A 144179-nucleotide genomic window follows, 5' to 3' on the forward strand; every position below is an offset into this window, starting at 1 on the left:
GAAAGTGTAAGGGAAAGAAGGAATTTTACAGTATTACAAATTTACCTACATTAAAACTACATTAAATTTGTAACACCGGTCACAGCCCTAGCTGGTGATTTACTGACTTTGCTGGTCAATTACTTGCAAGGTGGCAATTGTAATTGTGGAAGAGGGGGTTACCCCCTTAGCTCTGCCACTGAATTTAATGGGGGTCATTTATCAATGGGTAACCAGTGTCTGACTGGGACACCAGGGGCCCACCCAAAAATCTTAGACCAGGGGCCCACCAAAAGACCTTAGATGAGGGGCCCACTCTCAGTACTATTATAATTCCTCTCTTCACTCAACCTCTATTCTGCTAGTCTCTTTTCTTTACATACTATATTCTATTATTCTATCTATTTAGTTTCTTTGTTCTCATAGAAATAGGGAATGACCATGAAATAGGAAAAATGTTTTGAAGCATTTATATAGGCACCTGAGGGCTGGCCCTCTTAAACTGTCAGCCTAGACACAGGCCCTGGGATTCTATAAAGAAATGGGCACAAATGAGCCCTGGAATGAAGACTTGGCTCAAGGAGTGTGTTCCCTTTATGTACCCTACTTACACTATTGGACACTAATCCAGCTATCGACACTGAGCAAATCAGTGAGCCAGAACTGATGTCATTTGCACATTCCAGGAACAAGGAAAACCAGAGCTGGGAACTGCAAGTGATTTTCAAGAGTAGATACAAATTTGCAATGGTCGACTGCACGCAAGGTGTGACACTCAGTACGTGGCGGGGCAGGCCTCTTGCTAATACATTGGAATTCTGGAAAAATGTTAGTATAAATTGGCAATTTATGTGCAGCGAACACTTAGGGGTAGATTTATCAAGGGTCGAATTTCAAAGTAAAAAATACTTTGAAATTCGACCATCGAATTAAAATACTTCGACTTCGAATATCGAAGTCAAAGGACTTTTCACCGAATTTGGGCATCAAACGATCGAAGTAAAATCGTTCAATCGAACGATTAAATCGTTCCAATCGAACGATTTTAGCGTACGATCGAACTATTTTACTTCGATGTGTAAAGACTTAGAAAAATGGTCTAGAAGGTCCCCATAGGCTAACATTGCACTTCGGCAGGTTTAGTTTGGCAGACAGTACTTAAATTATCGAATATTCAAAATATTTTACTTCGAAGTAAATTTAAAGTCGTAGTATTCTATTCGATGTTTGAAGTATCCAAAAAATGACTTCGAATTTCAAATTTTTTTACTTCGAAATTTCCCTCGAATTCACTTCGACCCTTGATAAATCTGCCCCTTAGTAGATGAGCCCTAGGATCACTTTTGACTGGAATTTCATCTATAAATCATGACGGAACTGGTGATTTGTGATAAAAAAAGGAAGGGCAATTGATCCTTTGAATACTCATCTCTGTGCAACAGTCCAATTTTAAATCTTTCATTTTATGGAAGTTTATTTTCTTGGAAGGTTAAGTTATCAGCGAGTTGTGGTTCAATAATCTGTGACTCCAATACCAAAGGTCAAATTTCTCGGTTCCTTCAAATGTAAAATGAATGACTTAGGGATGCACCGAATCCACTTTTTTGGATTCGGCCAAACCCCTGAATCATTTGCAAAAGATTCGGCTGAATACCCAACCGAATCCGAACCCTAATTTGCATATGCAAATTAGAGGTGGGAAGTCGAAAACATTTTTTACTTCCTTGTTTTGGATTCAGTGCATCCCTAGAATGACTACTGGGTAATCCGACTTTCCAGAAAACAATGGGCTGTTTCTTTCTTTTCGATTGTCTTTACATCCACTGGCTTGGTTAATTTTTGTTGGCTTTTCTATGTTTTTATCCATTAATGTTATTCATTTTTGAAAATAACATGCCATTGTACCAATTACAGCACATCCGCTGAGTCTGCATGGTATTTTCATCATGTTGATTTCTCTTGCTCATGGAAAAACCAAATAAAATATTTTAAAATATCACATCAATAGCAAAATCCAAGTTCTTAGCTCCCCCCCACTGAACTGAATATCTTAATTTGTAGTTCCTGTGCTGCCCACCAGGTGGCAACAATAATTATGCTTGTAATGTAATGGCACACACTCCCAGCTCAGGGGTTCATCTGCAGTGGCGGAACTACCGGGGGGGGGGTGCGCCACTGAGAAATGCGGGCTAATGCGGCGGTACGGAGGGGGGCGGGGCCTGGCTGCAAGTCACGCACCAGGGCCCGCCCCCCTCAACGAACGCTACTGTTCATCTGGTACAATGGATCTGGCAGAGCAAACAGGATGATATCAGACCCAGACGGCTGCATCTTATGGCAGCAAAAACTGGCAGCTGGTATAAATGCAAAGTTTATTGATTGGAGGAAAAAGGTGCTGACGAGAGAAAATAAATGTAATTGCTAGGGAAGAAGGTCCGACTTTCTCCCAACCTTTCTGCTTTCAAGAAATCTCTGAAAACGCACTTCTTTCGAGAAGCCTACCCTCACTCTGATTAACTACCAAACGCAACACCACATACAATACCACATTTCTCACCCACTTAATTCGATCTTGCCCACTCCCACACCTTGTGTATTACTCCCTTCCCTTTAGACTGTATGCCTATGCATAGGGCCTTCCTCACCTCTTTGTACCTGTATTGATTGTGATGTTTGTTACTCCATATATTCTATGTATGTAATTCATGTGATGTAGTTCTATAATCACAGTTACTTTACAGTGCTACGCAATATGTTGGCGCTATATAAATACATGTTAATAATAATAATAATAATAAATGGGAAGGCTGGAACAGGTATGGGACCCATTATCCACAATGCTCAGGTCCTGGGAGTTTCTGGATAAGGGATCTTTCCGTAATTTGGATCTTCAATCCTTATGTCTACTAGAAAATCATGTAAACAGTAAATAAACCCAATAGGCTGGTTTTGCCTCCAATAAGGATTAATTATATCTTAGTTTGGATCAAGTAAAAGCTACTGTTTTATTATTACAGAGAAAAAGGAAATCACTTGATTTGGATTTTTTGGATAAAATTGAGTCTATGGAAGACAGCCTTTCCGTAATTCAGGGCTTTCTGTATAACGGGTTTCCGGATAACGGATCTCTTGCCTGTATTTCTTTCCAGAAAATACATAAATACACCCGTACATATAATTAATACACATCTGGCAACGACAACACGACAAGATCCATGGCCATACTAGGCATCTTCAGCACTAATGCAAGGTTTGCCATTCAATTACAGGAATTATATGCCTGAGAACTGATAAGGGGTTTTGTACCAACAAAGATGGTCAAAATCATGGAAAGGTCTGGTGATTCCATCCTCGTCACACATGAGATATTAGTTGTTATATTGTATATTGATCAATATTGATTAGATGGAGAGAAAATCCCATTGGCTGAGGTCCCACAACTATTGGCATATTATTAGCAAGGGGCCAAGGCTCAGATCAGGTATAGATCCACTCACTTGGAAAACAGCCCAAATGATAAAATCTTTACATATAGACAGGGTCGGACTGGCCCGGCAGGACACCGCTCCCTGTTCAGCTGGCCCCATAAAAAAAAACAAATTGCGGGGCAGAGTAGCGTTCACGCATGCGCACATACGCGCCACCGTTCATACATGCGCACCACGCATTGGCGTTCGCGAATTCACATCGAATGCGCTGCGAGGGCCCCGGTGGATTAGAACCTGGTGGGCCCCCAATTGTCCAGTCCTACTCTGCATATAGACATAAGAATGATAGGGAAGCTTGGCTGAGGCAGAGAAAACCAAACAACCCCAATGAACGTATACAATGAAATGTAAAGGTGGCCATACACTGGGAGATCCATTCGTTTGGAGATGTCGCCATATTGAGGTGGGCGATATCGGGCTGATCTGATTGTGGGCCCAATGGAGGCGATACAGGTGGTTGGATCGTGGGAACACATCAACGAACAGATGCGGCCGTGATCCAACAGGATTTTTTACCCTGTTTGACTTTCGGCCAGATATCGATCTTGGACGCCTGTCGGATGGCCCCACACATGGGCCAATAAGCTGCCGACTCAGTCTGTTAGCAGCTTTTATTGGTCTTGTATGGGGTCCTTAAGCCTAATGGTACCCAAAATAACACCACCATTAATGCCTGAGCTAAAGCCTGAACAGGGTAACAAAACAAACGTTTTATAACATATACTCCATATAACATGGAGTACAAGCTGCCTCAGGTAGAGAAGAGAGGGGAACTACTTGCTCTCGGCAATCCCATATCATGTACAAAATCCAAAATATATATAAACATTTATGAATGTTTAATCATCTGCTTTAATACCAAGGGTGTTTTAGCCGGTCATTTGCTTAAAGGTCTGTGTAGAACAGAAAACCAAAACCTGTATTTCCTAATATACTTGCAATTCACTTTGTTTTCTTCCTCTGTAAGACAGGGGGTGCTGTGCCAGTACATTGCTTACGTTAGACAGTGACCATATTCGTATTATTAATGCAGTGGTTCCCCACCTTCCCTTTGGGGGACCTGGAGTAGCAGGGGGCTCAGTCGCAATGGCAGTAATTGGTCACCTGCCCTGCAGTTTCCTCACTGAGTTTGGCAGAAACACAAATAATATGACAAGTCAATGGGGGCAAATAGCTTGTGTGCTGCAATAGGAGGGAGTAATGAGTATCCGCCCAAGAAAAGGAAAAGTCTGAGTAGAGAAGTGGCACATGTTTAATGTTAAGAGCACTTACCGCTGCCAACTTAAATTGTTCTGTGTCTATCTGGACTGGTCCTTCTGGTTTTGTGCCACGGGGTTCCAAATTTGGGGGGACGTTGACCTCTGGGGAAGGGGTAGCTCTAAATTCCACACTATCAGATTCTTCTTCAATTGGTCTAGTGGATCCTAGTGGCAAAATAATCAGCCAAACTGTCCAAACTAAAGCTAAAGGGACACGTCTTCTGGCCATCGTGCTCCTGCTCTGTGACTGTACCTCGTTACTCCCAGTAGGACACTGAGCTCTTCTAGCTATCCATTAAACCTGTTCAAACAGGCCTTGTTATTTCAGCAAGAAAGATAGAATTCCATGGGATAATGACCCCTTACCTCCTGCTTTATCCTAAGATAAAGCAGACACTATACTGAATGGGCTAAAATACATGCACAACCCTCTGCTGCTTCTGTTTAGGGGGCCCATGGGTGGAGGGGGTTCACAGGTGACCCACCACATACATGAAATCATGGGTCACTTGTGATTTTTGTTTTGTGTGTGGCTGGTTGCCCATGTTTTTTCGACTGCGGTGTGGGTCCCAGAAAACAATTTTGCAAGGAGGCCTGGGACCCAAACGTTACACCACTAAAGGAAGTTGACCCATGCGGCTCGCTGTATTTGATGTAAAGTGCCTAAGCCAAATGCAATCAAAGTCCTCTGAGTACTAAGCAGGGCTGGTTTTAAAGAAGGGCAGAGAGAATTTGCACTTGTTTAGAGCATCACAGGAAACCCCTGGGGCAATGATTGTAGATTAAAGTGCAAAGTGCAATGGAAGACATGTCCTGAGCCAAAGTGATAAAGGTTTATGGGAGTTGGAAGACTACAGTCTACTAGTGATGTACGGAAACATCAAAACCATATCTGACCATAACGCACCCTCGACCTGCCCATCACTGACGTCACCAGAAGGGTCCGGTGGATGGACCCTGAGCAGAATAAGGCCTGTCACCCGCCGCCTGTGATGAGCCTTTTTGAGAAGGAGCAGCAGCAGATAAATGGCCCTAATTAGATCCAATCACTTCTCCAGATTCCAGGAATTCCAGCATCAGAATTAATAGTCCCACATTCTGGCAGCTGCAGGGAGAAGATAGGAAAGTCTGGTTCACTAAGTACCTATAGAGCAATATAAAAATAGACATTGGGGTAGCACTGTATAATTATTTTTTATCTAGGAACCAGATAGATGCTGAAATGCCAAACTTGTGAGCTACTTGGAAAAAAGCTAACTCAAAAACACAAAAATGTAAGACAATGAAGACCGACTGAAAGTATCAGAAATGATTTGGTCTTTCAATGTATGATCAGAGGTGACTTGTAAGGTAATGCCTCTTAAATCCAGCTCTATATCTATCTATAAAGATCTCCAGTCCCAGATATCAGAAAAAAAGGATCAGTCAGGATGTGCAATACCTTAAAATATTGATCTTTGGACCTGGTCATGTATTGATTTAAACAGTTTTTCATGATATATATGAGAAGTTCTGAGAACCTGACAAATCCATAAAGGAGAAGAATAGAATGAGAAAAGAGATGGGGAGAACCATAGAAACGACAGCCTTTGGGGTGCAGGAGGGAAATGGGTGAGATATATGAGCATTGCTAAAAGGATCCGATTAGTCAAACCGTGAATTTCATCCTCATGTCTTCACATTATGAAACTTTCATCCATGGAAACATTTCCATGTTTAAAACCAATAGGTGTCAGCAGAACCCCATATTGAAGGTAGAACATCTCGGCACCATGAGCCAGATTAACACACTGAGTCAGCATATACCCATTTGCCTTTCTCACACCCAGAGTGTTATGATAGCAATCTCATTTCTCCTCCCTGAAAGAGCCACCATTTACTCCACAAGGTAGAAGACAGGCTGATCCTGCATTGCCCTGCTGGTGTGTGTGTTGGTCTTTGTCCTCCAGAATGCAATAATGCATGTGGGGTTAGAATTAGAAGATATGGTCTGATAGAGGGTCTTGGATTAGGAAACAGCAGTGCTGATATCGGGTTGGGGGGTTGACAGGTAGGCCCAGGCTCTGGCAGCTGTGCTGATAATGAACTGGGGGGTTCATAAGGAATAGGCCCAGCTCTGGTTTCACATGGGCCTCTAATTATGCAACGGGTGACAATTAAAACCGGACAACACACCAGCTCTTCTCATGTGCCAATATTGATATACAGACACCAAAAGGTTCATACTCTTGTTTTATAACACCTCTCTTCACTGTTTGGTTGAACCATAGGGTGCCAATAAATGCATTATGCTATTATGGTAATTAACTTGTTCAAGATAACAGTTGCACTCTTAATGGCAGAAACAGTGAACCTCATATTTTCCAATCATTCTGGATCCTATCAAACAATAATAGCCCACTTTGTATAACTCGACAATCTCAGGCAGTTTCCACCTCGTTCCAGTTCTTTTCTGTAATACTTTGTTTTTCTCCGGTGCCATGACCTTTTGTTCTCTTTGCAATCTGATTTTAGTTCAGGTCACCCAGTGAAGGCAGCACTGTGTAAAGAAGCCAACGATCCTCAGGTCCAAGGGCCACTTTATAATCCTCGGTTCACAATATCTGATCCTTCTATTACTTCTAACACCATCCATGAGTTTACCCTTGATTGAATTCTCCATTTTCTCACTACCGATCTCAAAGCCCCTCTACTTTTTTTTCATAATTGTTCTTATTTTCCATTTATGTAACTTCAAACCTCACCTCTTCAAAGTACCATGATCTATAGTAAGGCATGTAACACAACCGAACATTATAATAACCACAGTATGAAAATACCTTCTCATCTACTATAGGTTTCCAGAATGAGTAAAGTCGATATAAAGTCGTTATACCTGAGAGTCTAATCTTCAAGTTATGCTCTTGCTGCGGAACCCAATAACTAGTCAGCAGTAGTAGTTCATATAAATAGTAAAAATAATTATTGTGCTAATAAGGTCAGCCAGTTTATTGGGAGCCAGAGCAATTTACCTTAACTTTTACCTTACCCACCTTCCTTCCCCTTCATACTGCTCTGCTCTGTCCTGTCATTGGATTTGTGTAGGGGGCCCAATACCTAGTCATTCCACTGCTGAAAAGTTCATATAGGAGACCCTCATATAATTCCATAAATGGATCCTAATATAAACATCTGATGTCTCTCTCCTGGTGTGGAAGTATATAGCAGTTCCCGTGACACCATCCACTGAGCAGGTCTAGACTGGAATTCAAAAAAGGTCCTGGCATTCCAAGTACACAGAGGCCCAAACACCCCCCACCAGCCCTTGTATGTTGCTCCCGGTGGTCTCAAAGCAGGAGCTTATTTTTGTATTCTTGGTAAATACCATTTGTACTGTCAAACAGAGCCTCCTGTAGGCTGCCAGTTCATGGGGGCTACCAAATGGCCAATCACAGCCCTTATTTTGCACTACTCAGGAGCATTTTTCATGCTTGTGTTGCTCCCCAACTCTTTTTACATGTGAATGTTACTCACAGATATAAAAGGTTGGGGATCCCCGGTCTATGGCATCTTACAGCTGACAGAATTCACATTGCCATTCTGGGCAGAGTCAACTTCAAGGATGAATAGTATTTATGCATATGAGTCCTCATCAGTAGGTTTTTGTTAGTTCTGTTGAGGTCTGGAGAAAACCCATATAGTCAAAGGGAGAACATACAAACTGCTTGCAAATAGTTCATGGCTGGTATCAAACCCAGGACCCTAGCAGTGCAAGTGCTAACCTTTGCTCCACCATGCAACAGGATAAATTAGAAGAAAGCTTAGCAAGGCAAGGTAAAAGCAGACTGGCAATGAGTGAGGTCTCTGCTAAGGAAGTAGAGAAATGTGTTTGTGCAGCTCAAAAAGTTGAGATGCTTGTGAGTAAATGTTTATATTGTTGAGAAATAAATAGTATTAATAGTGTCAAAAACAGGTGACAATGCTGGTGGACTAGTCTGTTCTGGTCTTGGCAGAAAGACCATATTTATGTGCCTTTGCTGCATGAATTAAAAACTGATATGTTGTGGAAAACACTGCAGGGAATAAAACACAGGCACCTACCTGCATGAAAACTACATTGGTTGTCACTATCTTTCTCCATTATGAGTGAACTCCCACAAACTCCACAGTAGTTTTAAAATGTTATGTTATGAACACTGGATACATTTAGTAACAACAAGCTACGATCTAATTATAAGTGCATACAAAATAATATATTTTAATAGTACCCCTTTTAGAGTCCTGCATCGGGTCTGGTACCCACAAAGTGGTTGGGTTTCGGGGTAGAAAGACCCCGATTCCTAGAAAATGCGGGTTGTTCGCAGTTACCCTGCCTGGGTACCCAGGGCTGATTGCAGGCTTGCATTTCCTCCACCTCCCAAAATTTAAAGTAACTTTTTTCCCTTGACCTGGTTGATCCACCCCAGATAGACACAAGTTCCGCCCACAGGTGATGTCACTTCTGATTTCTGCAGGTCCCAAGTTGTGTGAAAGTTTTGGGTAGCGGGATATGGAGTTAGACAGCGGGTCCAGGTTGAGTTGTGAGTTAATAGGTCCGGATTGGGCACTGGTCTGCCCAACTGGACATGCACAGGACCCTAACCCCTTTAAGTGAACACTTTTTAAAAATGTATTGATTGTGTAGGATTCATGAGCATAAAATGACCACCACAGATTGTGGCTAGAAACCCTGACCTGTGTATGTAGTCGCACCATAGCAAAGACACGATGAGGTTAAAGCTTACAAAATACAACGGGAGTGTTTATTTTAAATGAAAAAATTCAAAATCGAATGGATTAGCAAAGAAATAACGTACGAAACCTGTTTCCCCCCAAAAAAGACAAAACATTATAATACACATTTAACAAGCCTGCCATTGTTAGAACCAGGAAAAAAAATCATTAGAAGCCACCTCAAATCAACATTCCACTGTTTTTCATTGGTTTCTTTATTACATGCTTTGTCATTGACATGTACAAGTAGCTTTTTTTTTCTTTCTTTACATCCTGTCAAAAGTCGGGACATTTTGGAAATGAACCCTCTTCAAAAGAGACATATATACAGACACATTTCTAAAAGAAAAATAAAACAGTACTTACTTCCAAATACGCAATAAGTATGAGATGTAAAAAGACGAAGGTTTCTCAACACAAGAGGTTTACGAGGAAAATAAAGACAATTTCTTTAGACACAGTCGTGTTTCAGTCTTTCATTTGCATGAAAAGGAAAAAAAAAAAAAAAGGAACGGCAATGGGGGGGGGGTCTACCCCACTGCTTCTGTGGAACTCAGCCACTTAGCGGGAGGTAGAGCAATTGTCTGGCGCTGGGAGTCTTCCAACAAATTCAGAAACGTTAGAAATAAAGAACTGGGAACCGTTTGTTCTCAAGTAAAGTGAATTCGAGAACTATTTCGATTAAGGTCTGTAACTTTAAATAAAGATTCTTGTTCCCTACAGACAGTGGTAGAAGTATATGTTTAAAAATGTTCATTGTAGCATCCTGTGTGAATAAGCCGGAGAAAACGACTCTCTGTCCTGTCTCTACAACTAGGTTACTTGCTCTACTACTGGCTTAAAATGCTGGCAGCGGGAGCCACCATGACACCACCGCTATCATTAACATCAAAACTATTGGTGATTGGCGACATTGCAAAGAAATGTAGCGCAGCTGGTGCTTTTGTGATCCATACTCCGCATCGGCCTTAGAAACTCAAGGTTTCCAGAGCAAATATCGCACAGGACCCAACAAGAGTCTTTGGTGACACCCAAAAGCAATACTGAGGTTAAATACCTATTACACTGTAATATAAAGATCCTACCTCCAACCACATCTTTCCACAGAAACACCTTTGTCTTTAAATGTCACGGGAACATAACCTCTGGTAGGAAAGAATCAAACAAAAAGAGAATGATCTTTAATGGGCCATTAACACCAAATATAAAACACCTTGAAACTTGTACATGTAAAAATGTCTTTACTGACCTAGAAGCAAAGGCTTTAGTCTGCTATAGTGTATTCAACAATCTTTTATCTGGGTCCCAACGGGCTATTGTGTCCTATGGAACTTCAGAAAATGCATAATTATGAGCTTGTCCAAACAAAACTACTAGGAATGCGTAAATGCATTTTGGACATTTTCGTGTTGTCTCGTTGAGCTCGTAGCCTCTTCATAATGGATTTCTACAATGTTACCATATTGCTGGTCAGAAAAAACCTAAGAGTTTCCTGGATGCCCTTCAAAAGAACAAAGAATAATGAAATTACACTAAACTGAGCTTGGGCGTTAAATGTGGGTTCCCTGTTCCCATATCCTACATACAGTATATATGGTAGCCTCATCGATCTTTAAGCATCTAATCTGAGCCAAGAAACTACTGAATTCCACAGGAATGGATCCAAAATTTTTAATTGCTATTTATTCCTGCCAGGGGGGAATGTCGGCTGAAACAATTTCACAGGGTACAATAGAGCACTCACTGTTCCGTATGCTGGGTACAACATGTTTCAGAGCTAACAATATCCAATATTGAAATCCCACATGCTGGTGATAAAGTTTCATAATATATGGAACAGCCATTATTAATCCACATGTTGTCAGCATCTGGACACAGTCTCTGCAATAAAAGCCATAGATACATGAAATGAAGCAACTTGAAACTGTTGAGATCAGAATGACCTAACTTGGTAACCCCATTGTCGACTCTTTCCAACTGGTAAGCTGTGTCCTATTACACATCAACGTTTCCCTCCCACACTGCCAAAAAACCAATAATTGGGTCTATATCTGCACATAAAGATTTAGATCAGTCTTTATAAACACAACCAATTGGAGGTTTCCAATAAAGCAAGCAATTGGCACCTTAATGCATCTGGCGCAAGAGAGATGTTCTATAAGGTTTTGCTCTTGGGAAGGAACTTTGCCGGAAAAGTAATTTCTAGACCAGTCTGATTCCAATAAAAGAAATAGATATCACAAAAATGTAGAGGCACTCAGAAGGATCAAGCAATTTCTCAGCTGGCCCTTATTTTATAGAAATGGGTATGATTAGCAGGCAGGCATGATGTTGAGATCATTAAAGCTTGTACCATGATGTCTTCTCCATCACAATATCTGCTGTCCATTATTTTAAGCTCTCATCACAATGATTTTATTGTTTACCATCAAATGGTTTATTATAGATAATGGGTGATATGGAAAGAGGGGGAAGTTGGGGTGGACATGATGACAACTGAACTTGAGATGCAACTTACCCAAAAAAAATGCCCCTGAATTCCAAGGAGCAGAGTTATGACACTAAATATCTCTCCACCTTTTTGTCAACATGTTGTCCCTTCAAGGATGGACTGGGTGGGCGGAACACTGGGAAAAAAGCACCTAGCATGCTGCATATGCTCCTCAATCTGGGGCCGTCCCCTCTCATTCCGATTGCAGCCACATGTGGAAGGTGGTAAAAGGTGCACTGCACTAAGTGGGCAGGGGACGGGGAGGACATTGGGAGGGTGGACATCCAGGTCAGACGCTACAAAAAATTCTAGCTTCCTTTTCTAAAGAAGTTGCTGGATCCTATGCTGTCCCAGTGGAGGAAAGGATTGCCATCATCTGCAACCCCTTAGCACAGCAGGTAATAGGAATGAGCGGAACAGCGCCAGTACTATGCATGCCCCACCCCTTTATTCCTTGTTTGCATAGCATGAATTATATTACTAGTCAATACAATTAATGCTAGGCTAATGAGTTAGGAGAATGTGTTGCTATACCGGAAAAGTCCTTACTGTCAAAATATTTCTTTTTGGTATAGGGGACTTCTAGACAATGGGTGGACCTGCCCGTTAAAGGATCAATAACACAAAAGTTTCGATCCTGGAGTAAAAGTCCTGTTTCTGATTTATTGCAATACGTAGTCTCATCTCTCAATATCCAGCGACTCAGTTGTCTAAACAAAGGTCCACTTGTTCTCGAGTTCAGAGTCTTGCATTAAATGTCTTTGCAAAAGTCTCTGCAAGGTGAAGACAAACAGATGTTTTTAAATAAAATATTACTGCGTTGAAAAATGTGGATATTCAAAACTGTAGTTGAGGGTCATATGTAGATGCTTTTAGAGCATTTTCAGTTTTTGGTGTACCTCTCTTTAGGAACAATGTTAAAGGGGAACGCCACAAAAACATAACTTAAGCTTTTTGAAAAGTAAACATAATTTCAAGTAACGTTGCAATATACATCAATTAAAAAATATGCAGACTTGTCATGATTTGTAATGGTTTGGAACAGTTCCCTAAGCCTAGCCCCCTGCTCTCATGCTGATCTCTCTGACTACTTTGCTGAGCTGGCAGACTACTGTTAATTGTTGTATGTAAGTTGTAGAGTAGTTGTTACAATTTGTAACATCAGTGTTTTAGTCCCTCCTTCCCTGCCAGGATTTCAAATGATGCAGAAAGAGAAGAACTGTTAAACAGCTGGATGTCAGCATAGAAAATGGAATTTATTCATACTTTTTGAAGAAACAGGTAACGGTGATGGATATATTAGGGGTTTCTTTGTTATATGGGCCTCTTTATCAAATTTTGGTTTGAAAGCCTGAGTTTCCCTTTAAAAACTGAGCTCTGTATAGTATCAAATGACACTTTTTGAAATGGGTTTCAGCCTTGGCATGGATCACCTATCACAATCATACTTTCCATATGTTATAAACAGCTTCCACTCTCTTATATGACATTGGTGTTTGAACTTTCCCCATGGTGTATACAAACACTGTAGCATCAACTTTGGTTACAATTGCTTGGAGTAAAAGAAACTGTCATAACGGATATATCTTCTTTAAAGAAAATGGTATCAGGACAGAAAGACATCAGTAAAAAATGAGATGTGGTAGCCAATGCATTTCATGGCCAGTTCAGTTACCTCTGAAAATAAGTGGGATTTACAAGTCACTGTATTAACTCACATAGAAAAATACTTCCAATCAGATACAAAGACAAAGGGATGAAGCCATTGATCTGAACCTGGGAGCCCATTGAGTGATTTTAATTTCCCAATTGAACCTTTAGCTTCAAAGCATTGTGATGTTGGTGTCTGTGTAGAAAGGGTTTAAGTTTTCACGCCATTGCCCCTATAGAAAGTCTTTCTTGGCCAAAATGATTGACTTTGCCCCTTTCATCACATGCAAGAGAAAAACAATTTCTTGCAACGGGAATACGGGATTCCAGATCCTGCTGTTCGCTTTGCCACTCATTATATTCCACAGTATTACAGTTTCTTATTCACTCAGCCTACCAAACAATGAAGCAAACCCCCCAAAAAATGGCACTTTCCAAAAAAGAAAAATATTCAGCACGCCTCTTTACAAAGAAAGGCATTAGCAGTGACCGCTTGTTCCAAGTATACAAAGTCAGAGAATCCAATTTGCAATTGCACAAAACCTGCTCCGTGTCCCTTAAATAAGTTAAATGTAACTTTTCCGTCGGCTCACAATGTACGAACATTGAGCCAACGGAAAGAGGGCAGAAAATGAATGTCCTACTGGTATACGCGGGAATGAATAGGTAAACAAAAGATAAACCAAAAGGGTAACGAGTCTTTCCTTTTCAATGCTTCTTCAAAGCACAGAATTCTTTTTAAAAGATACACAAATCTTCGTGAGTTCTGGTTATCACCTTGAAAAGGGTCAACACTGTATTAAGTCAAGTACGTTTTTTAAAGGAGTGGCTCCCGAAGAAAAACAGTTCAGTCAAAGCCAAGCTCGGCGCTGCAGTTGGCCTTTCAGTCCTCAATGACAATGGGTTCGTCGTTGACAGGCTGCCGCATGAGTTGTCCCACCTGAGCTTGTTGGATGACAATGTGTCTGTAAGGGCGTCGGGCTGCGCGCTTTGTTTCAGAAGATGAGAGGAGCTTGCGTACTTTCCTGTGCAGAAAATGAAAGGGGAACAACTAAGTTCCTACGTATCTGTCAGTTTGGGAATCGGACAGGTTGGAATGAGGGTGTAAACAGGAGCCCTGCCATGTGTGGCTAGTTGAATGTTCTCTGTTCGATTATTTGGGACATATCGACTCGAGCTTAAGGCTCTATTCATACTGCCACTGCTGCCTCCCACTGATTTTATAGGAAATGCTGGCTATCACAACTATGCAACATTCTTGGCCTGAAAATAATCCATATTTTTTTTGGCCAAGAACCACAATTTTTGGTGTTGGCACACAGTTCCTATTTAAAACAATGGGTGGTTTAAAGGAGAAGGAAAGGCTAAAAGTAAGTAAGCTTTAACAGAAAGGTCTATATAAATACACCAGTAAATCCTCAAAGTAATGCTGCTCTGAGTCCTCTGTCAAAAGAAACGCCACATTTCTTTCCTTCTATTGTGTACACACAGGCTTCTGTATTAGACTTCCTGTTTTCAGCTTTAGGGTCAGGGCACACAGGCAGATTCGGGGAGATTAGTCGCCAGGCAAAAATCTCCTCCTCTTTGGGGTAAAGAAGAGGAAATTTGTTGCCGGACGACTAATCTCCCCGAATCTGCCTGTGTGCCCTGACCCTAAACCTCCAGGGCTAGGGCTTGAGAATGCTCAGTTTGCTCCTCTCTCCCTCTCCCCCTCGCTGCTGCAATCTGAGCCCAGAGCTATGAGTGATCAGGGAGAGACTGAGGCAGGAAGTGATGTCACACCAAGCCAATATGGGAGCTGCTATCCTAAACAAACAAAGAGATCTTCTAGAGCAGTTTACTCAGGTATGGTAAAGCATTCTGTAGAATAAAAATAGTGTTATAGCTTGTCTATCTATTGGCAATAAACTGCTTTGGTAGCTTTCCTTCTCCTTTAAGGGGTTGCATGGTACATTTCTCCACCAGCTGAAACACACTGTCAGTGAAACATATGCATCTGCAATAGGTCTTAAATTTAAGGATAGTTAGGCAAACACAAATAATCCATTCAGTTTAGCAACTAACATGGACCTTTCCTAGAAGCTGAGGACAGTTGCATCTATTTAATTAGAAGAGGAGTGGCTGGCTTCAGGTCTGGGGTAAGTACCATGAACATCCCACCATCTACATAAAAGGTCAGGAGGACATTACGATGAAGGACCTACAGCAAAAGTTTAAACCCCACTAAAACTTGAGGAAAATGTCAAAGATATACAGATTTTGTATCAGTCATAATCAACCTATACTCTCTCTGTTTTGTAAGTACACTGCTTTGTAAGTAAGTATACATTTTTTAAAGTTTTATGTCCCATTTAAATTTGCACGCCGGGATCCTGTAGGCCCAAAACTGACACATCAATGCTCTTGATCTAGGAAACTGACCAAGAAAAAAATCCCAAGGCTTTACTAAAACTGTAAATACCTTTAGTGCTAATGATAAATGTAAAGGACCCTTACCGAGTCTCTTCGGTAGCCATGTAAAAAACATCATCTGGAGCATCAATCCAGTTCATCCTCCTCCTCTTCACCGGAGGCATGCAACCACCTCTGATTAACCGAACCTTTGCTGGGTAGGATTTCCCATTGAGCAGTAAGTTTCGATTTGGTCCCTTTAGAAGGAAAAAGAAAACCATTATGAAAGCTAAATTGGGCCACCATTATTTTGCATGCCTGTGATACATTCCTAAGGGAAAAGAAGAGCAATGGATATTGAAAAAGAAAACATTTGAGACTTGTGAATATAAGGGTAATAAGACAACTAAGATATCACCTATGCCCTGTCAGATTTTCTATCAAGTGGATACAAAATAGACGCAGTACCAGTGCCCCTCCAAAAAAGGAGCAATCATTGGGGTAAGACCATATGACATAAGTAGTGCAAGACTTCTCTTGTGGGAACCTGACTCTGTAACTCCATTAACAAAGATGGCTTTATTTTGCAGTGCTAATGTGTCAAGGATCTGTTCACCCAGCAAATGAGAAGCTCATGTGGCCAATCAGAATCATGATGCTAGTGCACTGGCTGGATGCACCAACTGAGGGATAGTATTGAGGAAAAACCTTCAACTAACTTCAGTGTTTTGGTTGGAGGAAACTTAGTTTGCTGTAAATAGGCTTAGACTACTTTTTCTGCTCATCACTGTTTCCTAAGATTGGACACCCAAAATGCTGCTAGACAACAAACCTCATTAACAAATGCAGCTGCAAGGGCTGTCCATAAATGGACAAAACTTGTTGCACACATGGGCACCATTTGTTAAAGGTTCTCTTGTCCAAAGGAGCTCCTTACACTTCCCTATAGTGATGCTTGGCACCAGTACGTATGACCCACCTCCTATTCTGAATCTTCTAAATTATGTGCAAATGCACCTATTGATTCAGGGGAACCCTGAAGCTACTGCCAGCTTGAACGTGGTGGTAGCTCCCGGGTTCTATCTGTAAACTGTGCCAATAGGCTCGGCAGAGTTGCGACAAGAGAATTATGAAAGGAATTGTTCAGTATAAAAAAACATTGGGTAAATAGATAGGCTGTGTAAAAATAAATAATGTTTTCAATATAATTAGCCAAAAATGTAATGTATAAAGGCTGGAGTGACTGGATGTGTAACATAATAGCCAGAACACTACTTCCTGCTTTGCAGCTCTCTTGGTTTCCACTGATTGGTTACCAGGCAGTAACCAATCAGTGACTTGAGGGGACCATATGGGTCATAACTGTTTGCATTTTAATCTGAGCTGCATGTTAAGGATCAATTGCAAACTCACTGAACAGTTATGTCCCATGTGGCCCTCCTTAGAGAGCTGAAAAGCAGGAAGTTGTGTTCTGTTAGACATCTGCTTACTACAGCCTCTATAGATATACATTTTTGGCTAACTAACTATATTGAAAACATTATTTATTTGACACAGCCTATCTATTTACCCAGTTTTTATTTTTACACTGAACTGTTCCTTTAAGGCTGAGCACCAGAGTTGACACAGCTCCCACTCTGACAAACTTTGGACATTAACCCACAATTGTGTTTGTTTTGATCAGATGCAATGATGCTGGAATTGTGGGAGGAAATGCTGCATTGTCGGTAGAAAATATGCCAAATTGCGCTTTGTGCCGCTTCAACTGTCAAACTGCCTGTTTGTGGTCAGTTTCAGTTTTATGACACAGCATTATTTATAAGGAATGATGATCTATACAGTGTAGCAGGAGGGAGATCAGTATGGAACAGGCAATCATTTTAAGTTTCAATGCAGAATACATGACAATGCAGAATACATGACAATGCAGAATACATGACAAAAAACTGAATCAAAATTGTAATTTTTATTTGAGAGGAAAAAAAAAGTACCAACAAATATTATCCCATTCAGTTGCTCAAAGGTTTAATGCCTCAACTTTTAAAGGAGAAGGAAAGGCATATTATACTTGGGGGTGCCAAACGTTAGGCACCCCCAAGTGATTGTATTGACTTAACTGAAACCCCAGGCTGGTGCTCCTATCAGCAGAAAACTGCAAAGGCCCGGGGTTATACCAGTGAGCACCACGGAGCGATCCTCTTCCGTCTTCCTCCTTCTTTGCATGGTTGCGCATGCGCAGTAGAGCGAAAAGCCGAACTTTAACTAAAAAGTCGTCTATTTCGTTTAACTGCACATGTGTTTGCCCCGAGAAATGTGAAGAAAGAAGTTGGAAGAGGATCACTCCGTGGTGCTCACTGGTATAACCCCGGGCCGGGGAAGCTTTCTGCTGATAGAAGCACTGGCCCTGGGTGTCAGGTAAGTAAATACAACCACTTGGGGGAGCCTAACTTTCGGCATCCCAAGTAAAAATGCCTTTCCTTCTCCTTTAAGGCCCTTAATCTTTTCGGCTAGACACTTATAATTTAGCCAAAGACAATTCTAAATTCAGCTGAATTCCAAACATAATTCTAGATTAAAAAGCATATTAAAGATCATATGTTTACCACTGTAAACATAAAGAAAACAAAGTAATATTAATACATCATTTTAACATCTGTTTTGACTAGGGTTGCCACATTTTTCGGAAATAATACCGGCCTTCCTATATATTTATCATTTTTTCCTATTAATAACATTGGGATGAACCATCATTTTTACTGGCCAGGCCAGGAAAATACCGGCCAGATGGCAACCTTAGCTTTGACACAAAAATGATGATGATCATGAAAGGGTATGTAGCCCTTCAGTATCATTTTATAAGGCTAAAAAAGAAGAAAAAAAAGAAACCTCTCTGCATCTTTTTTTTTTCCCTGCTCATCAGAAAACAACTGAAGAAAGCTTTTGCTAAAACTGAAAATGTCTGCGGTGCCCCAGTAATCTGTTAATAGTGCGGCATCTTGAGGGACGTTATTAGGCTCAGACAGAGAGAAGAATTAATTCCGCATTAAGGCGTGAAGCGAGACGCTTTGATAAGCTCCGTAGTGACAAGCATCATTCAAATCGACTGCGGAATTTTACAGTTTCCACGGCAACTTGGCCGGCTGTTATTTATTTATTTTTTTTACAATGTATTCACGTCACGTTCTGAACTGCTTCAGACCAGTTACATGTTTCAGTCTGTCTTTTGGGAAAAGCATACCAAATAATAGCTGAGAAATGAGAAAGGTTGATGTTCCTTTGGCAGACGGAGCCATAATTACAATTCTTACATCAGATTCCTGCCCCGCACCCCACACAGTTTTATTCCTTACTGAGGCACTGCAGAACATTCAGCTTTCCATTGATTTGGCTTGGCTCATGCATGATCAGCTGCCTGGAGGTGCGAGACCCTGGTGCCGCTCTTTGTATGCTAATGTCTATGCAAATCGTATTTTGTATATTAAATCAGAGGTGACTAATTGTGGGTATGAACTGTACTGCGTCTCATAATAAAGCAGGCCTGTATAGGCTCAGGCTGGATATCAGCTTACACCCGCTCACTTTGGAGAACATATGGACTGACATGCTGTCCACTGAGCACATACAAAATCTCCGCCATTCTATGAGAAGCAAAGACACTAAGGGGCCGATTCACTAACTTCGAGTGAAGGATTCGAAGTAAAAAAACTTTGAATTTCGAAGTGTTTTTTGGGCTACTTCGACCATCGAATGGGCTACTACAACCTTCGACTTCGAATCGAACTATTCGAACTAAAAATCGTTCTACCATTCGATAGTCGAAGTACTGTCTCTTTAAGAAAAAACTTCGACCCCCTAGTTCGCCATCTAAAAGCTACCAAACTCAATGTTAGCCTATGGGGAAGGTCCCCATAGGCTTGGCTAACTTTTTTTGATCGAAGGATATTCCTTCGATCGTTGGATTAAAATCCTTCGATTCGAAGGATTTTATCGTTCGATGGAAGGAATAATCCTTCGATCGCACTATTTGCGCTAAAATACCAGTCGAATATCGAGGGTTAATTAACCCTCGATATTTGACCCTTTGTATATCGGCCCCTGAGATCAGTTTTAGTTTATAAGAGGGCTCATTTATGCCCTCCTAGGCAGTATGCAAAGTACAAAAAAGGCCTGTTTTCATCTGGCCCAAGGTGCAGACCATAACCAGACCAGGGGAAGAGTTGCTTGCTGAATTAGAACTAAATCCCCCCATACACGGGCCGATAGAAGCCGACAGACCGAGTCTGCAGCTTATTGGCCCGTGTGTGGGGCCATCCACCGGGCTTCCTCAATGGATATGATGGCGATCGGGCAGGGTAAAAATCTGTGTGATCTGACCGCCTGTATTGCCTCCTTTCTGATCCCTAGGGCACACGATCGGCTCAGCCAGATATTGCCCACCTCAATCTGGGCATATTAGGGAGAGATCCGCTCATTTGGTGACATCGCCAAACAAGCGGATCTCCCTGTGTATGGCCACCTTTCGAATTTTCAATTCTTTCCCTGATATTCTGTAAATGACCCCTATGGTGTCCCATGAAGTCTGCTAAGCATTTACATTACAGCTAGGTGACTGTGTACAGACTACAAGCCCAACGTCCAAGTCAAAGTTGTTCCTTCTGAGTTGTGCAGAACACAGCTGGCGTATGAAAGTGTCACCTGCAATGGATATTATTTGTGGCCTGTGCTTTCATGTCTGTTTTTTATACATCATTAGTCTAGAGTCGCACTGTAGCAGCTCATTCAGGAATCTACTGCTGCTGACTAGGGATGGACTGAAGCTATTATTTGACCAAATCCTGGCACTTTTTCCAGGATTCAGAGACCCGCTAAACTGAATCTATGAAAGACAAGGAAAGGGTAATACATTTGAGGGTGCCAATATTTTAGATACCCCCCCCCCCAGTGTATTAAATTGCTAACTATTTCCCTGGACTGGTGCTTCAGTTAAAACAACACGCACCGGTCCAAGGATCTTTTATTTTAACAAGCGCCACCCCGCCATCTTATCTTTATTTCCCAAGGTTTCCAGGCGGTTTCTTCAGGCTCCTAGACTTGCTCGTTCATACAATAGTTTTTTTTTTACAATTTTATTTTACTGTGCTTGCACAAGCCTGGAATACTGCGAGGTGTGAAAGATCCCTGGATCTCAGTTACATTTTTTTGAACAGGAGCAGCAGTTTGGGAAAATAGTAAAAGGCTTAATGCACTGGAGGGGGTCCTAACAAATCGGCAGCGACCCTCCCGTGAATCCAATAGTTTCCACCGAGCCAGCGCTCCTTTTCAGGGCTGTATTTAGGCCAGGTGATTCCTTAGGCCCCAACCTCAGCTCATACCCTTCCCTGAAAATCGGTGCAAGTGCAGACTGTCCTGCTGTACTCCAAAAAATTTTCAAAACAGAATTTTGTGAGCTAATTGACATGGTGCTTTGCTCCCCAGGGCCTGGGAAGGTGTCAACAGAATCGGATAAACGAACCCATAACTCCCAAGAGGGGCATCACACACACAGAGATAACATGTGGTTTGCTATCTCTGTGTGACTGTGCCTGTCTCTCCATATTGTGGTCTAATTATACATTTAAAATATTTTCATATAAGGAAAACAGTTTGCTTCGTTATTATAAAAACACGACCTGCAAATGAGTAAAAAAAAATGCTACAATAAAATACACATCATGCACGGAAATACGTTGGATGCAAATATAGCTGTACATTAACAGTTGACGGAAACAGACTATGATAGAATCATATGGCTCATTATGAACATTGGTCCCCTGAACTCCAAAATTTAAGTTCAATGAGTTATCATGACTGTTTACGTCACCAACTGTAATATATTATAAATCAGGGTCTTCCTTGAAACAACAAAAATATATTGTGCTTGTCATTAGGATGAGCCCCAGACTACTGCCCCCCCCCGTAGGTTAGAGTTGAATGGAACATTCGCAGATTTAGGTGGTGCAATGCAGCTAGGCAACAATAGAAGCCAATCCAGAGTGCTTGTTTTCAGAATGTCCCATGGGATGAAAGAGGAGGTGTCAAGTTTTACGGAATGGACAATTTAGTTTGCTTGGTCTCACGCCCCTGATTTATAATGACATATATCACACTTTATCACCTGCAGTGCTGTTGCTTGTGTGCAACCTTAAAAAAAATCCCCCCCAAAAAATAAAAAAAAAGCAATGAAGTTTAGTAGCACCGTAGGCTTTAAAGCTACATATTGCTTTGTGGTTGTCACTTTGTGTTTAAATAAACATTCTCTTACCATTTGTCTGGTTTGTCCGTGGTTAGGAATACCTAACAGACATGAAAGAGAATAGATCTGGTGAGACACATTTCTTGTACTGGGACAAAAAATGCACAAGAAAAAAAAAATATCCAGAGTTGTTGCTGCATTTATATGAAAAACACGGATATGTCCACAAGGATCTAAATGTACTTTGGAAGGGACTTTTGATGATTGTTCCCTGTTGAGCTCAGCTAACTTGCCCTTCAGACTGGGAAATAAAAGGTGTCTATTGTAACCTACTTAAGGAAACTGATGGGTTAAGGGGGGGGTCTAAAAAAAAAGCATTAAAAGAATTAAAAATCTGCCTACAGAACTACAAATAATGTTAGAATGAGAGTAGAAAATGTCACTTTTCCTTTTATTTTGTTTTTTATTATAAATCAGGGTCTGAGTGAAAAGCAAAATAAAATCAGAAATTTGCCGCTGGATTGTTAAGCAAAAGACGGTAGCAGGATCTCCTCCTGTAAATTGCTCACCTATGAAATGTTGCCAAGCACGGTTGTTTTTTTTGGGTTTTTTTGAAATGCAGGGAGGTAGGATTTAGCGTGTTAATGAGAGCTTGCCGGGCCAATCAGAAAAACAAGTTTCTGAACTTTTTTGAATCTTACAGGCTTGCGTGAAGAAGAGACCATGCTGAAAAGAGAATTCTGATTGGCTGCTTTCAAACCCCTGATTTATAATATACATGCACAGCTAGAGATATACACATGATTATGGCAGCAATATTCAATCCAATAATAATGTAAACAAAGGTCAAGTTATGTACAACAGCCTGAATTAGACACACACACATACATATATATATATATATATTGGTTTCTGTACTCTCCTGTAACAATATATCCTTCTTTATGGGGCTTAGTGATGTCATCACTTACAATGAATGCTTACTGATGTAATTTGTGTCATGTGACTCATGATGTACCCCCTAGAAGACATTAGAAGTCACTTCGGGGGTTCCATGATATGCCTCTGACCTTGTACGTCACACCTTTGTGACTTATTATATTCTTATAATTTACATTATTCGCTATATAATACACAAGAGCCATAAATATGCTAGAAAAATCTATTCTTATAAATGGTGCTTACTGACATCATAGTGGTATAACATAACCTATTAAAGCTTGTGTATAACATATATATTGTGTATAATAAACAATGTACCCCCTGTTTAATAAGGATTTCACTCAAGAGTTCTGTGATCATGTGTGACTTTTAGTATGATGTAGAGAGTGATATCCTGAGACAATTTACTGATTCTCATTTTTCATTATTTGTGGTTTTTGATTTATTTAACTTTGCATTTTTCTCTCCAGTTTTTTATATCAGCAATCTGGTTGCTAGCGTCCAAATTACCCTGGCAACCATGCATTGATTTGAATAAGAGACTGGAATATGAATAGTAGAAGGCCTGAATAGGAAGATGAGTGATAAAACGTAGCAATAAATATATGGCCTTACAAAGCATTTGTTTGTTTAGGTGACCCCCACTAGAAAGATTTAGAAGGTGGCAAAAAATTCAAAAACTATAAAGAATAAACAGCCAACCGAAAAGTTGCTTAGAAGTATCCATTCTTTAACATACTAAAAGTTAGCTTAAAGGTGAAGCACCCTTGTAAAAAGAATTTTTTTTAAAATAAATACCTACTGGAATCATTTTCTAAATATATGTTGAATTCCTGTAAAATAAAGCTTATGGGCAAAACTTTCAGAAATCTCATTAGAATTCCTGGAATTGGCCAAAACCATCGTTGGCAACACAGGTGCCACTATATCATACAATGACATTCTGGGCAATTCTGCACTTCCTGCTTTGAGGAATTATTTCTGGAAGGTTCTTTCTTGTTTCAGTAGGATAATTCTACTTTATTTAAAGGGAGTTCCATGCGGAATGGGATTACTGAGATAAGTACATTACTGGCCTAGCACAGAGTCCTGACCTCAACCCAACTGATCTCCTGGGCATGAATTTTAATGCCAATCTTAGTCAGGCCTGATCTCCAACATAAGTGCCCATGCTCTTACATTCTATATATAAGCAAATCCCACCAACAAAGCTCTAACATCTTGTAGAACACATTCCCAAACTAGTAGAGGGTATAGGCTGTTTTAGCAGCAGAGAAGACCAACTTCATATTAATGCCTTTGATTTATAAAATGATGTTGCAGAGGCCGGTGTCCTCACACTTTTGGCCATATAGCGTATATGCCCTACAGGCCTATGCCATGAGGCAAGGTGAGAACTTCAGGAAACAGTAGCATTTTGCCATGGATCTCAAAAGCTTCAAGAGACTTTACTTGGGGGTGCGTTGATCGGTGTAATGGTATCACAGACTAGTCTTTTCCTGCTCTGGCTCAATGAAATGACATCAGTCCAAAAAGACACAATTCACAGCCCACACCAACTTATTCTCTCTGTATTTTACGCTTCAATCTGCTTAGTTCGCTTGTCATGTTTGATGTTTTAAATTGTTCCTCATTTTCTTTTCTAAGAAGTCTACAGCTTTATATTCCCCACCAGAGTGGCCAGTAAGTCTGAACAGATTCTATGTATGGAGTTCCTATGAGCTCAACTACAGTCATGACCACTGTTTTTTTTAAATTTATTTCAAAGGTCAATGGTTGAAAATCACCATGAATACATTTTTGGGCAATAAAGAATGAGCTCAAACCTATTCAAGTCAATGGAACCCTAGAAAGGTGGTCATGGGGACTTTTCAGGCAGCTGGAAAAAAAGTGTCTTCCATGCCATTGGCCATAAACCTTATTACAGATGGTGCCTGGGATGTATTTGTAAATGTAAGCCTGAGGGGAAAATAGAGGTGGGAAATAGGCGTAAAAAAGTTAGATCCTTTACTGCATAAAGGAATGTTATAAGTTGATATAGTATTAGTAAAGTATTTTTAAGCGCATTGTTCAGCATTATTTTACATTCCTACTTTTTTTATTCAGATCTTTTAACAAATGTTATGACATTTGTAGTTTTAGAGAAAGTGAGTTTAGTTGTGGTTTCAAAAACCTCCAAAACCACTAAAATCCATTTTTTGATAAACAGGCCTCCACATGTAAGAGTCAGGGCACACGCTCAGATTCGGGGAGATTATATTATATCCTCTTCTTTGGGGCAACTAATCTCCCCGAACTGCCTCCCGTCGGCTAGAATGTAAATCGCTGGCGGTATGGCACTTGGAGAGCTTAGTTTTCCAAAGTCGCCTGAAGTTTCCTACTGGCCCAGTCCAAACTTGGCTGGAGAAGCCATAGTTTGTTTCCCATGATCTCAACTAGATGAACTGTAATTGTATACTGAAACCATATCATCCAATATTTAATGGAAAAAAAAATAGAAGGGTATTATCATTATTCCCATCTAATCAATTAGGAAACCAACTGTGGATAAAATGAAACTCATCAAGACAAAATGCTTCTACAGCAATTGTTCCCAAACAAAATGGGCTGGTGGCCCTCAAGGAGTTCAAAGTGGTGGACTGGGCAATTAGGATTTCTATTTAAGGTTCATTTAAAAACAAATTTTGGATAGTCTTAAAACCTTGCAGAAGCGTAACTGCCAAGAAAAGATTTTAGGGCTCCTTTACCAAGAGTTAACTTGGTAACACACAATTTACAAATTACAATACATTCAAAACTGGAGTGAGGTCCCTGTCCTGAAGAGCTTACAATCTCTGAGTGAAAAAGGGGAGTGCATTAGGTTGTCCATGCCCTGCCCCTTCCATACCAGATGTTAAAGCTTTACGTCTGCTGGGAGCGCTGAAGGGCATAAACATGGTATTTTCCATTTTTTTATACTTTGCCCACCAATCGTAAATGAGCCTTTTTATTTGTAGGAGCTGACACAGCCAAACCCATAATTTCAGAAAGACTGGTGCAGATATCTGTATATGACAAACGGATAAAAGCCCTAACTTTATGCCAGCCCTACAAATGGTATGTCTACCCAGTATGAGACTATCTTAGAATTAATGATTTATACTAATACAGTATCATTTACTCCGTCTCGAACGGAGATCAGTCTAAGAAAAAAATCTTGAAACTTTGATTAACAAAAACTGCCAGCAAAAACTTGTCGAGCTTCTATAAAGACGTCTTTTCAACACTCAATTTTTTAATACAAATGAATGGAGTAATGTAATTATCACTACTGAGTTTTTTGTAAGAATGCTAGAGACTGGGTAAATATCCAAAGTCTTAAAATAATTAGATTGAGATCACAAAGATCGAGTTTAAAAACTTGAATAAATCAGCCATCCCAGGTAAATTTTTAAGAAAAAACAACTCAATGACAATAGGCTAAGAAGTATAACAAGTACTCATGTAATTGTTTTTTACTTGCACCTCTGCAAAGACATCGGTAATCTAAACATTCCACTAACAAAATATAGTCAATGACAACATAAGTCAGCCATACTCATCTAGCACTATAAGGAGCAGATTCACTAACGGGCGAATTTTCGCCAGCATCAGCTTCGCACCCATCGGACCACTTCGCCAGGCGCAAATACGCTACGAATATGCTAATTCGCTAGCGGCTTTTTTCTAGCAGTACTTTGACTATGCGAGCATTTCATAGCGAAGATGCACTAGTATTCATTTGTGCCTAGCGAAACTTCACTAGTGATCTTGCGCTTAGGTCAATTTGCATAGGGTGGGAGATTTAAAGTTGTATGGACATCTTTATTATAAATGTTGCTGCAAATGGTTTAAGTTACCGGTTGATATTACAAATGTCCTGGGAACCTTCCTAAAGACAAGAGAGTTAATATAATGCCCTACACATGAGCCCAATGTAAAATTAATATTCCATTTGTAATAAAATGTGTAGAGAAAACCGGTTACCCAAAAAAGTAAGTTAGGACTTTTGAAGGCAATCCTGCTTAAAAAAAGGAAAAGTCGCCAGCGTTTTTGGAACTTTGATGCATTTTCAGCACACAGGACATGATGTAAGTGACAGATGATTGAGGAAGATCTTCTGTCTTTATAGCACTTCACCTGGTCTGAGGTGGCGAAGGCAACTCTGGTGAAAGAGGTAAAGTTCAGTAAAATCCGCATTATAGTGAATTTGCGGGGTAACGTCAGTTCGCCAGAACGAAAAGTCGTCTGGTGATAGAGTGCGAATTGCCACTAGCGACGGTCCCGTTCGCTAGTGAATTGGTGCCTGTTAGTGAATTGGCGGTATGCATGTGGGTGGCAACTCTGGCGAAAAAGTCGCTAACGTTAGCCACTACGCTCTTTAGTAAATCTGCCCCTAAGGAGGCTGATGACAAAGCAAAAGTTAGCATCGTCTGTCGTCTGGCTTCCGGCTGTCACTGTCTGTGCCTGCTATTTACAGAACATCTCCCGTTCTCTACTACGGGAGGCGGTGCCAGATCATTTTCAATATTATGGCTGCTGCCGTTCTCTCCTACAGCACTGAATGCTCAAAAGGGCCCATGTATCCCAGGCCTTGAAACATGTTAATAACTCTAAAAGGGGAAGTAAATTAGCTGAAGAAAATGGCATCCTTTGAATTCACAAATACAAAATACCCATCAAGTACCGTATTTAGTAAAACTAAATAATGACTGGCCTGATAAATCACAAAAATAATTTGAGAAAAACGTCTACAATTCTTAGAGACCTAGTTATCAAAATTTGAATTTGTGTAATTTTAGAGGTTCGAATGAATTTAAAAAAAAATCTTGATCCATTTCATATTTATAGAAAAAATACGAATATAAAAGACTTTACTGAATAAAATCAAAAAAAATGCAAAAAACTGGAATTTGTGAGTTTACAAGTTTAAAAAGGATTTGAAAACCTTGGGGCAAATCCACTAGGCCAAAATTTCGCCAGCGAAGGCTCCGTCACAATTAATGCGCCACTTCATTCATTTAACTGCGAAGTTGCGTCTCTGTAGGCGAAGTTTCACTAGTGTAAATTCATCAGCACAAGAATTCATTTCTGCTTAGCGATACTTTGTTAGTACAATTACGCTTAGGTCAATTTGAATAGGGCGGGTACATATAGGTCATATATATGTCTTTATTAGTGATGTTGGTGCAAATGCATGAAGTGGCTACTTGTTAAAAATGTCCAAGGAAGCAAAATAAAGGCGAAAAATTCGAAAAATCCAAATTTTTAGTGAAAAAAACCCCAAATTTTCAGAGATTTATTACGGAGGATGCAAGTCTAAATCCAAAAATACTTCATCTTCAACCTGCCTCCTGTAAAAGTCAATAGCATAGGTCCTATTTGCAATTTGAAGATATTATGCTCTCCGCTGAGTTTTGTACAATAATCAGAACATTTTGGACTTTTCTGCTGATTTCATGAACAATTCGTAGTTTCCGGACATCAATTCCGAAAAATGTGTATGTCGCGGTTTTCATGCGACAATTTGAAAAAGTTGCGTTTTTTCCCGATTCGTTTTTTTTATTGGTTAATAAGGGTAAATCGTAGATTCTAGTTTGGTCAGACTTTTTTTATTTAAAACATCAGAAAATAACCCCCGTAATGTAAAAGCAAAAGGAATTATTTCAGTAATACGAATGATCTGAACTCAATGTGGTGCTCAATTTTACATTTTCGACACAGTATTACTGCATTCCTTGTTCCCTTTGAGTTGGTTGACGTCAGCCCACTTCTGATTTAGGTTTAGTTTTGTTTTAGGTTGGATTTCTACATAAAATAAATGTGCATGTGCTCATGGAAGGAAGTCATGCACAAGCTGGAAAAGTTGGCGGCTGCAATTCTTGAATCACGATCATTTCTCTGTTGTATTTTAGTGTTTTCATGGCAATTACTATAGCATTAATATAGCCATCTTCTTAAACTAAGCTAGCATGCATTCATATTATTGCAGTACCATTAGGCATATACCTCCATATGTAATAAAAGGCACTAAGGAGCTGTAACCCATAGCAACCAATCAGCAGGTTGAATCTACCAGTCACCGTTTAACAGCAAACATCTTATTTGTTGTTATGGGTTACTGCTCCTGGGCAAACTTAAGTGCCTTTTTGTTACAAATGGGGGTTGATGTTTGAAAGTGTTGGTGCCCAAAGTTATAAAATAGTTCTATATCTAGAAATCTCCAAAGGGCTAATTTTTGTCCGCAAGTGGAGCTATGCTTTCCACAATTGTCCCACAGTCAGTTGTGAGCATCAAAGGGCACATTATAATTACAATGGATTTTTTCCTGTGCCCAAATCTATACTGATTTACTGTATAACTATGCTTGCTTGGGCATTCTCCTTGATGGCTTCCAGTATGGAGATTATAACATCAGGAAATCTTAACCTATATGTAGGGACCCAGAAAGAGGTCACCATGCTGTTTAGGGTGGGTCTCCACATATAAGAAATGTCTTCCTAATGTAGAAGAGGCGGTGAAATGCTGTACATCACTGGTCTTAAATCAAGTTTTGCGTTATAAAGTTGATTCCTTGGGGTAAATATATCAAAGAGTGAAGTTCTGCCACTAGAGTGAAATTCCGCAGCTCTCTATTCATTTCTATGGGATTTTGAAAGGCGATGGGTGAAAGTGAAATATCACCCTTTGATAAATACGCCTTTAAAAACCCCATAGAAATGAATGGTAAGTGGTGGAATTTCACTCTAGTTGCGGAACTTCACTATTAACTTCACTCTTTGATAAATATACCCCAGAGTCTTGACTTGTACTACAGTAAGGGGCCAATTCATTAACTTCGAGTGAAGGAATAGAAGAAAAAAAACGTCGAATTTCGAAGTGTTTTTTTGGCTACTTCGACCATCGAATGGGCTACTTTGACCTTCGACTACGACTTTGAATCGAAGGATTCGAACTAAAAATCGTTTGACTATTTGACCATTCGATAGTCGAAGTACTGTCTCTTTAAGAAAAAACTTCGACACCCTACTTTGCCACCTAAAAGCTACCGAACCCAATGTTAGCCTATGGGGAAGGTCCCCATAGGCTTGGCTACGTTTTTTTGGTCGAGGGATAATCCTTCGATCGTTGGATTAAAATCCTTCGATTCGAGGGATTTAATCGTTCGATTGAACGATTATTCCTTCGATCGCAGTATTTGCGCAAAATCCTTCGACTTCGATATTCTAAATCGAAGGATTTTCATTCCCAGTCAAATATCGAGGGTTAATTAACCCTCGATATTCGACCCTTGATGAATTTGCCCCTAAGTCTACGCCAGGTGATAAGAAAGGTTGTGGAATCTATTTGACAAACACGGAAGTCTTCAAAGAAGCTATGGAAAACTAAACAAGGGTGAAAAAATGCTGCATTCAGCTCAATCTCTATCAGCTATGAGAACAAAGAGAATATTTAAAAAATATGAAAGATAGTCTCTTAACCTTTATTATTTCCCCCAATATTTATTCCTTCCTATAAGAACTAATACTATCAAAAGGCAAAAAAAACATTATAAATGAGGTGACTTTGGAAGCCTTCTGCAACTGTCCATTATTCTCTTTTATGTCTTTTATACACCAAGAAAAGCCCCGAGACTGAATGCTATCACATAAAAAGCACAACACTAATGCGTTACCCCTCCATGACACTGTCCTTGGATTCTAATAATGAAATGAAGAGGTGCATAGATCAGTACTTACCAAAATACATTCCTAGCAAGAGTTGCAAGAAGGGAGAGAAACACATTTCAACAAATAAGTGTTTATTACTGTTTCCCCCACACATCACGAAACCTGGCAGTTAGATATGGTCAAGTACCAAGTATGAACATGTAAAGAGATTGTCATTACGCTGCACTCAACCCATTGGCTGGCGAAGTGGAACAAAATGAAGCCACATCTACTATAGATTCAGATTTCATGGTCTTCAAATATTTATCTGTAAGGGGTTCCTATGACAATGATACGTATAAGCAGTGAGAAAATGTTTGGACGTGGTTATGAGAATTATGGTACAGATGAAGCTGGAGCTATCCCAAAGTATATCCTATATAGTTATATAGCCACTTGCTACATTCTTATTATTAAAGTGAGGTGGCTCACGATAACCTTTAATTGCTCTATGTCAATGGCATATAGAATTGCTGCCTGGATCCTGCTGGCCACTAATGGGCTAGGCGATTATTGTTCAGAGTGTGAACTAGTAGGGTCTAGGTCAGAGCCGTCCAACTGGCGGCCCACAACACCCCCCTTGTGTGGCCCCCTACATGAAAGTCTGCCTGTTGTGACTGCTTACCTTGTGTATGATTTAAAAGTTATCTGAGATTAACTGACTCCTGCATTATTTACACCTCAAATTCAGACCGTAATCCTCCCTGCATTGTTCACACTTGTAAAACCTAAAGCCCTGTACTGCTCATGCCTCAGACCCAGACTGAAAGTGCCCATATTATTTACCCCTCAAATAAAGGGGCACCAGCATTGTGTCACTATATTTAGCACAGTATGAACTGTTCATCTTAGAGTGGTCCTGATAAGTTTCCTGCAGGGCCGGATTTACCCTTCCTGCCCCCTAGGCCCAGCTACTGTGCCCCCCCCCATATTTTCTGGAAGTAAATCTTTGGCTGCTTGCACCTGCACTGTGCATGCATGTGCTCAGCAACTCTTGCCTGAACTAGCTCCCTTCCCAATCCTCTAGACTCTAGTTCTAATTAGTCTGGCACCGTGTGTGCCCGTGCGGCGCGCCAAGTGATGCGCCGGCTCAATGTGGGGGGCGGGCGGTTGCTCTGTTTGGAAATGTGACGGACCGTTCTGCTTTACTATGTTATAGAGAAGATGTTAGGGGGCCTGCTTGCCGCCCCTAACATCTTGCCGCCCCAGGCCCAGGGGGCCTCTCCCCAAATCCGGGCCTGGTCTCCTGCTGTATTCTACCTACCCTATGCTCCATACTCTGCTAGCCCCATGCTCCTTGTGTGAGCCATACTCTGCCTGCCCTATGCTCCCTGTGTGTGCCATACTCGGCTTGTCCTATGCTCCCTGTGTGTACCATACTCTGCCTGCACTATGCTTATCGTGTGAGTGCCATATTCTGCGGCCCTATGCTCATTGTGTGCGTCATACTCTGCATTCCCTATGCTCCCCGCGTGTGCCATACTATGCCTGTAATATGCTTATTGTGTGTGCCTGCCCTATGCTCATTGGGTGTGCCATACTCTGCCTGCCCTGTGCTCATTGTGTGTGCCATATTCTGCCTGCCCTATGCTCATTGTGTGTGCCATATTCTGCCTGCCCTATGCTCATTGTGTGAGCCAAACTCTGTCTGCCCTATGCTCATTGTGTGTGCCATACTCTGCCTGCCATATGCTCATTATGTGTGCCATACGCTGCCTGCCCTATGCTCATTGTCATTGTGTGTGTCATATTCTGCCTGCTCTATGCTTCCTGTGTGTGCCATATTCTGCATGCCCCTATGGTCACTGTGTGTGTCATACTCTGCCCACCCTATGCTCATTGTGTGTGCCATACTCTGCGTGCCCTATGCTCATTGTGTGTGCCATACTCTGCCTGCCCAATTCTCGGTGTATGTCATACTCTGCCCACCCTATGCTCATTGTGTGTGCCATACTCTGCCTGCCCTATGCTCATTATGTGTGCCATACGCTGCCTGCCCTATGCTCATTGTCATTGTGTGTGTCATATTCTGCCTGCTCTATGCTTCCTGTGTGTGCCATATTCTGCATGCCCCTATGGTCACTGTGTGTGTCATACTCTGCCCACCCTATGCTCATTGTGTGTGCCATACTCTGCGTGCTCTATGCTCATTGTTTGTGCCATACTCTGCCTGCCCAATTCTCGGTGTATGTCATACTCTGCCCACCCTATGCTCATTGTGTGCCATACTCTGCCTGCCCTATGCTCATTGTGTGAGCCAAACTCTGTCTGCCCTATGCTCATTGTGTGTGCCATACTCTGTCTGCCATATGCTCATTATGTGTGCCATACGCTGCCTGCCCTATGCTCATTGTCATTGTGTGTGTCATATTCTGCCTGCTCTATGCTTCCTGTGTGTGCCATATTCTGCATGCCCCTATGGTCACTGTGTGTGTCATACTCTGCCCACCCTATGCTCATTGTGTGTGCCATACTCTGCCTGCCCAATTCTCGGTGTATGTCATACTCTGCGTGCCCTATGCTCATTGTGTGTGCCATACTCTGCCTGCCCAATTCTCGGTGTATGTCATACTCTGCACACCCTATACTCATTGTGTGTGCCATACTCTGCCTGACCTATGCTCATTGTCATTGTGTGTGTCATATTCTGCCTGCTCTATGCTCCCTGTGCGTGCCATACTCTGCCTGCCCTATGTTCATTGTGTGTGCCATACTCTGCCTGCCCTATGCTTCCTGTGTGTGCCATATTCTGCATGCCCCTATGATCACTGTGTGTGTCATACTCTGCCAACCCTATGCTCATTGTGGGTGCCATACTCTGCGTGCCCTACGCTCCCTGTGTGTGCCATACTCTGTCTGCCCAATTCTCTGTGTGTGCCATACTCTGCCTGCCCTATGCTCATTGTGTGTGCCATACTTTGTTTGCCCTGTGCTCCTTGGGTATGCCATACTCTGCCAGCCCTATGCTCCTTGGGTGTGCCATACTCTGCCTGCCCTATGCTCCCTGTGTGTGTCATACCCTGCCTGCCCTATGCTCCCTGTGTGTGCCATACTCTGCCTGCCCTATGCTCATTGTGTGCCATACTCTGTCTGCCCTATGCTCATTGTGTGCCATACTCTTCTGCCCTATGCTCATTGTGTGTGCCATACTCTGCCTGTCCTATGCTCCCTGTGTGTGCCATACTCTGCCTGTCCTATGCTCATTGTGTGCGCCATACTCTGCCTGCCCTATGCTCCATGTGTGCCATACATTGCTGGCCCTATGCTCATTGTGTGTGCCATACTATGACTGCCCTATGCTTTTTGTGTGCCATTTTCTGCCTGCCCTATGCTCATTGTGTGTGCCATACTCTACCTGCCCTATGCTCATTGTGTGTGCCATACTTAGTTTTCCCTGTGCTCCTTGGGTATGCCATACTCTGCCTGCCCTATGCTCCCTTTGTGTGCCATACCCTGCCTGCCCTACTCTACATGTAGAACGTGAGCCTGGTAGGGTTTGTCCTGGGATTTTGTTAGCATTTGGAAATTTTTAGGGGCCCGTATGGTATTTAATCATGTGCTGGGGGGGTGCTATATTATCCACATTTCCACATATCCCTGCAATGAGCACCATGGGTGTGGTTTAAAGTGGGTGTGGATTAAAGGGGGAATGGTCAACCATTATTGGCCCTCCACCACGCACCCTCGTTACCACAGAAAATGGACAGCACTGCTCTATGTGATTGCCATTCATTGCATCTTGCTGCCTGCTCACTGAGCTGTACACTGTGTGTGGCAAAATACTCTCTATTACCTCCCGTGCCTTTCCTCTGTGCAAGAATCTGTAATTAAGTGGGTATGAGATCTAGTGGTATAGATAGTTTACAATTGCAGTGACCATTAATGGGGAAATATAAACCTAAACTACGAGCACGTAAAATTTAGGACACATTTACATTTTAATGGGTTCGTCAAGGTGCATATTTCAGACTCTCTCCAATTCATCTTCTTGTCTGTCATTTAAATCACTGCCTGGTTGTTATGGTACAAAAATGACCAGTCAGACATTGTCTTAGTGCCAGTGCAATATGGTTCTAAAGGCCATATTTTCAACACCCTCATAGGCATTCTTGTCTTTTGGGAAAGTAATAAAATTCATTTTTTTAAAGGAAAATGCTCAACAATATAATTTAAGGAGATCAAGTATCCCCAAGCTTCGATTACAATCTTCCTAAGACCCCAAATAAAGTTTTCAGGGGCCATACAGGGTCTACAGAGATGCAGCCTCTTGGAGATGCAACCCAGGGCATTCCAGACAGAAGATGCAACATTGGGATAGTCTTGTTTGAGGTTGATAGAAAACCTGATAAGATAGAAGGAAATGTATCTCATTAGTAAATCTGACATGTGAAGAATTTTGATATTTAACAGCTAAAGATTAAGAGGGTGGTTATCTGGATGCATGGGCATAGTAAGCCAGAGAAGGAAACTGGGTAAACATGGATGGCACAATACAGTACAGCATTGCAAACTGGCAATATGCAAATATTGAGAAAACTGGCTTCAAGATGCCAACTGCCATACCTCCTGCCCTAGATGATGGAAGTCAAACACAATACTCCCTCTTTATGCCACCCCTTTACTATTAGGTACATTTGCTTGACAATATTGCTCTATAGCAATTTAATTCTCAGCTTTGGCTTTGGCCTCTGATATAGATGGAGCAAGAAAAGGCAGGCAGGAAAGCTGAATAAATATTTTAAGAAATCTTACAACTGGATAGCCAAGGACTTGACCCTAGGTGAAATTTGTAAGCCAACCCTAGTCAAAAAAACCCAAAAACTCTTCTTCCCAGGTGCACCTTTTATAAAAAGCACACTGACCAGGGCTTGGCAGATGCACAGTAGAGCAATTCTCATGAGCCCTAGTGTAATGCAAAGGTACTAACACAATCCTAATACTGTACAATCCTAAACAATGAACACAAACGGGTGCCTTTATTCTAAAAGTGTGTTCAGACCCAATATTCAAAATCTTGTTGTTTTAGCACTGGTGTATGGCTTAAGTTACTGAAATAATATCCCGTAACTCAAAATTCATAAAAATCCCTTTTCTTTTCAAAAATGCATATTAAAAAAATTGACATACTGACCCCATGACGATCCACCTTACGCATTTCAGACCCTCCGGTAACTTAATCATCATTGTGTTCACAATCACCTATGACTAAGAACCGGAGGGTACGAAATGCGTAAGGTGGATCGTCATGGGGTCAGTATGTAAAAAAAAATTTAATACGTATTTTTGAATAAAAAATAGATTTTTATGAAATTTGAGTTACGGGATATTTTTTGTTATAAGTTGTGATTTGAACCCTGGGAACTGGGGTAATATTCCTTTGACTACAGCCCATTTTTGACCAGCAGTTATATTCCCCTAAGAGATAATACTTTGTTTGACATTACTAAAAGTCCTATACCAAGCAATAAGAAGGTTAAAAGTGTCACCTGAACAAATGCTGAATGGCTGAAATAGGAAGGCAGGCATAGGAGAGGCTGATTAACACTATATAATACACAAAAGCCATGAATATCTTGTAAATTATATCCTTATAAACGGTGAGTAGTGATGTCATCAGTTATAAACGGTGAGTAGTGATGTCATTTCTGTCACATGACTCACTAAAATTTGTGTATTATAATTAATAAAGTACCCCCAGTTTTAAAATATGAGGATATTATAAGTTACCTCGGAGTTCCATGACCTGTATAAAAACACTCGGCCTTCGGCCTCGTGTTTTTATATGGTCATGAAACTCCTCGGTAACTTATAATATCCTTATATTTTACAAGAGGGGGTACTTTATTCACTATATAACAAACACATGATGCAGGAGATTGGAGAGAGCTACGTCACATCATGTCATCCCCTAAAAAGACTTTCTAGAGCAGTGATTCCCAAACAGTTGCTCACCAATCAATTGGATGTTGCTTCCAGAGGCAGGTGCTTAATTTGGACTTTCTGGCTTGAAGAAAAGCTTAAGTTGCATCAAAACCATCTGTATTGCCAAACAGATCCTCCTGTAGGCTATTAGTCAACAAACATTCACAGCCCATTTCTGGCACCCCCAGGAACTTTCTGCATGCTTGTGTTGCTTTCCAACTCTTTTTACATTTGAATGTGGCTCATGGGTAAAAAACTAAAGCAACATTTAGTAAAAAAGATCTCATGGGTATTGCTTTAAATATTATGAAGCAGTAACTTGATTAAGTCACTGTTTATCAAGTGAGGTTCAAAATGGATTCTTCAATGGTTTAGAGAAGTCGCTATCGGCCTACAACCCTAACTCAAAACCTAGATGTAAAACTCTAGGGTACGGATGCACTTATGGATATAAATAAACTGTGTACAGTGATATTTGTCAACAGCTAATCTATATAAAAGTAAAGAATAAAAAAAAAAAATATAGGTCAAATTTGGGGGAAAGATGGATTTAAAAATCAGCATTGCTGATATGTCCACAAGTCAATATAATAAAAGCATTTAAACTGTCATCTTGCTATTTCCTCCGCAAATGTTTCCACTTCACAGAATTCCATAGCAATATGGTTTCCTGTTATGGGGAGGGGAGTTATCTTAAAGAGCATCTAAATTCGAAATTGTTTTACAAAAATAATTGATGGAAACTTACTGGAAATTCAACTTTGAGCACTTTTACAATTTACGTTTTTTTTACCGTAATTGTTTCTGAGATAATTGAGTTATTTTAGACTTCTAATAGCAGGCGGTTGGCTGACACTCTTGGCCTACAAAGAGAGCTGTTTAGCTGAAGCCTGCATAGGAGTATAAAAGTCAAACTGCTAATATCTCAAAAAATGTAAAAAACAAAAAAAAAACAAAACAGAAATTGCAAAAGAGCTCTGAGAAGTTTAGACTTCTTTAAAGCTTTCGGAACCCAATGTATTGGATGGCTTTATTGACTTTTTTTTTAAAAAGTCTCCACCTTAAAGGGATTCTGTCATGATTTTTATGTGTACATTGTAAATAATTCATTCTAACATCTAAATAACATTCTAAAATGTTATCCTTAAACCACAAATGTATTTTTTTAGCGGTTATATTGGTATGTAGGCAGCCATCTCAGGCCACTCTGCCTGATCCTGAGCTTTCAGAAAGAGCCAGCCCTTCACAAAGGAACAGATAAGCCATTGTTTCTCCTACTCAATGTAACTGGAGGAGTCGTGTTTGGGGGCACCTGGAAAGCTAACTAAATGTCTAGTCACATGTCAGAATTAAAAATTAAATATAAAAAAAAAATCTTTTTGCTCTTTTCAAAAAGTGATTTCAATGCAGGATTCTGCTGGAGGAGTGCTATTAATTGATGCATTTTGTAAAAAAATATAAATAATAGATTTATAAAATGTCATAAGGTCTAGTTAAAAGTAACCATAAGTAGTAAATTAACTGAAAAATTAGAGGGATTCATTTATGTATGTACATTAGGTAGAGTACACACACATTTCAGCTTCTCTATGGGTCTAAAATATCCAATTCCTTTAAGTAATTTAGAAGATTCCCATATTGTCTTTTTTTTGCGAATTGGATCTCTCAGAGCTAATATGCTAGTACTCCTAGATTGTCCTACAAGGTTAAGCAGCCAAGATTCAGATTCAAAAAAATTTAACATGCTCATAATCTTGTTTTATCTACTGTGATACTCCTCAACCCCAAATCTGCCATCAGCCTTGAACTCCACACATAACTTATCAATCAATACCATTGCATGACAACTACAAAGTTCTGCAAGGGAGTGGATGTAAAGAATGTTATGCACAAATACACTCTGGGATACCTCCACTGGGTGGAACAAAAACCCAGACTCCATTTAAATTGATTCAACCTGTAATAAATCTGATCAAAGCCAATATGTTCCTATGACTTATTCCACTACTGCAAATGTGACCAGTTTTAGTAAATAAAGCCCCAGTGAGACTAAGGGTATTTAGAAACTGTAGTTTTCAGGCCTATATGAGGAGCAATGCAGTGGCACCTCCTCACAGTAGCAGCAGCTTCAGACATCATGTATATTAAATATAGGCCATACACATCCATACTGTGCATCTGGGGTAAGACCACTGCTTGAGTCCAGCTGAAGAAGCAAACATTATAGATGACTACCCACAGTGTTGGACTGGCCCACCAGTATTGCAGGAAAACTCCCGGTGGACCCAGGTGTCAGTGGGCCCAGGTGCACTGTAAACATTTGACCTATTTCATGGTCATTCCCTATTTCTATGAGAACAAAGAAACTAAATAGATGGAATAATAGGGTATAGTATGTATAACTAAAGAGACTAGGAGAATAGAGGTTGAGTGAGGAGAGGAAGAATAATAGTACTGAGAGTGGGCCCCTGGTCTAAATTTTCTTGGTGGGCCCCTGGTCTAAGGTTTTTGGGTGGGCCTCTGGTGTCCCAGTCCGACACCGACTACCTATGACACTCATACAACCATAAACCTGCCATATGATGAAGGATGTTGTGTGTGGGTTTCTGAAAAGCAGATAGGAATGCTGAACTTGCTGAATTTGTCCCGAATGTATAACATTTTCGGAGTACTACATTTGTAAATTTCAGGGGGGTTATAGGAGTGTTGGCTAAAGCAGGACAGACAACTAGTGGCCTTGCAATTTGGATGAAGCTCTCTGCAGCATTTTTAGGTCCCTGATGCTGCCCCATGGGCTTGACATACTAATTTTAATATGTTTAAAAAATAGATGGCCCATTACCTGAAAATATTTGAATAAAAGAAGCTCCACACTGCTGAACATCCAAGGTATACAACTAAAGGGGTTGCATGAACAGATACTGTACAAGGTCATGCGCAAAAGGATGCTACCAAATGCTTCTGTTCCATTGGTTCAGGCCGACAGCCTTAACAACTAGATATGAAAATAACTGAAGAGGAGCACTACCTCAACTACCACCTCTACTGATCCACTAGCAAAGTGCATTGACATGTTGCATTTTCAGATTGGACAGGTTAACTGCACTGAAAGTGACCCAAAGCTGCCATACATGACCAGTTGGGCAGAATAGTCAAAATCAACCAAATTGCCCAACCCATTCTAGGTATGCATGGCTTAAGATGTACAATATAAGAATATAAGAAAAGGCCTTGGTCTCTTCTTTTTATACAGAATGGCTTGGCCACCTTGTTTTAGTTGCCGAGAAGGAACTCTCCTTTAGAAGACTCCTAGAAAATAGATGGACACCCTGCTTACATTGTTATTTAGACCACATTAAAAATGGTTTCTATCAGTGTATACACTGTGTAGTGTTCAAGGAATGGTATTAATGCAAACACCAAGGGAATACAGGATCGGTAACCCCTGGACATTGTCTGTCGATACCTACAGAACTGTAGAAACAGGGAGTTTGAATTTGGCCTTTTAAACTAAAAGCCTCTTGTGCTTTAACCATGAGAAATATTCCCTTTTTAAAAGTATGGGAACATTATAGACCAGGCTTACATGAGAGAATACAGATATTGTTTCAAAGGACAACTAATACCTGGGAATGAACATGCCTAAAATCACTTTCATTTCAGTAATATTAATATAGTCTGCACTTTCTTGCTGCATTTACATAAAACACAGTATTTCTCTGAAAATATCTTTAGTTCTTTAGGTCAGTTGGGTGCAGTTCATAAATATGTATTATCCAAAACTCAACTAAACACAATAGAGCAGGTGGGGCTTTGTTTAGACAGATAATAGATGGCTGAACACAATAAAGCCAATAGCAAACACAATGCCGGACTTATGCTAAAAATTAAAGCATTTATACATGGGCATAAATAGTGTCAAGTCACATTAATAGTTTACATTGTTGGGGTTATAGGTCTTTAAAGTTATCAAATGGGTTGGCTGGAGAGTGGCAAAGGATGGAGAAATAAGCCTGATCTTTCCTATTGTGTGACCCTTCATGGTACATAAACCTAATGGAAAATGTTTAGGGGGTTAGAGCTGCTATAATAAATGCAGATTCGTTTTCTGAATTTAGACACAGACTCGGGGGGGAAAAGGCAACATCTGATTTATGGACTGCTATGAGCAATTAAACGAGCTAAATATATATTTTTTTTGTGAGAAGCAAGAACTCTGTACAATAAGATTTTCAGGCTGTGATTACATGAATGCATTCAATAATACTATACACAACAGAGCAGGTAACGTATATAAAAGCAGCAAGCACAGACATGCAAATATATACTAAGCCACAGAAATTGCTAAAGCGTATTTATATGGACAATAACTTTCTTGTTTCACCCAAATGGAAATTGGTTATGCACGTACAGCACTAGTGCAATTTTAGAAGGCTTTGTGAGATTAGACACACACAAAAAAAATAGGAGCGCATTGCTATGGCTGACTTCATGGCTTGTGAGTTCAAGACACCATAGTGTTGCCATTATCTTGCTTCAGCCAGCCAGCCATGTTAACAATCTGTATCATGGCCTAAAGCCCTATTATACTCACTGATCAGCTTCACTCTAAGGAGCAATGCACCACACTTGAGTAATGAACCTAGGCCAGTAATTACCGCATGAAAGCCACATTGTATGACCCTTAGCGGATATTAAATAAACCGTTGGGTTAATAACCATCTTGGCCCGGCAGTAGTAAAACAAATGTATTTGGAATGAAGATGATCTTGCAAAAATCACCTCCAGGTACAAACATTCCAATATCATGGATACAAATGTACAATGTAACACTTAGGGGCCCATTTACTTAGTTCGAGTGAAGGAATAGAAAAATAGTTTGAATTTCGAATGGTCGAATATGGCTACTTCGACCATCGAATGGGCTACTTCGACCTTAGACTACGACCTTCGAATTGAACTAAAAATCGTTCGACTATTCGATAGTCGAAGTACTGTCTCTTTAAAAAATTCTTCCACCCCCTAGTTCGCCACCTAAAACCTACCGAAGCCAATGTTAGCCTATGGGGAAGGTCCTCATAGGCTTCCTAACAATTTCCTGATCGAAGGAATATCTTTCGATCGTTGAATTAAAATCCTTCGAATTGTTAGATTCTAAGGATTTAATCGTTCAATCGAACGATTATTCCTTCGATCGTTCGATTGTAGGAATAGCGCAAAATCCTTCGACTTAGATATTCGAAGTCGAAGGATTTTACTTCGACGGTCGATTTTCGAGGGAAAATTAACCCTCGATATTCGACACTAGGTAAATGTGCCCCTTAACAAGTGCAGATTCAAAGTACATTCAGAAAAAAAACGTGTTTTAGTATAGTTAAAAAAAGGCAATGTTTTGAAATATTAGAGTTCTCAAAATATTCTTATTCCTAAATATTCCTCAATGTTCTTGAAAGGAGAATGCACAGCGATACCTTCCACTGTGTAAGGCATTATGTCCTATGTAACAAGTCAGATACTAGATCACCTTTGAGACACTCAGCATTTTGAGTTTGTTTACAGCACATCTAGACCTGGAGTTTATTTGATTGACTACGTTAGTTCTGGTGGCCCAGGCATAAGCCATAGAAGCTCTGCCACAAAAGACCAAAAAGAGTTGTTGCATTAATTCTACTTTTTCAGGGTACAAGTATGGGATCTGTACACTCCATTTTATCCAAATAATCCAATTTAAAAAAAAAAAAATGATTTCCTATTTCTCTGTAATAATAAAACATTACCTTGTACCTGATCCAAACTAAGATATAATTAATCCTTGTTGGAAGCAAACCCAGCCTATTGGGTTTATTTAATTTTTGTACACGTTTTAAGTAGACTTAAGGTATGAAGATCCAAATTATGGAAAGATCTGTTATCTGGAAAACCCCAGGTCCCAGCATTCTAGATAACAGGTCCCATACCTGTACTTTCATACAATGACTTATGTCATTAGAACTTCTTCTGCAAACATTTGCCCAAACACCATAGAGTGTTGTCAAGTGATGCTTCAAAAGCAGAGACTTCAATTGGACAAAGAAATAGTAAAGACGAGGTCTATCCGACCGTATCCATACTGTGGCACTGAATTGCATCCCTGAAGGGGGACCTGGAGCAGTGGCACAAGTAAGTCGAGACGGGGGAAGAGTGCTTATTTGCTCTATTTGATACAGTATCAACCAGAAGATCAATTTGGGTAATATTTAGATACATATAACCTGTCCTAGACATTGTAACTATTGCTAAATAGCTAATAAAGCTTAGTGATATACATTTTGTAACATTATAATTAGGGATCCATCGAATTCACTATTTTGGAATCGGCTGAATCCTTTGTGAAAGATTTGGCAGAATACCAATCCGAATCCTAATTTGCATATGCAAATTAGGGGTGGGAAAGGGAAAAGTGTGAAAAAAACATTTACTTCCTTGTTTTGTTATGAAAAGTCACATTATTTCCCTCCCCACCCCTAATTTGCATATTCAAATGAGGGTTCAGATTTGGTTCAGCCAGACACAAGGATTCTGCCGATTCCGAATTCTGCTGAAAAAGGCTGAATCCTGAACCAAATTCTGGATTCAGTGCAATTATTATGAGCTAAGGTTGTGCCCTGACCAAATTTTGTACCTTGGTTCGAACTAGATAAAGGCACGGTTTTCAAATAGACAGCACCATGCTGGAAAGTTTCTTAAAAGGCCTTTATTAGAAAAGGGCTTTTCTTGGACAGATATACAGCTGTATATCTGTCCAAGAAAAGCCCTTTTCTAATAAAGGCCTGTTAAGAAACGGCTTATCCTTTATTGAATTGGATAAAGACCTAATAGCACTGATCTAATCACATGGAAACTGCTGTAGTTTAGCTACACAAGTTAGAGACCTCAGAATGATGAATTTGCAAAAATAAACAATGACGAGGTTGGACACTGACAAATCAGAGCATTTCATCAGGCCAATATTTCTTGGGAAAAGTCAATAAGTGAATAAAAAAATTACTATTAGCCGTAAGCAAGAACTATCCTGCTGGAGAGAAATTATCTGGGAGCCGGTGTAAGTGCTAAGCAGTGTGGGGAAGCAGCAAGGGTTAAAACAGAGCAGGGAAAAATAGAAGGGGGGAAATTCATTCGCATGCAGAATCTGTATTATTGGAATGTGTGGGCAGAAAGATATTGTCCATATAAGCAAAACAACACAAACACACAGCACTATAAAGGCAGACAGCACAAACACATTGCCTACAGAAGCAACATTAAGACACAGGCACATTCTCCTAGCAGTTGCTGGTGACAGCTTACAAGCCTTACCCCTGCTAGGCATCAACAGGCGTTTCTTCATGTTGCCTGTCCAAAGCGCAAATAAATAAAGAGAGAAAGAAAGAAAAATACCACATCAACAATCCGAATGGTAACTTTCATGTTAAGTTTAATTAAATAGAAAACAAATACACACACAGAAGTGACATTTAAAAAAATGACATTTTGAGTATTTAAAACAAAAGGGGAGAAAAATACAATTTTATTTACACCAGAAAACACTGTGCTCTTTAAAGGTTGAAAATAAAAGAAATAGGGATGCACCGAATCCACTATTTTGGATTCGGCCAAACCCCCGAATCCTTCGGGAAAGATTTGGCCGAAAACCGATCTGAATTTGCATATGCAAATTAGGGGTGGGAAGGGGAAAACGTTTTTTTACTTCCTTGTTTTGTGACAAAATAAAGTCTTGTGATTTCCCTCGCCGCCCCTAATTTGCATAGGCAAATTAGGATTCACATTCAGTTCGGCCGGAAAGAAGGATTCGGCCAAATCCGAATCCTGCTGAAAAAGGGCGAATCCTTTCAATCCCGAACCGAATCCTGGATTCGGTGCATCCCTAAAAAGAAATGAAACTTATTTTTTGGTTATCCAGACCATGGTTTCCTCGCTTGCCCCTAACATGCCAGTTAAAGGGTAGAGAACCAAACTAATGACAACTGCAGACCCCAAAGTCATGAAACCAAGTTTTTAGGTGCTCCAAACAGTTCAAAACGAATAGGTGTCTAATTGGAATATTTCTATTGGATCCTTGCAGCTTGTAAACACATTTGTACTACCTAAAAAGCTTCACTTGTGTTTCTTGCAACTCCAAATAAGAGGCTTCAAAACAGAATCAAAACCAGTGTTGTCTCAGTTCACAGTTTATTTGCTAAAAGGAGGTTGATCCCTGTTGATTTATTGGTAAAATAGTATGGAATCAAATTCTCTCTCGCCATATTTACGGTCAACTCCTTTGGCAGTAAAACGTTTTAGTTACGAAGTCCTAAGGCAAGAAAAAAAAATGGTGGAACGTGTCTTGGTATGAACAAAAATATGCTGTTCTACATGATCAGGGGTGTGTACAAATTAAACATGATCAGCAAGTGCAAAGGAATCGTTTATATAAAGATGTTTTTCATAGCAAGGCACTATACTCCTTTTGCAAAATAAAAATGTCTTCATAGAAGCAGCTTGTGTTTTGTTCCCAGGCACAGGCTATGGAGGTATAGGAGATTCATAGTGGATAGCAGCAAAACCAAGACGATGAGAGATCACTTGGGAGAGGACAACATTGCTTTTGAAGGTTTTCTAAGGTCATTACACATCCGGGGGAAACAGGAGCGGAGAAGGGGAGAGAAAAGATAACACTGGTCCAAACTCTTATTGTGCTAGGACCGTCAACAGTTCAAAACTTTCGACCTCGCTTAGAAGGTGCTCCATTTTCTCTCCCCGTCCTGTTTTATCTGCTTCATTAGGTTCTCTTTTCTACATGCAAGGTAAGGCGAGGTTCTGTTTTCGTCCATTGTGCTACGCCGAACGTCTCGGTTTGCTGATCTGTCCCTATAGCAGTCTGCAATACAGGTTGATGTTATAAACCCAAACACGTGCATATAAATCTTTGTACTTACAAACAAGGATTTACCCTAGTGTTAAAGGAGAAGGAAAGGTTAAAACTACGTCAGCTTTATCAGAAAAATCTATATAGATACACAAGTAAACCCTTAAAATAATGCTGCTCTGTCAAAAGAAACACAGCATTTCTTTCCTTCTATTGTGTACACATGGGCTTCTGTATCAGACTTTCGGTTTTCAGCTTAAACCTCCAGGGCTAGGGCTTGAGCATGCTCAGTTTGCTCCTCTCTCCCTCCCGTCTCCCCTTCCTGCTGTAATCTGAGCAGGGAGAGACTCAGGCCGGAAGTGATGTCACAACAAGCTGATATGGCAGCTTTAAGTGCTGTTTGGTAAAACATTCTGCAGAATAAATATAGTCTTATCGCTTGCACTATTGTGGCTAATCTATTGGAAATCAACTGGTTTGTTAGCTTTCCTTCTCCTTTAAGCAAACAGATGGACACAGTGCCTTTCTACTCTGGCAGTTATCAGTTAGATGTTCAAAAATATAAATATGGCTCTAACATGGTAACATTACATATGCTGCAAAAATGAATAGATGTAAGGTTATTTAAAAAAATTAATAAAGGCTGGTGAGGAGCAATAACCGATAATAAACCAAGGTCTGTTGGGGCGAGCTCTTTTAGTACTAAAAGAATAATTGCAGGCACATTTCCCTGCTGTAATCTGAGCAGGGAGAAACTCAGGCAGGAAGTGTCACGCCAAGATAATATGGCAGCTGCTATCCTAAAGAAACAGACAGCTTCTAGAGCTGTTTACTGTTTAGCTCTTTTAGTACTGAAAGAATAAGGGCACTAATCTAACAAGTTTAAAGGTGGTCAAGTCTAGGTATTACTGTAAGAGCTATATATCTCAGCATACTGGTCCCCCCTTAACTTACTTTAACAGGGGGTGTGATCCAAATGACCTGTGTTCCTTACGAAGCATGAAAAAAAGTAAAAAAAAAAAAAGGGGAAACATCAAGCTGTGCTAGACCCCCAGTTATATTAAGACAGGGCCGCTATGACTAGTACTTTAGGATTTTTGTTCCATAACAAAATTTGTATCATTCCCCCCTTACATACCTCAGAGGTAGCACAGGTCATTCAGGCACACACACAGCAAGCCATGATTGGTGGCCTACTACTGTTAAAAGGAGCCTATAGTGGGTTCCATCTTAAAGGGATACTGTCATGGGAAAACATTTTTTTTTTCCAAAATGAATCAGTTAATAGTGCTGCTCCAACAGAATTCTGCACTGAAATCCATTTCTCAAAAGAGCAAACAGATTTTTTTATATTCAATTTTGAAATCTGACATGGGGCTAGACATTTTGTCAATTTCCCAGCTGCCCCAAGTCATGTAACTTATGCTCTGATAAACTTCAATCACTCTTTACTGCAAGTTAGAGTGATATCACCCCCTCCCTTCCCCCCCCCCAGCAGCCAAACAAAAGAACAATGGGAAGGTAACCAGATAACAGCTCCCTAACACAAGATAACAGCTGCCTAGTAGATCTAAGAACAACACTCAATAGTAAAAATCCATGTCCCACTGAGACACATTCAGTTACATTGAGAAGGAAAAACAGCAGCCTGCCAGAAAGCATTTTTCTCCTAAAGTGCAGGCACAAGTCACATGACTGGGGGCAGCTGGGAAATTGACAAAATATCTAACCCCATGTCAGATTTCAAAATTGAATATAAAAAAATCTGTTTGCTCTTTTGAGAAATGGATTTCAGTGCAGAATTCTGCTGGAGTAGCACTATTAACTGATGCGCTTTGAAAAAAAACATGTTTTCCAGTGACAGGATCCCTTTAAAGTCACGTTGTAGACTAAACACATGCCTATGCTCCAAGCAGCGAATGCTGACATTGGCACAGCTCTCTGCTGTAACGTGCCTAGGATAGGGCAGTGCCAACTAGGGGTAGAAAGTATGGGATTTTACATTTCAAAGCTCCTTTTCATTTAGATCCCCTGAGAGCACAGTGGCAGCAGGCTGTTGTACCATAGGATTCAGTTCAGCTTTGAGGCCAGACTCTAAGAAGATACAATGTCCATTTAAGCCTAAAGCTGGTTATTGTTTATCTTGCAGCGCAATGCACCTAGGACATCCAATGTCATTACTATAGGTCTGTATAATGCTGTATATCAAAGGTTTCTCAGCTCCTATTCGGTACATATTTGTCCTGAGGGCGCTTGAATCCTGTTAATCTATTTCCTGACGTTAGCAGTCAAGTCATGTCAGGCTAATGTCACGAAGAGCAATTAAAAGGCAGAGTGAAATCTGCTTAGGGAGGATTAATGCCTCAGGCTGGATGATGGTCAGCCGCAAGTCTGCAGTCAAGGCCAGCGATGATCATTTTAAACTGAGTAGATTTTAATGCTAAGTTTTTGAGAAACAGAGTGGCACGTGCCAAGTCGTTCAACTTCAAACAAGAGTTGTAAGGTTCTATATTATAGAATAAAGGCTCTAAAGTTTCATGTGATCCTATACGGAGTATGCATCAGAGCAACAGACAGACAAAGAGGAAACTGGGCTGGCAGGGGTTCCCCTCTCTGACACAATTTGCACTGTAGATAATAATACCAGGGAAATATAGTGCCCAGCAAGAACTTAAAGGGATACTGTAATGGGAAATATGTTTTTTTTTTTTAAATGCATCAGTTAATAGTGCTGCTCTAGCAGAATATTTCACTAAAATCCATTTCTCAAAAGACAAAGTGTCCATTGCCCAGGTGCCCACTGTCATGTGACTTGTGCTCTGATAAACTTCAGTCACTCTTTACGGCTGTACTGCAAGTTGGAGTGATATCACACACCTCCCTTCCCCCCCAGCAGTCCATCATCAGAACAATGGGAAGGTAACCAGATAGCAGCTCCTTAACACAAGATAACAACTGCCTGGCAGATTTAATAGCACTTAGGGTTCAAGCACACAGATTCGGGGAGATTTAGTTGCTTGGCAACTAATCATCTCTTCTGCGGAGCAACAATCTCCTCGAACTGCCTTCCCCCTGCTATAATGAGAAAACGCCAGCGCCAATGCACTCGCGGAACTTCGATTTCCGAAGTCGTCTGAAGTTTCCTCGGGAGGCAACTGCGGCCAACTTCGGAAATCGAAGCGCCGCGAGTGCATTGTCGCTTTCTCATTATTGCAGGGAGAAGGCAGTTCGGGGAGATTGTCGCCCCACAGAAGAGGCGATTAGCCAGTCGACTAAATCTCCCCGAATCTGCCCGTGTGCTAGCTCCCTTAAAGGGATACTGTCATCGGAAAACATGTTTTTTTGAAACACATCAGTTAATAGTGCTACTCCAGCAGAATTCTGCACTGAAATCTGTTTCTCAAAACAGCAAACACATTTTTTTATATTCAATTTTGAAATCTGCATTTGGGCTAGACATTTTGTCAATTTCCCAGCTGCCCCTGGTCATGTGACTTGTGCCTGCACTTTAGGAGAGAAATGCTTTCTGGCAGGCTGCTGTTTTTCCTTCTCAGTTTAACTGAATGTGTCTCAGTGGGACATGGGATTTTACTATTGAGTGCTGTTCTTAGATCTACCAGGCAGCTATTATCTTGTGTTAGGGAGCTGTTATCTGGTTAACTTCCCATTGTTCTTTTGTTTGGCTGCTGGGGGAAAAAAGGGAGGGGGTGATATCACTCCAACTTGCAGTACAGCAGTAAAGAGTGATTGAAGTTTATCAGAGCACAAGTCACATGACTTGGGGCAGCTGGGAAAATGACAATATGTCTAGCCCCATGTCAGATTTCAAAACTGAATATAAAAAAAACTGTTTTCTCTTTTGAGAAATGGATTTCAGTGCAGAATTCTGCTGGAGCAGCACTATTAACTGATTCATTTTGAAAAAAAAATGTTCCCATGACAGTATCCCTTTAAGTTCTTGAAGTTCCTAGGTCCCCAAATTCATAACTTCTGGGGGTGAGGGAGGGGTTAAATGATCCAGCTGACCTAAAAGGGTGGGGAAATTAGATGTGTATTGGGGCAATCTTCCAAGATTTCTCTGAGTAATCATATCAAAGGATTTATTGTAGATTTTTGGAACTTGTAGATTTTAGAACTGAATGTATATAGGCACAGCCATTCCGCTTGCTGAAGTCCTGATAGATATGACAGTTTAATGGAAACCTATGTTTAATAATGAGCCTTTCTAAAAAAAAGATATCTGGTTCATAAGAAGTTCAGTTTTAATATACAGAGACAGAATGACCTTTACAAAAAAAAAACAAAGTGTTCCCTTTAAAAAGGGCTCTTTATAAGTTGAAGCAAAAGAAGAACAACATGAAAAGACATTAAAATAAAATCCTAACAGAGGAGGGATACTTACCATCCATGCCATTATGCTGCTCATAGCTGCGTTTACCCAGGATAGTTGGTGATCCATTGTTAATAACGGGAGAGGATTTGGTAGGGGTCAAGCTGTTGTTGATACTGGTAGCAATGTTTTTGATTGATTCTTGTTTAGGAGGGCAGGGGTGTGCCTCTGAGAAATAAAAACAAAAACCAGGTTTCATATTTTTTTAAACCCCTTTGTACACCCACAAAAGTGCAGGCAAACAAATGATTATGAAACAGTATTTCTACCTATATACCGCAGCACTTCTTCCAAGGGTTTTCGGACAACCTGTTTTAATACTAGTGGGGTCTTCGATGCTTCGGGGAGCCTCGTTGTGCCTGTGAAAAAGGAAGACGTTTGTTTCATAAAAGTGTTAAATAAAAGTAACACTAAGGGGCACATTTACTATGGGTCGAATATCGAGGGTTAATTAACCCTCGATATTTGACCATCAAAGTTAAATCCTTCGACTATCGAAGTCGAAGGGTTTACCGCAATTCGTTCGATCGAACAATCGAAGGAAAAATCGAACAATTCCAAGGATTTTAATCCACCGATCGAACGATTTTCCTTCGATCAGAAATTGGCTAGAAAGCCTATGGGGACCTTCCCCATAGGCTAACATTGATGCTCGGTAGGTTTTAGGTGGCGAAGTAGGTGGTCGAAGTTTTTTTTAAAGAGAGAGTACTTCGACTATCAAATGATCGAATGGTCGAACGATTTTTAGTTTGAATTGTTCGATTCAAAGTAGCCAAAAAAATACTTCGAAATTCGAAGTATTTTTCATTCTAATCCTTCACTCGAGCTAAGTAAATGTGCCCCTTAATTTGTGATTTCCATTGAGCATTACCAAAGGTTATCATCAATCGATTTTGACAAACAGTGGAATGGAATTGACAATTTACAGGCATAACCATGGCAAAATATACATCTGGTTAGTATTTTTAGCCTCTATTTCACAAATAACAACATTCATAGAGGAAAAAGATCTGTTTTTGGGTAAATCAGGACAAAATTTTTATGTAAAATCCAGAGAAACATTACTTAAAATCAGAGAAATGGACCCATTGAAATGCATTAGAAATTTAAAACATTTAGAATGCCGGAAAACTTCAAAATTAGGGTACTTAAAATTGAGGTTTCACTGTAGTTTGATTTCTGCCAATGACTCATTCAGCCTCCTTGGCAACCTCTCTACTCCAGAGGCATTTAAGGGTGTAAGCTCTATGGTTCATAGTTCGCCTATGCCAGATTAAGGCAGTGAACAACCCATGTATAATAAGTAATGCCAAGTATAAAGGTAATGGTATTTATTTATTCTGAGGAATAATTCACTGTACAGATACCTACATTCTGCTTTGATGGCAGCGCTGTTAATAGGCATATATGGGTGTTTCGCTGCATATTTTGGACGAAAGACATCTTGGCATAGACGTCTTGCAATCTTTGTTAGCTTCGTAGTGTGCAGGTAAAAGGCTTGCCGCGTCTTCATTGCAAATTTCGGGCTTCCACTGTTTCTCAATGGAAAACCATGTGGGCTCTGCAATACAGGGGGATACAGAAATATTACCGAACAAGCAGCTACTGATTTCAAAATACTGGAGTGCACACAAAAAAGGGGCATGCTTTGCCAGTCCAGATATGCACACACCATGTTATTACGGTTTGGCCCCGGCCTCTCCCCATCCAGTCGTGTTGGCATCTTTAAACCACCATATTTCTTCCAGTATGCCCAACATGATGCACAGAGGCGGCACTGCATGTTTGGAGGTCCCCAGGAATACCACTGGTACGACTGTGTGGCTGATGGAAAGAGGGCAGAGAATATTAAAATCTAATAAGTGTCATGGCATGGACTTTTTTGATATGTATATTCGTAAAATTATATGACTACCGTCATGCTATTTTTCCAGCGGCTTCCTCTAGCTCTTAATTAAAAGGAAAACTATAGCTATAAACAGCTCATATGTAAAACCCTGCTTCATGTAAATAAACCATAATAATATACTTTTTAGTAGTATGTGCCATTGGGTAATCCTAAATAGAAAATTGTCATTTTAAAAAATAAGGGCCGCCCCCTGGGATCCTATGATTCACGGTGCACACAAACATACCAAACAAACCATACATGTTAGGTCACATGAGCCAATTAACAGACAGAGTTCTGTCTTTTGCTTCCACACTTCTTCCTGTTACAATTTGAGCTGCAGTATTTCTGGTCAGGTGATCTCTGAGGCAGCACACAGACCATAACGAAATGATGGTTCAAGGCAAGAGATGTAAAAGGGAATATTTACCTATATATATATATATATATATATATATATATATATATATATATATATATATATATATATATATATATATACACACAGCAAAAAAACCGCACACACAGGCCCTTTCAAAGGTGCAAAATCCAAAAATGATGTTTATTTCAACGTTTCGGCTATTCACTTAAGCCGTCATCAGGAAGTGCAGTTTGTCTCACACACATTCAGCACTGCTGCTCAGCATCAGGTATACTAAATAGGCCTAGGGCCTCTTGAAAACCTGGCCTACGGATTTGGGAATCCGCCCCACCCTACTCTTGCGGGTTCCCAGTAAGACCAGTCCCGGATCAACAATTACAAAAACCTTGCAGAGAGACATAGTGTTTCTCTGCTAAGAGCACTACTGGTCTCATCTCAGTAACAATATCTGAGAATCCGTGGCCCAACATACATACCATCAATCACTTTTCCCCAGGAAACTGGGGACCTTTTTGTCACCATACCTACAATATATATATATATATATATATATATATATATATATATATATATATATACATACACATACACACATATACACCAGTTTGGTATGATTATTTAATCTGTCACTTCATTTGATATACACTATGGGGCCGATTCATCAATAGTCGAATATCGAGGGTTAATTAACCCTTGATATTCGACTGGGAACTAAAATCGTTCGACTTCGAATATCGAAGTCGAACGATTTTGCGCAAATCCTGCGATCCTGAACGATTAAATCCTTCGAATCGAACGATTCGAAGGATTTGAATCCAACGATCGAAGGAAAATCCTTCGATCAAAAAATCACAGGCAAGCCTATGGGGACCTTCCCCATAGGCTAACATTGACTTCGGTAGGTTTTATCTACCGAAGTAGGTGGTCGAAGTATTTTTTAAAGAGACAGTACTTCTATTATCGAATGGTCGAATAGTCGAACGATTTTTACTTCGAATCGTTCGAATTCGAACGAATTTAACCAATTCGATGGTCGAAGTACCCAAAAAATACTTCGAAATTCGAAGTTTTTTACATTCGAATTCTTCACTCGAATTTTGTAAATCTGCCCCTATATGTTGCTTAACCAAACCCCTTTTTATTAAAATCCCCTACCCCTGAATCTACAACGAGGGGTAAGTAAATAGTTAGGGGCATTTACCCAGGGTACACCCAGGCTGGGGGAGAGCAGGGAAGGGGGTCTATCTAATGTAGGGAATATTAATAAAGGGTTTGGTTCTCCTTTAAGTATTCATTTTGGGGGTACAGTTTTCCTTTAAACTCATATGTTCTGTCTTTTGTCTACATGCAATGCATCAGTTGTTCCCTTTGTTTTAGCTCGAATTTACAAATCTGTATTGTGCTCTTCCCTCTGGGGGATATTTGTGCAGAGAGGCACACAAATCAGAATGCAGCTCATATACACAAAGGAAAAGAAAATGCCAGACAGACTGGCTCAGTGGGATGTGCTCAAGTTTTTAACCCTTACTTCCACAGGGCCTACCAAAAGTTTTAGCACAGGGGGAAAAAAAAGTTGTGAGTCTAAATGGAAGTATAAGCAGCATATTCAAAATACCTAAATGTAAAAAAATTACTTATTTAGAGGCAATTCGAATTCTACTGGTTTCAGGTTACAATACGAATAACAAATATGCATCTTCAATTACATAAAAGGTAACAGTTCAGTGTAAAAAGAAGACTGGGTAAACAGATAGGCTGTGCAAAATAAAACAAAAAATGTTTTAAATTAGCCAAAATTGTAGTCTATAATAGCTGGAGTGAACAAATGTCTAAAGTAATAGCCAGAACACTACTTCCTGCTTTGAAGCTCTCTAACCTATTACCAGCCAGTAACTTGACGGAGGGCCACATGGGACATAATTGCTCAGTTTGCTTCAAAAGCAGATTCAAAAGCAAACAAACTGCAAATGTAATGTCTAGCTTCAGTTCCTTAAAAGAAAAATATACCTGGTTAAACAATGTTGTTGAATTATAATCAACCATCTTTCATTTGCCAGGACACTATCACAATTTGACCAATTTAATTTAAAATAATTTTTTAAATTAAGGAACAGCTCAGTGTGAAAATAAAAACTGGCTAAATAGATAGGCTGTGCAAAAAAGAAAATAATGTTTCTAATATAGTTAGTTAGCCAAAAATGTAATCTATAAAGTCTGGAGCGAGCGGATGTCTAACATAATGGCCAAAACCCAACTTCCTGCTTTGAAGCTCTCTAACTCCGAGTTAGTCAGTGACTTGAAGGGGGGCCACATGGGACATAACTGTTCATTGAGTTTGCAATTGATCCTCAGCATTCAGCTCAGATTCAAAAGCAAACAGTTATTACCCATGTGCCCCCCCCCCATCAAGTTACCGATTGGTCACTGCCTGGTAACCAATCAGTGGAAGCCAAGAGAGCTGCAAAGCAGGAAGTAGTGTTCTGGCTATTATGTTACACATCCAGTCACTCCAGCCTTTATACATTAAATTTTTGGCTAACTAACTATATTAGAAACATTTTTTATTTTGCACAGGCTATCTATTTATCCAGTTTTTATTTTTATACTGAACAAGTCCTTTAAAGCACCAGTTACAGAGCTGTGACAACAGACCACACCCTCAAAGTCAGATTGTGGGCCTAGGAGTTGAAAGGGCCATACATTTCCTTACTCGTGCACTTTTACTACGTGTGCAAAAACAGATTGTGCACTGGGGAGACAGACAAATACAATTACTAACTGGCATAGTTCTTAAAATCCTAATTCTATTGTATTTTTCAAAGGTGAAAATGTGAAATGTAATATTTTAATCTCAGTAAATCGGTTACTGTAATGTTATAATTTCATATACTCAATAAGCAAGCAGCTAATTGTGAACTTGAATACCCTACCCACAGTCAGAAAAAAAATAGAATCTGCTCAAAATATTCAAATTACTTTATCGGAAATGTCTACTGATAACATCACAGATTATATATCTTTTGGGTAGGGCCTGCCCACTCTCTTCTATTGGTTATTGGTTGTATAGAATCTGTGGAATATGTTGCTGCTTTATACATTTGTGATAATAATAGTGAAGTATAAGTTATGGAGTGCACAAGACATTCCTCTGAATATCTTCAGTTATGCATAAGTGGGTGCAGCATCAACAGAAATAATCTGAGTATGCACCAGCGGCAAATAGACAAAAAAACCCCCCCCAAAAAAAAAGATGTGACCTTTTGCTATTTTAATTTATACTCATTGTTGTACACTCAGATTTGCTTCACATGAGGTAACTCACAGTAACGTAAACACATTTAGAGTAGGTCTTCACAGGGTGAAATTAAAACTACATACATGAATAATAATGTCGTACCACATAACACGTGTGCCAAAAATGTTCTTTTTAAAAGTTAAGAGCAAAGAACTTACTGTAGCAGCTTTCACATGCCCTTCCGACAGCAATATTCTGCCCCTGTACAGCTGTGCCATTCACTACCGCAGGCTTGACATTATTGACATTGATCTGATTTGGGTTTGGTTTATTGCTGGAGAGAAAAAAAAAATCATAATATACATCAGAGTCAGAATCTTGACTTAAGTTGACTGCCATCCAATCACAGTACAGGTATGGGATCGAATATTCAGAATTACAGGAAAGCCATCTCCTTTGATGTCTACTTTATGGAAATATCCCTTATCCAGAAAACCCCAGGACCCAAGCATTCCAGATAATAGATTCCATCAATAGATCTGGGGAATATCACCATCTACATTTGTGGCTTGTGCCAAAATTCAGCATTTATGAAGAAGCATTAAAGAGATATCTTCAGACTCAATAACAAGTCTAGGTGCTAAACTGCACTAATGCAGTTACCTATAGCAATCCATTAGCAGTTAGATGTTAAAACTGTGCAAAGGCAGTTATTCACTCTCTTCCTGGTGGCGACATTACTACTCAAACTGTATGGTCTTCCATGTTTAATATTAAACACTGTCGGTTCAAACGTCCACTTTACTTTAGTAGTGATGGAATCATGAACTAAACTTGCGGGAACCTGCAAACTGATCAACTACATATGCTTTAATTCCTGCTACTTTTTCATAAAAAAATCATTAAAAACTATTTTCATTCATATTATTCGAAGAAGCGGTTTAATAGATAGTATTATGAATGACATATATATATATATATATATATATATATATATATATATATATATATATATATATATATATATATATATATATATATATATATATATATATATATACACATATATATACACACATAGGGAATTGAAAGCAGTATGCAGTTGCAATGTTCCAACATGACCCATTTGCACTTAAGATGGATTACATAATGAACCTCTAATACTCACTAGTTAGGTATATACACTTGTTTTAGTTTGCTCTCCGCTTCAGCTGCTTTCAATCGTTTCTTTAAAAAGAGAGGGAAACAAAAAAGACGACATTACTCATATTAAAAAAAAAAACGATTTCAAGAACAAGCCCAGATGCATACTCTCCACGTCTTTAATAACCATTCATGCCCACCATGATACTTGGTGGAAATGCAACAAAAAGACTTAAATAATATTCATTAACCAGTTTCAGGTGTATAAAACACACCACTGTATTTAAAGTTAAAGGGATTATGTCATAATCTTAGTGATTTTATTTATAAATTACACTGTTTACACTGCAAAAAATTCTTTCTATATAAAATGTAATTCCAAACACAATAAATATATTTCTTTAGTTGTAATATTGGTGTGTAGGCAGCCATCTCAGGTCATTTTGCCTGGTCATGTGCTTTCAGAAAGAGCCTGCACTTTAGGAGAGAAATGCTTTTCTGGCAGGCTGTTGTTTCTCCTACTCAATGCAACTGAATGTGTCTCAGTGGGACATGGGATTTTACTATTGAGTGCTGTTCTTTTATCTACCAGGCAGCTGTTATCTTGTGTTAGGGAGCGGTTATCTGGTTACCTTCCCATTGTTCTGCTGATAGGCTGTTGGGGGGGAGGAAAGGAGGGGGTGATATCACTCAGATTTGCAGTACAGCAGTAAAGAGTGACTGAAGTTTATCAGAGCACAAGTCACATGACTGGGGGCTCCTGGGAAACCGACAATACGTCTAGCCCCATAACGAAAAAAAAATGTGTTTTTTTTTTCCGTTATATACAAATAATTTGTTTTAAAAAATTTACGTTACTGGTCCTTTAAATATAAAAAAAAATCAGTTTGCTCTTTTGAAAAACGGATTTCAGTGCAGAAGTCTGCTGAAACAGCACTATTAACTGATGCATGTTTTCCCATGACAGTATCCCTTTAATAGGGTTAATTTCCCACCAGCTCATGAGTAGATTCCCCTTTGGGAACATGAATTAGTAGGTTAATTAGATTAGTAGATGGTTTAGTTAAAATTCTACCCCTATTCACCCTTAAAATATACTGGTAGAACAGCTGTGGCTGGATGTTTTACGGTTAACATACAATTAAATCAGAGTGTTCAATGAGAAGGTTCTTACCTGTTGTACATATCTGTCTGTTGTCTTCCACATGTAGTAATATTCTATTATACTGGTTAGAGACTTCCATGGCAACTAGAAGAAAGGAATCTAAATTAAATGCCACACTATCAGCCCTGTGTATGGTTAAAAACTATTTAAGTACAAAAAAATGTAACAAAACCTTAAGTCTTAATACTGGCCACGGATGCTTAGACTATGTTGTGAAATTTGGCCAACTGCCACCATCATACTCCCTGACTGTCACTTTGAGGGACAGTTTACACAGAGCACCTTTATGATTCCATAGATCATATTTCATCCATGGTATGTGGATGCACGGCAGGGTCGGACTGGGTCAGTGGGAAAAAACCTGGTGGGCCCCGGCCCAGACCCGCTCCCCCAGAAAAGTTAATGCTGTCGCTGTGGCGCGTCTTTTGCGCACGCACAAACTGCGCTTTCGTGGAGGCTGGCAGGAGGTCAGGAGGGGACCCGACGACTGCGGGAGGGGGGCCCTGTGACAGCAGCCCCGGGCCCCCCAGTCCAACCCTGATGCATGGTGTGTCAGGAGATAAGGAAAAGTGATGCCTCACTTCCTCTTCACTTCCGGCTAGTTCTGATAGTTGCAGTCTTTGGCCCAAAAGCACAGTAGTAATGGCCATCATCGTGTACAGCCAGATGTACAGTATATTTTGGCAACAGTTAAATGCCCTAAAGACAAGCCAATGCATGGGCACCATTACCTATCAATGTCTCTATTAACCCTTAAATAACTCAATAAAACAGCTGATTATACTAAATGTCCATTCTGTAGCAAGCTAGCAACACTGAATTACGTTTAAAGGTAACCATAGACGCACAGATAATATCGTACAAAATACATTTTCGTACGATATTCAGTGCGCGTATGGTGGGAAAAGAGCCAACCAAAATCGTCAGATATCGGTCGGCTCGTCAATCGGGCTGGACAGAAAATTTTGATCGGGTGCCTTTGAAGGCACCCCAACATCGGCCATTGTTAGTGCTGAATCGTCAGATAAGGTAGAAGTTTATTATTTCTACCTGTATATCTGACGATTCACGTGTGTATTGAAATGAACAATCTTTCTTGGAAAGATCTTTTCCAAGAAAGATTGTAATTGTTACGTCTATGGCCACCTTTAGACTAATTAAGTTCAGCTACAGCTACAGGGCCAGGAACACGTGATAATCAAAGTCACGTATGCCAAGTATTTGAAGTACAATCCTACATAAGGAATGTTGTTGTACCAGCTGTGAGTCATTGAAAAAATGAGACAGACTAAGAAAACTACAATTTTGCTGTTCCTTTTTCTGGAGCGAGATAAATGATCACGTACAAAGTCCTGCTGTATATCTGTGAAGTCCTTGCCATATTTTTCTAAGGCTTCCTCAAAAAGGTTAGCCTCGGAGGCAGACCATTCCTCCATCTCATCTCTGCAGAGGACAGGACCTCCTTGGGGGACCAGTGCAGAAATGGCTTTGGATATATCATATGAGTTCTTGTGCAATGTGTCCATGGCGTGAAACTGCAAGAAAAAGACAAGAGAAAACAAATTGAGGTTACGGCAGACAGAATCACTTCAGACAAAGATTTCCACTAGTTTGTCTGTAAGATTATCTGCCTACTGGCGATAAATTTATAGCATAGTAACATACAGTACTGCTTGCCTACGCAATAATGGTCTGTTAAGAATATTGATGATTGTTGATGGCACAATATTGGGAGTTTAAAAAAAAAAAAAACAATATAGAATTATATTTTATGTTTGAATACTTAATTTTGCAGTAAATAAATGGGAAGGTGGGGTGGTCTACATTTACGCATGATGCAGATATGGTATGGGATCCATTATCCAGAAACCCATTATCCAGTAAGCTCTGAATTACAGAAATGCCGTCTCTCATAGACTCCGTTTTATCCAAATTTTATAACAGTACCTTGTACATGATCCAAACAGATATAATTAATACTTATTGGAAGCAAAACAAGCCTATTGGGTTTATTTCATATTTACATGGTTTTATCGTAGACTTCAGGTATGAAGATCCAAATTATGGAAAGATCCATTATATGGAAAGCCCCAGGTCCCCAGGGTTCTGGATAATAGGTCCCATACCTGTACTAGACACAGGCCAGCACAATAGAGAAAATGTGTGTCTACATTTGTGACACGCATGATGCAGATATGCAGATCCAAGTCATGGAAATATCTGTTATACGGAAAGCCCTTGGTCCAGAGGGTTCTGGATAATAGGCACCATACCTGTACTAGGCACAGGCCAACACAACAGAGAAATTTGCTATTTCTGATTCCAGAGCTCTAGTGCCATGGGAGATCCAATTTTAGACTGCATCTGTTTTAATACTGTCCCTCTCTAGCACTCCCTCCCATTTGCAGAGGCTGCTCTTTTTTATTTCCTTTACAAATGAAGATGATTGTAAAGGTTCTGTCCTCGTCTCTGCTTACCAGCGTGATGTCTCTAGAGGCAGCGGCTGCGCTCATGTGTAGACTCGGCTGTCTGACAGAACTACTGCAGTCCAACGCACGGGCAAATGTACCTACAGACCTGAGAAAAGGGTCACAAGAGAGGGGGGACATTAGCCTTGCATAGCAAATGAACATGAAAAAGATGTACGTGATTAAGCAGAAATACTGCTACTGCTTACTCACTAGGACAGGGATCCCCAACCTTTTGAACCCATGAGCAACATTCAGAAGAAAAAGGAGTCGGGGAGAAACACAAGCATGAAAACTTATCTGGGGTGGCAACTAAGTGCTGTGATTGGCCATTTGGTAGCCCCTATGAGGCTCTGTTTGGCAGTGCACCTTGTTTCTATGCAACCAAAACTTGCCTCCAAGCCTGGAATTCAAAAATAAGCACCTGCTTTGAGGTCACTGGGAGCAACATCCAAGGGGTTGGAGAGCAACATGTTGCTCACAAGCTACTGGTTGGAAATCACTGCACTAGGACCACATTGCTTGGCCCTCTGTGGTTTGTCATTAGCAGTGCTACATCGGATGGATTAAAAACATGACCTGCAAAGGATTGATCTCTGAAAACTTGTAGCCTACTGGGGTAAAGGCACAAATAAAAGCACCCCAATCTCATTGTTGGCCCCAAATCAACAAGGCAGACACTGTATTCTATGCAACTTAGGTTACAAGTCTACGACCTGCTATAAAATCTATTCTCCAGACTGCTCACCAAAAAGAAAAGCAAGTTTAAAGAGATACTGTCATGGAAAAACATGTTGTTTTTCCAAAAGGCATCAATTAATAGTGCTGCTCCAGCAGACTTCTGCACTGAAATCCATTTCTCAACGGAGCAAACAGATTTTTTTATATTAATTTTGACATTTCTGACATGGGGCTAGACATAATCAGTTTCCCAGCTGCCCACAGTCATGTGACTTGTGCTCTGATAAACATCAGTCACGCTTTACTGCAAGTTGGAGTGATATCATTCCCTCCCCTTCTCCCACAGCAGCCTAACAACAGAACAAAGGGTAGGTAATCAGATAGCAGCTCCCTAACACAAGATAACAGCTCCCTGGTAGATCTAAGAACAGCACTCAATAGTAAAATCCAGGTCCCACTGCGACACATTCAATAACATTGAGTAGGAGAAAACAGCCTGCCAGAAAGCAGTTCCATCATACGAGACAAAATGACCGGAGATGGCTGCCTACAGACCAATATTATAACTAAAACAAAATTAGACCTGCTGGTTCAGGAATGAAATTTTATATTGTAGAGTGAGTTATTTGCAGTGGAAACAGTGTAATTTAGAAATAAAAACTATATCATAAAAATCATTACAAAATCCCTTTAACCACAAGCAGATTTCAGCCAGGCGTTTTCTTTTAACGCTCCCATTCTGCATTGCAATTATAACTTCTCCCTTCACGTGATGCACTATGTCACCAAGTTTGCGAAATTACATCAGGGCACCATCAAAGATGGGACACCATGCTCCACCTAATGACACAGTGACATAGTCTTGTGAGAATTGCTGGTGTCCTCTTGAAAACGCAGTGCAATTCATCTGAGTGGGAACAACTGCATTTGCATCGCAATCAATGCTTGGTTAATGGTGATTTTCAGCCAACTCCCCAAAAAAAAAAAAATTAATACATTTAAAAAATTAAATTAAAAAGCACAGTCCTGCTTTGTTTGATGTCAGAAATACATTTTGAGGAAAGGCATATTGTTGTCCTGAAACGTTTGATCCTATCCTGTGTGTCTAGAGCACTCCAATAAACCTGGGAAAAACACACTTTTAAACTACAGGTATTGGCATAATTTCTTTTTCAGCATACTGGTGTTAGGTGGGCCTGGGATAGTGGCTGGGGGTGGTTTAGCATAAAGCCCAGATAGGGTTAGTTTCGGTGTGAAAGCCTATTTACTTTAGTCCATACTAATGTAATTCTACTTGGAGGTTATTTAGGCCGAGATTTGGTTTGAGCACCTTTTTGCCATCATATAGAGTGACCGCAAACTTTAAAAGGATCCTGTCATCAGAAAACATGTTTTTTTTCAAAACGCACCAGTTAATAGTGCTACTCCAGCAGACTTCTGCACTAAAATCCATTTCTCAAAAGAGCAAACAGATTTTTTTATATTCAATTTTGAAATCTGACATGGGGCTAGACATTTTGTCAATTTCCCAGCTGCCCCTGGTCATGTGACTTGTGCCTGCACTTTAGGAGAGAACTGCTTTCTGGCAGGCTGCTGTTTTTCCTTCCCAATGTAACTGAATGTGTCTCAGTGAGACATGGGTTTTTACTATTGAGTGTTGTTCTTAGATCTACAAGGCAGCTGTTATCTTGTGTTAGGGAGCCGTTATCTGGTTACCTTCCCATTCTTCTTTTGTTTGGCTGCTGGGGAGGGGGTGATATCACTCCAACTTGCAGTACAGCAGTAAAGAGTGATTGAAGTTTATCAGAGCACAAGTCACATGACTCGGGGCAGCTGGGAAATTGACAATATGTCTAGCCCCATGTCAGATTTAAAAATTGAATATAAAAAAATCTGTTTGAGAAATGGATTTCAGTGCAGAATTCTGGAGCAGCACATTAACTGATTCATTTTCAAAAGAAAATGTTTTTTCCCCATGACTATCCCTTTAAGCAGCACAAATGCATTAACACTAAAGCTGCTTTAGCATGGACTTGAAACAGATAAAGCTCAGTTAGAGCTGGCCATTCTACTAAACCGTGATCTGAAATAAATCCCAAAACCAAGAATCAGTATAGAAAAAAAAAAGTATTTATCTTACCGTGCTACCACCAAAAACTGATCTATCTGTTTATCAGTCAGGGGACTGCTTGCTTCCCAGACTTTAGTTTCAAGGTTTACTTGGTCTCTTCCATCTTCTGCACCTGAAGAGAACAACAATTAGACAACATTTTATAACAGATTAGAAGCATTGTGCCTATTAAGGTAAACCAAAAGGTTGGCAGATACTTTTAGATTGTCAACATATAGTTTAGATAAATGATCAAAAATATCCCAAATTAACAGCTTCACTTACATTTAAATATAATCCATATGCATATAATGCTCTATGTTGTAAAACTTGTATTTATCTCCTTTGCATTTCAAGTAAGTGTTGGGTATATTTTTTGCTTCACAAATGTTGAAGCTTTGCTACAACTCCTTATCACCAATCACTGCTTATTAATCAGGGCATGAGGTATCTTCTAGTATTTCTACCCACTGTTTTTTTTCTGGGTTACTAGAAGAAAACTCAAAAAATAAATGGTGTGTCATTAATAAAAAAAAAAAAAATGGGTTTCAGGTAGGATCTGAAAATATGTTAGATATGTTAAATGTTATAGATAGATTAAAATCTCAGCCCCATTGCCCCTGCCTTCCCTTTAAAGCCAGCAGAGAACATTTCCCCTAAGCCATGGGCATTTTTGCAAGATCCCAAAAAATGGTAAAAAAAAAAGGTTTTAGCAGTGCAACAAATAAAAATAAAGTACAAACGGGTATACAGGTATGGGACCTGTTGTCCAGAATTCTTAGGAGCTGGGGTTTTCCGGATAACGGATCTTTCCGTAATTTTGATCTTCATACCTTAAGTCTACTAGAAAATCTGTAAACATTAAATAATCCCAATAGGCTGCTTTTGCTTCCAATAAGAATTAATGATATCATCGTTTGGATCAAGTACAAGCTACTGTTTTATTATTACAGAGAAAAATAAATCATTTTAAAAAATTTGTATTATTTGATTGTAATGGAGTCTATGGGAGAAAGGCTTTCCCTAATCCGGCGCTTTCTGGGTTTAACGGGTTTCCGGATAACGGATCCCATACCTGTACTATATTTTTTTCATAACTGAAAAATATCCCTTTAATAGGCTCGTCATCCCAGAAGATGACTGGATGTACTGCAGTGCTGGAAGAAATCGTACAGAGGGGGTGGTAAACATGGGTAACTGGAGGTACCATATGACAGGGAATTTCAAAAACAGCATATGGCAGTTCATTCACAGCCAGCGGAAGCTGTGGTAGTAGTCAATTTAACCCATTCATTAAATTAGTAGTTTATTATATGGAAAAAAAAAATCTTAAAACCTACAGAAGAATGATTTTCAAAAGAGATTTATGAAGCAAAGTGGAGTTTCTAGAAAAAAAGGTTGACCTTTGAAACTGCACCACCCCATTCGATAATCGATTCCCTCGAGCAAAACCAAAATAAAACATAACTTTCAATCAGGGATGCACCGAATCCACTTTTTTGGATTTGGCCGAACCCCCGAATCCTTCTTGAAAGATTTGGCCGAATACCGAACCGAATCCTAGAATGCAAATTAGGGGTGGGAAGGGGGAAACATTTTTAACTTCCTTGTTTTGTGACAAAAAGTTAGGCGATTTCCCTCCCCGCCCTAATTTCATATGCGAACACCCTGCCTAATTGAACTAAAAGAGATCAAGTGCCTGACACGTTTCGCTCACTCAAAGGCATAAATAGCCGATACCGATGCAATGAGGGGTAACTCGCGGGTGGTTTGGGCTTGTACGGGGTAGCAAACACGGCATAACCGGCATTTATGGGTGAGGGTCCTTTCTATGCAGTTTTGGCAATACTCTTTAGGTTAACCCTTCAGTTCCGGGCTGTACTTCGAGACTTAGTCCATATTAAATTCTGTCCTAATTGTAATTTTAAATTTCACTGGTATTCTGGACTTTATTTTAAATATCATTTTATTAAAAGTTATGTTTTATTATTGTTTTGCTCAAGGGAATCATTGAATTTCGAATGGGGTGGTGCAATTTCAATGTCAACCTTTTTTTTCTAGAAACTCCACTTTACATTAGTTCACTTGACCTTGCACACCATTTTGTGTTTCTCTATGGTCGAAGGTGCTCCAAAACCAACTTTTTTGCAGCATTTATGAAGCATTGGACTTTCACAGCAATACAAATACACTGCCCAATTAAAGTGCATTTAGCTCTAATAGTTCAAGAAAGCACATTACCCTCCTCCAATAAGTCTGTTATATCTGCTTGGTATCTGTTGCCCACTCGAATTTCCCCCTTGTCTGCCAAGAGAGTCTTCTGCTGTGGATCATAAACTAAAGAATAGAAAAAGAAATCCTAAAAAAAGGGAGAGGAGACAAAAACAACAAAAATTAGCCAGTGTGGGGTTTTCAATTACACAATTACACAATTACTTAGTACTAATGATACACCGAATCCAGGATTTGGCCTTTTTCAGCAGGATTCAGATTTGGCCGAATCCTTGTACCTGTCTGAAACTAATCTAAATCCTAATTTGCATATGCAAATTAAGGGCAGGAAGGGAAATCACAACTTTGTCACAAAACAAGGAAGTAAAAAAATTTTCCTTCCACTTTTTCCCCCCTTCCTGTCCCTAATTTGCATTTTTATGATTTATTTATTTCTAAATTACACAGTTTACACTGCAAATAAGTCACTCTACCATTTAAAATTTCATTCCTAACCCAACAAGTATATTTTTTTTAGTTGTAATATTGGCGTGTAGGCAGCCATCTCAGGTCATTTTGCCTGGTCATGTGCTTTCAGAAAGAGCCAGCACTTTAGGATAATGTGTCTCAGTGGGACCTGGATTTTTACTATTGAGTGCTGTTCTTAGATCTACTATCTGGTTACCTTACCATTGTTATTCTGATGCGCTGCTGGGGGGGGGGTGGGATCACTCCACCTTGCAGTTCAGCAGTAAAGAGTGACTGAAGTTTATCAGAGCACAAGTCACATGACTGGGGGCAGCTGGCAAACAGACAATATTTATAGCCCCACATCAGATTTTAAAATTAAATATAAAAAAAATCTGTTTGCTCTTTTAAGAAACAGATTTCAGTGCAGAATTCTGCTGGAGAAGCACTATTAAATGATGTATTTTTTAAAAAAAAAAAAAAAAAAAAAAAAAAAAAAGCATTTTTCCCCATGACAGTATCCCTTTAAACATTACAGTATTGAATATATAAAACAGATAAGGCAGTTAAAAGAATGCAGTCATTACTTTAAATAAAAGAGGAAAGAAAAACAAATTTGTGCTGTTATAATAATTACTTGCAAAATACTAGATCGTAAATAGAAAGAAATCATTCTAGGAGAGTTTATCTAAAAATCACAACAAAAAATGGTTTCTGGATCCCCATCATCCCCAAACTTTGCAGAAGGAATCGTTTATTTTGCATACATATGAAACAGACCATTCACCTTCTAAACATTGTTTTGTTGAACTTTTTACATAAGATATCGTTTAGGGCAAGGCCAGACATGGCGTTTTTACATTGCATTTTTAAAAAACAGGCGAAAATAAGCATAAACTGCACTACCACTGAAATTAATGGAAAACGCCCTATGGCAATTCTCACAGGGCGCTTGCAAGCCGAAATTGCCAGGGGACACCAGTATTGGCATTTTTTTTTAGCAGAAACGCCAATACGTAAAGAAACTAAAAAATCAATAGACTCTATAGGATCTGCAATTTTGAAACCACACCTTGCGTAAATACACAGCGTATTTTAAATATGTCATCCCTCACGAGAAAAATGGCACATATACGTTTTTACGGCCGGTGACGTAATTACGTTGCTTATCGGCGATCATTTCTGCTCCATTTTGCATGCAGTTTTTCTATTTCCAGCCAGCGGAATTATGGGGAACGAGAACAATGAGAAGTGCATGTTGGGAAAAGAAACTTACATGCAGAAAAACGCATGTTGACAGTTGTGTGTGGTTTCAGTGGCATATTTACGCCCCCAACTGAGATTTTTCTTTTAAAAACACAGCATAAAAAAACACCATGTCTGGCCTTGCCCTAAGGTTTAGATAATATTAAAAAACTAATGCCATAAAAATGTGTCTATGGAAAATCTTTTGAAGCGCAACATCCAGTATGCAGGCCTCCGGATACACAGCCATTGAGCCCTTGCATATGTTCCTATAGTCTCTAGGATGACCTACCAAGTACTTTATCACTGGGAAAAATAGTAATTAAAGGCAGGATTTAGTCATGGGGTGACTAAACTGGGGTGGAGGGTGACTGTTGCTTCTTTAAAGGGGTGGGTCAACGCTTTTCTAATATTGAAGTGTAAAGTGTAATTTTTCACCTTCTGAAGCAGCCCTGGAAGGGGGGGTCGCCGACCCTGTGAACTGTTCTAAATGGATACATTTAGTTGATACATTTCTTATCTTTGTCCCTGCTGAGCAGAATCTCTGGGTTTCATTACAGGCAGTTGTTGGAATTGACACAATAGTTGCTAATACTCCAGAGATGCTGCTGAGAAATGTATCAAGTCAATGTTGCAAAATTATAACAGTTTAGAGTCTGCACTAGAGTCCTGCAGCGGGTCGGGTACCCGCAGGTTACCCACAAAAACCTGCAGTGGGTGGGTGGAATTTCCGTGTGCAGATTTAGACATGGGTCAGCAGGTATGCGGGCCGGATTTACATAGTGGGCGCCCCTAGGCCGACTGCCGTTCGCCGCCCCTGTCCCCTTCCCTTTATTTGGCAAATTTTCATCATCTTGACTTTGGGAAATTTTGTTTGTAAAAATGATTGTATCTCCAGCACATCCCCAGTGTTTTTGAACCAATGTGGGTGTGGTTGGGCAGCATGCTGCCCTCCTAAAATCCTGCCGCCCTAGGCCTGGGCCCTGGTGGCCTTTTCACATATCCGGGCCTGTTTGCGGTTCTTCTCAATGGCGATTTTTACTCCTTTTTTCTGATCACGTCTACTTCGATGATGTCACTTCAGGTTTACAATGGCAGCACTTCTTGGTTTACTCCTTTTTTCTGATCACGCCTACTTACGATAATGTCACTTCCAATTTACGACAGCGCTTTCTGATTCTTGATGGTCAGGGGGGTCGCGGTCCGTGTTGCGGATAAGGTACTTGTGGGTCAAGTACCGGGTCCAAGCGGTTAAGAACGAGGGTTGCAGATTGCAGGGAACGGGTTCCAAAAAATGGACCTGTGCAGGTCTCGTCTAGTCTGCACCTGATTTACTGAGCTGCCAGACTTAAACACCAGAGACATGAACATTCAACATTAAACTTAGATTTTGGAAAAACAGTAAAAAATAAATAATGGAAAGTAATTGAAAAAAATCTTTATTTCTGGGGAACAATCTAAAAACAACTGAATTGCAAAAAGTGTTTGGAAGGTGAACAACCCTTTTAATCAATTGCAAGTGGGGTGGAGTGGTATCCTCAGGCAACAATCACACTACAGTTGTATTTAAAATCATCTGAAGTTTTTGGAAATTTTATCTAACGTTTTATCTATAGCCAGCTTTACATTTGGTATTCTAAATAAAAAAAATTACAGTGAAGATGCAGATATAAATATAAATTAGCCATACCTCGCGTTCCAAATAGGATTTAAGTGATTCGGTTTCGTTTAATAGCGTTACGCTGCATTTGCCTCTGTAAGAAAATAAAAATAAAAAGGGCTTAGCACGGACCATGCATAAAACTTTACCCTAAATCTATAAATACAAAAGGGCACGTAAGGAATACAAGTGCTAATCTGGATGCAAAATTGACTGCACTTTGGCACAATTCAGGAAGGTTCTTGTGTATGTGCTTTTGCAACAAGTCTGATCTAATGAGTCTCTGCAAGTTCCAGCATTGACTCAAGGGAACCCTGGAGATACTGCCTGAACTTTCACATAATTCTCAGGTTCCCTTAATGGGGAGACTTTTTGGTTGATTATATTTTGTTTGCCTTGCTCTCGTGCCCTGCTTGTTATTTGGTTGTTGGGAGGGGATCACAGAGCACCCTTTCAAACAAAAGCTATTACAGGTATGGGATCCGTTATCCAGAAAGTTCAGAATTAGGGGAAGGCCTTCTCCCATAGACTCCATTTTAACCAAATTATGCTAAATTTAAAAAAAAAAAATATTTCCTATTTCTCTAATAATTAAACAGTACAGGATCTGTAATCTGGAAACCCATTATCCAGAAAGCTCTGAATTACGCAAAGGCCATCTCTCATAGACTCCATTTTCTCCAAATAATCCAAATTCTTAAAGGAGAAACCCGTACTAAAAAAAACCCCTACCCCCCTACCCTGCATAGACCAACCTCCCTCCTACCCCACAGCCTAACTGCCCTCCTGGCAAATGCCCCTAATTTTTTACGAACACCTCAGTGCAGATCTGGCCTCTGGAGTTTAACAGGCGACATCTTCTTTTTTCGGTCTTCTTCGGAATCTGATCGAATTTCGGCGCATGCGCAGTTGGAGTAAATTTCCGTTCATGAGTAACTGCGCATGCACCGAAAGTCACGAAAATTTCCGACAATCTTTCAGATTCCAAAGACGATTAAAAAAAGAAGATGGCACCTGTGAACTTCTGAGGCCAGATCTGCACAGAGGGATAAGTAAAACATTTGGGGCATTTGACCGGGGGGTGGGGCAGTTAGACTGTGGGGGAGGAGGGAGGTTGGTCTACGCAAGGTAGGGGGGTAGGGTTTTTTTCTAGTACGGGTTTGTTTATCCTTTAAAAAAAGATTTCCTTTTTCTCTGTAAAAATAAAACAGTAGCTTGTACTTGATCCAAACTAAGATAAAATAAATCCCGAAAGGACACAAAGACAAGATATGGAGATCCAAATTACAGAAAGATCTCTTATCCAGAAATCCATGTCCCAAGCATTCTGGATAACAGGTCCCATACCTGTACCTTATACTTAATCTAAACTAAGATGTAATTAATCCCTTTTAAGGCAAAATAATATTATTGGGTTTATTTAATGTTTCAATGAATTCAAGTAGAACTAAATCCAAATCACTTATCCGGAAAACCTCGGATCAAACGCATTCTGCATAACAGGTCCCATCCCTGTAGTAGGGTAATTCTCGACATCCGACACAATAAGAAGCAGCGGAGAACAGCCACGTGTTTAGAATAAAATATCACCTTATATGAGTGGCAGGTAAAGACTCAAGCTGCCGTGAAAGAAACAGTTCTCTGTGCCTCAGTTGGTGCTTTGATTTTTCGGGTAAATCAACCATTTCTGGATTTTCCATTTCTTCTTCCATTTCCCCTAGGGGAGAAAAATTGAAGATAAGCAGGTTGCTTGCACCCAATAACAGACAGCCAGGACAATAGGTTTCTGTTCAGAAAAAAGCAGTAGCACTACTGATGCCTGTTTGAATGACCGATTTGAATGTACATTTGTAAAAATGACCAGGTTCCCATTAAAGCACATAAGAGTGCTGGGATATGAATGCGTGATGCAGTCTGGCTGCAAGGATCAAATCAGGACCTTCTGAAGCTCATCTTATAGAAAAGGATTGCTTACAAATGCTACAGTATGTACTTGAGACTGCGTAACAGATTGATAAGGAGAGCGCTAGAGCTCACAAGGGAATCAAGGTAAGGATGCACAGTCACAACAGAGATCCTTCTAACTCTGGTTTTATTAGACAGCTGTAAGGCATTATTTAAAAAAAATTAACATGTTTAAAGGGGGGGTTCACTTTAAGATAACTTCAACAATGTTATAGAATTGCAGACTAGTCTCCATTCTTTATTTTTTATAGTTTTCTTTTAATTATTTGCCTTTTTCTTCTGACTTTTCAGCTTTCAAGTGTGGGTCACCCCATCTAAAAAACAAATGTTCTGTAGGGCTACAAATTTGTTGTTTCTACCAAGAGACTTTTCAATTGGTCTTCATTATTTTTTTTTTTATAGTTTTTAAATTATTATTTGTCTTTTTCTTCTGATTCAGCAGCTTTCAAATGGGGGTCAATGACCCCACCTAAAAACAAATGCTCTGTAGGGCTACAAATTTGTTGATTCAGGCCATTTACTATTAATATTCCAGCCGCTTATTACAATCAATGAATGGTTTCTAGGGTCATTTGGACCCTAGAATTTTGGTTTGTAGGGTAAACTGTAGACTGGAGAGCTGCTGAATAAAAAGCTAAATAAATCAAAATCTAAATAAATCAAAAACCACATATAATAAAATATGAAATCCAATTGCAAATTGTCTCGGGATATCCCTCTCTACATCATACTAAAAGTTCTCAAAAATGAAGAACCCCTTTAAGAAGAACAATTTGAGAGTTTTCCTTTTTAAAGGGTCGATGCACCCTATTGGTCTATTCACCCAAACGAATAAGGCTGCGATAACAATGTTTTCTTATCATTTTAATAAGCTCTGCAGAAGGAGATACTTACGTAAGAAGCCTTTTCCATTGCTTGAAAGTAAAATCGGTGCACCATATGTAAAGCACTTATGAATCAACAGTAGTAAAACATATGAAGCACTTTGTTATTTCAAAGCCACCAGAAGTTGCCTCAAGAGGTATCTTCAGAAAAACTAAGCATTGTTCATGTATTACCACCGGGAGATTCACGTTAATCACCATTGGGAATGCATTTGGAGGACATTAGTCGTCCACAGAGGAAGATATCTATTTGGGCAACTTATCTCCTCAGGTGCCATTGCCCTAAAGGAACACTGCATCTGCTCTCCTCCAGACAAAGCTCCAGTTCCCATAATGCTTTGCACACTGTGTTTCTTCTTCCTAACAGGTGTGTCAATCACAGAATATGCAAGGCATTGTGGGAACTTGAGTCCAGCCTGGAAAAGAGCATTGTAAAAGGGACAAAAAATGGCCTTCAAGCATAATTACATTCACAAATAAATAGGGATGCATCGAATCCACTATAATGGATTTGGCCGAAGCACCGAATCCTTTGTGAAATATTTGGCGAAATACCGAACTGACCCCTGATTTGCATATTTCACTTCCTAGTTTTGTGACAAAAAGTCACGAGATTTCCCTTCCCATATATGCAAAATAGGATTCGCCGTATCCTGCTGAAAAGGGCTGAATCCCAAACAGAATCCTGGAATCGGTGCATCCCTACAAATAAATGAATATGTTTCATGAATGTGTATTGGAAAGACACATAGAATTACATTTCCATTTATTAGATCTTGGATGCCCCTTTAAAGGCCTGAAAAAACCCTCAAAACAGAGCAGCTTGTCCGTCATGTGCTTTTATTTGCCAGCCATTAATTATGCTTGCAACCTAGTTTACTCCCATTATCAAGTATGCCAGAACACATCAAATCACACTGCCCAGCTGCTTTCTTATACAGTGATCGTCACTAACGAATAGAATTGGACTGGATAAAAGCAAAAGTATATATATTTATTATTCAGATTTCCATAAAGGTATCAGCAAACTGAAAAGTTAAATTAAAGTTTACCTCTTGTGTTGTCGTGTTTTTTTTTTTAAAAGGAATCTGTATGTTCAATGTATACACCCTTTTACTGCACAGGGTTGCGGAATAGTGATGTGTACCTGCTTGATCCGCACCCGACCTCCCTCAGCCCGCACCCCAACTTCCTTTTAAAAAAAAAGGGGCAGGGAGAGCAGGCACGGCTATAAAGCCAGAAGCCAGCATTTGAAGGTGGCGGGCAGGGAGAGAAGGAAGAAGAGCTCAACCCGCACCTGCTGCGATCCGCCGGTATCGGGTCAGCCCGCACATCAATATTGCGGAATATTTTTGCACTTTATAAATGAGTGTAAAGAATAATGATGCTAATAATAACAACACATCCCAATTCTAACAGCTCACATGCAGTGTCCCCATGACAGAGGTCTCAGACATCTTCCAAAAGTTAGTACATTTTCTATGAATTTTGAGTGACAGTCTCTAGATCTAGGAACAGAAAATACTGGCACACAAAGCGTTTGCCAGTTTTTTCTGTTCCTGCATTTACTTGGGAGGCTGCCGTGTCCTCTGATACTGAGCACCAAGCTATAATCGCTAAGGACTGCTGTGGGTGTGCGATTGCTCTATCTTGTTTCAGTCTCTTGATCTACCCACCAATCATCACAACCAATTGATCAAAAATCAGATTCGAATGTTTCTATTGTATTTGAAATCTCAATTGTATAAAAATGTGAAACTCAAACTTGCAGGGTCGGACCGGAGCATTGGGGGGCCCACCAAGACTGCAAAATGAAGGGCCCTACTGGCAGTCCCCGGGACCCACTCCCGAACTCTAAAACCCCCGTCTGCGCCGTGTGCAGGAGCGAAAGACGCGGCACAATAACTTTCCTTTATGGGGCAGCAGGTCTGGGCTGGTGGGAGACCATAAGGTAGAGTCCTGCGGGTTACCGGCAAAAAAAGCGGGTACCCTGCGGGATGAGGGTAGTATTTTTGGGTGTGGGAATAGATGCGGATCGCAGGTCTCATCTAAAGTTCTTATATTATCTATATTTTACTCCATTTAAAATTTTACAAAACTTTTTTCTGTTCCCACCCACAGTTTGCAGGAACATCACTTCCTGTTTAATGGTAGTCGGCGGGTTGCGGATAAAGTTGCAGGTCGGCGGATCAAAGTGGGGCTACGTACTGCGGTTGGGTCTAATAAATTGGTTGCCCACAGGACTCTTATTATTATTTTTAATGAGCATGCCAAACTGCAAAATGGTCTTGAAAAATTGGATTGAAAAAGAGCACGAGTTTTCTACATATCGTTTTAAATTTCAGTTCTTTCACTAAATAAATATTGAAAAATTCAGCTTCTGGAGAGTTGACTTAATGACTTTAGTGCCACAAAAAAACCTTGAATTGCGTAAAGATGCCAAATTTAAATGTTGTTGATAGATTTGCCCCTGAGGCTAATGTCACATTTGTGGGTTTCTCCACTGACGTAAATACACCTGTGCAGTATTGATGCCAACAGCAAAAAAAAAACACCCCAAGCAAAATTAGCAAAGTTTGGATCACATCTGAATAATATAAATTCCTCATTGGATCTAATGAAACAGATGTTCCCAGGACAATTTGATTGCTTTTTTTTTTCATTCAGATATAAAATAGCACTTTTAAACCCTTCTGAAAAAAAACCTCCTTTTCCAAGCCCTAAAATATCTGTCTCTTTACCAAATACCCTGACTTCTGTTATCTATGCTCCTGCAGAGCACAGCAACCTGTATTCTAGTGTCTAGAGCCATTTGTTAGCCTCTGTTCATGTATATATAATTCTATGTGGACTGGCAGACTACAGGAGTCTCTGTTTGGCAGTACATCTCATTTTTATGCAACCAAAACTTGCCTCCAAGCCTGAAATTTAAAAATAAGCAACTGCTTTGAGGCCACGAGGAGCAACATCCTAGCGGTTGGTGAGCAATATAAACTGTATATGGCAGCTCAAAAACCCGTATCAGAATGCAATAATTAGCCATCTAGCATTATATGACCCCAGTAAATATGAAGTCACGTTTACGTGAATATATGTCTGTGTGCATCAGCCTAGCCTAGTTTTATATTAGATTTATCTAATCAAACTCTCACCAATAGGGGCCACCCCGCCTGGCCAATTACGTCACAAAAGGGGCTGGGTGAGCAGGCGCATTGTTTATAAAAGAAAACCCGGAAGTCGCCATTTGACAGTGGCGGCCGTGGAGAGCAGGAGAAGAGCTCAACCCGCACTGCGAAGAAGAGTGAGAGCTCGGCCTGAACCCGCCTGACTGAGTTTAGACACAGAGAGCTGCTGTGTTGTCAGTTGGGAAGAAGCAGCACACCAGTAATATTGGCTCTGTGTCTCCACTCATTTTCATTTACACAATCACTGTTGCCACGGCAACACCAAGGGAATGTAACACAAACATGTTCTGCTTGATGTTTTATCAGAAATGAAAAGAAAAAACTGTACAAATGCAAATGAGTTATGTACTTTTGCCCTCTCTCCCTGTAACTATTGTTGGTTTCACTTGATATGCCTCTCCCCTGTGCTGTACATATCATTTCCTTCAAGAGATCCCATTTCAATAGCCCTCACTTTCCCCACTAGTCTCTCTCTCCTCTTTCTGGTTGTACAGTTCGGATAATGTCACTCCAGTGAAAGAGCAGTTGCGATCATTTATAAACACTGGGCAAATCTGCACCTGGGCAGTAACCCATGGCAACCAATCAAATAATTACTTTGTGTTCAACCTGCAGCTGGCTGAAAAATCACTAAATGGTTGCTATGGGTTACTGGGTTTATAAATGACCGCCACTACCAAAAGTCCATTATGGGCACATTACTGACAAAAACCATTAACAGACATATTTTCTGCAATTCACAAATAAGGAACGTTGATCTTTAAATACTTTCAACTTGAGCCATTAACAAAATTACAGGAAAGGGCACTTAAAAGATGTATCCTTTGGTTCTATTAATGTGAGAAAAAGGGACTGAACTAATCACTTTGCACTTCTAAAGGATGCAGCAAGCCTCTTTAGTTGCAAATTAGAACAGGGCAGAGTCAATAGTCTGGACCATTAGCAAGAAGAATATCAACTCCAGACCATTTGGCAAACACAAGAGTTAATACTTTAGCAGAGACCATAATCCATTGTTGAAACCATAACCTACATTGCTGGGTAACAGCAGATTCAAAATGAATCATTTGATCATATGTAATAATCTCATCTATGTTTCTAATCACAGTTATCCATTGAGATCAAAGGCAAAAGCTTGACAGTGCAAACAATTAGTAAATTTGGACAGAGACTATTGTTAAAGTGGGTGGTTCACGTTTAAAGGGGACCCGTCACCCAAAAATATTATTCCAAATCCTATTTTATCATGTTAGTCAAGCAAAATGAACTCTAATTAAACTATATAAATTATTTGACTAGTTTCCTTCAGTCTGGGAATTCATAATTATAGCAAGCAGGCAGGAGCCATTTTGTGGACACTGCTATTAAGACAAGTCTTGTATCATCTCAGAATCTTGTTTGTGCACCAGAATGGGGGACCTGATGTCCATCCCCATGCCCCGGTTACACAATTAAATGGTTAAGAGAACTGGGGGAATGTGTAGAGAGCAGTGACATCTAGGAAGTGCTGAATGGAAAGTGAAAGTAATTGTCTGCCCGCCTCTATGCCTCAGGCATAGAGGAGGGGCAGCCAATATTTGATTGACAGCTGAGATTTTCAAATGAGTTTGCAACAGCTATGAATGCTTTAATAAAAAAAAAGAATTTGGATTTCATGTTTAATTTGAAAAGGACTTTTATTATACAGATTTTTGTCTGGGAGACAGGTCCACTTTAAGTAAACTTTTAGCATGTTATATGGCCAATTCTAAGCAACTTTTCCATTGGTCTTCATTATTTATTTTCTATAGTCATAGAATTATTTGCCTTCTTTCCAGTGACCACCCATCTAAAAACAAATGCCCATTAAGGCTACAAATGTATCGGTATTGCTACTTTTTATTATCGGTACTCATCTTTCTATTCAGGCCTCTCCTATTCATATTCCAGTCTCATTCAAATCAGTGCATTGTTGCTAGGATAATTTGGACCCTAGCAACCAGATAGCTGAAACTGAAAACTGGAGATCTCTCTTCATCATACTAAAAGTTAACTCAAAGGCAAACAACCCCATTAAAGTGGACCTGTCATCCAGACATAAAAATCTGTATTATAAAAGTCCTTTTCAAATTAAACATGAAATCCAATTTCTATTTTTTATTAAATCGTTCATAGTTTTTTTAAACACAGTTTAAATTCTCAGCTGTCAATCAAATATTGCCTGCCCCTCCTCTATGCCTTAGGAGGCAGGCAATTACTTTCATTTTCTATTCAGCACTAGATGTAACTGCACTCCTCACATACCCCTGTTCTCTTCACCATTTAATGGTGTAGCCAAAACATAGGGATGGACTTCAGGTCCCCCATTCTGGTGCACAAACAAGATTCTGAGATGATGGAAGGCTTGCCTTAATAACAGTGCCTAGGGATGGGCGAATTTGACCCGTTTCGTTTCACCAAAAATTTGCTGCCGACTATGGGCGTCAAAATAATTTTGTCGCACCGCAAAATTTTTTTGTCGCGTGTCTTTTTTTTATTTTTGACGCATGACGTCATACAAGTCTATGGGCGTCATTTTTGCGCGAAACAAGGCGAAAAAAGTCACCCAACCCTAATGTCAGTGCCCACAAAATGGCTTATGCCTGTTTGCTATAATTATGATGTCCCAGAGTGAAGGAAACAAGATTAAAATTATTTCTACTGTGTAATTAAAGTTCATTTTGCTTGACTTATGTAATAAAACAGGATTTGGAATATTTTTTTAGGTCACAGGTCCCCTTTAAAACCAAGAGTCACCTCGCTAAATGAATTATGGAGGAAGTAAAATAGAGGCATACGTCATAGAGGCATACCAAGCTTCCAGAGCAGCTTATGTAGCATAAGCATGGCCTTATAATTCAGAGCCATATATATCTCAACTTGCAGATGGCCCTTTTGATCCTGTTAGATCTCATCAGTGTGAGATACTGATACATGGGTTCTGAGTAGTGATGTGCGGGCCTGCCCGATACCCGCAGGACCCAGGGATTTACCCACGGGTTTGGGCCGACCTCGCACCCCCCTTTCTTCTGACTGCTCTCCCCACCTGCAACCTTACAAATGCTGGCTTCCGAGTTGAACTTTTAAAGACACGCACCTGCTTGCCCTTGCCCCTCCCCTTTAGTGACATAATCGGCGGGGCTGCGTGGGTCTATAAAAGTAACCCGGAAGTCAGGCTCGTGAAGGGAGGGCAGGTGACAGGAAAAATCCAACCCACACATCACTAGTTCTGAGCAGTAAGACATGTAGAGTAATTAAACAGAAGAATCAGATATGTTAAACTTCAATAGATACCACCCAGAAAGCCCAAAGTTTTTAAAGGAACAGTTCAGTGTAAAAATAAAAACTGGATAAATAGATAGGCTGTGCAAAATAAAAAATTCAATATAGTTAGCCAAAAATTTAATGTATAAAGGCTGGATTGATTGGATGTCTAACATAATAGCCAGAACACTACTTCCTGCTTTTCAGCTCTCTAACTCTGAGTTATTCAGCACTTTAAGGGGGGCCACATGGAACATAACTGTTGCTACTCAGCATTCAGCTCAGATTCAAAAGCAACACTTATGATCCATGTGCCCCCCCCCCCTCAAGTCACTGATTGGTTGCTGTTGCTGCTAACCAAAAGAACTGCAAAGCAGGAAGTAGTGTTCTGGGTATTATGTTAGACATTCAGTCACACCAGCCTTTATAGATTACATTTTTGGCTAATTTATTATATTGAAAACATTTTTTATTTTGCACAGCCTATTTACCCAGTTTTTATTTTTATACTGAACTGTTCCTTCACAGTGTTAGTGGTTTGTGGCTTTTGCCTGAATTTATTAAAGGGGAAGTACTAATTCAGGCAAGTTTAAAATTAGAATTCAGACAGAAGCACAGGAAATGCTTTGTCTGCTGCAAAACTGAACAAAGGAGTGGAACCCTTTCACCACATTTAAGTAAAAATAGTAGAGGGTTAGCAATGTAGAAGTGTGTCGTTTTAGCCTGCCCAACATATATATAAATAAGTGATCACAGATGGCATTTAGATGAGAAAGGAAGAAAGCTACAGGTTAGGTTGAAGGCAACGGAAAAAACCCCGCAAATATCACTTCTATTATAAAAAGTCTTTAATGTCGAATGTCTCCTGTCACCACTACATGTGCTTCAAGTACAGTATTAAGTTCATACAAGGAGCAGCGACAGTCAGAAAGGGCATCTTGATTGACACCGTTTTCTACCCCATGACTAAGGTTTTCAACTCACCCAGTATGATACAAGTCTAAATCAAAATGAATTTAAAATCCCAAAACACTTTAAATATATTGAGATGTCATTGGAAAGCTATTGAAAATGAAAAAGCTGAAGACAACCCAACATTGATACTTATTAACAAACTTTAGATCATATAAACAATACTAAGCAAATGTTGAGTGATGAGTAGAAACAATTTCTTGTTACCAGTTGGAAATCACAGTTAATGAGGCTTTTTTTCAGTTAACATCTCAATAAAAACAATGCAGTTTTCATTAGAAAATCTCCACCCACTATTGCCCGATGTATGTACTTACTAGCATGTTTATCTGCCAGAGAAATGAGGGTACTGGAAATATCACGTCTCCTGTAGAAACATACAACTTTTGCTTCCACATTTCCATTTGCAGTCTATAACAAAAATAAAAAAAAATAAAAAAAGAGTCAAAAATTTTTCAGTCATTAAAACTCTACTTGGAAGAGCAAGTGCGCTCTATTTGCAGTGACGGAACGTTGTACAGGTATAGGACCTATTTTTCCAGAATGCTCGGGACCTGGGGTTTTCTGGATAAGGGTTCTATCAGTAATTTGGATTAACAAGGAACAGTAACACCAAAAAATGAAAGTGTTTTAATGGAATGACAATATAATGTACTATTGCCCTGCACTGGTAAAACTGGTGTGTTTGCTCCAGAAACTCTACTATAGTTTATATAAACAAGCTGCTGTGTAGCAATGGGGCAACCATTCCAGCACAGGATACACAGATCCAACAGATGAATTCTAAAGAATCCCATTGTATACTACAGAGCGTATCTGTTATATGCTGTGTAACCTGTGCCTTTTCTCCTTTTAAGCTTTGAATGGCTGCCCCCATGGCTACACAGCAGCGTATGTATAGACTATAGTAGAGTTTCTAAAGCAAACACGCCAGTTGTATCAGTGCAGAGCAACAGTACAGTCTATTTTCATTACTTTAAAACACTTTCATTTTTTTGGTGTTGCGGTCTCTTAAAAATAATATATAAAAATTAAAAAAAGAAATATATAAAAGAATATAAAAAAATTGAATAAACCCGACAGGATTGTTTTGCTTTCAATGAGAATGAATTATGTCTTAGTTAGGTTGAAGTGCAAGGTACGGTTTTATTATTACTGAGAATAAAGGAAAATGGGAGTCTATGGGAAATGGCCTTCCTGTAATTCAAAGCTTTCTGGATAACAGATTCTATACCTGTACTTAATGCAGCAGCCATCAGCAGAAATGCCCATAGCTCCTTGGCACAGCAAAAAAGAAAACAAACAACAGTTTATAAGACAGGTCCACATACATCAGCTGACTCGTTTCTGAGGTTTATAGGAAGAAACATACAAGTCAGAAGGAACAGAAAAGGACACATCCAAATCTCCCAGTTCCAGGATTCTTACCTTTGACATATTTAAATACTAGTTAAACATTTAAAAAAACTAAGCAGAAGCAAATAAAAAAAAGGGAAAGATTGTAAAGAGTCAAGCAAGAGGCCCTGTAATTTGGGGCAGCCGAAATATGGCCATAGAGGTATCTGCCAACCTTTGTAATTACTTTCCCGTTTCCCACTACAGCGAGAAAAGTGTCCGAAAAGATCTACCTGTGAAAGCCCACATTTCATGACAGCAAGTGGTTTGCAGAACTGTTGAAGATTCAGCATTGTGAGATTAAAAAACATGGCAGATTCCACTTGAAATAAGTATGGGATCCGTTATCCGAAAACCAGTTATCCAGAAAGCTCCGAATTACAGAAAGGGTGTCTCCCTTAGACATCATTTTATCAAAATAATCCAATTTTTTTTTTAAAATTATTTACTTTTTCTCTGTAATAAGAATAATAATAGTAGTAATAAAACAGTGCCTTATACTTGATCCAAACTAAGATATAATGAATCCTTATTGGATGTAAAACCCAGCCTATTGGGTTTATTTAATGTTTACTCGAAAAATTTGATTTTTTTTTTTTTTAAACGCGAAAATCTGAGTTGCCAAAACAAAAAATCACCTCCAACTTTAAAGCGATACCAACACGTTCCAATAAAAATCATAGGAACATGTCCATATCTGGCATCTGCTGCACGCAGAATATTTTCAACTGAAAGCGACCTGTCGACGCTGCTAAATGATCTTCGGTATTGTTTCAGTAACGCTGGGCTGGGGGCTGCACAATCCTTCCTTAGTATAATTACAAATGAGAACAGGACTGCAGCCTATGGAAGCATCGTTCTGCCCCCGGCCCAGCGTCACTGAAGCAACGTGGAAGATCAAAGGTTTGCGGGGCTGGGGGAGTTTTTTGTTGAAAATATTCTTCGTGCAGCAGCTGCTAGATATGGACACGTTCCTATGATTTTTATAGGAATGTGTCGGTATCGCTTTAATAAATAACTCCTTTAGTTTGGATCAAGTACAAGGTACTATTTTATTATTAAAGAGAAAAAGGAAATCATTTTTTTTTTTTTAAAAAAAAAAAAATTTGGATTATTTGGATAAAATGAGTCTGGGAGATGGCCATCTCATAATTCAGAGCTTTCTGGATAACTGTTTTCCAGATAATGGATTGCATACTGGTACAAAAAAAAAAAAATGGATATCTGACCTTGCCTCTGTCCTCTGGGCATAGAGCACTTAAAGAGATACGGACACCAGAAATTAAACTTTTTTTTTTTTTTCTATCATAACATGTTTGAATGCGATCTATAATTTTGCCATAAAAGTACCGGTATTTGCAGATACTTTTACATTACCCATCTGATCCCTGGTGTTCCTCTATGAGGGTGCTGCCATATTTGAGCTTCAGTAGTCTGTTAGCATTAGAAATTCTAACAGACATGTTGAGAACATACATATCTTACACTGTATAAAAACTTTGTAGATATAGAGGGTATAGTAATAATAAGTATTACGTAAAATGCTGCCTTTCTGGTATGGGTTACCAAACCAAGGGCAAATCTGTGATTACATAACTCTGTAAAAACTTTATGGTTTGTACAAGGTTCAAACACATATCTTGGTCAAATGGGAAGCATATAAAACAGGACACTTATAAAAGTGAAATGACATTTAGGTAAAAAATACCTTGTTAAGCTCTTCTATCCGTCGTACTAAGTAAGGGTTACTGGATGAATTTTCAAAGTACACATAATCTACAAAAGAAGATACAAGCACAAGTTAGAATGGCAGAACAGCATTTTAACTTACAGTTCATACAGTTTTGAGACGTGCAAGAACATTTTGGAAGCACAATTTGAGGGGTTTGGTTTAGAAGAACGAGGCAGACAACCCATTAAGTATACGGCTCTTTCATGGAAAGTGATTTTACTTAAAGCATACCTCCCAACATTTTAGAAGTAAAAAGTGGGACAAAATTTTTTTGCCATGTAGTGTGGCACATTTTTTTGGATCACACCTATTTTTGTGGCCACACCCCCTAATTACCATGTTCACTTGACCAAATTTGGCAGGTTAGAAAATGTTTAAAATATTTCTCCCTATCTAAACTTTTGAAATTACTTATTTTCTTATCTCAAAATTGATACAAAGCATCTTAGTTGCACCTGTTAGCTGTTCTGGGCTCTCTGCCAAAAGCCAATTTAGTTCGAAACTTTGTTTTTCTGGCTGTTCAGTGCAGAGAAAAGAGGGAATTTCCAGTGCAAATGAGGGACTGCGGGTTGAGCTGTCAAAAGAGGGACTGTCCCTCCGAAAAAGGAACAGTTGGGAGGTGTGCTTAAAGGGAACCTGTTGGCCGAAAATATTTTACCCAACCAAAACTGTATGCTAATAGAGCCCGCACTCCAGTTGGATTTTTTTTTTCTTTTTTTAAATTGCCCCCCCCACCAGCGCTAAGACACTCGCACCAGGAGGAAGCATACATGCACAAAACGAGCGAATGCCGCAACTTGCTCGTTATGCACACTCTGCACAACATGGCCGCTCGCACAGGGAACTCCCACATAGCGTGGGCAGGGCCAGTTTACAAAAAACCCTGAAAACTACAGTTACACCCAACCGGAGTTGGGGCTCTATTAGCCCACACCTTTGGTTGGGGAAAATATTTTCAGCCAAGGGGTGCCCTTTAACTTTCCTCAGTTTCTATCACTTATTCTGGATCATATTGTGAAATTGTACTTATGAAACAGAAAATATACAACACCTTGCTCTCATGTAACTCTTCCCCGTTCTTAACAAGACAGGAAGGGATAGAGTTCTCGTATTGCAAGGAGGTACCATAATGGAGAAATAAAAATTAAAAAATAGAACATCACGGGGTTATGGAACAATAATAGCATTCCGAAGGGGGTGGGGGGATAAAAAAAAGCACAAGAGATACATGAAAGGTGAAAATATGTATGGGATGAGAAGAAAAGAAAGGAAAATGGGATCAGAACAGGGTTATAGAGTAGAAGTTACAAGATGAAAGGAGGAGTAGGAAAAAAGGGACAAGGAGACAGAATATTAACAATGCAGAGAAAGACTTTAAGGAAAATAAAAAGAAGGATTAAAAAGGAATGGAGAAAAACATTAGAAAAGAAAATGGTGCAATTTTATGACATGTCTATATAACTGTATGCATATATCACCGTTTTGACCAAAGAGCCTATCCCAGAATTTAGATTTCAGTGCATAAAATAACAGAGCCATTCACTAACAAGAATACTGGGGTATACACAGTCCGATAAAAGCAACAGACTCTGACCCTCCAAATGGAGTTGGCAGCTTATTGGCAAGGGCATGGTAAACTGAAATCTGGTTGAAAAATCAGGTGGGGGGAGAAATCTGGCAAAGCTGTAGAGTCAGAGTCTGGAGCAATTTTAGGTATCTGTAGTAGCCAAAAATGTACAGACTCCTAATACCTTTAAATACTAGCACTGACAATAATCAAATCAGATTTAAGAGCTTCCATGAAGGAAGATATGGCAGAAGCAATACTTTACGTTAATTTTGGATTGTAGCAGCCATTCTACAGCTACTGTATATGCCAGGTTCAATATAGAAGTTGTTTAGGTTTTCACAATTTGATTTAGAATTACCAAAAGATATGGTTTATATTTTTGAGCTTTAGCAATGAAAACATGCCTTGTATGTTGTGTATTTAACTTCTATCAACATGGAAATTACATTAGGATCAGTAACACCAAAAAAATTAACATATAGGAGCAGATTTATCAAGGGTCGAATTTCAAAGTTAAAAATACTTCGAAATTCGACCATCGAATTGAAATACTTCGACTTCGAATTCACTTCGACCCTTGATAAATCTGCCCCATAATATACGGTTAGCATCTGGTAAAAGTTGTGCGTTTGCTCAGAAACACTACTATAGTTTATATAAACAAGCTCGCTGCTGTGTAGCCATGGGCGCAGCCAGTGGCGTAACTAGATGTTACTGGGCCCCACAGCAAATTAATGTTAGGGCCCCAAACATATCCAGAGGTTGTCCTGTTTTACCAAAATGTATTGAAATTGTATATGAATTTGAGCCTCATGGGGCCCCCTAAACCTCCTGGGCCCCCTGCAGCCGCAGGGTCTGCTTCCTCTATAGTTATGCCCCTGGGGGCAGCCTTTCAAGCTGCTGGAGAAAACTCACAGGTTACATAGCATATAACAGATAAGCCCTGTCCAATACAATGGTGTTTTATCTGTTATCTGCTGTGTAACCTGTGCATTTTCTCCAGCAGCTTGAATGGCTGCCCCCATGGCTACACAGCAGCTTGTTTATATAATCTATACTAGCCTTTCTGAAGGAAACATCAGTTTTTACCAGTGCTGAGCAACAGTCCATCATATTTTATTTACGTTGATACAGTTGTTGGGAACTGCTTAGGACATGAGAAATGATGAAATCGGTCAGTGGATAGGACTAGCTTGTAGTAAGATATCGATCACTGCACACGCCTTTTGTGAAAGTAAACAAAGGAAGAGAAAGCTATATATCGTTAAAAGTATATGGGTTACTCGTTTGTTAAAGGAACAGTAACAGCAAAAAATTAAAGCAATTCATATAATGTACGGTTGCACTGCACTAGTAAAAGTTATGTGCATGTTTCAGAAAGATTACTATAGTTATATATATATATATATATATATATATATATATATATATATATATATATATATATATATATATATATATATATATCTGTTGCGCCAGACTTTACTTCGCCACCTCAGAACCAAGCGAAGTGCATTAGAGAAGATAGGACTTGCTTCAAAAAAAAGTTTACATTTTTTCTAAGTCCCAAAAAACGCTGGCGTCTTTTACTTTTTTTAAGGTGATAGGTTGAAAAAGATTGTAAATTTTTTTGGGGGTACCCTCCTTCCCCCTACATTGCCTAACATATGGCACCTAAATAATGGGCACATGTATAGGGCAAAATAACAACTCAGCACTTCCCGATTCTTGATGGTCAGCGGGTCAGGTACTTGCAGGTCGGGTCGCGGGTCCAAGCGGGTAAGAATGTGGGTTGAGGATTGCAAGTTGCGGGTATGGGTTGGGTATGGATTCCAAAATGGACCCGCGCAGGACTCTACTCTGGGCTGGAGCCTGTGCAACTGTCCATGTCAGGAACTGCACATGCTCCAAAGGCCAATGATGCACGCACACAGTATAATCTAGTGTTGGAGATAGAAACAGAGATGGTGTCCACAAGCTGCTACTCAGGTCAAACACAGAATAGCAGATATAGAAACATAGACAAACAAGAATTCTTTTTTAAAGCCATGACCACATGGACTACTTTAACTTATCAGACAGATGTAATTCTAGTACCAGAGCACGAAAATCCTCTGTGATGTTACGGCTGATATCTACTTTGGAAGCAGGAAGCACTGGAAGGTTCAATGTGTGGCCTACTAATACCTTAATCTTCAGCACTGGCCTATAGCTGGCAGTGCCATGGAAACCTCAGCATTTCCACCACTTTTTGCTAGAGACAGGCCAGAAATTGCAGCAAGTTTTGATTGCAGGGCAAGCTGCTCAGGTGCCAATACTAACTGGCACTTTATACAATCCCAACTCTCTGGTTACTCCTTCTACTCCTCCTGGCCAGCAAGATGCAATTGAAGCTCTTTTTGCAAAGACATGTTGAGTTGCCATTAAAGGCCAAATGGCACAAAGGATTTGTCCAGCCCATAATTAAAACACACAAACCCGCTCACTGTCAATGCAATTAAAACTACATTTAAATTGTGTAATGGAATGGTGTATGATATTTTTGTTACTATTGTTTACCAGGCAATATGGAGCTAGACATACACAAGTTAACTACTGTCATTAACAGAGGATGGGCAGTCAACCTTCTGTTATTTTCTTTTTTTCTTTTGGTTTGGGATGTTTTTTGTTGTGATGGAACTTAAAGATCATCCAGTGACGCTAAAAATGCATTGCAGAAACGCATTAGACTAGCTCCTTGTTAACGTCACACGGACACTGATTTTATGTATTATCTCAAAACTATTACATTCTATTGCCATTCTATTATTCAGTTTCAAACCATCCCTCTTCAAATAGATAGTCCTGTATAGCAGTCTTCATTGTCCATGATTTTCTGACAGTCAGTTAGCAGCAGCTGCCTAGTCAAAAGACAGTACTGGCCTGCGAATGGCCAGCGTTAGTCTAATAAGAAATGATTTATTCAGCCTGCTCAGCATATTGCACATAGCTTCACATTTTATCAAAATATTAAAACCCACATTTTACAAGGGTGATTTATTTTGTGTTGTCAGTTTAGAGAAGATTAAAAAGAAACTGTGGGTTATTTAAGGATGAAGAGAAGGAGGATTATCAATTTGGCTGTATTTTTATATTTTTCCCGAAGGTTAGTTGACGATTTGTTTTAGTATGCTTTAATTTTTCCCCAGATTATGACACTCTTCCCATTTCATGCTGTAAGAAGCAGCTTCATAATATATAGTAAAAGCTTTCCATACTTGGAAAGATGCAGTCATTTTGTAAGCTCATCATTGCCCAAGGTTGACAACCATGTGGTGGGCCACGCTGGGGTGATCCAATTTTTTGAGTTGAGAGAAAGTGATTGGAACACATGTGGGGGTACATGCGAATCATCCAGTTTCTTAAGATTCAGTTCCCCTAACTTCCACCCATTTAGCAACCCATTTGCCAACAGTATAACGCAAACTGGTTTGCAATCAGCAAAAAGCTTAGTCTTAAGCTGGCCATAGACGCAAAGATACCGTCGCACGAAACAAAGATTGATACGATTTTCGGACCGTGTGTGGAGCTTCCCAACATTTTTCGTAGCACAACAAATCGGGCGTTCAGTAGATTGGACAGGTTAAAAGATTTATATTGGTTACTTAGAAGATCTCTGCAAGTACTTTATCAATGGTTGACTGTCACTACTATTTGTCGGACGTAACTTTCGTACAAATTGCCATCTGTCAGTTAATGCCCAGATCATCTGATTTGTTATTTTTTCTACTTATTTAAATGTGAATGGTTAATGGTAATCGTTAGACTTAAACGAGTGTTCGCTGCACATTGAGTAAAATCTGCCCATCCATGGCCAGTTTAAGACTCAAAGTAGTAATCCACCATAGTTTCAGGAGTATCCAGGACAGCAAATCATGAATTGGCAAGGCTCTAGGCTAATCCACTAATTGTTATTTAGGAATTCTGTAACTGAAGGACCTCAGGGTCATAATTAGCCTTAAAGGAGACATATAGGAAACACAAAAAAAACCTAATTTTGTAGGCAATGATGTATACTATATATATATATATATATATATATATATATATATATATATATATATATATATATATATATATATATATATATATATATATATATATAGTGAATAAAGTACCCCCTCTTGCAAAATATAAGGATATTATAAGTTACTGAGGAGTTTCATGACCATATACAGGTCATGGAACTCCGAGGTAACTTATAATATCCTCATATTTTGCAACTGGGGGTACTTTATTAATTATAATACACAAATTTCAATGAGTCATGTGACAGAAATGACATCAGAACTCACCGTTTATAACTGATGACATCAGAACTCACCGTTTATAAGGATATAATTTACAGGATATTCATGGCTTTTGTGTAATATATATATATATATATATATATATATATATATATATATATAATATATATATATATATATATATATATATATATATATATATATATATATATATATATATATATGGCTGTAAATTAATATTGTCTTCAAAATTAGCCCTTTTATTTGTGCTTCCCATTGATGTTCTCTGGTCCATGTTTCAAATGAGGGGTAGGCGTGTCCTAATGGTCCCTGCCAGAAACAGTAGGAAGGGGACAGCCAATTACAGCCCTGCAGTCACACAAGCAAATACAGACTTCAGTTCTCGATCAGGTTAGCGTAGCTATTAATTGGCTCCTGCCCTACACTGCAGTTTTCAGAGTGCTGCCAGCTCCCCTGCACAGCCTGGGAAACGGAGGCAGCGGGAAGTGGAACAGATGGGCTGGACTAGTAGAGAGTTTGCAGAAATTTTCAATAAAGTCTTCAGAAACAAAACATTTTAAAGCACATTACTTCTATATCTAAAATAGTTTAATGCACTGGCACATTCTTGTTTTTTTACATAATAGGTCTCCTTTAAAGTTGAGCCAATAGAAGTGAGAGGCCAACTGGCTGCAGCCCAATAGTTTGAGAACCTATATAATAAAAGTCTTGTATGCCTCCTTAAAGGAAAACTAAATCCTCCCCCAAACCATCTGCCTCCACTTTCCCCCTCCAAGATTAATGAAATCTCGGATAGAGAGGAATGTAGCTTGCAAGGCATGGTCAGAAACTTTCCAACAACTCTTTCCAAACAAGGGTGGTGGCAGACGGGGAAATGCCTTCCAGTCGGCAAGAACGCGAATCGCCGGCAAAGAAACTTAGGGCGACTTTGGAATTCCGAAGCGATACATATGCAAACCCTGGCGATTCGCATTCTTGCCAGCAGGAAGGCAATTGAGGAGATTAGAGTAGGGTTGCCACCTTTTCTGGAAAAAAATACCTGCCTTCCTGTATATTTATCTTTTTTTCCCTATTAATAACATTGGGATTAACCATCATTTTTACCGGCCAGGCCAGTAAAATACCGGCCAGGCCAGTAAAATACTGGCCAGGCGGCAACCCTACCTGTGATAGAGAAGATTTATCACGCCGACTAATCTACTGAAAACAATTTCCAAAGTAGCTCGAAGTTGCCTGTCGAAAAAACTTCAGGCAACTTGAGAAAACCGACGCAACACTTAATGTTTTCCCACCAGGGATTTACATTTTTGCTGGTGGGAAAACATTTTCAGGTCACATTTGCATCACTCTTGAGGGCTTACTTTTACAAAAAAAAAAAAAAGGCTGAGCATATGTACTACGCCACTTTGGTGAAAAGTTCAAACATTTATCCAACAAATATGTTGGACTGGTGATTTATCAGCTCATTACCTGGAAGATCTGGCCAGTGGTGCCATATAGCAAACAGTACATTTCTAAAACTGCATTATTTACACCGATGCAGCCAATAAATATAGAAGATGTGGTGCAGCCATTACTTCGAAATCAATCGATGTACATGGCTTATTAGGTTAGATAAATAATACTACCGTATATAAATGTTTGAAGACTGTGGAACAGTTTCAGAGATATGAGATCCCTTGTCCTGAAACCTGTAATCTAGAAAGTTCCAGATTACAGTCTATTTTAAGAAAATTACTTGAATAAATAATAAGGTAAATACTTGAATCTAGACTAGTGGCAAAATAACCCTAATGGGTTTATTTAAATGCTTTAAAGCAGAGTTAAAGGACTAGTAACAAACATTTTTTTTTAAAAATGAGTTTCTACTTAACGAAAAAAAATACTCCAAGGCAGTTTTAACTTCAAATGCGCAAAGTCTTTATTAAGAAATTACTTCCTCTGCTTGCCCTCCTCTTCAGAAACGGAGACAGTGCGGCCCTCGATTTCTCCTCCCAGCCTTCTATAGGAGATAGCCAGGGAGGAGAAATTAAGTGCCGCATGATGGATCGTTGCCCTGCTGCCATTTCTGAAGAGGAGGGCAAGTAGAGAATCTCTAAGTAATTTTTTAATAAAGACTTTCCGCATTTAAAGTTAAAACTGCCTTGGTGTTTTTTTTTTTAAGTAAAAACTAATTTTTTTAAAAAACATTTTTTATGTTACTGGTCTTTTAAGGTATGCTGATCCAAATAACAAAGATTTCTTATCTGGAAAACCCCACATCCCAAGCATCACTTATAATAGATTCTATGCGTGTGTCAGTATTGTGACATAAGAACTATATATATATATATATATATATATATGCCTTGTTGTAAAATAATACGATATGAAAAGTCACATCAGAGATCCATGACCTGTATAAAAGCACCTAACCTTCAGCTTCATGATAATGAAGCACTTCAGTGACTTATCCTTATATTTTACAATAGGTGTGCATTATTTATATACATTTATTTACTGTGTTTTCAGTTAAGTACCAGCTTCACAGTATAGATTACAATTTAAAGGAGACATGTGAAAAACAAGACTGTACCAGGGCATTGTACTTTTTTTTTTACTTCCGGCTGCCTCCTTTTATGACTTCTATCTAGGACTTGGTTTTTGGTTCAAGCTCACCTTTGGTGTGCAATAATTGGGAAGGGGAACTTTTGCAAAAATTTTAATTAAGATAAGCTTCATCATATTGAAAAAAGAAACTTTCTAAATACATTCAATTAAAAATTCTGCATCATTTCTGAAATTATCAAATTCATCTTCACTATCCCTCTCTCAGCATCTGTTTCTCTTCATTCTGTCTTCTTGCAGCAGTTGGGGGTCAGATATTCATTGACAGATCCTATAGGGGGGCTCCCTTTCCTAGCAGATGTATTGGAGCTCACTCAAATAACACTTTCCAGTGCAAACAAAATCTAACAAAATAACTGCCTTTTGCACTAATTCTGCATGTAGAAAGACAGAATTTCTGGTGATTTTGGTGAGCTCTAATACATCTTCTAGGCAAAAGGAGCCCCCCTGTAATATATGCATTGGATCTAACTGTCAGTGAATATCTGACACCCAACTCCTGCCTGAAGAGAGACAGAAGAGAGAGTGCTGAGAGTATGATGAAAATGATGAGAGAGGAATAGTGAAGATGAACTTGATTATTTCAGAACTGGTACAGAATTTTTTAATTGATTGTATTTAAAAAGATTCTTATTTCAGTGTGCTGAAGCTTATATTAAATTTCTATTTAAACAGCAGTTCCCCTTTAAGGACTCAGCTAGTATCAAAGTTACAAAGACATTAAAACATTTCTGTTCAAGCCATTCAGCTATCGTTTCAAGACTATCTGGGTCATAAAATAAATCTTCACCTTCAAAGCTCACCCCGAATGACTTTCCTTATAGGATTCCAGGAGACTCTAGAATAGAAAACAACAGTTTCATCCAAACGTCTCGCCCTAAATGGCCTTTCGCTTGGGGCCACCCAACCACCACTCTGTGGCAAACTCAGTTTTCCCCTCTCCCTTGGTGGTTGGCAATTATGAGCATGGGCACTTAAAATTCATTGTCATGATGCATGCACACATTAGGATATTCCTGCAAATTAGCACATACAGGTATAGGATCCCTTATCCGGAAACCCGATATCCAGAAAGCTCTGAATGGAATGGCTGTCTCCCGTAGACTCCATTTTAACCAAATAATCCAAATTTTTAAAAATTATTTCCTTTTTCTCTGTAATAATAAAACAGTAGCTTGTACTTGATCCCATCTAAGATATAATTAATCCTTATTGGAAGCAAAAACAGCCTATTGGGTTTATTTAATGTTTAAATGAATTTCTAGTAGACTTAAAGGAAAACTATACCCCCCAAACAATGTAGGTCTCTATTAAAAGACACTGAGTAAAACAGCTCATGTGTAAAACCCTGCTTCATCTAAATAAACCATTATCATAATAATATACTTTTTTAGTAGTATGTGCCATTGGGTAATCATAAATAGAAAATTGCCATTTTAAAAAATAAGGGCCGCCCCCTGAGATCGTAAGATTCACTTTGCATACATACAAACCACATGTAAGGTCACATGAGCCAATTAACAGACAGAGTTCTGCCTTTTGCTTCCTCACTTCTTCCTGTTACAGTTAGTGTTGTAGTATTTCTGGTCAGGTGATCTCTGAGGCAGCACAGATAGAGTCACGAAATGGTGGTTCAAGGCAAGAGATGTAAAAGGGCAATATTTATGTAAATATATATTCCAGTTTGGTAAGATTCTTTAATATGTCATTCAATTTGATATAAACTATCTGTTGCTTAAGTATTCATTTTGGGGGTATAGTTTTCCTTTAAGGCATGAAGACCCAAATTACGGAAAGATCCGTTATCCGGAAAACCCCAGGTCCGAGCATTCTGGATAACAGGTCCCATACCTGTATAAGAAAATGATGGACCTCCACAAGCCTGGTTGTGCTACTTAGAAGTTGAAGGTCCCACAAGAATCTGTGCAAACAATTATATCCAAATATAAAAATCTTGGCATCAGACAGATGCTGCATTGTTCAAGAAGGTGCTATACAGCATACCTCCCAACTGTCCCGTTTTTTGCGTGACAGTCCCGCTTTTGACAGCTCAAACCGCTGTCACGGATTTATACTGATGAGTCCCGAGTTTCTCTTTGATCTGATGCACTGAACTGCCAGAAACAGATACGAAGTTTCTAACTTAATTGGGCCTTGGCAGAGAGCCCAGAATAGATACTTAACCTACTTTTGTAGCAGTTTGGTAAGATAAGAACCAAGACTGACAGTTTAAAGGGCAATTCACCTTCATTTGCAAAACTGTAATAACATATAAAAACCACAGAAAGGTGTTCAAACTTTCATAACCTGCCAAATTATGGAAAATGAACATGGTAATTAGGGGTGTGGCCACAAAAAAGGGCAAGGTAAAAAAATTTGCTGAACTACGTGCGCCAAATCTTTTTGTCCCTCTTTCTGTTTCCTAAATGTTGGGAGCTAGGACACAGGTATAGGATCGGTTATCCAAAAACTCGTTCTCCAGAAAGCTGCAAATTACCAAAAGGCCGTCTCCCCTAGATTCCATTATAATCAAGTCAAATTTTAAAAAATGATTTCCCTTTTCCGTGAAGTAATAAAACAGCACTTGTACTTGATCCAAACTACCATATAATTAATCCTTATTGGGAGCAAAACCAGCCATTGGGGTTTAATATTTAAATGAGTTTTAAGTAGACGTAAGGTATGAAGATCCAAATTACGGACAGATCCATTATCTGGAAAACCCCAGGTCCTGAACATTCTGGATAACAGGTCCCATACCTGTACATAGTAACTCACAGAGAAAAGAAAACTTTGTTCTGAAAGATCCAGCTGAACCCAAGGATAACAAAGGAACTGGTGAAGAAAATGGAGGCATTAATCCCAATGTATCAACATTCACCATTAAAGGAGAAGGAAAGGTTAAAACTAAGTAAGCCTTATCAGAAAGGTCCCCCGAAATATACCAGTAAAGTCCTCTGTCAAAAGAAACACTGCATTTCTTTCCTTCTGTTGTATATACATGGGCTTCTGTATCAGACTTAAACCTCCTTACCCCGGGCGTGAGCATGCTCAGTTTGCTCCTCTTCCCCTCCCTTCTCTGCTGTAATCTGAGCCCAGAGCTATAAATGAGCAGGGAGAGACTCAGGCAGGAAGTGATGTCACAGCAAGCTAATACTGCAGCTGCTATCCAAACAAACAGGGAGCTTCTAGAGCTTTTTACTCAGGTATGGTAAAACATTCTACAGAATAAATATAGCATTCTAGCTTGCACTATTGCAGCTAATCTATTGGCAATAAAATGCCTCCGTAGTTTTCCTTCTCCTTTAAGAGAGTCTTCCATCACCAAGACCTGGAAGCCTGTGGTGCAAGGATTGCAGATTATCACCAGGACAAATATCTAGCATTCTGCAGGATGGTTCTCTGATCATATGAAACAAAACAAAGAACTGCAGAACAATCCTGACTATGTGTAGAGCAGGAGTAATACTAGGTCTACTTTAGTGATATTGTCCCATTACGATCTACATCCATAAAAGCATTGTTAACATTCGGTTCCTTGGAAAATATTATTTAAATATTGATTTGAGAAAAAGTATTTTGTTATATTTAACAAACATGTATTTCTTATGTTACCTTAAAGGGATACTGTCATGGGAAAACATTTTTTTCAAAATGAATCAGTTAATAATGCTGCTCCAGCAGAATTCTGCACTGAAATCCATTTCTCGAAAGAGCAAACAGATTTTTTTATATTCAATTTTGAAATCTGACATGGGGCTAGACATATTGTCAATTTCCCAGCTGCCCCAAGTCATGTGACTTGTGCTCTGATAAACTTCAATCACTCTGTACTGCAAGTTAGAGTGAGATCACCCCCTCCCTTTTTCCCCCCAGCAGCCAAACAAAAGAACAATGGGAAGGTAACCAGATAGCAGCTCCCTAACACAAGATAGCAGCTGCCTGGCAGATCTAACAACAGCACTCAATAGTAAAAACCCATGTCTCAATGAGACACATTCAGTTACATTGAGAAGGAAAAACAGCAGCCTGCCAGAAAGCATTTCTCTCCTAAAGTGCAGGCACAAGTCACATGACTGGGGGTAGCTGGGAAATTGACAAAATGTCTAGCCCAATGTCAGATTTCAAAACTGAATATAAAAAAAATCTGTTTGCGCTTTTGAGAAATGGATTTCAGTGCAGAATTCTGCTGGAGCAGCACTATTAACTGATTCATTTTGGAAAAAAAAATTTCCCATGACAGTATCCCTTTAACGTAATAATTTCTTAATGAAAAGCATGAAACATGTGTGAGTGATTTAGGGGCACATTTACAAAGCTCGAGTGAAGGATTCGAATTAAAAAAACTTCGAATTTCAAAGTGTTTTTTGGGCTACTTCGACCATCGAATGGGCTAGTTCGACCTTCGACTACTACTTCGACTATGAATCGAACGATTCGAACTAAAAATCGTTCGACTATTCGACCATTCGATAATTGAAGTACTGTCTCTTTAAGAAAAACTTCGACCCCCTAGTTCGGCAGCTAAAAGCTACCGAACTCAATGTTAGCCTATGGGGAAGGTCCCCATAGGCTTGCCTGTGCTTTTTTGATCGAAGGATATTCCTTCGATCGTTGTATTAAAATCCTTCGAATCGAAGGATTTAATCGTTCGATCGAACGAATAATCCTTTGATCGTTCGATCGTAGGATTAGCGCTAAATCGTTCGACTTCGATATTCGAAGTCGAACGATTTTAGTTCCTAGTCGAATATCGAGGGTTAATTAACCCTTGATATTCGACCCTTAGTAAATCTGCCCCTTAGTGTCTTGAGATCTACTGATCACCAGCTAAAGGTCTACTGGTAGATCCCAATCTACCTTTTGGGCACCCTGGTATAGAGGAATCAGAGTAAGGCTTTTTAGCTAAGGAACACCATTCTAACTGAGAAGCATGCTGGTGGCAGCAGGATCAAGCTGCGAGGTGTTTTGCTGGAAAAAGGGACTAGTGCACATTAAATCTATCCTGATGTAGGCTATGTATACATTCAGAAGCAACACCTTCAGCCAGCCAAAAACTTAAAACTTTGTCTTGAAATATGACCATGATTCACAGCATTTCTCCAGAGTTGTTAACAAAATGACAACAAAGTGAAAGCACTGGAGTGACCATCACAAAGCCTAAACCTCAATGTTGTCGACTGAGCTGAAAAGGCATGTCAGTACAAAGAGGACGACAAACACCAGTTCTTTCAAGAGGAATTGGCAAAAACCACCAGCACATCATGTAAATGTTTGACCCACAGGTAGGGTTGCCACCTTTTAGTTCTGGCCCCAGTGTTGGAATGGGACACCAGGGGCCCACCCAAAAACCTTAGACCAGGGGCCCACCAAGAAAATTTAGACCAGGGGCCCACTCTCAGTACTATTATTCTTCCTCTCCTCACTCATAGTTACATAGTTACATAGTTAAATTGGGTTGAAAAAAGACAAAGTCCATCAAGTTCAACCCCTCCAAATGAAAACCCAGCATCCATACACACACCCCTCCCTACTTTTAATTAAAATTCTATATACCCATACCTATATTAACTATAGAGTTTAGTATCACAATAGCCTTTAATATTATGTCTGTCCAAAAAATCATCCAAGCCATTCTTAAAGGCATTAACTGAATCAGCCATCACAACATCACCCGGCAGTGCATTCCACAACCTCACTGTCCTGACTGTGAAGAACCCCCTACGTTGCTTCAAATGAAAGTTCTTTTCTTCTAGTCTAAAGGGGTGGCCTCTGGTACGGTGATCCACTTTATGGGTAAAAAAGTCCCCTGCCATTTGTCTATAATGTCCTCTAATGTACTTGTAAAGTGTAATCATGTCCCCTCGCAAGCGCCTTTTTTCCAGAGAAAACAACCCCAACCTTGACAGTCTACCCTCATAATTTAAGTCTTCCGTCCCTCTAACCAATTTAGTTGCACGTCTCTGCACTCTCTCCAGCTCATTTATATCCCTCTTAAGGACTGGAGTCCAAAACTGAACTGCATACTCCAGATGAGGCCTTACCAGGGACCTATAAAGAGGCATAATTATGTTTTCATCCCTTGAGTTAATGCCCTTTTTTATGCAAGACAGAACTTTATTTGGTTTAGTAGCCACAGAATGACACTGCCCAGAATTAGACAACGTGTTATCTACAAAGACCCCTAGATCCTTTTCATTTAAGGAAACTCCCAACACACTGCCATTTAGTGTATAACTTGCATTTATATTATTTTTGCCAAAGTGCATAACCTTGCATTTATCAACATTGAACCTCATTTTCCAGTTTGCTGCCCAGTTTTCCAGTTTAGACAGATCACTTTGCAAAGTGGCAGCATCCTGCATGGAACCTATAGTTCTGCACAATTTAGTATCATCTGCAAAAATAGAAACAGTACTTTCAATGCCCACCTCCAGGTCATTAATAAACAAGTTGAAAAGCAAGGGACCTAGTACAGAGCCCTGCGGTACTCCACTAACAACACTGGTCCAATTAGAAAATGTTCCATTTACCACCACTCTTTGTAGTCTATCTTTTAGCCAGTTCTCTATCCAGGTACAAATACTATGTTCCAGGCCAACATTCCTTAATTTAACCAGTAACCTTTTGTGTGGCACTGTATCAAATGCTTTAGCAAAGTCTAAGTAAATCACATCCACTGCCATCCCAGAATCTAGGTCTCTACTTACATTCTCGTAAAAAGAAATTAAGTTAGTCTGGCAAGATCGATTACGCATAAAACCATGCTGGCACAAACTCATAGTATTATGATTTGCTATGAAGTCCAGTATCTTATCCTTTATTAACCCTTCGAAAAGCTTTCCTAATACTGACGATTTCGATTAGAAGAAAGGAGGTTCCGCCTAAATATTCGGAAGGGGTTTGTTACAGCGAGAGCTGTGAAGATGTGGAATTCTCTCCCTGAATCAGTGGTACAGGCTGATACATTAGATAGATTTAAGAAGGGGTTGGATGGCTTTTTAGCAAGTAAGGGAATACAGGGTTATGGGAGATAGCTCATAGTACAAGTTGATCCAGGGACTAGTCCGATTGTCATTTTGGAATCAGGAAGGAATTTTTTCCCCCTCTGAGGCAAATTGGAGAGGCTTCAGATGGTTTTTTTTTTTGCCTTCCTCTGGATCAACTGGCAGATAGGCAGGTTAAAAAAAGTAAAAAGGTTGATGGACGTGTGTCTTTTTTCAACCTAACTTACTATGTTACTATGTAACTCAAATACAGGTAAAGTAAATGAGACAGACTAAAAATACATACCGTTGGATGGAGATCTCTGCACAGAGCTTACAATCTATAATTATCTATAAATATACAATTCACACCTCGTTAGGTTTTTAAAAAAAAAAAAAAAAAGTTTCCTTGTTATTACACAGAATATGTATTAACCCTCCACAGAGTGTGTGTTCAACTAAAGGCAGCCCTGCACACAATACGGTATATATTTTCTTTCTAAACGAGGTGCGCTGGATGCCCCTAGGAAATGCACACACACAAATTCACACACTACTCGCTATTGAATCCCTCATCTCTACCTGCCGCCAGTGGTTGTGTTCGGCCTCTTTTGTGTCCCAGTAACCCCCATCCCCCGCCATATTGGCAACCGCTCCTGGCGCTCTATGATCACCCATTACCATCCCAATTTGAGCCCGAGAGCCCCTTTATTCACCCCGTATCAACTATTTTACAGTTCCCAGCTGTCAGCCACTATATGGCGGGAGGGGAGAGTCATGGCACCCCAGGAAACCAGCCCCCGAACCTAATGGGATTGTTTTGCTGATGAATCCTTTTTAATTAAAATAACGTCAATGAACACAGTGCAAGAGAGGAGGGGGAAGCGAACGTGTTAAATGCTGGAAATTTGTCGAAACGATTGTTACCTCACAGCAGGAGTTGGGTAAAAGCAGGGTAAAGTCACGTGCTACTGTTATACATATGGGTTATCATTGGTCTTATGCCACAGTACAGCCCAAACCTTGCAGGACCCAGTTTGTGCTGATATTACACTACAACTCCCAGTATCTCACTGACAGTCTCAGCTTGTCCATTGTGAATAAGCCCCTCTAACCCCCCCTCCACTTAAAGGGATTGTTCACCTTTGTGTTAACTTTTAGTATCACATAGAGAGTTCTATTTTGAGACAATTTGCATTACGTTCTAATTTCTAATTATTTATGCTTTTTGAGTTATTTAGCTTTTTATTCAGCAGTTCTCCAGTTTGCAATTTCAGCAATCTGGTTGCTAGGGTCCAAAATACCCTAGCAACCATGCACTGGTTTGAATAAGAGGCTGGAATATGAATAGGAGAGGCTTGACTAGAAAGACGAGTAGTAAAAAGTAGCACCAACAATACATTTGTAGCCTTACAGAGCATTTGTTTTTTTGGATGGGGTCAGTGACCCCCATTTGAAAGCTGGAAAGAATCAGAAGAAGAACATGAACAATTTAAAAAACTATAAAAAATAAATAATGGAAGACCAACTGAAAAGTTGCTTAGAATTGTCCTTAATATAACATACTAAAGTTAACTTAAAAGGTGAACCACTCCTTTAACACATTCAACAAGCAAACACCTTGTCGGTAAAAAGACACTGTGGGCAGTGAAGTTCTAAAACAATAAAAAGCCCGACAGCAAGTTTGACAGAGGTACAGGAAATCTGACAACTACCTTTACATTTTGGGGGTCAGTCATCTTACTTCAACTCGAGAATGTGCAAATGTTGTTGTAGTTAAGGGAAGAGAGCTCAACCCCGTTAACTTTATTGACCATTTGCGATTATAGTTCTGTGGGGAGAAACTACAAGTGATCGATATAAAGGTCAATATTTAACTGCCCCTCCCCCAAAGTCAGGAACATAGGGTGATCCAGGGACCACCATGTGACCAGGGACAAAATGGGGGCAACTCAGGTTCCAGCAGGCAGCGGCGGCACATTCTAACAGTCTCCCCTGAAATCATCACGTGCCCCAGGACCGTGCCATTCTCTTCTGCCCCCCTGTATATAGCCCCAAAAAGCACTGGTAGTCTGTGCCCACTCACACACTGGCACCTCCACCATCAAACCCACATCCAAGCGCCAATGTACACAGGCAGCGGTAACAGCAGCACAATGCAGGAGCAGAGAAACAAATCATCACCAGGGCTGATGCCACAACAAGGCCCCAGATAGGTACAGCTGCTCATGTATTCAGTAAGGCGGATCTCTCTTACCTCCGACCCTGTACATGTTTGCAGCCATGTCTCTCAGCAAGGGAGGGGGGATCCCAATGGCACTCCCCCCTCGGTGCCTTCTGCTTTAGCGGGTCTGGAACCCCCCCTCCTGCTCTTCTCTTTTCAGCATAGATTTCCAGCCACGGATCCACATGAGAGGGGGGAAATAATCCAAATAAATCCTCCTCCAGGTGGGACTGCAGAGCTTCTTTTTGGAAAATGGTGGATGGATCAGCCGAGGAGGAGGGGGAAAGGATGCATTTAAAGGGGGGCAGTGCCTTGCCTCCTGGTGGCAATGTGCTCGAGGAACAAGAGGAGAGCGAAGGAGTAATACTAGCAACAGTCCTAAACAAGGGGAGGGGTGGAGGAAGTCACTCAGTCATTCAGTGCAACTCTTTTCTTTTTTCCTCCCCCTCCCCCATCCAAACTACAACTGTTGTGTCTCTCTCTCCAGGACATCTCCATTTGTCTGCATTACTGGGAAATCAGCTTCTCTCATCATGGACAACAAAAACCATGTTTTACCTTGCCTATGACTCTATGCTTATGTGACATAAGCTAAGATTGTAAGCTCTTGCGAGCAGGGCCTTCCCTCTGTTGTCTCTTTATCGCCATGCAGTTGTAAAGAAGGCCATACACAGGGAGATTGCCAACGAGCGGATCTCTCCCCGATATGCCCACATTGAGGTGGGCCATATCAGGCTGATCCGATCATGGGCCCAACAATCAGATCAGAATGGAGGTGATACGGGCGATTCGATCGTGGGACCACCTCAACCAAAAGATGCGCCGCGATCTGATGGGATTTTTTACCCTGGCCGATCGGCATCTGCCCAACTTATGGCCTGATATCGATTCGGACGCCCGTCAGATGGCCGCACAACAGGCCAATAAGCGGCCAACTCGGTCTGTCCGCAGCCCATTTATGGAGGCCTTAACAATGTTCTCTGCTTATTATGTATCCTCATACTCTAATGCAGCGGTAACAGTGGAGACAACTGCGCTATATAAGGGTGATGGCTGACAGGATGTTGCCCGCAATAAAAATGCGCAACTGCGGGTGACAAATCTCCTGAAATGCCTCTCCATGGCAATCAAAATCGCCAGGGGTAAAATCTATGTGTCGCTTTGTTTACCCAAAGTCGATTCCCGAGGATACTTCAAAATGCATAGGCAGGGCTGCCATCAGAAATCACGGGGCCCCGCACAGCAAAATTTTCTGGCCCCCCTCCCTTACCCATCAGTATGAAGGCCACACAAGACACAAGCGTTAAAACATTAAGTGCCCCCTACAAGTTTAAAAAAAAAAAAAAAAGAACTTTGGTGCCCAGGGCCCCCCTACAAGTTTTGATGGTCAGGGCTTCCTACAAATTAAAGAAAAAAATTGGTGGCCAAGGACACCCTACAAGTTTAAGAAAAAACATTAGCGGCCCTTGACAAAGGGCCTGCGTAGCCCGAAACGTTGCCTATGGCATTTAAGTAAAGGTTTACAAATTTTCAAAAATACCGGAGTGCTGCTGCTATATTTGCTACATGTATACTTTGCCCTGGCAGGGGGTACGGCGTGCACCCGGGGCTGCAAAGAGCCTAATCCGCTTTTGAAGCACACCTTATCTACATTAGCGGCCAGGGCCCCTACAAATTATTAAAAAAAAAACATTTGGCCAGGGCCCCTAGAAGTTATTAAAAAAAAAACATTTGGACAGGGACCCTACAAGTTATTAAAAAAATATTTGGCCAGGGTCCCAACAAGTTATTAAAAAAACATTTGGCCAGGGCCACTACAAGTTATTAAAAAAAATATTTGCAAGGGCCCCTACAAGTTATTAAAAAAATATTCGCGAGGGCCCCTACAAGCTATTAAAAAAACCCATTCGGACAGGGCCCCTACAAGTTATTTAAAAAAATATCATTTGACCAGGGCCCCTACATGTTATTAAAAAAAATAACATTTGACCAGGGCCCCTACAAGTTATTAAATAATATATATTTGGCCAGGGCCCCTACAAGTTATTAAAAAAAAAATTTGGCCAGGGCCACTAAAAGTTATTAAAAAAAAAAAAATTTGGCCAGGGCCCCTACAAGTTATTAAAAAAACATTTGGATAGGGCCCCTACAAGTTATTAAAAAAAAACATTTGGACAGGGCCCCTACAAGTTATTAAAAAAAAATTTGGCAAGGGCCCCTACAAATTATTAAAAAAAAACATTTGAATAGGGCCCCTACAAGTTATTAAAAAAAAACATTTGGACAGGGCCCCTACAACTTATTAAAAAAAACATTTGGACAGGGCCCCTACAACTTATTAAAAAAAACATTTGGATAGGGCCCCTACAAGTTATTAAAAAAAAAACATTTGGACAGGGCCCCTACAAGTTATTAAAAAAAATATTTGGCATGGGCCCCTACAAATTATTAAAAAAAAAACATTTGCACAGGGCTCCTACAATTTATTAAAAAAAACATTTGGCCAGGGCCCCTAAAAGTTATTAAAAGAAAAACATTTGGACAGGGCCCCTACAAGTTATTAAAAAAAAAAAAACCTTTGGACAAGGCCCCTACAAGTTATTAAAAAAATATTTGGCCAGGGTCCCTACAAGTTATTAAAAAATATATATTTGGCCAGGGCCCCTACAAGTTATTAAAAAATATATATTTGGCCAGGGCCCCTACAAGTTAAAAAAAAAAAAGAAAACTTCACTTACCTTAGCCAGGGAGCTCAGGTGCCAGTATCATCAGTTTCCTGTGCTCTGATTCGCCAGTGAAATGTAAGTCCGGTAAAGCTGCATGGCGATTGGATAAAATAGAGGGGAGGTTCAAACTTCACCCATCCAATCTCCATGCGGCTTTACCGGGACTAACACTTCATGGCGAATCAGAGCACAGGAAGCAAGACGCAGTCATTGGTGCTCCAGCCCTCCCACCCTTCCGAAATCTGCAGCTCACTGATGGTAGGGGCGGCTCTGCAAGTAAGAGCAGCATGGCTAGGATCCCCTTAACTCCCCAAATCATCCAGGCCCTGGACAGTAGTCCCCCCCTGATGGCAGCCCTGTGCATAGGTTATACCAACAGTTATTTCAATGGTTGCAATACGGCAAGTCTATAAGATATGCTATAGCACCCACTTGCTGGCAGGAAATAGGTGCTGGTGGCAAACTCTGGCAGGAATCACGGGGTTAACAGAAAGTCAGGGATTATAAATGGAGCTGCTTCTGCACTAGGCTGGGGTTACAGTGTAGCCTGATCAATGCGGTTACTTGCAGGGTTGCCAGGTTGGCGGGGTTAACGCCAAATTGGGCTACTTTTCAAATGTACTGGCGGGTTTTTAAAGTCCAAACCCGCCAACGTACGGTTTTGGGCTAGTTTGGATAGGTTCCGTGGGTTTGGACCAGGGTTGCCAGGTCTAATTTTAAAAACCAGCCAAAGTCAGCTGCAAAACCAGCCCAAAACGAGCCAAGAGGCACTTTAATAGTAGCCCAAAAATAGCACAATTTGCTGAAAAAAATTCTAATAAATAAATGAATTTATGTTAAAATACACCTTTTTAAAATTTTCACTGATTCACAAACTTTCCCATGAAGCGAAATGGGACAGATTTACCCGTCACCAGGGGACGTAACTACAGAGGGGGGCCCTGGAGGTATAGGGGCCCGTTCATATACAATTTCAATAAATATTGGTAAAACAGGTCAACCTCTACATATTTTGGTGGCCAGCAGATTTTTGTTCCAAAATTGTCTTGAAATGCGTAAAAGTTACTGGAAATTGCGAGAAAGGGATGGGAGACTGGGGTAAATAGCCCAAAATCGGTGCACTCCCAACTTCTCAGCAAGGCAGTCCCATTGCATGCTGGGTATTGTAGTCTTACATTAAACTTGGCAGTTGGCAAATTGTTAAACAAAAACTACATTACCCAACATGCATTGGGAGACAGGCTTGGCACATTAGGACAAGAAAAAACTTTGGCTGGTACAAACCAGCCAAAGGCCCAAAAAGTAGCCCAAATCTGTACCGTGGCTAGTTTCTACTTTCAAAACCCGCCTGGGCTTTAAATTAGTAGCCTAATTTGGCTGGAAAACCGCCAACTTGGCAACCCTGGTTTGGACTTTCAAAACCCGCCCAAATGTTATGCAAATTTTAGTGATGTCATTTCACTGCTGGAGACGACTAGAATCCAGGAGAGAGAGTCTGCTGCTGCTGTGCTGCCCCCACAGCACGCCCCTCCCCCTGCAGCTTCGCTCACTGCACTGTGTGAGTTGTTTGTTGGAGACGTCACGGCTCATCACGTGACTCGTCTTCGGCTGAGAGAAAGAGAGTAAGGAGAGACTGCCCGCTGCTCTACTGCCGCCTCCCACCACGTGGTAAAGTAAACCCTACCTCACTGACTGCTCAGTGCTCATCAGGGTTGCCAGGTTGGTGGGTTTCTAGCCAAATTGGGCTTGTTTTAAAAATTAGTGGCGCATTTAAAAGGGATGTATTGTCAAAAATTAAAATCCCCTTTGCCCTTGGGGAACTGATATAATCCCTTTTATAATTGCAATCTATTATTTTTTATCAGCGGTTTTCATTTGCGCTTTTATTGTTTTATTTTATACAATAATTACCTTTTTTTCAGTGTACAAATTTGGCTATTTTTGGGCTACTTTTAAAATGGCTTTGGGCTACTTTTTCATTCCTCCCAACTGTCCTGTTTTTAGAGGGACAGTCCCTCTTTTGACAGCTCAACCCGCAGTCCCTCGTTTGTACTGGAAAGTCCCGTTTTTCTCTGTACTGAACAGCCAAAAAAAGAAACAAAGTTTCTAACTTAATTGGCTTTTGGCAGAGAGCATGAACAGCCACAGCAGAAGATAAGATCATTTTGTAACAATGTCACCAAATGAGCGGATCTCTCCCCGAAATGCCCACATTGAGGTAGGCGTTATCAGGCCCTAGGGCCCAGCAATCGGATCAGAATGGAGGCAATATGGTTGTCGGATCGCAGGACCGCATCAAAGAACAGATGCAGCCATGATCAGACAGGATTCTTTACCCTGGCCGCTCGGCACCTGGCTGACTTTCCGATATCGATCGTGGGAAGCCCGTTGGAGGGCCCCACACACTGGCCAATAAGCTGGAGTCTCGGTCTGTCGGCAGCTTTTATTGGTCCGTGTATGGGGGCCTTAAGTCGTGGTTTACAAGGGGTGAACTCAAACATGGGTGCAGTAAATGAGACAGACTAAAAATACAAACACAGTTGGATGGAGATCTCTGCAGCACCACAGAGCTTACAATCTATAATTATCTATAAATATACAATTCACACCTTGCTAGGTTTTAAAAAAACAAAAAAAAAAGTTTCCTTGTTATTACACACAATTTACACAAGTATTAACCCTCCACAGAGTGTGTTCAACTAAAGGCAACCCTGCACACACTACTGTATATATTTTCTTTCTAAACGAGGTGCTAGCTGGCGCTGGATGCAAATAGGAAATGCACACACACAAATTTACACACTACTTGCCATTGGATCCCTCATCTCTACCTGCCACCAGTGGTGGTGTTCGGCCTCTTTTGTGTCCCATTAACCCTCATCCCCCGCCATATTGGCTTCCGCTACTGGCACTCTATGCTCACCCATTACCATCCTAATGTGAGCCCAAGAGCCCCTTTATTCACACCGTATCTCCCCTCCCTGCCCTATTGTGGGCGCATCTGCACGTATCAACTATTGTACAGTTCCCCCCTGTCAGCCATGGGCGCGCTCACTATATGGTGGGAGGGGAGAGACGTTCCTCTGCCACCGCCTCCTCCCTCGTTTTGTCTAGAACATGGCACCCCCAGGAAACCAGTCCCCTGAACCTAACAGGATTGTTCTCCTGATGAATCTTTTTTAATAAAAATAACGTCAGTGAACACGGTGCAAGAGAGGAAGTGGATGGGTTAAATGCTTAAAATTTGTCGAAACGTCAACATGGCGCGCCATAAAGATTGTTACCTCACAGCAGGAGTTGGGTAAAAGCAGGGTAAAGTCACGCGCTACTGTTATACAAATGGTTTATCATTGGTCTTATGCTACAGTACAAAACCTTGCAGGACCCAGTTTGTGCTGATATTGAACTATAACTCCCGGTATCTCTCACTGACAGTCTCGGCTTGCCCATTGTGAATAAGCCCCTCTAATAACCCCCCTCAACAAGCAAACGCCTTGTCGGTAACAAGACACTGTGGGCAGTGAAGTTCTAAAACCATATAAAGCCCCGACAGCAAGTTTGACAGAGGTACAGGAAATCTGACAACTACCTTTACTTTTTGGGGGTCAGTTATCTTACTTTAACCCGAGAATGTGTTGTTGCAATTAAGGGAAGAGAGCTCAACCCTGTTAACTTTATTGACCATTTGCTGTGGGGAGAAGGAATAAACTACTAGTAATCAATATATAGTCTATTTAACTGCCCCCCCCCAAAGTCAGGAACATAGGGTGATCCAGGGACCACCACGTAACCAGGGACAAAATGGGGGCAACTCAGGTTCCAGCAGGCAGCGGCGGCACATTCTAACAGTCTCCCCTGAAATCATCACGTGCCCCAGGACCGTGCCATTCTCTTCTGCCCCCTGTATATAGCCCCAAAAAGCACTGGTAGTCTGTGCCCACTCACACACTGGCACCTCCACCATCAAACCCACATCCCAGCGCCAATGTACACAGGCGGCGGTAACAGCAGCACAATGCAGGAGCAGAGAAACAAATCATCACCAGGGCTGATGCCACAACAAGGCCCCAAATAGGTACAGCTGCTCATGTATTCAGTAAGGCGGATCTCTCTTACCTCCGACCCTGTACATGTTTGCAGCCATGTCTCTCAGCAAGGGAGGGGGGATCCCAATGGCACTCCCCCCTCGGTGCCTTCTGCTTTAGCGAGTCTGGAACCCCCCCTCCTGCTCTTCTCTTTTCAGCATAGATTTCCAGCCATAGATCCACATGAGAATGGGGGAAAAATCCAAATAAATCCTCCTCCAGGTGGGACTGCAGAGCTTCTTTTTGGAAAATGGTGGATGGATCAGCCGAGGAGGAGGGGGAAAGGATGCATTTAAAAGGGGGGCAGTGCCTTGCCTCCTGGTGGCAATGTGCTCGGAGGAAGAAGAGGAGAGTGAAGGAGTAATACTAGCAACAGTCCTAAACAAGGGGAGGGGTGGAGGAAGTCACTCAGTCATTCAGTGCAACTCTTTTCTTTTTCCTCCCCCTCCCCCATCAAAACTACAACTGTTGTGTCTCTCTCTCTCCAGGACATCTCCATTTGTCTGCATTACTGGGAAACCAGCTTCTCTCATTATGGACAACAAAAACCATGTTTCACCTTGCCAATGACTATATGGTTGTGTGACAGTTTTAAAACCCACCGTTATGTCTCATTTTTTTCCCTTTTAGATTGTAAGCTCTTGCGAGCAGGGCCTTCCCTCTATTGTCTCTTTATCACCATGCAGTTGTAAAGGAGGCCATACACAGGGAGATCGCCAAACGAGCGGATCTCTCCCTATCATATACCAACATTGAGATGGGCCATATCGGACTGATCCGAACGTGGGCCCAATGATCAAATCAGAATGGAGGCGATACGGGCAATCGGATCGCGGGGCCACCTCAACCAAAAGATTCGGCCGCGATCTGACAGGATTTTTTACCCTGCCCGATCAGAATCTGCCCAACTTATGGCCAGATATCGATCTGGACGCCCGTCGGTTGGCCACACGCACGGGCCAATAAGCTGCCAACTTGGTCTGTCGGAAGCTTTTATCGGCCCATGTATGGGGGCCTTAACAATGTGCATCTTCTCTGCTTATTATGTATCCCCATACGCAGCGGTAACAGTGGAGACAACGGTGCTATATTAGGGTGATGGCTGACAGGAAGATTTGTCGCCCGCAATAAAAATGCGCACAAATCTCCTGAAATGCCTCTCCACGGCAATCGAAATCGCCAGGGGTAAAACCTATGCGTCACTTTGTTCATCCGAAGTCGCCTCACGGGGATACTTCAGGATGCATAGGTTATACCAACAGTGATTTCAATTATTGCAGATGGAGAGGCATTTTCAGATTTGTTGCCAACAGTTGTGCATTTTTTTGCCCCTCAGTCATGGTCCTAAATAATAATAATAAAAGTGCTAGCCACATCCTATCCCGGGGATGCCCTATCATCCATTAAAACACTCGTCAGTTTGATAAAACACAAGCTGCATGGCTGGTAAGTAACCAGTACCAATGTATGGCAATGTACTTATTTCCATATGCAATAAATAACTGTATCCTGGCATGTTTCAAGAATTATGTTCTTACAGCCGTCATCGAACTTAGTCCTAGCATTCTCTAACTTTGACTATGTCAGAGTTCTGGTTGAAGTTAGTGGCTAAATAGTATATTTTTGCTGCAATACAACCACATGGCTATAAACAATTTAGTGTGTTTTAATACATTTAGGGGCAGATTTATTAAGGTTTGAGTTGTGGTTTTCCACAAAAAAAATCAGGTTTTTGAGGTTATGCAAATTAAAACACTTTTTGGTGTTACAGATCCTTTAAGGTTCATGGCAAAGGTGGTTCTTGGAAGGGATCTATGCATGCCTCTTGTAATTGACTAGTGGTACATTGATCAATCCTCCAATTTTCACTATATACATGCACGGCCATCTTTAATTAGTCTAATTGTTTGTTCAACAGTCTGAACTATTGAGCTGCAGCAAGTGAATAGGGATTTAGGTTCCCCTTTGTTTTTCATCAGCTGATGTATCATACTTCTGCCAATGCTATGATCAGACAAGATCTCAGGATGTTTTTTTTTAAATCCCCTGACTCGTCATACACGCCAAAGTTGGAAAAACTGTAAAATGTATTATTAGATATTATTACATCTGTTGGTGCATAGTCAGATTTTAGGCAACTACATCAAACAATGCAGATCTATGTGGTGTAGGTAGGACTGGTTAGAAAAACATTTATCATATCTAATGTGAATGGGAATTTGGTTGCCATACATGGGCTCTGCAACGGCCATCCCGAATGTGGTGCGCGATCACCAATATTTATCCATTGAAAGTGAGAAACACTGTATGTCATTGGTCTCAATAGATGTGCTTGTGAAGACGTTAACTGTAATCATAATTAACTTCTGAAGAAGTTCTACAGCTGCTGTGAAAAGGTTGACTGTAATCATAAAGATCTTCTGAAGAAGTTCTACAGCTGCGGTGAAGAGGTTGACAACTGCCTGGGAAGTGACACGGACACAGGGGCATCACCGCATCCATATGGAAAACTTTCATGAACATTTACAACAGCAACTTCACTACAGTGGCTTCTTTCTAGTAGCTGGTTTGATAATGAACCATAGAATATTGCCAGGCAGTGATAATCTACAGGGCTAGAAGAATGAGTATTGGACCAGACCAATTGTAAATGCAGGTTTTTCAGACTCCAGATAGGTAGCTTTAATGGACCAGATGCAGTTCAATGAGAATTCAATTCAATGGCTTCACTCATGAAACCTGAAAACTCCACAAAAATAAAATGTATTATTAAATTAGGAGAAACGTTTTTCTCAAATTCAAGCCGGCCCAATGTTTGCAAACAACAGTACCGATCATTTAAACTTTGAAAGTGTAGCTTTTGATGGGAGGGGCCTGGGTGCTGATGATAAGGGGCAGATTTAGTGAAATTCAGATTTCTATTTATTTCATTAATCATATTTTTCCCTCTAAAAATTAGTGTTTTTTTATTTCTCTAAAAATGTAAAATGTGAGTGTAAAAACCACAAAAAATGTCACCAAGTAAAAGCAATAGAGGTCCCAATGGGAGCTGCGCTGATCTCATTGAACCTTTTTTTTAGCCATTCAGACTTTTAGAGGCTTTCAGATTTGTTTTTGCTAGTAATTGTCCAAAAAAAACATAACTTTTTAGAGGTTTTCATATTTTTAAGGGCATTGTTCAGTGTTTTTTTTCGATGAATACTATTTATAATTGGATCTTTTAATACATTTCATGGAAATTGTGGTTCTAGAGGAAATTAGTTTAATCATGGTTTCAGAATGGTCTAGAGTTGGCCTTAGACGCAAAGATAAAGTCACACGAATTTTCGTTACGTTCAATTTTTGGACCGTGTGTATATCGCCTGACATTTTTGTGCCATGGTGATTGGACAGGTTAGAATATTTTGTCGGCTAACGATAATATCTCTGCATGCATAGTGTCAATGGGTGACTGTCACTAGTATTTGTCGGACATAACTTTAGTTTGATTGCTGTCTTTGAATTAATAGGCAGAATATTGTGTATTTTTTTCTTTTTACTGCTTTATTTAATCTGAATGGTTAGTGGTAGTTTGGGAGATTGCAATTAATGAAAGTCCAACGGACATAAAGATATATCTGCACGTCTATGGCCAGCTTGAAATGCAACTAAAATTTGACCTTTAATAAATGGGCCTCTAGGGGCCCACATTGAGAACCCCTGGCCTAGTCTGAATGTAATAGGATTTTTCATCATGAGTCAGTAGTTGTGCAACATTTAGATTTAGGTGTGTGATAGTTGATGGCTAAATTTAGATGTGTTGTAATCCAAATGGAATGCATGGATATTTACATGCTGGTGTGGAACACATTAGTTCCAAAGTCCAAGATTTGTATTGCATGGCTCCTCACACTGATGTGAGTTGTACTGAACTGGATTCTAACTGCTGCTACCCTTTTGATGTGGTTCAGGCACACATGCTCATTATTTTTTGGGATTTGATTTGTAACTTTTTGTTGATACAGTTTTCCAACAAAACTCAACTCCGATCTATGAAAGTATACTAAAGAATGGTTCTCACAGCCTTTTCTGCAAACGGATCCAACAACTGCAATGGGTTTGACTGTGTGTTGTACACAGGTTCCTACCATTATTTTATTTATGTATACATCTCTGTAAATATAAATGATTGGCCAAGTTCTTCATCAGTGCTCATGCCATTCTATTGTTTTAGGAGTTGGACTGGATGTGTTCTTCTGTATTTGGAATCAGACTAGTCTGCCAGTCTTTTACCTGTGGTTTATAGCTCTATATCTGAACAGTATCCATTATAGAAAGCTACAGTATTTGTGATGGTTTTGATCTCTCCCTAATTTAACTGATGTGCAGAATTGCCTAAAGGAGAGCTAAAAGATAAGGCAAAAAATATTGTTGGTGTTGTTGACCCCATGATTTCATTTTCATGGAGGCTGCCATTAAAGCCAATAAAGTTTAGAACCGTATAGTGTGTTTTCCCAATTATGCATGACATAAAATAAACGGATTAGATCTTTATCTTTCAAAAATAAATATATTTTAACACAGACATACATAACTCCACAGGTAGCCATGATAGTCTATCTACCACTTCCCGACCTTCTTTGCAGAGTCATGCAACCCCCTCTCTCACCTTGATTCATTATAAAGTGACATATTCTGGGAAGTAGCTCTCCTTTCCATAGTTGGTGAACTTCCCAACTATATGCTTTACCATACCACTTGCGAAACAAAGTTTGTGGTGTATATGCTGAAATGCCCTTGCGGCATGGCATATATAGGGCAAACTATTAGAATGGCTAAGGAACGCATCAAGGAGCATAGAAATAATATTAGAAACTTCAAGGTAAATACTGCTACAGATACACCAGTCTCGAGACATTTCAATAGTTTAGGCCATAATGCGAGCCAACTTAGATGGCTGATTCTGGAAAGGATAATACAAGCTAAGAGGGGAGGAGATATGCGAAAGTCCCTAGGACAACGGGAGGCATACTGGATAAAAAGAATGAATACTTTGACTCCTAATGGTTTGAATGACTATTGGAGCCTATCCCCCTTTCTGTAGCTAATATGTTTTGATGTTTGTATCTCTTTCTTTACAGATAATGATTACAGATTAGAATACTATGTTGCGAATATCGGCTAAGCGTAAGACCTTTGATTTAAAAAAATGTACAACTTGGAAAAAGAAAGTAACCAGTTAGATAGTTGAAACAAGGTAACCCTAGGGTAGGCTCTTGTCGAGCAGTTCCTTTAAGTGTATAATTTTGGTTTTAAATGAGGGTATTCTACCTCATATGTTTTTAGCTATAATGATTGTTTTACACGCTTCACTTTTTAGGATAACAATATTTATTATTACCATTACCATTCACAGATTTTATCACGATGGAACTAAAATGGAATTCGACATCACTTGAATTTTGACTATGTTGGACTATTTATACTTGATACACACTGTTCCAATGTATATTGTTTATTTCCAATATATATTGTTTATTTGGATATTAATGGTACTTTTTAACTGAAAGTAATGGATCACAGGGGTAAGGGTTAACTGTGAACTACATCACTAATTGAGAGGTGGTACTTCCTGTATGTTTCTTTTAAAGCACGTTTGCACTTTATATTGTTCACACTTGAAAAAGGGCCCTTGATGCCCGAAACATGTTGTGTGATGCACAATAAAAATATAGCAGGTATTCTGCTGACTGCTGTTGCCTCAATTCACTAACCTACTCGAAATTGAATAAAAACCTCTAGAAGTACAACAACATTTATTTGGAATAACAAAGCCCCCAGAATTGCCAAGGAGACACTCTATGCCCCATTAGACAGCGGAGGTCTGGCGCTGCCCAATCTTAAGGCTTACTACTTGGCAGCCCAAGCTGCCTATGTTCATTGGTGGCTGGTGCCTAATGCAGAGAACCCAAATATGCAGGTACAGGCATCGTATCTAGGTTCGATAGAAGCTATGCAAAATGCTCCTTATAGAGCGCAAACTGACATCCCCAACTGGCAGTAATAACAACAGCCCACAGGGCCTGGGTCTCTGCACTCCACATAACAGGGGTGGACCCACCGTTGCTCTCCTCAAACCTGCCGCTCTGCGAAATTCTAATCGAATCCACTTTATTGACCTCCCCAATTACCAAAAATGGCCACTGGGGGGGTATTAAAAAAACTAACAGATGTTTTGGTTGATAACATGTTTATACCCTATATAGCGCTAAGGGACAAGATCATGGCTCCTAACCTGAGGCTCCATGCATATTTCCAATTGAGAAAGGCTTTCTTGAAACAATTTCGCTCTCAATTACTGGTAACTGAGGAATACCCACTGTTGACAACTGTAATGACGGAAATGTCAGCCAAATTGATATCCAAAATTTACTGGCTACTGGTTCATGCCCCTGTGGCCCCATTCCACCGCACTTACCTTAAATGGCGCAACACCCTGGGAGACCTGGAGGAGGACCAATGGGAAGAAGTGACTGACAACCTATATCACTTTCTAGTATCTTCCCGAGATAGACTGATACAATATAAGTTCCTCCACCAGGTCTACCTGACACCTTCTAAGCTATATAGATTTGGCAGCAGGGAAAATGGCAATTGCCATAGGTGCCAGGCGGAACAGGCAAACTTTTTCACATGACGTGGCAATGCCCCCACATACAATCATTCTGGAGAGCAGTTACAACATACCTTTCAACACAACTGGCTCTCCCCCGGTTGCTTAATCCCCAATGCTGCTTGTTGGGAATTCTGGAGGGAGCTATTCATGGAAAATTCCTACACCTTCTCACTAGAGGATTACTATACTATGCAAAAAAATGTATCATACTGAGGCGGATGGGGCCCAGAACTCCCACATTGAAAATGTGGCGTAATCAGGTTAACAATGTCCTCCCCCTGATCAAACTAACCTAACTATCGCGGGGCTGTCCTGACAAGTTTGACAAAATCAGGCAGCCAATTACTGATGCTGAGGGAATAACTGGTATAGGTGAATAAAAAGTTAAATCAGATGGGTATAAGCAAAATCTGTATGTACCACCTTATTAATGCTGGATGAGAATGTAAATTGTCAGTGTCTCCCAGGCGGGATCATACCCTCCCCCTTCTCCAAATTGTTGGTTTATAAAAAAAAAAAAAAAACCTCTAGAAGCTCTCTGTTTGTTTAGGATAGCAGCTGCAGTATTAGCTTGATGTGACATCACTTCCTGCCTGAGTCTCTCCCTGCTTATGTATAGCTCTGGGCTCAGATTACAGCAGAGAAGGGTGGGGGGGGGGAAGCAAACTGAGCATGCTCTTACCCAGGGCAAGGAGTTTTAAGATGAAAACAGGAAGTCTGATACAGAAGCCCATGTGTATACAATAGAAGGAAAGAAATGCAGTGTTTCTTTTGACAGGGGAGTTTTAACCTTTCCTTCTCCTTTAAGGTAAATTACACTGACCTCCAATGAACACTTACTTTATTAGTACATTAATTCATTATTTTTACTATTGATATGAACTGATACTAACTAATTATAAGGCCCCCATAGCAAAATAATTGGGCCTCCCTAAATGTATGCAATTTACATAATTTATGCAGAAACGTGATGATCCCAGGATGTCTTCCATAGGCTAAAACAGCAATTCGGCAGGTTTAAGGTGGCGAATAGTCAAAGTCAAGTTCTTAGAGGGCCAGTGTATGATAAATCTTGAAAATTGATTTCAAATTTTTTTTAAAAAGTCGAATCGAATGTTAACAATTCCCTAGTCTAATTTGACAGTTTTGGCTATAAAAAAACTCGAAAATTCTAAATTAGAATTTTCACTTTGATCCTTGATAAATCTGCCCATTCATGTGTAAGTAGAATTATGTGGAATGTTCAACTATAAACAAGGAAATTTAACATGCGGAAAGGAAAGGTTGTGGGATCACTCCATGGCTAAATAAAAATGTACTAAAATACAATGGAAGTGCTACTGATCTGGCCAAATTAACTACAGACAGAGAAAAAGAAGAGAAATTGATCAATGCACATTCCCTGGTCCCCCCATACAAGTAATCTATGCAGATGCATGTATGTACAAAGACAGGGGTTTTTTTAGTTACAAAATTATGATCATGAAATTTATAAGCCACCATACCACGTCAAGGTAAAACCCATATGGCGGTCCCTAACTATTTACCTCTGGTCATAATACTCAATTGCTAAAGCCTCCCAGCATAAAAGCATTACCTGAAATAAAGGTCTCCCGACCTGGGCATTGGTTTCAATCATAGAGCTTAGTCCTCCGCTGCCATTAGCTTTCAAAGGGGAGAGATAACCTAGACCCTAGCATTGGTTCCATGAGATTAATCCTCCCCCACTTGCGGCTTTTAAGAGAGAGAAACTGCCCAGACCAACACCCATTTCCAAAGGAATTGTTCCACCATTTAAAGGGACAGGTGTGGGGGTGCTACAACCACATGAAAGCCGGGCCTGCAGCATACTTGGTAAACTTCTGAACAGAATAGATCTGCTACAATACAAAAAGTATTTAACCTGCATGACTTGTTATGTACAGTATCATCTGCTAGTGGCTTAACTAGGACTGATTGGGCAGCAGAACAACACCTTAAAGGAATTGTTCAGTGTAAAAATAAAAACTGCGTAAATAGATAGGCTGTGCAAAATAAAAAATGTTTCTAATATAGTTAGTTAGCCAAAATGTAATGTATAAAGGCTGGAGTGACTGGATGTCTAACGTAATAGCCAGAACACTACTTCCTGCTTTGCAGCTCTCTTGGTTTACACTGACTGTTTACCCTGGCTACCAGGCAGTACCCAATCAGAGACTTGAGGGGGGGGGGCCACATAGGTCGTATCTGTTGCTTTTGAATCTGAACAGAATGCTGGGGATCAATCAGTACCGTAACTAGAGTGGGACAGGCCCTGGTGTGTGACGCGCAGCCGGGCCCCGCCCCCTCTGTATAGCCCCCATTTCAGTGGCGCGCGGGCTGCACCCTTAGTGCTGTTGCGCCCCACAGGGTCATAAATGACCCTTCTTGTAAGCCATCCCACCTTCAAAACCTTTGAAATACTATAGATTTCTCACATATTCTGTAATTGCTCATCAACTAGGACCACTGACCTCTTTGGACTCACCAACTGCCTCTGGATATGTTTCTAGTGTTATAACCCTTGTATGGTAAAGATTCTTTTACGCAGCCAAACCATTTGTTTGCCATTTGCTAATTAAACCCTATGTTATTAAAACTGAAATGAATAAGAATTCCCAGAACTCGTGTTTATTTGTGTATCCCATCTGCCTACTCCAGCATAGCATAGATAGCTAAAGTAACTGTGTGCTTTGCCTGGTGGGGCTCTTGCTCCGACAAAAACCATGTTACTTTATTTATTCTCATCTGCAAGCCAGTTGAAAGTGATTTGAAATATATTAACCATCCCCTAAATGTTATTTCTGTACATCCCCATGCAATAAACACCTCTTGTTACAGATGCTTTTGGGGAAAATGTAATCAAGTTGATAGAGCTTTTAAAAGATCTACTAACTTTTAGCGACCAATTAGTATTCAGTGATGACTTCATTCATTAAATGAACAAAAGAAATGATTGCTAATGCAAATGGTAAGAAAATGCTCCACAAGGTATCACAGCAGTAGCCCCAATGCCGCCCCCATCTCCTGCTCTCTGATTAGAACTTTAGAGATGGAGCGGGTCAACGGGAGGCCGCATTGCTAGTGCAGAGAGCACTTTTATGCTCTCTACACTAGCAAAGCTGAATTTCCAATTTAAAAACAGAAATTCTCAGAGTTATTAGAGGCATTTTTTTGCCACAAGCTGCCACAAGGTATCACGCCGATTCTGATGGCAGCAGCCCCTATGCCACCCCCTCTCCCAATTTGCTCCTAGGAATTTAGCATTGGAGTGGGTCAATGCATTGCTAGTGCAGGGAGTACTGTTGCGATCTCTACACAAGAGAAGCCAAATTTTTCATTTAAAAATAGAAATTCTGCTCTTAAGGTTATCAGAGGCTTTTGCTGCCCCTGGTAACTGGTCGCTCACTTCTGTCTGAGACAAGGTTCTCACCTTTTTTATGGCAGGGATGTCCTTGCAAGGTATTGAGCCTGAGTAAGGTTATAATTGAAACATATGGCAAGATAATATCATTTATTATAAAGTACAAGTCCGGGGGGGAAAATGCCCCCCTTTGCCCCTATCTGTGGACGCCCATGACTGCTTCCTATGCCGGTCATTTATATTGCTGAATTCTATAATTAGTGATGGGCGAATTTGCCCCGGTGTCAAAATGGGCGCCGGTGTCAAAGTTGACGTCGTCGCCCATAAAAGTTAATGGGCGTAAAGTCAATGGGCATCTAAATTGCGATGGCGCCGAAATAGTCGGCATCGAAAAAACTTTGACGGCAGCAAATTCGCAAATTTCTTAGCCGGCGGGGTAACGGGCAAATTCTGTGCGAATTCGTGCCTGGCGAATAAATTCGCCCCGCGAGAAGTGATTACAGTGACGCTAATGCGGAAGTCTATTTCTAGTCGCATACTACACGGACCCAATCACTTTCGCCTTGACAAAGCTTCTAAGCAAAACGCGCGTCGGCGTCCTCTTGAAAATTTGATCTCCTTAAGATAACAATTTTGATTCTGAAGCGATTCCTATATTAGGGGAACATACTGGATATTCTGAATTTTGGTCTAGATTCTTTGCTTTACCACCACTTCTATCTTCCTTCCATTCTAAGGGGCCGTGAGTTTGTGGCTTTTTAGGGCTAGTTAGCCTCTTTTAACTGTTAGGGTAATTTAAAATACAAGGCCACAGCTCCGGTTACCCTGTCCTGCCTTGACTTTGTGGTGTCCCAGGCCTTAGAAACAAAATAGGCAGTTAGTTTTTGGGACAACTCCACCCTCTATATTTTTCAAATTTCCTTTAATCTTATTCTTGGAATATGACCGAATAATCTTTTAACCCATATATAAAAAACCTTTTCTTATGGCCATTTTTTACTAAATCCTTTTTAACCATTTAATCAATTACCAAGCCTCATTTTTTAGCCTATTTATTGCACTGCACTGTAATTTATTGCAATATTAGTTTACCAAATCTATTTTGATTAACCACACTTTATATATTAATTAATGAATGAACTTATTTATGAAGGGGTGTTATTGGAATCTATCGGTGGAGTAATACACCCTTTGGATTCAGGAATAATTAATTTTTTTATCAGTCCTTGGACTGATTGATCTCACATTATTTAATTGCACTAGCACTTTACCTAATTTATTAGTCAGCACCTTTATGAATGAATTATTATCATCATTAATTATTTTGGTTTTGTAATTTATGGTTTGAGTCTACTTGGTATAGATATAGTAACCCTCTATTTGGTGGGGTTTCTTTTTTCTTAAACAATATTAACACTTTTTCATCTGACTTTGTCAGACCTCTACCTATAGTTTGGGCTAAATAAGGATTAAATATATAAATACATACAGGGATACCAACCAGTGTTGTTTCTTTGAATAAGCCGGTCACTATCTATAATTATATGATATTGAGAATAAGAGAACAAATTCTTTCACAGCTTTCTGTGTCTGGTAGCGTGGGACTGTCTATATCTAACGCACATATATACAATCAATGAAAAAGTAACTGCATTCTCAGGTCTTTTTAAAAAAACACAGTTTTATCATAAACGTTTTGGTCAGATGCTAATCCCCCTTATGATGATTACAGTTTCGCTGACGAGCAAATCTGTTTACTGAATCAGGTCATCGATTGGCAGAGGTTTCCATCCTGGATTTTTATCTTTGTCAAGGCCTGTTAGCAAATACTTGAGATATATGATGTAAGGTACACTCACTGTAAGCAGTACTGATACTTGAATTTGGTTCCAACCTGGGCATTGTATGTTTTTCATGTACTTGTGTGGGTTTCCCCTGGGCACTGTGGATTCCTCTTACACTCCATAAACATAGTCAGCTTGACCAGGTCTGGACTGGGAATCAAAATAGGCCCTGGCATTACAAGTACACAGAAGCCCAATCTGCTCCCCACCTAGGTTTTCCACCTTTTCTGGAAAAAAATACCAGCCTTCCAATTAGGGTTACCACCTGTTTGGTTTTGACCCGAACAGTTTGGTTTTTCTAACGCCTGTTCAGGTCTCAAATTTCTGTTCTGTACAAAAAATATTTAAATACTAAGATACTTACCCCAACATGGCTTAGTTACTATCAAGTGCAGTTAAATTCTTATTATTACAGAAAAAGCAAATCAATCAAAACTAAGATTTTTTTTTCTAAATTAGCATTGCTGCATTTCAGAGGTTTCTGGATAATTGATTTCTGTATCTATATATAGAGATAGGGTTGCCACCTGTGTGGTTTTGAACTGGGCATCAACACTAAAACATTGACAGTGGCATCTAAGTGATGCAATAGCCTTACCCCATTGTCATAACTCCACCAACATCATTGTGCCCACCTCTTATGTCATCATGCCTGTTCCTACATCACTGCCCCACCCCACATGCTTTCTGCCCCGCCCCTCCTGTTCGGGTTTAGCCATCAGCAAAGGTGGCAACCCTATGCATAATCCACCTTTGTTTTCACCTCTGTCTTTAAATGGAAAATATACTGGTATGGGGTCCTTTATGCAGAAACCTGTTAAACAGAAAGCTCTGAATTATGGAAAGGCCGTCTCCCATAGACTCCATTTTATACAAATATTCCACATTTTTAAAAATGATTTCCTTTTCTCTGTGATCCCAACTAAGATATAATTAATCCTTATTGGAAGCAAAACCATCCTTTTGGGTTTATTTAATGCCTACATAATTTTATAAGGTATAAGAAGTCTCGAAAAATTCTATTTTTTTATCCCAAAAATGTTATTTCTTTTTCCTCTGTAATAACTAAGATATAATTAATCCTTATTGGAAGCAAACCAACCTGTTGGCTTAATTTAATGATTATATTATTCTGACATAAGGTATGGAGATCCAAATTAGGAAAAGATCCATTATCCAGAAAACTCCAGGTCCCAAGCATTCTGGATAACAGGTACCATAATTGTACATTAATAGTATAACCATTTCTGAAGTTTCAGAAATAAATCCAAATGCATTTTCTGGAAGTTCAGATAGTTTACCACAACTTTTTACATCAGCACAACTGAATAAGGGATGTAAATTGCTTTTAATAGAGAAAGGAGTGACTGCTCTTAACCCCACACCTAGTGGCTGGGGTACCACAAAGCAATATTTGTATGTTTGTAGGAAGAATGGTTGGTAGCAAATCTAAGAGAACACAATTTTAATGGAAGGGAAAACAAGTGTTGTCCAATACAAAGCCCTGTAGATGTTTTAACTCTTGATGAATGGTAGGATTTGTTCTTCTACAGCAGCTGATGTGCCATTGTGTAAGACAACACTAACTTATACAAATAAAGGAACCCTGCAAAGATTGTTTTGCATCAGACCCTGCAAGTACATGTACACCTTCACTGTTGGTTCTTCTGTATCATTGGCATGGTGGTGGAAGAGCAACGGTTCTCACAGTGTAAGTCATCTATTGGATACACATTCACATTAATATCTGTAAAATGATAATATCTGGTGTTTCTTTCCTTTGTACCATTTTGTTTAAAGTTCTTGAGAAATCGAATAAAAACTCTGACCACACTAGCGTATTCCAGATGTGTCCAACTGCCTGTTGATTTCTGTAGAATTCACTTATTGGTGCCAGAATATACTGGAATATGCAGTTTTATGTGTTTGGATACTTCTGTGGCTGAATCAATAGGAGCTGGAGGTGTAAAGAGTCTGTTCACCCAATTAGTTTTTTTTCTTAAATGGGTAGCAATCTAAAAATGAACCCTATGTTTTTAGTTTTATTTGGTTGTTTTCCTTTTTATACCAGCCAACTAACAGGAACCAAGAAAATGTCCACCCGAACCAGAGATAAGTGTAGCTGCCTGTTTCTTTAGCCATATGTTCTTTTCTTCCTTTATCACATCGCCTACCAAGGGGAAGATGTAAGATTTCCTTAATGGTCCTGCCACCCTCAGTGCTAGATTGGATTGATGTGCCAAGTGCTATATGCAGTGTAGTAACTACAATGTTCTATTTCTCAGAACATCTAAATGAAGTTTGACCTATTCCTACTAACTATGTCCTACTCCTGCTGCACTTAGTGGTCACTAATAAAACCAGAAATTCAACTAGCTATGTGGAGTAAAGTAAAAATAAAACGGATGGAGCTCTTTCATAGGGGGCTACATTTTAATTTATTTTTCACAAAACTGAACTATACTTTTTGGAAAAAAAACCCAAAAAACTATTATAGTATTAGTATTATATAAATACAGGCATGGGACCTTTTATGCAGAATGCTCTGGGCCTGTGGTTTTCCGGTTAAGGGGTTTTTATGTAATTTGGTTCTTCATTACTCAAGTCTACTAAAGATTTATTTAAACCTTAAATAAACCCAAAAGGATTGTTTTGACTCCAATAATGATTAATTAATGGCATCAAATACAAGGTACTGTTTTATTATTACGGAGAAAAAGTAAATCATTATTTAATTATTAAATTATTTGATTGAAATGGAGTCTATGGGAGATGGTCTTCCGGTAATTTGGAGCTTTCTGGATAACAGGTTTCCGGATAGCGGATCCTATACTTACAGTATATGTTACTGTAGTTTCTTCAAGGCACCCTGGCTTCCTCCCACAGTCCAACTACATCCTGGTAGGTTAATTGGCTTCTGATGAAATTGACAGAAATATATGTTTATCTAGTAGGGAAATGTGATTGTAAGCTTTTCTAGGGTAGGGATTCGTAACTGATAACAATTATGTGCTGCATGAACTGTAAGAGGAATGATGGATAAGAATAGTTTGCGAAGGTGTTCATTCATCCAAGTCATTATATTAAAAACCTAGTAGCAGTCTAAAGCAACTTACATTTTACCACTCCACCCAGTGGCTTTTCTAGTTCAACTGGTAGGGAATTCCCTGACATTTTAAACTCTAAGGAGAACAAAATATGAAAACACTGAGGCGTACAAATATGTTAGTCACCCCCTCCCAGTGAACCAAGACTTCTGCCGTTGGGTTGCTTGGGTCCCTTTAGTATTATCTCAGGTTGCTACATTGCCATGTTTCGTTATCTCTCGCACTTTAGTACTTCTGGCAGGGTTTATTATACTGTGTATGTACCCAAGTTTGCAGTGAACTGCAGTCAATACAGTACCCAGGCCAGGTGCATTGTTTATGGAATGGGTACAAGTTGGCAAACTGGTTCTTGGTGGGTGTGCCAAATAAATGTGTATTCTTCATTGTTTTCATTCTCCTCCGTGGCATAACAAGATGATACTGGGCCCCACAGCAAATTCAATTTAGGGCCCCAAAAGTTGCTAAGTCTACCAAGATATATTGTTATTGCTCATTAATAAGGGCATCACTGGACCCTCCATTCCCCTGGACCCCCTGCAGCTGTAAGGTCTGCTTCCTCTGTAGTTATGCCCTTGGTTTTACTTTATGGACAATCTAATCCCCATAATCCAATCACAATGGTCCCATTAACATTTTTCAGGCAACATAGTAACATAGTAAATTAAACTGAAAAACAGCACACGTCCATCAAGTTCAACCTTTTATGTATATACAGTATAAAACCTACCTAACTGCTAATTGATGTGCAGGAAGGCAAAAAACCCAGTTTAAAGTCTTTCCAATTTTCCTCAGAGGGGGAATAATTTCCTTCCTGACTCCAAGAAGTAGTCAGATCAGTCCCTGGATCAACTTGTGCTATGAGCTATCTTCCAAACAATAGCCAAAAATATAATTGATCTGTTTGTTTACCAAATGTGCAGATCAATAGTGGAGGGAGGTGCTATTCATGTTATCGTGTTCTACCTTTGTTGCATTGAGGAACCACTTTATAAATAAAGGCAGAGGGGGAATTCCTGTAATCACATGGGATCTTAGGTTATTCTGTCAAGTAGATTAAGCTTATGATAATGGTTGGACAGTAAGCATATAATAATCAATATCTGTCCTTCTGTGACCACCTCTAGATATGAATGTTCCTTTGGTGCATGTGTTTTTTATGCCCAAAAATACAGGATTACAGGCAGAACTGCATTTACAATGTAAATGTTATGTCAATGGCTGATACATATTTGTGAAGGTTAAGCCATGATTTTATATAAGTAGAATCATGCATTTTGGCAGGAAAGGAAGAGATTCAAGAACTCAGACACATTTCTTACATTCTTCATGAGATTATTTACATGTACACCAGTGAATGTTACATTCTGTTGCTTGTCTTGAAGGGAAATATAAACAGGTATGTATTTACAATGTTGAACAATTTGGAGGTAAATATTAGGGATGCACAGAATCCACTATTTTGGATGCGGCCGAACCCCCGTTTGCATATTCAAATTAGGGGTGGGAAGTGGAAAACATTTTTTACTTCCTTGTTTTGTAACAATAAGTCATGCAATTTCTCTCCCGCCCCTAATTTGCAAATGCAAATTAGGATTCGAATTCAGTTCGGCCGGGCAGAAGGATTTGGCTGAATCTGAATCCTGCTGAAAAAGGCCGAATCCTGAACCGAATCCTGGATTCCGTGCATCCCTAATATAAATAAGATCTTAAGTTATTCTGTTCAAAAGCTTTCCTGACACAACTGCCAGTTATCGACAAGCATGTTTTTCAGGGAAAAAGCATTTGATGTGTTTATACTGTAGCAGAATATATATTTTTGTGACTTAAAAATGAAATATTTGGCATAGAACAAAAACCCGTGGGTTGACCACTGGTTGGGAGAGTTAGGCTTGAAATTTGGTCAACCATTGCAGATTAGGGTTGGGTGCGGATCAGACTGAGGAAATACACTCCTCCATTACTCACAAAGATTCCTCATCTTGGACAGCATGCACAGAAATAGCATAGAGAGTGAGAAGACGTGGGTATGGGTTGGGTGCGGGTCCTATAATAGCAACATTTTGCACGTAAGTTTGGGTGCGGGATAAGGTTTTGCAGGTTACGGTCTGGTGTGGGTTGAGTTTGTCTTGACCCGCACATCACTAGCATATATGGTAAATATGGCAGTGGTGCCATTATGGTCTTTTTTGGTGTAAAAAAACCAACCCATAAAAATAAAACTTTGGGTAGATCTGAATGTCTGAGAGGAAGAGTATATAAAGATTTATTCTTTGAAAATTATCTTCCTCGGATTTGACCTTTTACTCGTTAGGCATCAGAACACGTTGCAAGACATTTGCACCACAATACACTAGAGACAATTTTGGCAGACAAAGGGAGGAAAATAACAAGATATCTGTAAAATAAAATATTTTTCCTCACTCCTTCTTGGCTTCAGCATGGTTGAACAACACCCTCACATTCTACAAAAAAATAGCACAAACAAAAACCTTAAAGCAATTGATTTCTCCTTCAGTTGCCTTTGCGTACACAGACTTTAATTAGAAAGTGAGTACAGTAAAAACTGAATTTTGCTTCCCATCCCAAGTGCTGTTTAAGATTTCTTTATCTGTCTATTAGTCTACTAGACTAAGCACCTCCTTACTTTAAATCAGTACTGGGCCTTGGGTAGAGGGCACCCAGTGGAAGTACCCGTCCCAGCACTCCCAACTCCACCGCATGTGCTTGTACCTGTGTCACGACCGGCACCCTATACCAGAACAGGTGCCAAGTACCCTGGTCTCGGCTCGGCTTCACCAGTAGTGTGACCACCGTTGGGCTTCGGGAGGAGCCCTCAGCTTACTTGGGTGCCACCTGGACTTAACGAGGGGAACAAGGCGAGATGTTCTGGCTGGCAAAGGGGAACGGCTGTTAGCAAAGTCTTTTGGGCCGAAGGTCACGGTACAAATGGAGCAGGTAAGAGAATCGTCAGACAGGCTGGGTCAAGGCAGGCAGATATCAAGAATTGTCAGGCAGGCAAGGGTCAAACCGGGTTGTCAATCAAAAGGGTTAATCAAAAGAGGTAGTCGGTAATCAGGCAAGGGTCAGGATCCAGAAGTCAGAATAGTCAAAAGCCAGGCAGGGGTCACAACAGGAATCACAAAACAGGTTCAGACAGAAATAGCTTAAGCTCAGAAGCACCAGGAACAAATCCTATGACGGGCAAGGTGCTTTGGACAGAAATGGGCTTAAATACTTTTGAATCTCGCGCCTTTGCGCGCTGACGTCATACGTCAGCGCACCTGCGCCTTTAACTACAAGGAGACGCGCCGTGCGCGCCCTTAGAGAAGAGCCAGCGCATACACGCTGGCGCGGCTAGAGGGAAGTATGGTGCGGCGGGCGTCCCCGCCGATGGCGTGGCGGACGACCCCACTGCACAGGTATTATTACAACCTGCCTGTACATGCGCACACTTGCTCACATGACCCACAGCCCAAATCTAGAGGAAGGCAAGCAGAAGGGGTTTGTGAATATTCCCCCACCCCCCCACCGATGAGTCCTAGGCACGTCTCTCTCCTGCCTACTCCTAGTTTTGGCCCTACTTTAAATAAGGGCCAAAAAAAAGGCATTAAGATTGCCCAGGGCCAGTAACTTATAGCAACCAATCTGCAAGTATAATTAACTGGTCATTGTTTAAAAGCAAATATCTTATTGGTTGCTATGTGTTATGGCTACTGGGCCAATTTAGTACTTCTTCTTAGATATAGGCGTTAGAGAGCGTAGTTCTGGCTTTCTTTCACATAACACCACTCTCTGGGAGGCGATACAAATTGGCGATAATTTTGTCTATATTTGGGGACAATTCTGGCAAAAATCTTGCAAGACAACTAACGTAGCATGAATTTCGATAATAGGTGTTAATATATATGTTCACCAGAATATTCACAATGACAGAAGTGCTGGCACTTAAGTAAATCCTTTTTCTGGTGTTTTTTTTTTGGTGCAAGTCATTACCGCTACCTACCGCACCTTAGTAAAAGGAAGCCTAAGTTTGCCCAGGAGCAGTAAATCATAGCAACCAATCTGCAGTTAGAATGAACTTGGTCACTTGTTTTAAAGCATTATCTTATTGGTTGCTATGTGTTCCTGCCACTTGGCCAATTTAGTACCTTTTATTACATATGAGAGTTAGAGAGCTTAGATAGGCCACGTTTTCTGATTTTCTCAGACTCACTTTCATCTGCAATGGTTTGGAAGGAAGCTGATGTAATTCCAATATTTAAAGAGGGATTATGATCTCAGACTGGTAATTATAGGAATATAATTTTTACATCAGTGAAAGTTAATTAAAGGATCACATTCTATATTAGTGGGCTCATTTGCAAACAGAAATGCACCATGCAAAGTGCAAAAAAAAAAGGGTGAGTGTCCTGATGGTGAACTGAAGCAAACGCATTTTCTTGAGGTCCGATATACTTTTCTATACATCTTGCTATAACTGCCTTTATTTCGACAAAAATGGGGAAAACTTACAAAACAACATCTGTTAGCTCAACCTCGAAACCACTCGGGGTGAAGCGCAACAAGGATATGGATAAATTCTTCGAGAAATTGCCTAAAGATGTGAAGGACTCTGAAGATTCGAATATGGCGGATGATGAGGCCCACCTTCAATCCCAAAACCATAGCACAACGGATTTGCCTTCTCTACATTCTCTATTTTCAATCCTACCCAATAAATCTGACTTGGCTCAGCTATTATCAGAAATCAAAACTTCTATAAAGTAAGAAATATCAACCAAGGATGTCTACCTCCCTGAAGCTCATCAGCTCATGGAAGATCTCGTCTGGCAGCTTCTCAGCCTTGACAAAGAAGTGCAAATTTGGATTGATTTAGTTGCGTTTCATCAGCTAGACCCAGGAAACCGTGGGCTGTCTTATATTGTTTACACCACTTTACAGAAAGAGGAGATCCTACACAAGGGAAGTGGGTACCCTAAAGATTGAAGAGGATTGGATTGAACTATAGCAGGATTTGTCCCACTCTACTATCCTACAACACTGATTCCTGGAAGGGATTATAGATACACTGAAATCAGGTAAAATCACCTATAGATGGGCCCATCTGTTTGCCTTGGTAGTGTGCTACAATGGCACCTGCCTTCACTTGCAAGAACCCGCAGAGGCAGGCTGCTTCTGTTCGATCCTAGAAATCGCTCTACCTGATCTATGCTTATGGCACCCTATACCTGGGCATCAATAGACATTGATTAAGATCACCTCCTATGCACAGAGGGCTCTTGTTATGTATCCTAAGAACGCAGATCAGGTTCAAGCAGCGCATGACCATAACCAATGATAATTTTTTGCTTTTAGTTCATGTGGTACTAGGTGGGATATATTTACAATCTGCCTATAGAGTTCATATAGGGACAAATTTACTAAAGGGCGAAGTGGCTAACGTTGGCGAAAATTCGACAGGGTTACGTAATTTTTCTGATTTACTAGCAGGCGCTGGCGTAAATTCGCTAGCGAAAGAGATAGACTCTGGCGCAACTTCGCACTCTAACGCCAGGCGAATTTTCGCACGGGCGAATGGACGTAACTACGCTAATTCACTAAGATGCGGATTTTCTTGAACGTTACCTCTTGCACCAGACGTGCCTTCGCCACCTCAGACCAGGCGAAGTGCAATAGAGTAGATAGGAGTTCCTCAAAAAAAAGTTGAAATTTTTTCTAAGTCCCAAAAAAACACAGGGTGATAGGCTGAAAAAGAGTGAAACATTTTTTTGGGGTACCTCCTTCCCCTTTACATTTGATAACATATGGCACCTAAACTATACTGTGGGCACATGTATAGGGCATTAGAAGAACTCTATATAATTGTATTAAGGTTCCCTGGCCTTGTGTAGTGTAATGTACTTGCTGCAGCATATAAGTCCATTGTACTTGCACGCCGTATGCAAATTTGCGAACACTAGCGTAACTTTGAACTGCTGATCGTATTTTCGCTAGCGCAACTTCGCAAGCGTTCGGTACCCTGTGCGCAAATTCGGATCTTCATGAATTAGCGTTGTCCAATTGAATTAACGCCTGGCGAAGTGTTGCGATGTGCGCAAAGCCAGCACTGCCAAATTTGCTCAGGTAAGTAAATTTGACCCATAGAGTTCAACCTTTCTATGTACCATACTTTGTGATTATATTTGATTGGTTTGCTTATTAGCAATGCTTCTGATCCACTACTAGATTTTCTTTCTCCTTTTCTATCCCCTTTAGCTATTGAAGATACAGGAATGCACCCATTGTCCATGTCAGGAGACAGTATAGCTAATTATCTAGCCTTAAGTTGTACTGGAACAACGCTACCCCAGTTTGCTCCCAGCCACCCTATCCCTACACGCTAACTAAGTGTGTGTAACTATTCGGAGGTGATTGTCATTCCCACCCTCCATTAGTTAGAATGTTAGCGTACCCCCTGAATATGGACAGCCTTCTTTTCCTCACTCCCTCTCCACCAAGCCCTAACCTACTCCTTTTAGCCCCTTATTTTTTCCTCCTTTTCACTATGTCTTCCCTTCTCTCTTCCTTTCCACTACCTATCCCCCCTTTTCTTTCTTTCTTTCTTTCTTTCTTTCTTTCTTTCTTTCTTTCTTTCTTTCTTTCTTTCTTTCTTTCTTTCTTTCTTTCTTTCTTTCTTTCTTTCTTCTCTTTCTTCTCTTTCTTTCTTTCTTCTCTTTCTCTCTTTCTTCTCTTTCTCTCTTTCTTTCTTTCTTTCTCCCCCTCTGACATAGCACCATGTCAACACATAGTTGATTGTTAGGCGCCAAGAAATGTACACCAGTAAACAAAACCAATGAAATTGGTCTTAATTCTGCAAAAAAAAATAATTTTATTGAGTACAGAATTAAGAAGCCTTAAGGCGCATTTAGTGTTCATACCAGACATCCATTTCAAAATTTCCTCTGTTCCCAAGTGGTCTAATAGATATTAACCAGAAATTTACTGGAGCCAGCCTCAGCAAAACAACATGTTCTCAAATGAGTCTTATGATTTGGCTGTGTGGGTGGTGAGTAGTACAGAGGCTGCTTGACTGAGGCCAGGTGTTGTGCTCAGGGTCGGACTGGGTCAGCAGGACACCGGGAAAAACTCTGTGGGCTCAGACCTGCTCCCTGCCCGAATCTGTCACCGATGCCCCCGACCTCCCTCTCCTCGCCGAAAGAAAAAAGTTATGCGCATAAGGTGGGGGACGATTTGTGGCAGGGGCGGGGGGCTGTAGGGGGCCCCCTTAGACAGCAGCCCTGGGGACCCCAGGCCCCCCCAGTCCAATCCTGGTTGTGCAAGAAGCATACTTAGTGCAAGGAGTGGTTGACACATGGCAAGTGATGTTTGCATGGGAATCAGGCAGCTTTTAATGGTCTATTCTGGGGAAGCCCCTCTAAATGGTCAGCTTTTGTACTGAATAGGCAAAGGGAAAGGGGGAGAGAACATTGGTAAAACATTGGTAAAAAAATTGGCAAAACATTTGAATATAGTCCTAAAATCATTATACAGTTTCCTAAATGCACTGGATTTTACATGGTGTATCATAGCGTTGCTATGCACAGCTTTATAAATATTTCCTTAACTGCAGGGTGAGTTGATTAAATGTGAGAAACCAAAGGAAGAGGCGAGGCAGATGAGTTTACAAGCTGCTGTGTCGGCTGCAACCTCCTACATCACTCTGTGTTTGCATGCTAACCATTTAGTAAACTTTCAGCCATGGGTTGGAAACTTTGTGTAAAGTAATAGCCCCTGGCATCTTAAAGGGTAACTAAAACAACATAATGTCCAGTGCCCAGGCCAGTGGACTCTCCAACCAATGTGGAATAAATATCATAAAATGTATTAGTTTCATATTTATGTATGATGCCATTTACAGGAATGGGACCTGTCATCCAGAATGCTTGGGACCTGGTATAAGGGATATTTGAATCGCCATACCTTATATCTACTAAAAAATAATTTAAGCATTAAATAAACCCAATAGGATTCTTTTGCCACCAATAAGGATTAATTATATCTTAGGGGTAGATTCACTAAAGGACAAAGTGGCTAATGCTAGTGACAATTTGCCAGTGTTGCCACTCGCAGGCGATAATTCGCTAGCGAAAGAGACCATCTCTATCGTTCGTTCGCACTCTGCCAGGTGACTTTTCACTGGTGAAAGGTCGTTAATCGCAAATTCAGTAAAGTGTAAATTTTACTGAACGTTAGCTCTTTCACCAGAGTTGACTTTATCACCTCAGACCAGGCGAAGGGCTAAAAAGAAGCTACATCTTCCTCAATCTTCTGTCACTTACATCATATCTTGTGTGCCAAAAATGCATTAAATGCGACTTTTCCTTTTTTGAAGCGGCATTGCCTGCAAAAGTCCTAACTTAAACTTTTTTTGGGTAACCGTTTTTCTCCAGACATTTCATAGAAATATGGAACATTCATTTTACAGTGGACTCATGTGTAGGGCATTATATTAACTCTCTTGTCTTTATTAAGGTTCTCTGGACATTTGTAATAAAAAATGGTAACATTTATAATAAAGACCTCCATACAACTTTAAATTACCCGCCCAAATTTTCGCTAGGCACAACCGAACGCTAGCGTATCTTCGATAAGAAATGCTCGCACTGGCGAAGTAACGCTAGCGGAAAGTCACCAGCGTTCGGCGCCCAGGACAAAGCTCAGTATGTTAGTGAATTGGCGTAGTCTTAGCGCATTTGCACCTGTGCAAGCTATGCGAAGCTGACGCTGGTGAAAAATTCGCCCGTTAGTGAATCTACCCCTTCGTTTGGATCAAGTATAAGGTACTGTTTTAATATTACAGAGAAAAAAAGAAATCATTTTTAAACTATGGGAGATGGTCTCCCCGTATTTCAGAGCTTTTCTGGATAACAGGTTTCCAGATAATAGATCCCATACCTGGATCCCTTATGTTTCTGTGCAATGCAATATAATGAAGTCTGCTGAAAGCCAACTTATGTAGGGTGCCTGCCTTATTGAGGTTTGCATCTGCCCAGTACAATAATTGCCATACCTGGCACAATGCCATTGTTGCCCTTAGCAACGCAGACTCAGCATGGTACCTATTTAAGAAGCCTTATAACATGATAACTCGAAAGTGCTAATTGTCTGGCTTCCCCTATGCCATAATTCAGAAATTCACTTTCTGTTTAAAACAGATATTCTCTTCTCTTTAGCAACAGTCTTGTTACTTTTCTCTAGTTCCATGTTGCCTGTTCCCTTTATCATTATTAATGAATTGTTATTAATTATGATCTTTATTATTAATAATCCTATTACTAGGCCGTACAAGGCTCAGGAGCAAAGTTATTATTATTTAAGATTCAAGTTTTTGCCACAATACTAAAAAAATCATGGCAAAAAACATTAGAAATTCTGCCCTCGAATTTTCAAAAAATGTATTAATCCAAAAAAAATCTTGAAAATTCAAAAGAAATAATAAGCGAACTAAAACCTGCCTTTTTTTTTTTTAAAGAAAAAGGCTGAATTTTAAAAAAGTGAATGGAATAACGGGATTTTTGTGCTAAGCACGTCATATTTAGGCAAACTAAAACCGCAAAACTATGATAATTAATAGAAATGTAATTAATATGACAGAAAAAAGAAAGGTATAAAAGCTATTTGCTTCCAGAAAAGGTTACAAACTTAACTGTTCCTTTTTTCCTTTTTGCCTTTCCATATCTTGGTGCAAAGCTGCCTCACATACTAAAGGTGGCTATTAAGTCATTTTTCTGGCAAGATTTTACTTCAATAACAACCAATCATTGACAAGCAGGAGAAATGATTTTTAACTGTGCCTGGAGATTTTGGCCATCCTGTAATTTTCTGAGGTTGTCATGGCAACATAGTGAATATGAGTTTTAGGCCCAACAGAGTAGTAAATATGCAAATATAATGGAATGGCATACTATTATTTAACCTGTTCATCGCTGGATGGGCATGAACGGTATTACTTTTTGGTTCTCTCTTTGCTGAGCGGCTTTTGCAAGGGATGTTTTGCTGTCATCACATACCGCCCACACAGAATCCCAGAATGTAGGTCTCTCTAAAAATATATTGCTTAAAGGGATACTGTCATGGGAAAAAGTTTTTTTTTCAAAAAGCATCAGTTAATAGTGCTGCTCCAGCAGAATTCCTCACTGAAATCTGTTTCTCAAAAGAACAAACAGATTTTTTTATATTTAATTTTAAAATCTGACATGGGGCTAGACATATTGTGAGTTTCCCAGCTGCCCCCAGTCATGTGACTGTGCTCTGATAAACTTCAGTCACTCTTTACTGCTGTACTGCAAGTTGTATTGATATCGCCACCCCCCCCCAGCAGCCTTACAACAGAACAATGGGAGGTAACCAGATAACAGCTCCCTAACACAAGATAACAGCTGCCTGGTAGATCTAAGAACAGCACTCAATAGTAATCCAGGTCTCACTGCGACACATTCAGTTACAGTGAATAGGAGAAACAACAGCCTGCCAGAAAGCAGTTCCATCCTAAAGTGCAGGCTCTTTCTGAAAGCACATGACCAGGCAAAATGAACTGAGATGGCTGCCTACACATCAATATTACAAGTAAAAAAATACACTTGTTGGTTCAGGAATTCAATTTTATATTGCAGAGTGAATTATTTGTAGTGTTGGCAGTGTAATTTAGAAATAAAAAAATACATCATAAAAATCATGACAGAATTCCTTTCAACAGCCCATATGTCAAACCCTGCTACATCCAAATGAACTTTTTTCATAATAATATACATACTTTTCTAGCAGTATGTTTAATTGGGTTTCCTAAATATAAAACTGACATTTTAAAGCCCAAGGGCCGCCCCCTGGGACACACATACATGTAAGGTCACATGAGTCATATTACTGGACAAAGTTATGTCTTTTTCTCCCATGATTCTTACTGCTACAGTTAGAGCGGCAGTGTTTCTGGTCAGTTGATCTCTCTACCCATAGAATACCCGCAAAGTGATTGGGTTGGGCTACAGGTGGCCATTCCTGGGGTAACAGACGGAAATCTTTGTGATGCCACTTCTGCTTTATGTAACATAATTTCTGGTCGTTTCAGCAATCACTTTGTGAGCGGGTCGGATGGAACTTCATGGAGTTGAGAATCTGGGTAAATGGGTCCGGGTCAGCCTCAGGGTCAGTGGGTATGGGTTTGGGGCGAGTCCAAACAAACAGACATAAATAGGTAACCTCTGTAATATATCAGTTTCAAGTATCCCATTTCTGCACCTCATTCCCTTACCAACTCTCCTGCTAATTCCCTCCAATAGCATCTAATTCCTTTAAAAAGTGTATACTCCCTTTATTAGTAAGTTGAACATAAAATATATAAGTATTTCTTCAGAGAGAATTTTATTTATCTTATCTTACTTTTTATCACCATGAGGTAAAATGAAATATTATCCACAGATGATACTGATACTGTATACAGAGCGACCGTATTACCCCCAATAAAAAGTTGGTGAGTATGATACCTCCTTTATTAAATTAATGCGGTCTAATTAGAAAAATCCAAATGAACTAAATGACTATATTTTGTTAAATTCCAGTTTGAAAGGAAGAATGAATGGATTGCGGGCATTCTATTGCAGTAGCAAATTAGCAGAGCACAAAATCTTAGTTGAGGGGGAGTTATATCCAATTAGACCTTTATAAGAACAGATGTGTTCCAAAGTGCTCTTGGGTAATTAAATATTTTCACCTAAAGTGAAGTCTAGTGTATGATTTTGAAAGGGATTCTGTTTATGGTGTGTGTTAATTTTAAATTAGACTGTACACTGCAAATAATTCACTCTATCATATAAAATGTTATTCCTGAACTATTTTTTTTAGTTGTAATATCGGCAAGTAGGCAGCCATCTCATGTCATTGTGCCTGATCCTGTGCTTTCAGAAAAAGCCAGCACTTCATAATGGAACTGCTTTCAGATAAGCTATCGACAAACGTCGATATTCCTGAACGCACATTTTTGTGCGTTATTTAAGACGCATTATTTAAGGAACGATTCATCAAAGTATTTTCGCATGCATTAATAGACATATCGTAAGCGTTAATTCTACATTTCTGCACAGCGGTATTCTACTCACATTGCGATATTTATAGAATAGATTTAATCCTAACGCATTATTCACTAACATCTTTTAAGCGATAAAAGCATAAAATAGTTTGATAATTACTGGGAAATGTAACACCTCCCTGGAGTAGGCGTTACTAAACAACATCACATAGAGGAAGATGTAGTGAGGAGCTGTAGGGCAGCAATGAAAGACCTTTATGAGGAGCTGGAGACTTACCTACAGCCGCTAACAGATTTTCATGGTGCCTTGGGCAGAACCAGAATGCACTACATTCTGTGTCATGAAATTATATTAAGTTTCCCAGGGAAAGGAATGACTAGAATACTGTAAAAAGAGACTTTCTAATCTGCCAGTGGCATCCCGAATGTTTTAGGTGCTATAGATTGCACTAATAGCGTGTAACAATATCAAATGCCTAAATATCGCACAAAATAACGCATGCTATTTTTAGCATCTTAGGATGCTCTTGCAAAACTTGAAAGAATTCAGCAGTCTTAAAGGTAAATACTGCAAATTCTTTTACGACTGGGAAATGCAGGCTTATGCGGAGACCCCAGCCACAATAGTATACCAGCCAGCTGCATATTCCTTGTGCATACTGTACATGACACACTAATTTTACTTTTAAAAAATAACGTCTTGCAAATGTTGGGAAGGCCTGTATATGTTGTGAGTGTCTTCTGTTAAGGGCCAGAAGTCCATACCTCCCAACTGTCCCGTTTTTAGAGGGGCAGTCCCTCTTTTGACAGCTCAACCCGCAGTCCCTCCTTTGTAAAGGAAAGTTACGTTTTTCTCTGCACTGAACAGCCAGAAAAAGAAACAACGTTTCCAACTTAATTGGCTTCTGGCAGAGAGCCCAGAACAGCCACGAGGTTCAGATAAGATACTTTGTAACAATTTTGAGACAACCAAATAAGTAATTATAACAATATAAGATAACAGGTCCCTTGGGAAAAGTTAGACTCACAGCTTAAAAGGCAATTCACCGTCATTAGCAAAACTGTAATAACTGAAAAAAACAGAAATATGTTCAAACTTTCATAACCTGCCAAATTTTGTAAAATGAACATGGTAATAAGGGGTGTGTGGCCACAAAATGGACGGGGTCAAAAAATTCCGCCGGGCTAAATGCAACGACTTTTTCCAAATGTTGGGAAGTATGCAGAAACATATCCAGTGTTTTTCAAGGGACTTACCGTATATTTCACAGTAGCAGTTCTCTTTTCAGAATTATTAATGCTGAGAAGTTGTTGTTCCTTTTTCATTTCAGCTGAAATGAGTCTGTTGTAATTCTGTGTAATTCAGTATTTATAGTAATACATAAACACACACATAATATATACATAAATACATAAAACATAGTAATTGATAGGTGTAAGCCGTGTGACTTTGTGTCTACATCTGTATGACACTTAAGTGCATGCACTGACCTCTTACAAGCAGAGAGAGGTTTCTTAAGTGCAAACCTGTGTTTCTTTCTTAAGCATTGCTCTTGTTAAATCTTCTCATTGTAGGAACAGAAACCTTCAACCCTCTTTTTACATTCTTGGATACTGCACAGACTTTAACCTCTCTATTTTCTCCCTGTACCTTGCCATATGTAGAGTAAATACATAATTGCCGGTGCACCCCTATTATTAAAAAAACATACTGTTAGGTGCTCACTGCAGGGGTCACCTGTAAGATCCTCAACATGATACAAAAACCAAATAAAAGCAGGACACTCAGATCAACAAAAGAAAAATGTTATATTTTATTTTGCGTTTTGACTCCCAAAACATAGGGGTTCTATGTCAAGGGCACACAAAATGCAGGCAATTGCTTATTAACCCAATATGTTTAGACTCCCAAAACATTGTGTTTTTTTTTATCAAAGGGCACAAGGGCAATTGCATATTAACCCAATGCTCTTTGACCCCAAAACATTGGGGGGCCTTTGTCAGGGGCACTAAAAATGAAGGTAATTGCAAAACGTGTTTGGTTAATATGTATATAGAATACAACTTTTTTTGTTCATCTGAGTGCCCTGCTATTATTTATTGAGATATGTTTAGGTTAGTAATTTAATAAACTGTATGTACTACATATAATAAGGCAACCAATGCCACTGATGAGCATTCTATGTTACCTTTTCAGTTTCAGTAGAACCCCTATTTTACATGACACAGTGTTACAGACTTCTTTTTAAAACCCTAAAGACTGCCTTGCTTCGGTTCCTGGGCCACATTGAGGAGTCTGATCCTGTAAGATTATCCTGTTGGTATTTAAACACTGAAAGATTACGTTTCTGAAAACCGAAAAGGTAACAGACTCCAATCAATAATATGCAGCTAAGTGCTAATAGCTGTAAGACTTTGAATATTGCTTTCTCTTTGGTGTTCCCTTCTAAATCAAGTGACCATTCACTGGAAGAAATCATTACGCTGTTCTAATAGCATTGCTCACCAACCCCTTCATCTTCAACAGTGGCAACAGAAATGTAATATGTCAGCAGCAATCTGGAATTGATGCTAAGAGACCAACTTGTGTGTGGGGTCAAGAGTCAATAACTTCAAAGATTGTTAGACACTATGTACAATAACGTTAGTATTAGGTCAAAAAGATGTCTACGCTTGGAAGAAGGTGAGTGATGATAAGGAGATTTGGATTAGGGTTTTTGCACCAGGGTTATTCTAGAAATTCATTGCCAATCTTCGGATTAGAATTCATAATAGTCCAGGAAGGAAATCCCTTCTGGCTTTGTTTAGTTGTACTATTTGTTAGGACCTTGACATATCTTTCTGGTCGTACTTGAGTTGTGTGGACCCAATTCTAACCTTAGTTAGAAAAAGTACTGCTTATAACCTGCCGTAATATTGTCCTCTCAAATAAAAAAAAAATCATTACACAAAGAAATTGTCACTGAGGATCTAAAATGTGGGACATGGGGGTAACGAATTAAGAATTATTTTCATGAAAACATGAGATAGGACAACAATTCATGATAATTATAGGATGTACTTCCTCTGTAAGAAGTTTTGCTTCTGCCGCTGGGTGAATCTTCTCAGTATTGGGTAGAAAGCTCAAAACATTTCTTCAAGCCAACAACTATATTGCTAGTGCCAAACAAGAGAAAGCATTGCAGTGCCAAAGGCATAATAAGACCCTATTTTACACTGTCTTTTCAAATCGACTACCATAGTATTGTAGAAACTGACAGAATTTATTTTGGCTGGATGAAATGATATCTCCTGTTCTGACTTACACATTTGTGCAGACACAGCTCTGTAACCTTTTTGTTGGAAATGGCAAGCGATCAACTGGCATTTAAAGATTATAATTTAAACGACATTATTTTTCTACTCTGGAAAGGTCATCTGAATAAGAATTTTTACGCATACTCTGGCTGGCAAAATAGTTGTTTATTCGAGATTTGGGCTGCTTTAAAGGGATACTGTCATGGGAAAAAAAAATTTTTTCAAAATGAATCAGTTAATAGTGCTGCTCCAGCAGAATTCTGCACTGAAATCCATTTCTCAAAAGAGCAAACAGATTTTGTTATATTCAATTTTGAAATCTGACATGGGGCTAGACATATTGTCAATTTCCCAGCTGCCCCAAGTCATGTGACTTGTGCTCTGATAAACTTCAATCACTCTTTACTGCTGTACTGCAAGTTGGAGTGACATCACCCCCTCCCTCCCCCCCCAGCAGCCAAACAAAAGAACAATGGGAAGGTAACCAGATAACAGCTCCCTAACACAAGATAACAGCTGCCTGGTAGATCTAAGAACAACACTCAATAGTAAAAACCCATGTCCCACTGAGACACATTCAGTTATATTGAGAAGGAAAAACAGCAGCCTGCCAGAAAGCATTTCTCTCCTAGTGCAGGCATAGGTCACATGACCAGGGGCAGCTGGGAAATTGACAAAATGTCTAGCCCCATGTCAGATTTCAAGATTGAATATAAAAAAATATGTCTGCTCTTTTGAGAAATGGATTTCAGTGCAGAATTCTGCTGGAGTAGCACTATTAGCTGATGTGTTTTGAAAAAAACATGTTTACCAATGACAGGGTCCCTTTAAGTTTAAACTGGCATCCTATCTCCTCTTCCTTCAGTATAATTCCTCTTATTAATGTGAAAAACAATCCCAGGCAAGAAACGAAAACCAGGGAAATACTGAAACTGACAGTGACTGTTGGTTTGAAAACAAATCGAAGGCATATTCACATTTATTACAATCCCAATGCAATTTTAGCTTCAAAAAGGATTAAAACATCTTAATTCCCAGCTTTCTTGTTCTCTTTTCTCCATATCTTCCTTCCTACTGTCTCTGTGGCTCATTTGCAAAGAAAATATTTGGGTAAAAGCAAACCTTTCATCCAATTCTCAGTAGTTACTTTTCCAATGTTACATGCAGGAACACAGGAGCTGGTGAGAACATCTTAGGAGAGGACATACACACAATACAGAAATCATGTGCCCTTAGTTGGACCAATCACTGCCATTTGCTTAAAGCAAGGTCAGCAAAATAACTATTCTAGGATTCATTAAACACCGTCATTCAGTTCAGGCGCTTAGGAAAATCATAACAGCAGTCTATCATAGTAACCTGGAAAAAGAAAACACGGAATGTTAATGAACCTAGACGCAGACAAGGCTTTCGATAGGATATCACATGCGCATTTACGTAGATTGCTTAAATTTCAACATTTCGGCATTCAGACCTTCAATCTATATAAAACATTATACCACTCGCCCACCACATTTATAACGGTAAATAACGCTAATTCGGATAGATTTGTAATTAGTAGAGGTACACGCCAAGGCTGTCCATTATCGCCTCTTTTCTTCAATATAGCAATCGACCCGCTGTTACGACATATACTGAAATGCCAACAACTACAGGGGATACAAATAGGCCAAAATAATCTTAAAGTGACAGCTTTTGCTGACGATATCCTGCTTTTTATCAATCAGCCGAAAATGGAAATACCCGCTCTCTCACAGATCATTCATAGATTTGGCAAAATAGCAGGATTTAAAATCAATTTAGACAAATCAGAAGCTCTCCAACTATACCATACAGTAAACACGGATTGGCTTCCATACTTCCCTTTCAAAAAAACTAAACAAAGCATTAAATACTTAGGAATCCACATTCCCTCACACCATAAAGATCTATATTCCTTAAACATTAGGAAAATAATTGACACTATACAACAAGAAACGCTATATATACCTCTCCTTACTTATCGTGGTTAGATAATAAAAATTTCCCACCGGGTATGCGGAATCCCATACTATATGACTGGAGTATTAGCGGCCTACGGAACATACACGACATATTAGATAGTAACAACTCAGTACTCTCTTTAGACAAGCTGGTAGAAAAATTTCCATTTACACACACCCACTTATACCTAAGTCTGCAGATCATTCACTTCGCGAACACTACAATCAAACTTCTAACAAATAATGACAAAAATAACATATTAAACCGACTATGGAAGAACAAAAGTAAGCAACTCACAACTTCACACATTTGTCAAACCATTAAACCACTTCTAGACATAGATAACGATGATAAACCTACTTTCAAATGGATTAAGGAGATACCTAATACCACAGAATCTGACATTTTGAAACAGCACACTAAAATTATGACATTACTTCCGGCAAGCAGGTATCAGGAAATGTCATTGCAAATTCTCCACAACTCATATCTTACTCCACTCAGAAGATTTAAAATGGGTAACCTCTCCTCAGCTATGTGTTTAAAATGCCACGCCCCTGAAGCAAATCTGATACATACCATGTGGTCTTGTCCCTTAATGCAATCTTTTTGGAAAGAAGTCATTTCATATGGTGCACAGATAATAGGGAAACCCCTCCAAATATGGGCTCTGTTCAGTACACTTAATTCATTTCCACAAATCACGAAAACTGAAAAACACCTCATGGGCAGATTGGCAGCAGCTGCCAGGAAAACGATACTGCAACAATGGCTACACACTGACCCTCCCTCAATGACGTTGGTGAAACGAAAACTACACCATATTTTCCATATGGACTGGCTGGAAACCATAACCAGGAAAGAACACAACACATCAAAATTCTTCAACACCTGGTCTACCTACATAGCACACCTCCCACAACACATCAAATGCCTCACAATCTACACCTTTAGACATACGTCATGGTATGAGATGGAAGTTCTCAAGGATCATCCTTTGATCATGGAATCATCCCAATATCTAGCAACTTTACAACAAGAACCATCAAGACCTGATACCGCGCCTCCCAGAAGTCATCAAACTAACAGACTATTGACCTCCTATCTGAATTAATCCTCACAGGTCCTACCCCCCCACTGCTATAAACCATAATTGAGCTGAATGTTTAAAATGTTATTAAAATGTTATTGAATTGCTATATAATCGTAATCACAATTGCTATGCTCTCCGCTTTATGGAAACATGTATAAATATTTGTTGTGACTATACTTTGTCATTTACAATAAAAAACAAGTTTTTAAAAAAAAAAAAAAAAAAACTATTCTATGAGAGCATAGGCTTTTCTATGGCCACAAGTCTAAACTGTGTTTAATGATATTGCCTGATATATGATATTTGCAATAACCCAATTCAGAGATGCTCATTATTATGCCTGTGTATGGATGCTGGGTTTCCAGTACAAACAAAATCTAATAAAATATCTGTCTTTTGCACAAATTCTGCATGTAGAGAGACATGATGACTGGTGATTTTAATACAGGGAGCTCTATTACATCTTCTAGGCAAAAGGTATACTAAAAGATATATTGGATCATTCATCTGACACCAAACTGCTGAATGAAGAGAAACAGATGCTGAGAGAGGAATAGTGAAGATAAACTTGATTATTTTAGAAACTGTACAGAATGTTTAATTGATTGTATTTAGAAAGTTTCTTCTTTCAGTATGCTGAAGCTTATATTATATTTAATTTTTGCGATAGTTCCTCTTTAACATTTGCCATCTTATAATGTAAAATCACATCGTGCCGCTTTTCTGTTGCAAACAAATTCAGCGGAATCATGGATTCCCACACTTGTTCAAGTTCTTTGTCATTATAAATAAAAGATTTTATGTTTCCTTTTAAACACAAAAAAAATTCACTAAGGGGCATATTTATTATGCTGTGTAAAACTGAAAAAATCATGTAAAAAGCTGTGTTAAAATAATTGGTGAATTTATCAAGGTGTGTGTAATTTGACACCATGGGGCAAATTTACTTAAGGTCGAATATCGAGGGTTAATTAACCCTCGATATTCGACTGTCGAAGTTAAATCCTTTGACTTCAAATATCGAAGTCGAAGGATTTAGCGATATTCGTTCGATCGAACGAAAAATCATTCGATCTAACGATAAAATCCTTCGAATCGTTTGATTCGAAGGATTTTAATCCATCGATCGAACGATTTTTGGTATACCAAAAAAAGATAGCCAAGCCTATGGGGACTTTCCCCATAGGCTAACATTGACTTCGGTAGGTTTTAGGTGGTGAACTAGGGGGCAAAGTTTTTTTTTAAAGAGACAGTACTTCGACTATAGAATAGTCAAACTGTTTTTAGTTTGATTCGAAGTCGTAGTCGAAGGTCGAAGTAGCCCATTCGATGGTCGAAGTAGCCAAAAAAACCATTCGAAATTCAAAGTTTTTTCCTCTATTCCTTCACTTGAACTAAGTAAATGGGCTCCCATGTGAACTCCAGAATTCCTTAATTTACATAGTATTTGGTAGAAGTCACTCTAAGAAAAAAACGTGTAAAAATGTTATGCCATTTTTTACATGAGTGAAGCTGTCACGTTTGGCACCCTATATCCAGAACCCAAGCTAAGCTCCCTGGTCACGGCTCTCACTTCTGCCTCTAACTGCCACCTTTCACCTCGGGAGGAGCCCTCGGCTAATCGAATGATGCCAGGTCTTATTTGAGAGAGGAGCAAAGCTAACGGTTCTGGACGAGCAAAGGGGCAGATCGTCTCACCAGGATACTGCAAGAACACCAGCAGGAACAGGCAGGCTGGGCCAGCACAAGTGGAGAATCATCAGACAGGCTGGAATCAGGATAGGAGAACGTAGAATAGTCAGTGGACAGGCAGAGAGGTCAGAATAGTCACAAGCAGGCAGGATCAGTATTGGAGAGGTCAGAGTAGTAAAGCAGGCAGGCAAGGGTCAATACACAGAATACCAGGCAGGATTCACAAAGGAAAGAACACCCAGGAACAAGCTAATTGAACCTAACAACGGGCAACTAGCTAAACACTGAATTCCCCTTTTATAGTTTGAATCTCGCGCCAATGTGCAATGACGTCATCACACCGGCGCATAAACCAGGAACCGCACCGGCGCGCACGCCATAGGCGAACCAGACTTAGAAGAGGAAAGACGCATGTGGCGGACGTCCCTGCCGAAGGCATGCCCAGGAGGAAGCCACTGGACCACCAGGGTCCTTACAGAAGCCTGGTAATGTATGGTGTATTATTCCACTGTTTTTACACAACATAATAAATATGTCCCTTAAAATGCCCAATTTTCCTTACCCATATATCGAGGTTTTCCAAACTAATTATTTTAATGCACAGGTATGGGATCCATTATGCAGAATGGCTCCCCTAGACTCTATTTTATCCAAATAATCCAGATTTTAAAAAATGATTTCCCTTTTCTCTATAATAATAAAACAGTGACTTGCACTAATATAAGATATAATTAATCCTTATTGGAAGCAAAACCAGCCTATTGGGTTTATTTAATGTTTACATGATTTTCTAGTAGCCTTAAAGTATGAAGATCCAAATTATGGAAAGATCCATTATCTGGAAAACCTCAGCTCCTGAGCATTCTGGATAACAGGTTCCATACCTGTAATATATTCAGTAACTGAAGTGTGTTGAATATGTTCAAAATCCATATGGTAAAAAACAAACAATACAATCAATACTGTACTTGGCACATTATTTTACTGCCTAGTGCTTGCCAGGTAGCACTGTGCCTGGAAACCCAAATTGTGATCAATCTTAACTTAATCCAGGTGCACTTCAGGGCATCATTAAAATGTTCTGCTTTATATATATCAAAAACCACTGATATTTCACGCATAGTACCTTGAGTCACTACTAATGGGTATAAATTGCTGCTCACAAGGAGTTCAGTTTCCTATCTTTGGCCATGGCCTCTGGCATGCTACATTACAATGTCCAATCAATGCACAATCATAGACTGCTGTGGTCTAGCTGCACAGGCCCTGCTTATTTCCCTTATGTTTTAGCTGTCATAGTCTATAATAATCCTACCTTATATCAAGTGAATGAATAGGTGAATGAATAAAAAATATGCAGATTTTTCATGATTTTTAATGGTTTGGAACAGTTCCCTAAGCCTAGCCCCCTGCTCTCCTGCTGATTTGTCTGACTACTTTGTTGAACTGTTTGACTACTGTTACTTGTATCAGCAGCCAGCTGTCCTTAGCCTGCATCCTCCAAACCCCACACTTCCCTGCACACATGATTTCAATAAGGAATGGAACATCATAGTGCAATGCATTGTGGGTTATGTAGTTCCTGCATGCTGTCTGTAACATCAGTGTTTAGTCCCTCCTTCCCTGCCAGGATTTGAAATGATGCAGAAAGAGAAGAACTGTTAAACAGCTGGATTTCAGCATAGAAAATGGCATTTACAGTATTCATACTTTTTGAAGAAACCAATAACTGTGATGGGTAAATCAGGGGTTTCTGTGTTATGTGGGCCTCTTTATCAAATTTTGGTTTGGAAGCCGGAGTTCCCCTTTAATTACTTTAAAGGGATACTGTCATGGGAAAAAACATTTTTTTTCAAAATGAATTAGTTAATAGTGCTGCTCCAGCAGAATTCTGCACTGAAATCCATTTCTCAAAAGAGCAAACAGATTTTTTTATATTCAATTTTGAAATCTGACATGGGGCTAGACATATTGTCAATTTCCCAGCTGCCCCTATGTAACCATCAGTAAAAAAACATTGCAAAATTTAGAAGACCACTTGTACACATGCACTGCAGACCCCTATCAACTGTTTTATTATACATGTCAATGTCAGGGACAAACAATCCCTGTTTTGTTTAAAGGGTAAGGCATGTTTTAGTAACAATGCACAAACTGTCTCAATGTCCTACATATATTTATAATGGTTTGAGTGCAGAGGACCTCTTGTATTTGTCTGTATGTATTATAGCTTGTATCCTGCAAGTCCTACTTTATGAAAAAAACGAAAAAAGCACTGGTCTGTGTCATTGTGTATATATCTGTATGAATAGCTGAGAGTGAAATGTTTGATGGACCATTTATACAATGTAAGCTGCATTAAATTACTTTGTCATGGCT

The 144179-nt window shown here is 39.9% G+C and overlaps 2 protein-coding genes across 10 annotated transcripts in view; both read right to left on the reverse strand.

Annotated features, from left to right (window-relative positions):
- The window catches only part of LOC108699276 (matrix metalloproteinase-18-like), a 16385-nt gene extending 11342 nt beyond the window's left edge, over positions 1 to 5043 (reverse strand). Inside the window, exon 1 of the mRNA XM_018231261.2 lies at positions 4740 to 5043. Coding sequence (XP_018086750.1) covers positions 4740 to 4955 — 216 coding nt within the window. The 5' untranslated portion in view covers positions 4956 to 5043. The remainder of the gene's footprint in view (positions 1 to 4739) is intronic.
- A 4649-nt stretch (positions 5044 to 9692) lies between these two features.
- On the reverse strand, positions 9693 to 100330 carry LOC108699277 (metastasis-associated protein MTA1). 9 transcript variants are annotated; one of them, XM_041573397.1, is made up of 21 exons: positions 99909 to 100330; positions 82155 to 82222; positions 79369 to 79462; positions 70354 to 70480; positions 68794 to 68857; positions 65421 to 65538; positions 63210 to 63312; positions 60398 to 60497; positions 59267 to 59455; positions 57930 to 58004; positions 56781 to 56839; positions 55831 to 55946; positions 51780 to 51931; positions 51479 to 51668; positions 50377 to 50466; positions 50120 to 50275; positions 44169 to 44204; positions 30942 to 30953; positions 22312 to 22343; positions 16116 to 16267; positions 9693 to 14644 (listed from the first exon to the last, which is right to left on the reverse strand). In XM_041573397.1, exons 1-21 carry the CDS (start codon positions 99934 to 99936, stop codon positions 14503 to 14505), a joined length of 2103 nt encoding a protein of 700 aa, XP_041429331.1. In that variant the 5' UTR covers positions 99937 to 100330; the 3' UTR covers positions 9693 to 14502. The 9 variants fall into 9 exon arrangements, with proteins under 9 accessions (XP_041429331.1, XP_041429333.1, XP_018086751.1 ...); XM_041573399.1 differs by having other exon boundaries at positions 9693 to 12742; positions 99909 to 100327; XM_018231262.2 differs by lacking the exon at positions 30942 to 30953 and having other exon boundaries at positions 99909 to 100329.
- Positions 100331 to 144179: the final 43849 nt, after the last annotated feature.

Source organism: Xenopus laevis, chromosome 8L, assembly GCF_017654675.1.
Source record: "Xenopus laevis strain J_2021 chromosome 8L, Xenopus_laevis_v10.1, whole genome shotgun sequence".
NCBI lineage: Eukaryota > Metazoa > Chordata > Amphibia > Anura > Pipidae > Xenopus > Xenopus laevis.

What these genes read in the sequence shown, in the direction of transcription:
- LOC108699277 (XM_041573397.1), bottom strand. Translation starts at nt 99,936, where the DNA reads ATGGCTGCAAACATGTACAGGGTCGGAG. An exon ending in CGCTGCCATCAAAGCAGAAT is followed by an intron (nt 50,467 to 51,478) that starts GTAGGTATCTGT and finishes CCTTTTTCACAG; the next exon opens with GCACAACGAGGCTCCCCGAA. An exon ending in GCAGCATAATGGCATGGATG is followed by an intron (nt 44,205 to 50,119) that starts GTAAGTATCCCT and finishes CGCTTTGGACAG; the next exon opens with GCAACATGAAGAAACGCCTG.